Source organism: Orcinus orca, chromosome 20 (genome assembly GCF_937001465.1).
Source record: "Orcinus orca chromosome 20, mOrcOrc1.1, whole genome shotgun sequence".
NCBI lineage: Eukaryota > Metazoa > Chordata > Mammalia > Artiodactyla > Delphinidae > Orcinus > Orcinus orca.
In genome coordinates this window covers 12354516-12458061 of record NC_064578.1, presented here as the reverse complement: position 1 = coordinate 12458061, position 103546 = coordinate 12354516, and the positions used below count along the sequence as shown (strand labels likewise).

Sequence of the window (103546 nt, the reverse complement as noted above, 5' to 3'; positions counted from 1 at the left end):
TGAGAAAATTCGACAAGCCACCTAGCTTCAGTGGACAATTAATCACCAATCCTTGCTATTCAACATGGGCGGGGAAATTGAAAACTGGTTCTCTAGTTTGTTCTCTTCGATCCCACAGGGTATAAAAAACTTTCTGGCAGGAGGTTTTCATTTTCTCATAATCCTTTTCAGTCATGCTGATTTATGCTATATTTCACCTAGTGCTCCATTGTCTTTGCTACTGTTGTAAACCTGTGACTAAGACTTTTCAGTCCAAGAAGGAGACCAGGGACCACTAGGTCCAGACCTTCCATTCTAAAAATAGAGAATCATGTTAAACGTTAACCCTGAGATTAACAAAAATATACACCCAAGCAGAATGGCTTCTTGGCAGGGGTGACATCACCTCCCCTGTCTGGTCAACAGTTAAGGAAGCCCTCCCAAAGTTACCCTGGTTCCTTCCCTTTCTAGGCCCTTTAATGGCTACTGGTGTTCTTCTCCTTTTTAGCCCTTGTTTAACCTTTTGGTTAAGTTTGTGTCTTCTAGGCTCCAGCAATTTGAAGTAAGGCTTGTGATGGTTCAAGAAATTCAACCCATATCAGCGCAGAGTGGCCCAGGTCCCTACAGGTCCTTGGAATAGTCAGAGAGGGACTTCTACACCTCTAGGGTAGGCTAGGGTCTGCGGCCCCTGTCCAGCAGGAAGGAGTTTCAGAAGAAGAGATCTTTGGCTCCTTACCCCTTAAGAGTAAGGGTGTAGAGTCTCTCGGGGGGAATGAGACAGGCTGGGACCTGGGACTTTTTGCTGCAGTGCTTACACCTGGACAAATACCTCCTTAAGCAACAAAATACGAAGAAACTATAAGGGACTAAAAATAACTGCATGTGGGCTTCCCTAGTGGCACAGTGGTTGAGAGTCCGACTGCCGATGCAGGGGACACGGGTTCGTGCCCTGGTCTGGGAAGATCCCACATGCCGTGGAGCGGCTGGGCCCGTGAGCCATGGCCGCTGAGCCTGCGCATCCGGAGCCTGTGCTCCGCAACGGGAGAGGCCGCAACGGTGAGAGGCCCGCGTACTGCAAAAAGAAAGAAAGAAAAAAAAAATAACTGCATGCATGTGCAGCTGGGGCAAATTATGGACAAAAGATACAAAAAGACAAAAAAGAAAAAAAACAACCCAACTGCCACTTCTGAAGAGCTGGGAGCAAAAACAGGGTGTTGGGAGCAAAAGCAGAGTACTGCACATGCCCCCTGCACTCACCACCACCAAACGGGTGGGCAAAACACCTAAGCCACCCCTCCGGCCTGACCCCTGGACACACCCCACCCTCACCCCACATAGAACCAGCTCGCCCCCAATCAGGGAGTGAGCAAGGGAACCTGTTACTAGTTTTCGCTGCCCCCTGCTGCAGCAGGGGCCCCAATAAAGCCTTGCCTGAATTTCTTGTCTGGCCTCTAGTCAATTTCTATTGATTAGGGAAGGCTAAGAACCCTGGTTGGTATCAATAATAACAACAGCACTGTTGTTATTGATGACAGTACAAAGGTATTTCCTTGCTTATTCTGCTCTTGAAAGCATACTATCTGCTTCATATGTGTTAGCTCGTTTAATAGTCAAATAACCCATGACACAAGTTGTTTATTCTTGTTTACAAAGGAAACTGAGGTTCAGAGAGGCTAAGGAATTTGCTCAAGTTACATGACGTGATACAACACTAAGACTATGAAAAGTTCAGGTACATTGTAATCTAGAGCAACCACTGAAAAAATTATGGAAAGAAGCATATCTAAAAAGCTAACAGATAAATTAAAATGGAACTCTTAAGAACATTTTTAACCCAAAAAGAAGGCAAGAAAGAAGAAAGGAACAAGAAGGGGGGGAGGAACAAACAAAACAAGTAGTATGATGGTAGACCTAAAGTTCAATCATATTAATGAAAGGCAGAAATTGTCTAATGGATAAAAAAAAAGCAAGGCCAAACTATATGTTCTATAAAAATCATGCTTTTAATGTAAAGACAGATGGAAAAGTAAGTGGATGGAAAAAATATTTCACAACTAGTAAACACAAGAAGCTTGGAGGGTACTATTACTATCAGATAAAACAGACTTCAGGACAGAGTATTACTAAAGGGTAATCATAATGGGGTTAATTCGGGGAGACAAACATGTATGTGCCTAGTAACAGAGCTTCCAAATAGACAAAGCAAAAATGGACACATTTAAAAAAAAAAATGGACACATTTAAAGAAAGACAATAAAGATGTAAAAAAAAAAAAAAAAGACAAACCCACAAGCATAGTTGAAGATTTTAACATCTTCTCTCAGCAATTGATAGAATTAGACAAAAATTCAATCAAGATATATAAAATATGAACACCACTATTAACCACCTTGATCTGACATTGATAGAACATTTCACCAGGAACTTCCCTGGCAGTCCAGTGGTTAACACTCCACACTCCCAGTGTATGGAACACGGGTTTGATCCCTGGTTAGGGAACTAAGATCCCACACACCACACAGCACAGCCAAAAAAACAAAAAAAAAAAATTTTCACTAATAGCTGTGGAATATACATTCTTTTCAAATGCACATAGCACATTCAACAGAATAGATGTATGCTGGGCCCTACAAGTCTTGTTTAGAAGGATTGAAATCGTACAGAGTGTTGCCTGACCACAATAGAATCAAATTAGAAATCGGTAACAAGATAACTGTAGTATAAGCCCCCGACTGCTGAATTTTTTTTCATTGTAATGCAGGTGCCTGGCTTAAGCTTCTGACCACTGAGGCATCCATCTGAAAGACAGGTACCCCAAATAACAGGAGACCCTACCTGTGACCACTGAGTCGGTGGGTCATACCTGGACCATGTGTCCTGACCCAGACAAGTGAAATAGCACCAATGGCACCATGAAAGGGGTGATACAGTGGAGGCGTCGGGTCTCTGTGTCACCACTTGACTCACTGCTATGGCTCTTCCTCCCCTGACCCAATGGGATATATCATGGGTCCAATCCCTGGTGCAATGTTGCTAAAAAATTAATAGACCAATATGAACATCCTAAACATCTGGTGCCAGCTTCTCCTAAGAACCCTGCAGAGGTGCACCGGCTCCTTGATAAACTCAGAACCTCCAACAAGCATCCTGTGCTGCCGCACACCAGCATGCCAGGCCCTTATGTTCCACTCCAGAGGCTGAGCAGCTGTTCCCAAAGACCCTGTGAGTACTGTGCTAGTGGAAGCAGACCCCACCCCAGCGAGGTCAGCTGGGGCACCCTGGAGAGGAGAGCAGCCGCTTACAAAGCGGGCTCACAGGGACGTCATCCACAAACATCCTGTAACAACGCGTAAGATTAAGGTAACAGGAGAGGATCACAAAGTAGAAAGAGATCAGAAACTATACCTTAACTGAAATTCAAACCTTCCTGAAAGATTTTGGGAGACAGGATCAGGATGGCAGAGGAGTAGGACAGGAAGCTCACCTTCTCCCACAGAGACGTTAAAAATACATCTACAAGTGGAACAGTTCACACAGAACATCTACTGAACACCAACAGAAGACCTCAGACTTCCAAAAGGGCAGGAAAACCTCCACATAACCAGACAAAAGGAAAAAGAAAAAGGAGTTGGGATGGGGCCAGCGCCCAAGGGAGGGAGCTGTGAAGGAGGAAACGTTCCCACCTCCTGGGAAGCCTCCTCACTGCAGGGAGATCAGCCTGGATGGAGGGGGAGCTTTGGAGCCTAGAAGGAGAGTGCAGCAACTGGTTTGCAGAAGGCAAAATGGAGAATAACCTGCACAGAAGGTCAGCACCACTGCCCTGCGCTCCCCACCCTGAGACCCCCGTCTGTTGGTGCAGGTGGGGGCTGGGTGCTGACGTTTAGGCTTCAGAGGTCAAACCCAGGGAGAGGACTGGGGTTGGCTGCCCAGGGACAGCCTGAAGAGGCTGGACTGTGGCAACTGAGGGTGTACTCAGAAGAAGCCTGGGCCCACCAGAGAGGTAAGGTACTATTACTGGGGGGCACATGAGGAGAGGGGCAGGACCACCATAAGAGCTTCTTTCCTGTGAGCCCTCCCACACAACAGGACACTGCCTACAGGAGCTTCGGGGGAGAGTGCAAGTTGATGCCACCATCGTGGGCTGCAGAGGTGGGCACAGGCCACTGCTACAAGACCCCTGATCAGGTACCAAGCACTGCCCCTGCTGTCCCCGGAGTGTGCAGACAGCAGCTGCACATACAAGACCCGTGAGCAGGCAGCAGGGCCTGCCCCCACCATCCTGGGAGTGCGCAAGGGCCGCTGCACCTGCACACCCCATATCAAGAAGGTAACAGCCAGCACACACTGAGGAAAGAGACAGCAAGCATCCGAACTAAAAGCAGCCCCTTGATTTCAGAAAAGATGGCAGCGCAGAAGGACTTGAGCTCCCCTCCCCTCGCGAAAACACTCAAATCACAAGTAACTGCTGAACAACCATCTACAAAAAAGACTGGAACCTACCAAAAAAGATATTTTACATTCAAAGACAAAGAGGAAGCCACAACGAGACAGTAGGAGGGGCACTTTAGCAACATATTCAAGTCCCACACCCACAGGAAGGGTGACCCACAAACTGGAAAATATTTATATCGCAGAGGTTCTCCCACAAGAGAGTTCTGAGCCCCACAGCAGGCTCCCCAGCCTAAGGTCTGGCATCAGGAGGAGTAACCCCCGGAGCATTTGGCTTTGAAGGCCAGCAGGGCTTGAGTGTAGGAGCTCCACAGGACTAGGGGAAACAGAGACTCCACTCTTGGAGGGAGCACACAAGCTTACACATACAATGGGATCCAGCACAAATCAGTAACTCCACAGAAGCCTGGGCTGGACCTACCTAAGAGTCTTGGAGGGTCTCCTGGGGAGGGGGAGGTTGGCTGTGGCTCACAGTGGGGGCAAGGACACTGGTGGCAGAGAGGCCCCAGAGAAAACTGATTGGCATGAGCTCTTCCAGAGGTCGCCATTTTGGCATCAAGACTTGGCCCTACCCAACAGCCTACAGGCTCCAGTGCTGGAACACCTCTGGCCAAACAACCAGCAGGATAGGAACACAGCCCCACCCATCAGCAGACAGGCTGCCTAAAGCTGTTCTGAGCTCACAGCCACCTCTAAACACACCTCTTGACATGGCCCTGCACATGAGATGGACAAGACCCAGTCCACCCACCAGTGAGCAGGCACCAGTACCTCCCACCAGGAAGCCTGCACAAGCCTCAGGACCAACCTCACCCACCAGGGGGCGGACTCAAGAAACAAGAGGAGCTACAATCCTGCAGTCAGAGGAAAGGAGACCACAAACACAGAAAGTTAGACAAAATGAGACTGCAGACAAATACATTCCAGACAAAGGAACAAGATAAAAACCCACAAGAACTAAATGAAGTGGACATAGGAAACTTACCTGAAAAAGAATTTAGAGTAATGATAGTAAAGACAATCCAAGATCTCAGAAAAAGAATGGAGACACAAGAAATGTTTAACAAAGAGCTAGAAGATTTAAGGAACACACAAACAGAAATTAACAGTACAATAACTGGAATGAAAAACACACTAGAAGGAATCAATAGCAGAATAATTGAGGCAGAAGAATTAATAAGTGAGCTGGAAGACAGAATGGTGGAAATCACTGCCATGGAACAGAATAAAGAAAAAAGAATGAAAAGAAATGAGGACAGTCTCAGAGACCTCTGGGACAATATTAAATGCACCAATATTGGCATTATAGGGGTCCCAGAAGGAGAGAGAGACAGAGGGCCTAAGAAAATATTTGAAGAGATTATAGCTGAAAACTTCCCTAACATGAGAAACGAAACATTCACTCAAGTCCAGGAAGTGCAGAGTCCCAGGCAGGATAAACCCAAGGAGGAACACGTCAAGACACATATTAATCAAACTGACAAAAATTAAAGACAGAGAGAAAATATTAAAAGCAACAAGGAGAAGCAACAAATAACACACAAGGGAATCCCCATAAGGTTATCAGCTGATTTTTCAGCAGAAACTCTGCAGGCCAGAAGGGAGTGGCATGATATATGAAATCATGAAAGGGAAAGGGAAAGTGATGAAAGGGAAAAACCTACAACCAAGAATACTCTACCCAGCAAGGCTCTTGTTCAGATTCGACAGAGAAATCAAAAGCTTTACAGACAGGAAAAAGCTAAGAGAATTCAGCACCACCAACCCAGCTTTACAACAAATCCTAAAGGAACTTCTCTAGGTGGAAAAGAAAAGCCCACACCTAGAAACCAGAAAATTATGCATGGTAAAGCTCACTGGCAGAGGCAAATATAAAGTAAAGGTAGTAAATCATCCACACTCAAATATGATATTAAAACAAGCAATCATGAAAAGAGGAGAGTACAAATGCAGGATACTGGAGATTAAGAGACCAGCAACTTAAAATAATCTTGTACCTATATAAACTGCTATATAAAAACTGCACAGGAACCACAAACCAAAAATCTACAATAGATTTCTACAAAAAAGAAAAAGGAATCCAAACACAATACTAAAGATAGATATCAAATCACAAGAGAAGAGAGCAAAAGAGGAATGGAAGCAAAAAGACCTTTAAAAACAAATTCAAAACAATTAACAAAATGCCAATAAGAAGATACATATTGATAATTACCTTAAACGTAAATGGATTAAATGCTCCAACCAAAAGACATAGACTGGCTGAATGGATACCAAAACAAGACCTGTATATATGCTGTCTACAAGAGACCCACTTCAGATCTAGGGACACATACAGACTGAAAGTGAGGGGATGGAAAAAAGTATTCCATGCAAATGGAAATCAAAAGAAAGCTGGAGTAGCAATACTCATATCAGAAAAAATACACTTTAAAATAAGGACTGTCACAAGAGACACAGAAGGACACTACATAATGATCAAGGAATCAATCCAAGAAGAAGATATAACAATTGTAAACATGTATGCACCCAACATAGGAGCTCCTCAATGTATAAGGCAAATACTAACAACCATAAAAGGAGAAATCAACAGTAACACAATAATAGTGGGGGACTTTAACACCCCACTTACATCAATGGACAGGTCATCCAGACAGAAAATCAACAAGGAAACATAGGCCTTAAATAACACATTAGACCATATGGACTTAATTGATATTTACAGAACATTCCATCCGAAAGCAACAGAATACACTTTCTTCTCAAGGGCAAATGAAACGTTCTCCAAGATAGATCACATTTTGGGACACAAATCAAGCATTCGTAAATTTAAGAAAATTGAAATAATAGCGAGCACCATTTCCAACCACAATGCTCTGAGATTAGAAATCAATTACAGGAAAAAAAACCAGTAAAAAACATAAAGACGTGGAGGCGAAAAAATGTGTTACTAAACAACCAATGGATCACTGAAGAAATCAAAGAGGAAATCAGAAAATATCTAGAGACAAATGAACATAAAAACACAATGATCCAAAACCTATAGGATGCAGCAAAAGCAGTTCTAAGAGGGAAGATTATAGCAATACAATCTTACCTCAGGAAACAAGAAAAATCTCACAAAAACAACCTAAACTTACACCTAAATCAACTAGAGAAAGAAGAACAAACAAAACCCAAAGTTACTAGAAGAAAAGAAATCAAAAAGGTCAGAGCAGAAACAAATGAAATAGAGACAAAGAAAACGACAGAAAAGATCAATGAAACTAAAAACTGGTTCTTTGAAAAGACAAACAAAATTGATAAATCTGTAGCCAGACTCATCAAGATAAAAAGGGAGAGGGCTCAAATCAATAAAATTAGAAATGAAAAAGGAAAACTTACAACGGACACCACAGAAATACAAAGGGTCATAACAGACTACTACAGATAACTATATGCCAATAAAGTGGACAACCTAGAAGAAATGGACAAATTCTTAGAAAGGTAAAACCTTCCAACACTGAACCAGGAAGAAATAGAAAATATGAACTGACCAATCACACAAGTACTGAAATTGAAATAGTGATTTTAAAACAGGACCAGATGGCTTCACAGGTGAATTCTATCAAACATTTAGAGAAAAGTTAACATCTATCCTTCTGAAACTCTTCCAAAAAACTGCAGTGAAAGTACACTCCCAAACTCATTCTATGAGACCACCATCACCCTGATACTAAAACCAAAGACACAACATAAAAAGAAAATTACAGGTCAATATCAATGATGAACATATACACAAAAATCCTCAACAAAATAGTAGCAAACCAAATCCAACAATACACTAAAAGGACAATACACCATGATCAAGTGGGATTTATCCCAAAGATGCAAGAATTCTTCCATATCCACAAATCAATCAGTGTGACACACTAAATTAAAAAATTGAAGAATAAAAATTATATGATGATCTCAAGGTGCAGAAAAAGCTTTTGACAAAATTCAACACCCATTTATGATAAAAAATTTCCAGAAAGTGGGCATAGAGGGAATATACCTCAACATAATAAAGGCCATATGACAAACACACAGCTAACATCATTCTCAATGGTGAAAAACTGAAAGCATTTCCTCTAAGATCAAGAACAAGACAAGATGGCCACTACCACCACTTTTATTCAACATCATTTTGGAAGCCCTAGCCATGGCATTAGGAGAAGAAAAAGAAATAAAAGCAATCCAGGTCTGTTTTTCTGCAGACTTACAAAGAGGTTTATGTGGGCCCACAGTGAGATGGCAGCGGCTTACAGGCCAAGAAACAAAGCCTCAAATGAAACGCCAAGTACTCCTTGGTGTGAGCCCTCCCAGAGTCCGCCATTAGCCCCACCCATCAGCAGTCAAGCAGATTAAAGTTTTACTGAGCTCTGCCCACCAGAGCAACAGCCAGCTCTACCCACCACCAGTCCCTTCCATCAAGGAACTTGCACAAGCCTCTTAGATAGCCTCATCCACCAGAGGGCAGACAGCAGAAGCAAGCAGAACTACAATCCTGCAGCCTGTGGAACAAAAACCACATTCACAGAAAGATAGACAAGATGAAAAGGCAGAGGGCTATGTACCAGATGAAGGAAGAAAATAAAACCCCAGAGAAACAATTAAATGAAGTGAAGATAGGCAACCTTCCAGAAAAAGAATTCAGAATAATGATAGTGAAGATGATCCAGGACCTCAGAAAAAGAATGGAGGCAAAGATCGAGATGATGCAAGAAATGTTTAACAAAGACCTAGAAGAATTAAACAACAAACAAACAGAGATGAATACAATAACTGAAGTGAAAACTACACTAGAAGGAATCAATAGCAGAAAAACTGAGGCAGAAGAACAGATAAGTGACCTGGAAGACAGAATGGTGGAATTCACTGCTGCGAAACAGAATAAAGAAAAAAGAATGAAAAGAAATGAAGACAGCCTAAGAGATCTCTGGGACAACATTAAACATAACAGGATTCACATTATAGGGGTCCCAGAAGGAGAAGAGAGAGAGAAAGGACCAGAGAAAATATTTGAAGAGATTATAGTCGAAAACTTCCCTAAAATGGGAAAGGAAATAGCCACCCAAGTACAGGAAACACAGAGAGGCCCATACAGGATAAACCCAAGGAGAAACAAGCCGAGACACATAGTAATCAAAGTGGCAAAAATTAAAGACAAAGAAAAATTATTGAAAGCAACAAGGGAAAAATGACAAATAACATACAAGGGAACTCCCATAAGGCTAACAGCTGATTTCTCAGCAGAAACTCTACAAGCCAGAAGGGAGTGGCATGATATACGTAAAGTGATGAAAGGGAAGAACCTACAACCAAGATTACTCTACCCGGCAAGCATTTCATTCAGATTACATTGAGAAATCAAAAGCTTTACAGACAAGCAAAAGCTAAGAGAATTCAGCACCACCAAACCAGCTTTACAACAAATGCTAAAGGAACTTCTCTAAGTGGGAAACACAAGAGAAGAAAAGGACCTACAAAAACAAACCCAAAACAATTAAGAAAATAGTCATAGGAATATACATATCGATAATTACCTTCAACGTGAATGAATTAAATGCTCCAACCAAAAGACATAGGCTTGCTGAATGGATACAAAAACAAGACCTATCTATATGCTGTCTACAAGAGACCCACTTCAGACCTAGGGACACATACAGACTGAAAGTGAGGGGATGGAAAAAGATGTTCCATGCAAATGGAAATCAAAACAAAGCTGGAGTATCAATATTCATATCAGATAAAATAGACTTTAAAATAAAGACTGTTACAAGAGACACAGAAGGACACTACACAATGATCAAGGGATCGATCCAAGAAAAAGATATAACAATTATAAATATATATGCACCCAACATAGGAGCACCTCAATACATAAGGCAACTGCTAACAGCTATGAAAGAGGAAATCAACAGTAACACAATAATAGTGGGGGACTTTAACACCTCACTTACACCAATGGACAGATCATCCAAATTGAAAATAAATAAGGAAACAGAAGCTTTAAATGACACAATACACCAGATATATTTAATTGATATTTATAGGACATTCCATCCAGAACCAGCAGATTACACATTCTTCTCAAGTGCGTATGGAACATTCTCCAGGATAGATTACATCTTGGGTCACAAATCAAGCCACAGTAAATTTAAGAAAACTGAAACCATATCAAGTATCTTTTCTGATCAAAACGCTATGAGATTACAAATGAATTACAGGGAAAAAAATGTAAAAAAACACAAACACGTGGAGGCTAAACGTTACTAAATAACCAAGAGATCACTGAAGAAATCAAAGAGGAAATTAAAAAATACCTAGAGACAAATGACAATGAAAACACAATGATCCCAAACTTATGGGATGCAGCAAAAGCAGTTCTAAGAGGGATGTTTATAGCTATACAAGCCTACCCCAAGAAACAAGAAAAATCTCAAATAAACAATCTAACCTTACACCTAAAAGAACTACAGAAAGAAGAACAAACAAAACCAAAGTTAGCAGAAGGAAAGAAATCATAAAAATCAGAGCAGAGGGCTTCCCTGGTGGCACAGGGGTTGAGAGTCCGCCTGCCTATGCAGGGAACACGGGTTCGTGCCCCGGTCCGGGAAGATCCCGCATGCCGTGGAGCGGCTGGGCCAGTGAGCCATGGCCGCTGAGCCTGCGCGTCCGGAGCCTGTGCTCCACAATGGGAGAGGCCACAACAGTGGGAGGCCCGCGTAACGCAAAAAAAAAAAAAAAATCAGAGCAGAAATAAATGAAATAGAAACAAAGAAAACAATAGCAAGGGTCAATAAAACTAAAAGCTGGTTCTTTGAGAAGATAAACAAAATTGATAAACCATTAGCCAGACTCTTCAAGAAAAAGAGGGAGAGGACTCAAATCAATAAAATTAGAAATGAAAAAGGAGAAGTTACAACAGACCCCGCAGAAATACAAAGCATCCTAAAAGACTACTACAAGCAACTCTATGCCAATAAAATGGACAACCTGGAAGAAATGGGCAAACTCTTAGAAAGGTATAAGCTTCCAAGACTGAACCAGGAAGAAACAGAAAATATTAACAGACCAATCACAAGTAATGAAATTGAAACTGTGATTAAAATTCTTCCAACAAACAAAAGTCCAGGACCATATGGCTTCACAGGTGAATTCTATCAAACATTTAGAGGAGAGCGAACATCTATCCTTGTCAAACTCTTCCAAAAAATTGCAGAGGAAGGAACACTTCCAAACTCATTCTACAAGGCCACAATCACCCTGATACCAAAACAAGACAAAGATACGACAAAAAAGAAAATTACAGACCAATATCACTGATGAATATAGATGCAAAAACCCTTAACAGAATACTAGCAAACAGAATCCAACAACACTTTAAAAGGATCATACACCATGATCAAGTGGGATTTATCCCAGGGATGCAAGGATTCTTCAATATACGCAAATCAATCAATGGGATAAACCATATTAACAAATTGAAGAATAAAACCATGTGATCATCTCAATAGATGCATAAAAAGCTTTTGACAAAATTCAACACCCATTTATGATAAAAACTCTCCAGAAAGTGGGCATAGAGGGAACCTACCTCAACATAATAAAGGCCATATGCGACAAACCCACATCAAACATCATTCTCAATGGTGAAAAACTGAAAGTATTTCCTCTAAGATCAGGAACAAGACAAGGATGTCCACTCTCACCACTATTATTCAACATAGTTTTGGAAGTCCTAGCCACGGCAATCAGAGAAGGAAAAGAAATAAAAGGAATACAAATTGGAAAAGACATAAAACTGTCACTGTTTGCCGATGACATGATACTATACATAGAAAATCCTAAAGATGCTACCAGAAAATGACTAGAGTTCATCAATGAATCTGATAAAGTTGCAGGATACAAAATGAATACACAGAAGTTTGTTGCATTCCAATACACCACCAACAAAAGATCAGAAAAGTTAAGGAAACGATTCCATTTACCATCTCATCAAAAAGAATAAAATACCTAGAAATAAACCTATCTAAGGAGGGAAAAGACCTGTACTCTGAAAACTATAAGATGCTAATGAAAGAAATCAAAGATGACACAAACAGATGGAGACATAGAACTTGTTCTTGGATTAGAAGAATCAATATTGTCAAATTGACTATATTACACAAAGCAATCTACAGATTCAATGCAATCCCTATCAAATTACCAATGGCATTTTTTACAGAATTAGAACAGAAAATTTTACAATTTGTATGGAAACAAAAGACCCTGAACAGCCAAAGCAATCTTGAGAAAGAAAAACAGAGCTGAAGGAATCAGGCTGCCTGACTTGAGACATTACTACAAAGCTATAGTAATCAAACCAGTATGGTACTGGCACAAAAACAGAAATATAAATCAATGGAACAGGATAGGAACTCCAGAGATAAACCCATGCACCTATGGTCAACTAATCTATGATAAAGGAGGCAAGAATATACAATGGACAAAATACAGGCTCTTCAGTAAGTGGCGCTGGGAAAGCTGGACAGCTACATGTAAAAGAATGAAATTAGAACACTCCCTAACACCATAGACAAAAACAAACTCAAAGTTGATTAAAGACCTAAATGTAAGGCCAGATACTATGAAACTCTTATAGGAAAACATAGGCAGAACACTCTCTGACATAAATCACAGCAATACTTTTTTAGATCCACCTCCTAGAGGAATGAAAATAAAAACAACAATAAACAAATGGGACCTAATTAAACTTAAAACTTTTGCACAGGGATTTCCCTGGTGGTCCAGTGGCTAAGACTTTGCACTCCCAATGCAGGGGGCCCAGGTTCAATCCCTGGTCAGGGAACTAGATCCTACATGCCCCAACTAAGAGTTTGCATGCTGCAACTAAAGATCCTGCATGCCTCAACTAAAGGTTCCGCATGCCACAACTAAAAAGATCCTGCATGCCGCAACTAAAAAGATCCTGCATGCCACAACTAAAAGATCCCACATGCAGCAACAAAGATCCTCCTGTGTGCTGCAACTAAGACCCAGAGCAGCCAAATTAATTTTTAAAAATTATTATTTATTTTTAAAAAACAACTTTTGTACAGCAAAGGAAACCATAAACAAAACGAAAAGAGAACCTGCAGAATGGGAGAAAATATTTGCAAATGAAGCAACCAACAAGGGATTAATCTCCAAAATACATAAACAGCTCATGCAGCTCAACATCAACAAAACAAACAACCCAATCAAAAACTGGGTGAAAGATCTAAATAGATATTTCTCCAAAGAAGACATACAGATGGTCAAAAAGCAGATGAAAAGATGCTCAACATCGCTAATTATCAGAGAAATGCAAATCAAAACTACAATGATATATCACCTCACACCAGTCAGGATGGCCATCATTAAAAAATCTACAAACAATAAATGCTAGAGAGGGTGTGGAAACAGGGAGCCATCCTACACTGTTGGTGAGAATGTAAATTGGTACAACCATATGGATAACAGTATGGAGGTTCCTTAAAAAACTAAATGTGATCCAGCAATCCCACTCCTGGGCATTGACAGATGAATGGATAAAGAAGATGTGGTATACATATATACAACGAAACATTACCCAGCCATTAAAAAGAATGAAGTAATGCCATTTGCGTCAACATGGATGGACCTAGAAATTATCATACAGTGACTTCCCTGGTGGTCCAGTGGTAAGACTCTGTGCTCTCAATGCAGGAGGCCCAGGTTTGATCCCTGGTCAAGGAACTAGGTTCCACATGCATGCTGCAACTTAGAAGTCTGCATGCCACAACTAAGAAGACCATGTGCCACAATAAACATCCTGTGTGCCACAACTAAGACCCGGTGCAGCCAAAATAAATACATACATATATACGTACATAAATAATTTTTTTTTAATTATCATACTTAGTAACCCAAATAATGAAAGATAAATATCATATGAGAGACCTTCAAGATGGCGGAAGAGTAAGATGTGGAGATCACCTTCCTCCGTACAAATACATCAGAAATACATCTACATGTGGAACAACTCCACAGAATACCTACTGAACGCTGGCAGAAGACCTCAGACCTCCCAAAAGGCAAGAAACTCCCCCACGTACCTGGGTAGGGCAAAAGAAAAAATAGAGACAAAATAGGGACAGGACCTGCACCAGTGGGAGGGAGCTGTGAAGGAGGAAAGGTTTCCACACCCTAGGAAGCCCGTTCACGGGCGGAGACTGCAGGTGGCAGAGGGGGGAAGCTTCAGAGCCACGGAGGAGAGCACAACAGGGGTGCGGAGGGCAAAGCGGAGAGATGCCCGCACAGAGGATCGGTGCCGACCAGCACTCACCAGCCCGAGAGGCTTGTCTGCTCACCCGTCGGGGCAGGCGGGGCTGGGAGCTGAGGCTCGGGCTTCCGTCGGAGCACAGGGAGAGGACTGACAGCGTGAACACAGCCTGAAGGGGTTACTGCACCATGGCTAGCCGGGAGGGAGTCCGGGGAAAAGTCTGGACCTGTCGAAGAGGCAAGAGACTTTTTCTTACCTCTTTGTTTCCTGGTGCGTGAGGAGAGGGGATTGAGAGTGCTGCTTAAAGGAGCTCCAGAGAAAGGCGCGAGCCGCGGCTAAAAGTGCGAACCCCAGAGACGGGCATGAGATGCTAAGGCTGCTGCTGCCGCCACCAAGAAGCCTGTGTGCAAGCACAGGTCACTATACGCACATAGCCTCCCGGGAGCCTGTGCAGCCCACCACTGCCAGGGTCCCGTGATTCAGGGACAACTTCCCCGGGAGAACACACGGCGCGCCTCAGGCTGGTGCAACGTCACGCCGGCCTCTGCAGCCGCAGGCTCGCCCCGCATCCGCACCCCTCCCTCTCCCCGGCCTGAGTCAGCCAAAGCCCCCTAATCAGCTGCTACTTTAACCCCATCTTGTCTGAGCGAAGAACAGATGCCCTCAGGAGACCTACACGCAGAGGCGGGGCCGAATCCAAAGCTGAACCCCAGGAGCTGTGCAAACAAAGAAGAGAAAGGGAAATCTCTCCCAGCAGCCTCAGGAGCAGCAGATTAAACCGCCACAATCAACCTGACGTACCCTGCGTCTGTGGACTACCTGAATAGACAACGAATCATCCCAAAATTGATATGATGGACTTTGGGAGCAATGATATATATATATATATTTTTTTTATTTTTCTCTTTTTGTGAATGTGTATGTGTATGCTTCTTTGTGTGATTTTGTCTGTATAGCTTCACTTTTACCAACTGTCCTAGGGTTCTGTCTGTCCGTTCTTTTTTTTAGTATATTTTTAAACGCTTGTTATCATTAGTGGATTTGTTTTCTGGTTTGGTTGTTCTCTTCTTTCTTTCTTTTTTTTTTTTTTTTTGCGGTACGCGGGCCTCTCACTGTTGTGGCCCCTCCCGTTGCGGAGCACAGGCTCCAGACGTGCAAGCTCAGCGGCCATGGCTCATGGGCCCAGCCGCTCTGCGGAATGTGGGATCTTCCCAGACCGGGGCACGAACCCGTGTCCCCTGCATTGGCAGGCGGACTCTCAACCACCGCGCCACCAGGGAAGCTCCTCTTCTTTCTTTTTATTTTTAAATTTTTTTATTACCTTTTAATTTTAATTTTTAATAATTATTTTTTATGTTTTACTTTAATAACATTACTTAATTCTTTCTTTCTCTCTTTCTCCCTTTCTCCCTTTCCCTCTTTCTTTTCTCCCTTTTCTTCTGAGCCGTGTGGCTGACAGGCTCTAAGTGCTCTGACTGGGTGTCAGGCCTGTGCCTCTGAGGTGGGAGAGCCGAATTCAGGACAATGGTCCACCAGAGACCTCCCAGCTCCACATAATATCAAACAGAAAAAGCTCTCCCAGAGATCTCCATCTCAACGCTAAACCCAGCTCCACTCAAAGACCAGCAAGCTACAGTGTTGGACACCCTATGCCAGAAAACTAGCAAGACAGGAACACAACCCCACTGATTAGCAGACAGCTGCCTAAAATCACAATAAGGTCACAGACACCCCAAAACACACCACCGGACGTGGACCTGCCCAGCAGAAAGACAAGATCCAGCCTCATCCACCAGAACATAGGCACTAGTCCCCTCCACCAGGAAGCCTACACAACCCACTGAACCAACCTTAGCCACTGGGGCAGACACCAAAAACAACAACAACTACGAACTTGCAGCTTGTGAAAAGGAGACCCCAAACACAGTAAGTTAAGCAAAATGAGAAGACAGAGAAACACATGGCAGATGAAGGAGCAAGGCAAAAACCCACCAGACCAAACAAATGAAGAGGAAATAGGCAGTCTACCTGAAAAAGAATTCAGAGTAATAATAGTAAAGATGATCCAAGATCTTGGAAATAGAATGGAGAAAACACAAGAAACGTTTAACAAGTACCTAGAAGAACTAAAGACCAAACAAACAATGATGAACAACACAATAAATGAAATTTAAAATTCTCTAGAAGGAATCAATAGCAGAATAACAGCCAGAAGAACGGATAAGTGACCTTGAAGATAAAATAGTGGAAATAACTACTGCAGATCAGAATAAAGAAAAAAGAATGAAAAGAATTGAGGACAGACTCAGAGACCTCTGGAACAACATTAAATACACCAACATTCGAATGACAGGGGTCCCAGAAGAAGAAGAGAAAAAGAAAGGGACTGAGAAAATATTTGAAGAGATTATAGTTGAAAACTTCCCTAATATGGGAAAGGAAATAGTTAATCAAGCCCAGGAATCACAGAGAGTCCCATACAGGATAAATCCAAAGAGAAACACGCCAAGACACATATTAATCAAACTATCAAAAATTAAATATAAACAAAAAATATTAAAAGCAGCACACGAAAAACAACAAATAATATATAAGGGAATCCCCATAAGGTTAACAGCTGATCTTTCAGGAGAAACTCTGCAAGCCAGAACGGAGTGGCAGGACATATTTAAAGTGATGAAAGGGAAAAACCTACAACCAAGATTACTCTACCCAGCAAGGATCTCATTCAGATTTGACAGGGAAATTAAAACCTTTACAGACAAGCAAAAGCTAAGAGAATTCAGCACCACCAAACCAGCTTTACAACAAATGCTAAAGGAACTTCTCTAGGCAGGAAACACAAGAGAAGGAAAAGACCTACAATAACAAACAGAAAACAATTAAGAAAATGGTCATAGGAACATACGTATCGATAATTACCTTAAATGTAAATGAATTAAATGCTCCAACCAAAAGACATAGACTGGCTGAATGGATACAAAAACAAGACCCATATATATGTCTACAAGAGACCCACTTCAGACCTAGGGACACATACAGACTGAAAGTGAGGGGATGGAAAAAGATGTTCCATGCAAATGGAAATCAAAAGAAAGCTGGAGTAGCAATTCTCATATCAGACAAATAGACTTTAAAATAAAGACCATTACAAGAGATAAAGAAGGACACTACAGGGCTTCCCTGGTGGCGCAGTGGTTGAGAGTCTGCCTGCCGATGCAGGAGACACGGGTTTGTGCCCCGGTCCGGGAAGATCCCACATGCTGCGGAGAGGCTAGGCCCGTGAGCCATGGCCACTGAGCCTGCAAGTCCAGAGCCTGTGCTCTGCAACAGGAGAGGCCACAACAGTAAGAGGCCCGCGTACTGAAAAAAAAAAAAAAAAAAAAGGACACTACATAATGATCAAGAGATCAATCCAAGAAGAAGATATAACAATTGTAAATATTTATGCACTCAACATTGGAGCACCTCAATACATAAGGCAAATGCTAACAGCCATAAAAGGGGAAATTGACAGTAACACAATCATAGTTGGGGACTTTAACACCCCACTTTCATGAATGGACAGATCATCCAAAATGAAAATAAATAAGGAAACACAAGCTTTAAATGATACATTAAACAAGATGGACTTAATTGATATTTATAGAACATTCCATCTGAAAACAACAGAATACACTTTCTTCTCAAGTGCTCATGGAACATTCTCCAGGATAGATCATATCTTGGATCACAAATCAAGCCTTGATAAATGTAAGAAAATTAAAATCATATAAATTATCTTTTCCGACCACAACGCTATGAGACTAGATATCAATTACAGGAAAAAATCTGTAAAAAATACAAACACATGGAGGCTAAACAATACACTACTTAATAACCAAGAAACACTGAAGAAATCAAAGAGGAAATCAAAAAATATCTAGAAACAAATGACAATGAAAACATGATGACCCAAAACCTATCGGATGCAGCAAAAGCAGTTCTAAGAGGGAAGTTTATAGCAATACAGTTCTACCTTAAGGAACAAGAAACATCTCAAATAGACAACCAAACCTTACACTAAAGCAATGAGAAGAACAAAAAAAAACCCCAAAGTTAGCAGAAGGAAAGAAATCATAAAGATCAGATCAGAAATAAATGAAAAAGAAATGAAGGAAACAACAGCAAAGATAAATAAAACTAAAAGCTTGTTCTTTGAGAAGATAAACAAAATTGATAAACCATTAGCCAGACTCATCAAGAAAAAAAGGGAGAAGACTCAAATCAATAGAATTAGAAATGAAAAAGGAGGAGTAACAACTGGCACTGCAGAAATACAAAGGATCCTGAGAGATTACTACAAGCAACTATATGCCAATAAAATGGACAACCTGGAAGAAATGGACAAATTCTTAGAAAAGCACAACCTTCCGAGACTGAACCAGGAAGAAACAGAAAATATAAACAGACCAATCACAAGAACTGACACTGAGACTGTGATTAAAAATCTTCCAACAAACAAAAGCCCAGGACCAGATGGCTTCACAGGCGAATTAAACATATAGAGAAGAGCTAACACCTATCCTTCTCAAACTCTTCCAAAATATAGCAGAGGGAGGAACACTCCCAAACTCATTCTACAAGGCCACCATCACCCTGATACCAAAACCAGACAAGGATGTCACAAAGAAAGAAAACTACAGGCCAATATCACTGATGAACATAGATGCAAAATTCCTCAATAAAATACTAGCAAACAGAATCCACCAGCACATTAAAAGGATCATACACCATGATCAAGTGGGGTTTATCCCAGGAATGCAAGGATTCTTCAATATATGCAAATCAATAAATGTGATACACCATATTAACAAATTGAAGAATAAAAACCATATGATCATCTCAATAGATGCAGAAAAAGCTTTTGACAAAATTCAACACCAATTTATGATAAAAATCCTCCAGAAAGTAGGCATAGAGGGAACTTATCTCAACATAATAAAGGCCATATATGACAAACCCACATCCAACATGGTTCTCAATGGTGAAAAACTGAAACCATTTCCAGTAAGATCAGGAACAAGACAAGGTTGCCCACTCTCACCACTATTATTCAACACAGTTTTGGAAGTTTTAGCCACAGCAATCAGAGAAGAAAAAGAAATAAAAGGAATCCAAATCGGAAAAAAAGAAGTAAAGCTGTCATTGTTGGCAGATGACATGATACTATACATAGGGAATCCTAAAGATGCTACCAGAAAACTACTAGAGCTAATCAGTGAATTTGGTAAAGTAGCAGGATACAAAATTAATGCACAGAAATCTCTTGCATTCCTAAACACTAATGATGAAAAATCTGAAACAGAAATTAAGGAAACACCCACATTTACCATTGCAACAAAAAGAATAAAATACCTAAAAATAAACCTACCTAAGGAGACAAAAGACCTGTATGCAGAAAACTATGACACTGATGAAAGAAATTAAAGATGATACAAACAGATGGAGAGATATACCATGTTCTTGGATTGGAAGAATCAACATTGTGAGAATGACTACACTACCCAAAGCAATCTACAGTTCAATGCAATCCCTATCCAACTACCAATGGCATTTTTCACAGAACTAGAACAAAAAATTTCACAATTTGTATGGAAACACAAAAGATCCCGAATAACCAAAGCAATCTTGAGAAAGAAAAACGGAGCTGGAGGAATCAGTCTCCCAGACATCAGACTATACTACAAAGCTACAGTAATCAAGACAGTATGGTATTGGCATAAAAACAGAAATATAGATCAATGGAACAGGATAGAAAGCCCAGAGATAAACCCACACACATATGGTCACCTTATTTTTGATAAAGGAAGCAAGGATATACAATGGAGAAAAGACAGGGCTTCCCTGGTGGTGCAGTGGTTGAGAGTCCGCCTGCCGATGCAGGGGATGCAGGTTCGTGCCCCGGTCCGGGAAGATCCCACATGCCGCGGAGCAGCTAGGCCCGTGAGCCATGGCCAAAAAAAAAAAAAAAAACTAAGGAAAGACAGCCTCTTCAATAAGTGGTGCTGGGAAAACTGGACAGATACATGTAAAAGAATGAAATTAGAACACTCCCTAACACCATACTCAAATATAAACTCAAAATGGATTAAAGACCTAAATGTAAGGCCAGACACTATAAAACTCCTAGAGGAAAACATAGGCAGAACACTCTGTGACATAAATCACAGCAAGATCCTTTTTGACCCACCTCCTAGAGAAATGGAAATAAAAACAAAAATAAACAAATGGGACCTAATGAAACTTAAAAGCTTTTGCACAGCAAAGGAAACCAATAACAAGACAAAAACCTCAGAATGGGAGAAAATATTTGCAAACGAAGCAACTGACAAAGGATTAATCTCCAAAATATACAAGCAACTCATGCAGCTCAATATCAAAAAAACAAACAACCCAATCCAAAAATGGGCAGAAGACCTAAACAGACATTTCTCCAAAGAAGATATACAGACTGACAACAAACATGTGAAAGGATGCCCAACATCACTAACCATTAGATAAATGCAAATCAAAACTATAATGAGGTATCACCTCACACAGGTCAGAATGGCCATAATCAAAAAATCTACAAACAATAAATGCTCGAGAGGGTGTGAAGAAAAGGGAACCCTCTTGCACTGTTGGTGGAAATGTAAATTGATACAGCCACTATGGAGAACAGTATGGAGGTTCCTCAAAAAACTAAAAACAGAACTACCATATGACCCAGCAATCCCAACACTGGGCATATACCCTGAGAAAACCATAATTCAAAAAGAGTCATGTACCACAATGTTCACTGCAGCTCTATTTACAATAGCCAGGAGATGGAAGCAACCTAAGTGTCCATCCACAGATGAATGGATAAAGAAGATGTGGCACATATATACAATGGAATATTTCTCAGCCATAAAAAGAAACGAGTTAACTGTAGTGAGGTGGATGGACCTACAGTCTGTCATACAGAGTGAAGTCAGTCAGAAAGAGAAAAACAAATACCATATGCTAACACATATATATGGAATCTAAAAAAAAAAAAAAGGGTTATCAAGAACCTAGGGGCAGGACAGGAATAAAGACACAGACGTAGAGAACGGACTTGAAGACTGGGGAGGGGTAAGGGTAAGGGTAAGCTGGGACGAAGTGAGAGAGTGGCATGGACTTATACCTACTACCAAATGTAAAACAGATAGCTTGTGGGAAGCAGTTGCATAGCACAGGGAGATCAGCTCAGTGCTTTGTGACCACCTAGAGGGGTGGGATAGGCAGGGTGGGAGGGAGACGCAAGAGGGAGGAGATACGGGGATATGTGTACATCTGTATAGCTGATTCACTTTGTTATAAAGCAGAAACTAACACACCATTTTAAAGCAATTATACTCCAATAAAGATGTTAAAATATATATATATGATATCACTTATATGTGGAATCTAAAAAAAAAAATAATAATAATACAAATGAACTTATTTCCAAAACAGAGACTCACAGACATGGAAAACAATCTTATGGTTACCAAAGGGGAAAGGGAGGTGGGGTGGAGGGATAAATTAGGAGGTTGGGATTAACATATACACACTGCTATATATAAAGCAGAGTGCTCGCCTTGGCAACACATATATTAAAATTGGAAGGATACAGAGAAGATTAGCATGGCCCCTGCACAAGGAAGACCCACGAATTCGTGAAGTGTTCCATATTTTTGTTCAGAAAACATAAGGAAGATGAAGATTCACCAAACAAGCGCTATACGTTGGTTACCTATGTTCCTGCCACCACTTTGAAAAATCTATAGTTAATGTGGATGAACACTAACTGCTGATTGTCAAATAAAATTATAGAACTGCAAAAAAATAAATAAAATAAAATAACCAACAAGGACCTACTGTATAGCACAGGGAGCTATACTCAATATTTTGTAATAACCTATAAGGGAAGAGAATCTGAAGAAGTGTATATATATATATATATATATATATATATATATATAAAATCACTGTGCTGTACAACTGAAACTAACATGATATTGTATCACTAAATCAACTACACTTCAATTTTTTAAAAAACAACAACAACAACAAAAAAGTCTTAGGAGCTCTGTGCCAGAAATGGGGATGAGGATCAAATATTTATTTCTTATTATAAATCACGGCTTCACAGTTGTCAACCAAGAAATAGTGCAGGAGGCTGCAAATAAGAAACGAGTTTACTGGGCATCCTAAGAATTGCAATTCAGGAGACACAGATTCAAGTAAAACCAAAAGAGTGTTTCCAGGAAGAGTCACGGCTTACAGAGGCAAAAAGCCACAAAGTTAAAAGTTGCCTGGCAAGAATTGTGATCAACTCTGACACAAGTTGGAAAACATTTGTCCTTAAGGAATCACAAGTTATTTTAGGGTCGGGTCCAATAAGTAGATAGGTTATCATGAGTTATTTTAGGGTAAGGGTCTGATAAGTATCTTGAGTATCTGGTAGATGTTCTGAATGACTCCATTAGGACAGTAAGTGGTCAAAATGTCAGATTCCATCCAGGCTGAGATGTGTATAAGCCACACTTCCTTAATGGCCTCCAGGCTCTCTTAGCAATGGCAACTCCATTTTGCTTTTCCTTTCACACAGTCCACCCCTTGGTCTTCAAACATGAATCCTTTATAACAAAACAATCTTAAAAGTCAAAAGATACTGGCACATTACTAGAATCCCATTTAGTTATTAATAAGTATCCAGTCCACCAGGATGTCCTATGAAAATGTCTACCACAGTGAGGTGGAAACCGAGGGCAGTCAAGAGTTCGATCCCTTAAACTCTAACTTGCTTAGTAACATCCCATAACCTGCCCTCACCAATCAAGCTTGTCTTAAATGTTCCTGCAAATTGTATACCCTCCAAGCTTCACATAGCTTAGACACATAGCTTATGGTAAGACTCCTTTAACCACCCCCAACAGATAACACCTGTGACACAAGGGTCACTATAGTAACGGTTCCTTAGTTTGTTTTTCAGGAACATGGAGTTAGTCTTGCCAAGTTCAAACCGACTGGCACCATGGACCCTCCTGCTGGGCCTGTACAAGTGTCCAATGGATGACTTTTTGATGTCAGGGCCAAAATCTCCACCCTCAGATCATGCTAACACCACCATGTTCTGAACATGCACCCCTGAAGAAGCATGTAACTCAGATATGCCTGTACAGAGCAGCCAGTACTTCACCTTTTTCCTGCCTCCAATCAGCTGGAAAGTCAGCTGATAGCTTTCTGGAGTTCCCTTGTACATAACTTGTTGCTTTTCCCTTGCTGCTTTTAAGATTCTCTGGGGTTTTTTTTGTTGTTTTTTTGGTAATTTATTTATTTATTTTTGGCTGTGTTGGGTCTTTGTTTCTGTGCAAGGGCTTTCTCTAGTCGCGGCGAGTGGGGGCCACTCTTCATCACAGTGCGCAGGCCTCTCTCACTGTCGCGGCCTCTCTTGTTGCGGAGCACAGGCTCCAGACGCACAGGCTCAGTAGTTGTGGCGCACGGGCCTAGTTGCTCCGTGGCATGTGGGATCTTCCCAGACCAGGGCTCGAACCCATGTCCCCTGCATTGGCAGGCAGATTCTCAACCACTGCGCCACCAGGGAAGCCCAGATTCTCTGTTTTTAATTTTTGCCATTTTAATTACAGTGTGTCTTGATGTGATTCTCTTTGGGTTGATTCTGTTTGGGACTCTCTGTGCTTCTTGGACCTGAATGTCTGTTTCCTTTCCCAGGTTAGGAAAGTTTTCAGTTACTCTATCTTCAAACACATTCTCGGTCCCTTTCTCTCTCTCTTCTCCTTCTGGGATCTCTATCATGTGAATTTTAGCATGCTTGATGTTGTCCCAAATTCTCTTAAACTGTCCTCACTTTTTATTTTTTCTGTTCAGCTTCAGTGATTTCCATTACTGTCTTCCAGCTCACTGATCTGTTCCTCTGTCATCTAATCTACTTCTGATTCCTTCTAGTGTATTTTTTTATTTCAGTTATTGTATTCTTTACCTCGGTTTGGTTCTTCTTTATAAATATAAAGGCTCTTTAACTCTTTGTTAAACTTTTCACTGTTTTCATCCATTCATCTCTCGAGTTCTTTGATCATCTTTATGATCCTTACCTTGAACTTTTTTTTTTTTTTGGCTGCATTGGGTCTTTGTTGCTGCATGTGGGCTTTCTCTAGTTGCAGCAAGTGGGGGCTACTCTTCATTGCGGTGCTCAAGCTTTTTTTTAGTTCTTCTTCTGGGGTTTTATCCTGTTCCTTTCTTTGGAACATGTTCCTCTTGTCACATCATTTTGCCTAATTTTGCTGTTTTTATTTCTGTGTATCTGGTACACTGGTATTATTTCCTGACCTTGGAGATGTGGCCTTTTGTAGGAGACGTCCTAAGCCTCCCAGCAGCACACTCCCCTCTGGTCACCAGAGTTATGTGCTCTAGGGGTGCCCCTATGTCCACGAGGGCTGCGTGGGTCCTTCTGTTGTGGTGGGTTGACTATGTGGGTGGTCTGCTAGGCGTGGCTGGCCCCTGGTCCAGTTGGTTGCCAGGCCCTCCTTGTGCGGAGGCTGCCAGCCATGGTTCCCAGGGCTGGGTCACAGGCAGCTGGTGGTGGAAGTCTGGGGGAAGGGGGTCCCAGGGCTACTGCTGGCCCACTGGTGGACAGAATGGGGTTCTAGGGTGAGTAGCTGTGGGGCTGGGGCTCCCAGGTCCATTGCCAGCCTGCTGGCGGTTAGGGTCAGTTCCCGACATGGCTGACTGCAGGTTCCGGGATGTCCCAAAGCTGGACTTGGCCCACTGCTGAGCGGGGCTGGAAACTGGAGTGGCTGGCTGAGGGGTGCAAGGTGTCTCAGAGCTGGGGTTGGCTTGCTGGTGGGCACAGCTGGGGCCCAAGGAGCCCTGGGGCTGGTGTGTTAGTTGGGTCCTGACAAGGCCAGCTGCAGAGCTGCAGTGATCCTGGGGCTGGTGCCCACCCACCGGTGGGTGAAACCAAGTCCTGGGGCCAGTACCAGCCCACCAGCATACAGAGTCAGGTCCTGGGATCTCTGGCTGCAGGGTGCAGGGGTGCCAGAGCTGGTGTCGGCCCACTGGTGGGGGTCCTGGGGCTAGCGCTGGATTGCTGGTGGGTGGATCCAGGTCCCAGGGTCTCTGGCTGCAGGCCCCTGGGGGTCCCTGAGTTTGAACCCAATTTTCATTGTATATGTGAGGAGATTTCCCCCACACCAAACAACTCAATTCTGAGGCCGTCTACCTGGAGATGTAAGCAGCTTTGTCAGGAAACAGCTCTTGGCAGGAAAGAGCTCTCTGCAGGAGGCCCCTTTTGTCTTGTCACTTTAGCTAAGCTATATTCTAACTAACCTTAAGCCAGGCACCCCCATGCTCTACTCATCTCCGGCCCAAGCACACCTTTCCTAACTTTGTTTTTTTTTTAATAACTTTGTTTTTTTTTAATAAATAAATTTATTTATTTAATTTATTTATTTTTGGCTGCATTGCATCTTCATTGCTGCATGTGGGATTTATCTAGTTGTGGTGAGTGGGGGATACTCTTCGTTGTGGTGCACGGGCTTCTCATTGCGGTGGCTTCTCTTGTTGCAGAGCATGGACTCTAGGCACGCGGGTTAAGTAGTTGTGGCACGTGGGCTCAGTAGTTGTGGTGCACAGGCTTAGTTGCTCTGCAGCATGTGGGATCTTCCCGGCCCAGGGCTGGAACCCATGTCCTCTGCATTGGCAGGTGGATTCTTAACCACTGCGCCTCCAACTTTCCTTTTTTTTTTTTTTTTTTGCGGTATGCAGGCCTCTCACTGGCCCGGAGCACAGGCTCCGGACGCGCAGGCCCAGCAGCCATGGCTCACGGGCCCAGCCACTCCGCGGCATGCGGGATCTTCCCGGACCGGGGCATGAACCTGCATCCCCTACATCGGCAGGTGGACTCCCAACCACTGTGCCACCAGGAAAGTCCCACCAACTTTCCTAACTTTTGATCACACAATACCGTGCCTAACCTGTTGGTTCTTTCCATAGATCAAAGAAGTAGAAAGGAAGAATAAGTAATTAACAGATGACCAGATCTCCTCCCTAGCTTCCCCTTCAGTAATCTCTCAAACAAACTGTGTGAACAAGATAGCATCTAAAGAAAGGTCGACAAGCCTGCATGCAGTGGGAGAAGGTGACAAGTCTGATCCCCTATTTCAATAAGTAACTGAGACCACTTCCCCTTTCCCCCCGATGCTGGGCGCGGGAGGCGTGGGGCTCGCGGGCCAGGACACAGGCATGGCTATGGGGCTCACACGGCCGCTCCCTGGCCTTGGCGCACGCGGCCCGCGAGCTCCACACGGGAGACTGGCAGCCCTCGGCGGGGCTGGGGCTGGGGCCGGGCGGGCGTCGGCTGAGCCTGTCGGCGGCGGGGATCATGAATCGGCGCCCCACCGTCTGCAGCCGCACCTGTGCCTCATGCGGTTGGACAAGCCCATCGGAACCTGGCTGCGGCACCTGCCATGTACTCGGAGCACTGCTTTGGCAGCCCAACCAGGCTGTTTTCCGGATTGGTACGTCTTATCCCTCTCTGGCACTGGAGCTGTTCCGCTGCATGAAGCAGGCTGTACTATTAATGACATGTGGGACCAGGACTATGATAAAAAGGTTCCAGGAACAGCAAGTCACCCAATAGCTGCTGGAGACATTTCAACTTTTCAGTCCTCTGTTTTTCTCGGGGGACAGCTGAACTTGGCACTAGGTGTTCTTCTGTGTCTGAATTACTACAGTATAGCTCTTGGAGCAGCATCCCTACTTCTTGTCATCACCTACCCGCTAATGAAGAGAATTACACACTGGCCTCAATTAGCCTTGGGGTTGACTTTTAATCGGGGAGCATTACTTGGATGGTCTGCTATCAAGGGCTCCTGTGATCCATCTGTTTGCCTCCCTCTTTATTTTTCTGGGATTATGTGGACTCATATAAGATACTATCTAGGCTCGTCAGGACAAGACAGATGCTCTGATCGCGCTGAAGTCCACGGCAGTGCTGTTCTGTGAAGATACTAAGCAGTGGCTCGGTGGCTTCAGTGTGGCAATGCTGGGGGTGCTGAGCCTGGTGGGAGCGAACAACGGTCAGACTGTGCCCTACCACACTGCTCCGGCTGCTGCAGCAGGAGCCCATCTGGCTCACCAGATTTACACTCTGGACATGCACAGACCTGAGGAGTGTTGGGATAAATTCACCTCCAAAAGAACAATAGGACTAATACTTTTTTTAGGGATTGTCCTTGTGAATTTGTGGAAAGAAAAGGAGACAGGTGAAACAAAGAAAAATACAGATAATAGAATGGAAAATTAGCAAATTAAGTTTATGTGGTGATTTTTAAAATAAACTTTTACAAAACACTCTCAGGTCTTATTACCACATAACTGGATCTGAATAACAGTCTTACAATATGTTAATGAATTACAAACCAGTAGATGAAGTTTTAGAGCATTTTTGCCTGGATTTTAGTTCAAGTATGTACTAGTCGAGTTCTTACCCTGTCACGGAAACCGGGAACTCTTCAGGATTTGCCATCGCCTGCAGTATTTTTAAGTTAATGCATGCTTCTCATTATAATTCTCATCTGCAGTTACAGGAATTATGTGAGTTTGGGCACTTCGGAAAAAACCTAATGTGTGTCTCATCTAAATGAATGTCTCTGTATGAAAATGGACTCTCTTTTTAGGGGAAAATAAAAGTTGCTACAGTAAGTTTGGGCTTATTGTTCTCCGTGTTGACCTTTACTTATGGCCAAAAGCTGTAATTCAGGAAACCATTCTATTTTTTATATTTTAAGAGAATTTAAATCAGTAAACAAAGATTTTTACCTATTATACCTGTTAAACAAAACAACAAACTTCTATGGCCAAGCATAATCTTCAGAGTTAGATTTGGGACACGAGTCTGCCTTCTCTCCAGAATGCTAGCTTTCTGATTAGGAACATTAGGAAAAGGAACATTTTTCATTTCTCCTAACACTTGCCTCCTGAGTATTGATTTTCAAGCAGTGGCAGCTGGACCCGAGTTTGGTAGCAGAGGTAGCCTCAGATTCTGCATTTTAAGGCTTCAGTCCTACCAGACAGCACCCCGACTCATTTCACACTCCAGTCACAGGTCCACGTTGTTACCTGTGCTTCTGACCAACCAGCTATAAATCAGAGGTTCCCACGACCCCCTCCTTGGGTTCAATTAATTTGCTAGAGTGGCTCTCAGAACTCCAGAAACTCATTTTTACTCACTGGATGTATTATATAAGAATATAAGTCAGGTGGAACAGAACAGTAGTCAGTTGAGAGCCCAGAAATAAACCCACACACCTACAGTCAATTAATCTGCAATAAAGGAGGCAAGAATACATAATGGAGAAAAGACAGTCTCTTCAGCAAGTGGTGTTGGAAAAGCTGGACAGCCACATGTAAATCAATGAAGTTAGAACACTCTCTCACATCATACACAAAAATAAACTCGAAATGGCTTAAAGACTTAAATGTAAGACTGGATACTATAAAACTTCTAGAAAAGAACATAGGCAAAACATTTTCTGACCTAAATCGTAGCAACGTTTTCTTAGGTCAGTCTCTCAAGGCAATAGAAATAAAAGCAAAAATAAACAGATGGAACCTAGTTAAACTTACAAGCTTTTGTACAGCAAAGGAAACTATAAACAAAATGAAAAGACAACCCACAGAATGGGAGAAAATATTTACAAATGATGCGATCGACAAGGGCTTAATTTCCAAAATATACAAACAGCTCATACAGTTCATACAGCTCAATATCAAAAACAAACAACCCAATCAAAAAACGGACAGAAGACCTAAGTAGACATTTCTCCAAAGGAGACTTACATATAGCCAACAGGCACATGAAAAGATGCTCAACATCACTAATTATTAGAGAAATGCAAATCAAAACTACAATGGGGGGCTTCCCTGGTGGCGCAGTGGTTGAGAGTCCGCCTGCCAATGCAGGGGACACGGGTCCGGGCCCCGGTCCGGGAGGATCCCACATGCCGCAGAGCAACTAAGCCCGTGAGCCACCACTACTAAGCCTGCGCTCTAGAGCCCGTAAGCCACAACTACTGAGCCCGTGTGCCACAACTATTGAAGGCCACATGCCTAGAGCCCATGCTCCACAACGGGAGAGGCCACGGCAGTGAGAAGCCCGTCCACCACAACAAGGAGTGGCCACTGCTCGCCACAACTAGAGGAAGCCCGCGCCTAGCAAAAAAGACCCAACTAAGCCAAAAATAAATAAATAAATTTATAAAAAACAAACTACAATGAGGTGCCACCTCATGTGGGTCAAAATGGCCATCATCAAAAAGTCTACAAATAACAAATGCTGGAGAGGATGTAGAGAAAAGGGAACCCTCCTACACTGTTGGTGGGAATGTAAATTGGTGCAGCCACTATGGAGAACAGTATGGAGGTTCCTCAAAAAACTAAAACTATAGTTGCCATATGATCCAGCAATCCCACTCCTGGGCATATATCCAGAGAGAACCATACTTCAAAAAGATACATGCACCCCAATGTTCATTGCAGCACTATTTACAATAGCCAAGACATGGAAACAACCTAAATGTCCATTGACAGATGAACGGATAAAGAAGTGTGGTACATATATACAATGGAATATTACTCAGCCATAAAAAAGAATGAAATAATGCCATTTGCAGCGATGTAGATGGACCTAGAGATTACTTTCTGAAGTCAGTCAGAAAGAGAAAGACAAATACCAGATGATATCACTTATACGTGAAATCTAAAATATGACACGAATGAACTTATCTACTAAACAGAAGCCGAATCACAGACACAGAGAACAGACTTGTGGTTGCCAAGGCGGTGGGGGGAGGGATGGACTGGGAGTTTGGGCTTAGAAGATGCAAACCATTATATAGAGAATATATAAACAAGTTCCTACTGCATAGCACAGGGAACTATATTCAATATCCTGTGATAAACCATAATGAAAAAGAATATGAACAAGAATTTGTGTGTATATATTATATATACATATGTATAACAGAATCACTTGGCTATACAGTAGAAATAAACACATCATTGTAAATCAACTATACTTTAATAAAATAAATTTTTTTAAAAAAGAATATAACTCAGAGGACTTCTCTGGTGGCACAGTGGTTAAGAATCTGCCTGCCGGGCTTCCCTGGCAGTGCAGTGGTTAAGAATCCGTCTGCCAATGCAGGGGACACAGGTTCGAGCCCTGGTCCAGGTAGATCCCACATGCCGCGGAGCAACTAAGCCCGTGTGCCACAACTACTGAGCCTGCACACCACAATTACTGAAGCCCACGCACCTAGAGCCTGTGCTCCACAACAAGAGAAGCCACCACAATGAGAAACCTGAGCACTGCAATGAAGAGTAGCCCCCGCTCGCCGCAACTAGAGAAAGCCCGCGCACAGCCACAAAGACCCAACACAGCCAAAAATAAATAAATAAATAAATGAGTGAATGAATGAATATAACTCAGGAACAGCCAGATGGAAGAGATGCACAGGGCAAGGTATGGGGAAGGGCACAGAGTATACACGCTCTTTCCAGGTGTACCACTCCCCCTGAATCTCCATGTGTTTACCAGCCCAGAAGCTCTCCAAACCCCGTCCTTTTGGGGTTTTTTTTTTTTTTTTTTTTTTTTTTTTTTTTTTTCCACTCTTTTTTTTTTTTTAATGACTTATTAGAACAAATACCTATAGATATCATTATATATATGATATATAAATTAATTATACAATATATCATGTATTAATTATTAAAACATACTCTGGTAAATATTATATATTCAATATGAAACAGGAGGAAAGGGGGCAGGGCACAACCTTTAAAAGAATTACATAGCCCGAGGACACAACATAAACTGATTAGAACAAAATAGGTCCAAGATGGCGGACGAGTCTACTTCCACTAGACCTTGAGCCTCAGTATACACTCATTGTAACACATCAGCAAGCTAAGCGACACACCCACAGGTGCCACGACAGTTCCAAGGATGACCATAAAGGTCAAAAAGTGGGCGGTGGCTCAATTCCTAGAAATCCCCACCCCTTCCCCAAAATAGCTGGAATACTCCTCCCACTCATCAGAGTATGAAATTACTCACCCCTATAAAACTAACAACCCCATACCCTGGTGCTGCCCTCGCCTTCTTTTTTTTTTTTATTTTTTTTTATTTATTTTTTATTTTTTTTTATAGGTATACCTGGATTTAATTCTCACTTCTACCACTTGGTAGCTGGATAGCCTTAGGCAAGTTTCATACCTCCCTGAAATTCACTTAATTCAGTCTGTAAAATGGCATAATAACTTATTATAGCATCCTTTTAGGAATTTTAAATCAGTTCTTGAAATAAAAGTACACAATATATAGACAAGTATGGAATCCTCAATAGATGTTTGACCTTTCATTTCTCCAGTATCCCACCCGCATCAAATAAAGAAAAATACTTTTTAAAATTTACGAATATTTCATTGTTGTAAAGTTAAAGCCATAAAAATAATCAAATGGCCTACTATCATACCGTTAGAAGAAAAAAAGAAAGGTGTTCATGAGAGTTCCATATTAGAATACAAGTTTTCCTTAGGCACCTGTTTATGTATGCTATTCTGCTCTTTACAATAAATAATTAAATTTAAAAGACTTAATTCCTCACTTTAAGACCTTATTAGTTTACAAATTACATATTGACCTATGCTAAATTTTATACCGACCCATGCTAATGAATTCAGTACAGAAAACAAAAAACACTGCACTCAAGCAAACTACATATATATATATATATAACTTATATGAGGATTGCTACTCCAGCTTTCTTTTGGTTTCCATTTGCATGAAATACCTTTTTCCATCCCCTTACTTTCAGTCTGTATGTGTCTCTAGGTCTGAAGTGGGTCTCTTGTAGACAGCAAATATATGGGTCTTGTTTTTGTATCCATTCAGCCAATCTGTGTCTTTTGGTGGGAGCATTTAGTCCATTTACATTTAAGGTAATTATCGATATGTGTGTTCCCATTCCCATTTTCTTAATTGTTTGGGGTTTGTTATTGTAGGTCTTTTCCTTCTTTTGTGTTTCTTGCCTAGAGAAGTTCCTTTAGCAGTTGTTGTAGAGCTGGTTTGGTGGTGCTGAACTCTCTCAGCTTTTGCTTGTCTGTAAAGGTTTTAATTTCTCCATCAAATCTGAATGAGATCCTTGCTGGGTAGAGTAATCTTGGTTGCAGGTTTTTCTCCTTCAACACTTTCAATATGTCCTGCCACTCCCTTCTGGCTTGCAGAGTTTCTGCTGAAAGATCAGCTGTTAACCTTATGGGGATTCCCTTGTGTGTTATTTGTTGTTTTTCCCTTGCTGCTTTTAATATGTTTTCTTTGTATTTAATTTTTGACAGTTTGATTAATATGTGTCTTGGCGTATTTCTCCTTGGATTTATCCTGTATGGGACTCTCTGTGCTTCCTGGACTTGATTAACTAGTTCCTTTCCCATATTAGGGAAGTTTTCAACTATAATCTCTTCAAATATTTTCTCAGTCCCTTTCTTTTTCTCTTCTTCTTCTGGAACCCCTATAATTCGAATGTTGGTGCGTTTAATGTTGTCCCAGAGGTCTCTGAGACTGTCCTCAGTTCTTTTCATTCTTTTTTCTTTATTCTGCTCTGCAGTAGTTATTTCCACTATTTTATCTTCCAGGTCACTTATCCGTTCTTCTGCCTCAGTTATTCTGCTATTGATCCCATCTAGAGTACTTTTAATTTCATTTATTGTGTTGTTCATCGTTGCTTGTTTCATCTTTAGTTCTTCTAGGTCCTTGTTAACTGATTCTTGCATTTTGTCCATTCTATTGTCCATTCTATCTCCAAGATTTCGGATCAACCTTACTATCATTATTCTGAATTCTTTTTCCGGTAGACTGCCTATTTCCTCTTCATTTGTTAGGTCTGGTGGGTTTTTATCTTGCTCCTTCATCTGCTGTGTGTTTTTCTGTCTTTTCATTTTGCTTATCTTACTGTGTTTGTGGTCTCCTTTTTTGCAGGCTGAAGGTTCGTAGTTCCTGTTGTTTTTTGTGTCTGTCCCCAGTGGCTAAGGTTGGTTCAGTGGGTTGTGTCGGCTTCCTGGTGGAGGGTACTAGTGCCTGTGTTCTGGTGGATGAGGCTGGATCTTGTCTTTCTGGTGGGCAGGTCTACGTCTGGTGGTGTGTTTTGGGGTGTCTGTAGACTTATTATGATTTTGGGCAGCCTCTCTGCTAATGGGTGGGGTTGTGTTCCTGTCTTGCTAGTTGTTTGGCATAGGATGTCCAGCACTGTAGCTTGCTGGTCGTTGAGTGAAGCTGGGTGCTGGCGTTGAGATGGAGATCTCTCGGAGATTTTTGCTGTTTGATATTATGTGCAGCTGGGAGGCCTCTTGTGGACCAGTGTCCTGAAGTTGGCTCTCCCACCTCAGAGGCACAGCACTGACTCCTGGCTGCAGCACCAAGAGCCTTTCATCCACAGGGCTCCTTAATTTGGGATGATTCGTTGACTATTCAGGTATTCCACAGATGCAGGGTATATCAAGTTGATTGTGGAGCTTTAATCCGCTGCTTCTGAGGCTGCTGGGAGAGATTTCCCTTTCTCTTCTTTGTTCTCACAGCTCCCAGGGGCTCAGCTTTGGATTTGGCCCCGCCTGTGCGTGTAGGTCGCCGGAGGGCGTCTGTTCTTTGCTCAGACAGGACGGGGTTAAAGGAGCCGCTGATTCGGAGGCTCTGGCTCACTCAGGCCGGGGGGGTAGGGAGGGTCACGGAGTGCGGGGCGGGCCTGCAGCGGCAGAGGCCGGCGAGACGTTGCAGCCTGAGGCGCGCCGTGCGATCTCCCGGGCGAGTTGTCCCTGGATCCCGGGACCCTGGCAGTGGCGGGCTGCACAGGCTCCCCGGAAGGGCGTGTGGCTAGTGACCTGCGCTCGCACACAGGCCTCCCGGTGGCGGCAGCAGCGGCCCCAGCGTCCCATGTCTGTCTCTGGGCTCCGCACTTTCAGCCGCGGCTCGCGCCCGTCCCTGGAGCTCTCCCAAGCAGCGTTCTTAATCCCCTCTCCTCGTGCACCAGGAAACAAAGAGGGACGTAAAAGTCTCTTGCCTCCTCGGCAGGTCCAGACCTCTCCCCGGACTCTCTCCCGGCCAGCCGCGGTGCACCAACGCCCTGCAGGCTGTGTTCACGCCGCCAACCTCAGTCCTCTCCCGGCGCTCCGACAAAAGCCGGAGCCTCAGCTCCCAGTCCCGCCCGCCCCGGCGGGCGAGCAGAAAAGCCTCTCGGCTGGTGAGTTCCGGTCGGCCCGATCCTCTGCGCTGGAATCTGTCCGCTTTGCCCTCCGCACCCCTGTTGCTGTGCTCTCCTCCGCGGCTCCCAAGCTCCCCCACTCCGCCTCCCGAAGTCTCCACCCGCGAAGGGGCTTCCTAGTGTGTGGACACTTTTCCTCCTTCACAGCTCTCTCCCGCTGGTGCAGGACCCGTCCCTATCCTTTTGTCTCTGTTTAGTTTTTTCTTTTGCCCTAACCAGGTACGTGGGGGGTTCCTTGCCCCCTGGGAGGTCCGAGGTCTTCTGCCAGCGTTCAGCAGGTGCTCCGCAGGAGTTGTTCCACGCGTAGATGTATCTCTGGTGTATCTGTCCCTTTTGGGGTTTTATGGTTGCTTCATGATTGATTCAACCTCCCTGGAGGTCAGATCCCTCTAATCACATGATTGGCTTCTCCAGCAACCAGCTCCCAACCTTAGGTGACTTCCAAAAGTCATCTCATTAACATAAAAAAGACACCTTTATGACTCTCATCACTTCAGAAATTCTAAGAGTCTTAGGAGCATTGTGCTAGAAATCGGGATGAAGAGCAAATATTTGTTTCTTATTATCAGTCACAACATCACAAATGGGTTTATTATTTCCATGGCCATAGTGACCCAAATGACCCCTTCATTTCCAACCCTGAAGAGTCCCAATTTGACCCTGAGTCCACAGAATTCTTTTCACGTGGCACTCCCCCTTGTTACAGGGTGGCAGGAGTACATTTTATTGGAGCTGCTGAAACCATCCAAAAGGTACTGGAGGGCGCTGACATGGTTGCTAGACATGGAGGAGATTCCCACCCAGGAGCCCAGATACTTCAGACTTGTGAAATGGAGCCAAGAGGCCAGCAGAGGGAGCTCTCCCCCACATACCACTCCGCCATCAACCCAGACCTTGACAGGAAGACCCTTACTTGGCATCTCCCACAGGAAGTGACAGCACCATCTCCAGGAGGAGGAAGATTTTCTCCTTGCCTGGCAGCAACTCAGCCAATGAGAGACTGTCACCACTCAACCATGAAAAGCCCCTATACTTCAAACTCCCAGTTTCCCCCAATGGACTTTTGTTTATAACAGCCCATCCCAACTTCCCCTTCTCTAGGAAAGAGGTTCCTCTCCTTTGTTTTACTGGACTTCCATGTGGTTTGCCCTAGGTGCATGTCCCAAATCGCAATTCTTTGCTGTTCTCGAATAAACAAATTTTGCTAGGCTGTTTTACTGTTTTAGGTTACAGACTCATGGCCCTCTGCTCCGGTTGCCCTGGAAGGGTCTCTCTTGAACAAATTTCCCTCAACAAAAAAGATTCCCCACTCCCTCTTCAACAAACCCCCAACTTAGACAATAAGTTGCCTCTTACGGGAATACTTATGGGACTACTTAGGGAAGCCTTATGGGAACACTTAGGCAAGCCTCTACTGGGAGTTCCAAAATCTCAGGGGTCCTGGCCACTTGACCTCTGGGTAGCCAGTCTCAACTCCAGGCCCTGAAACCTGCATTCTCCAGCTACAGCCTCCCTCTGCTGTCCACCTTCCTGCCACACAGACACCTCCTGACCCCGAGCCTGTCCCCGATGCTCCCTCTGCCTGCTTCCCTAACCTCCAGGGCTGGCAGCCACCTAAGCCCCTACCCTAGAAAACTGGCAGCTCCCTGAGGCTTGTCCCACCTCCTGAGGACAATCATCCTTATACTACTCTGGTGGTCCATTTGGGACAATAAAAATTTAGTCCTTTTTAGCCCTATTAGGCTCTGGGGCCCAAGTCACTGTCATTTGAGGCAATTCCTCTAAATTCCCTAAAAGGAAGTCCTTTCCCTATAAATCAAGCAAAGATGTAAAAACCCATTCGGATGTAACTATTGGGACCATCTCAAACAGCTAGCTACCTCTGGTGGTGTCCCCCTGGTTCTTTCTTTTCCTATTGCAGGCATGGATCCATTGACACAACACCATGCCCCATGGACTAAGCCCAAGCTCTTGGCTTCGCTGGTAGGACTCGCCAATTGGGCACCGGTGACTCTTTCTCCGGGTCAAGATGGTAAACATTCCCCAATACTCATGTAAACAGGGCACTGAAGGCCCATGTCCTATGATTAAAGATATGCTTGAGGGACTTCCCTGGTGGTCCAGTGGCTAAGACTCCGAGCTCCCAATGCAGGGGGTCTGGGTTTGATCCCTGGTCAGGGAACTAGACCCCACATGCCACAACTAAGAATTAGCATGCTGCAACTAAAGATCCCGCACATTGCAGTGAAGATCCTGCATGCCTCAACTAAGACCTGACACAGCCAAATAAACAAATATTTTAAAATAAATACATAGGACATCGCTGGTGGCTCAGTGGTTAAGAATCCACCTGCCAATGCAGGCCACACGGGTTCGACCCCTGGTCTGAGAAGATCCCACGTGCCGCGGAGCAACTAAGCCCGTGCGCCACAACTGAGCCTGCATGCCACAACTACTGAAGCCCACACGCCTAGAGCCCGTGCTCTGCAACACGAGAAGCCACCGCAATGAGAAGTCCACGCACCGCAACGAAGAGTAGCCCCCGCTCGCCGCAACTAGAGAAAGCCCGCGTGCAGCAACGAAGACCCAACGCAGCCAAAAATAAAAATAAATAAATACATACGTAAAATAAATAAAGATATGCTTCAGCCGAGAGGCATTCGGCCCACAGTCTCCTTTGCAATAGCCCCATGAGGCTGGTACTTAAGCCGGCCACTAATGATGGCGCCTCACCCTTGACAATGAAAACCTCAATGCTCAGCTTCTCCCCGCTTAAGGCTTCAACTCCTAATATCATAGAACTCACTGACGACATACAACGGGTCCAGGAAGCATCCTCAGCAGTCGTCAACCTACTCACCAGTTCTATCCTGTTCCCATTATGGAGGATGGGGACATGTTCCCCGGGGAGACCCACCACTCCCTCGGGCAGGTTGATTTCCTCGGCCGCTGCCCCCACCTGTCGACACACTCATCGCTGCTGACATGCAGGACCCCTCTGCTCGACCCCCGCCCAGGGTTCCTCCTCAAACAGGCCTTTCCTGACTACATTTGGCTTGTGCCCTTTGCATCACTAGACATTACTGACTCTGACCCGGGCACCCACTTTGCTGGCCTCACCAAGCACGAGAACAGCATATTTTCTTCCTTTTTTTGGCAGTGCTGAGCCATGCCGAACAGCTTTGCGGATCTTAGTTCCCCGACCAGGGATCGAATCCGGGCCAGCAGTGAAGCCCCGAGCCCTAACCACTGGACTGCCAGGGAATTCCCAGAATGGCCTCCTTAGAGAGCCTCTCCTTACAAGCAAGGGGTCCCTGAAATGGATGAAGCTAGGGCCCCATCTTGCTTGATTCTCACCCCCGGGGCCTTCTTATCCCACATAACAATTACTATCCACCCCCCACCCCGAAGTTCCACTTTCAGTCATCTCCGGCAATCCTCAAGCTTTCACCCTCCAAGACAGGGTCCTTTTTATTCTGTCCTCTGACTCTACTCCCCCCTTCCACTAGGGTTTTTCCATCATTTCATCATTTGCTTCACGCTGGTGACCTGATCGAGGGCAGGTAGTCCCACGTGACCCCTCATCAGTGCGTGTCCCCCAGGCCAGAAGCCCAGCAAGTTAGTGCGAAATCATTTCTTCTAAAGCCCTGACAATGGAGGGGTCACCTCCATGCTGGTCGCTCTCCCTGTTTATAGAGGCTGCAAGGGCTGGCAGATGAAATGAGATCTCCTACTAATTCACAGGAAGTAGAACTCATTGCCTGAGGACCAATCCCTGGCACAGTTTGGGTGTCTGAAAGAGGGAAAGAAACTCTCTGCTCGGTAGCTTTGAGCCCAACTTGGAGACGAGAATATGGTGAGAAAGCTACACGTCATGGCCGTACCCCCATGCTAGACACCGTAACCCACAACCCACAGCTTTCTCCCCAAGCATCACCACTCAGCCGTTCATCAATATACAAATAGCTCAGCCACGGAACCTCCACCCGCCCGCCCAAGCTCATCAAGCATCAGTGGCTGTGACTATTCTTATGACTTTGCACTGGCCCGGGTGATGGGGTTACTTGTAGACCGGTTACTTGGGCCAACCATCGTGCAGATCCAATGCTGGAACATACCACTCCCGCTTGCAATTGCACCACCTGGTGGAGAAGCAGGAAGTGTTGGAGAGCCCTACTGAGAAGGGCTCAGGCCACTATGCCACCCAGCCTGGGGCAAGGGATGGAATCCCTTTATAGGCAACTGGTCCTCTGGAAGCAGTGTCTGAATGACACTCGCCTCCGGTTTCCTATACATGGAATATTGCTACCAGCTGGCCCTGCTATTGCCTGTACATAAAACCCCTCTGGTTATGGGAACTGTGATCTCATGGTCTCTCCTCTGCCCTCACAGATCGGTCCCAGGAAATAGCATTCCTAAGATCCTCTCTAGCCTGGAATATAAACGTGCGCAGGATCTTCACATGCTTTGGATGAGCTCCTTGGGAGATGAAAGGGCAGCTGCCTATGCCATGGCCGAATGTGCCCCTGAAGTCCCCGGGGAGCCCTTCACAGTTAGGTTCACTAGGGAGCAGTAGCAGATAGGCAGCTCAGTCCTCAGGGAAACCTCCGAGTCACATCAGGGTAGCCTACGACCAGCCCATGACCAGTACCCCAACCGACAGCCACATGGGAGGGTCGCCGGGGTGACTGTCTCTCCACAGCACCTCACCTCTGAGATGGATTCATCGCTGGAGAGGACACCATCTCAGACGACATGGCCCCAGCCCAAGTTTGCCATTGGAGATGCCTATACCTCTTGCACCAGAGATGACACCCCAGGGACACACCACCACGTCAGAGACCTCACCATTTCACTTGCCCAGATGTTGAAATAGTACCCAAATCTTCGAACAGATTCCCAGAGTCCCCGAGATCACTGACCTATTTTCATGGCTGGACGCTTTAAGTTTGCGACAATAGCTACGAATGACATCACAGACTGTATGTTATTATAGGATTTGTACATTTAGGATTTAGAGGTGTACTTCATAGGTTACAACGTGCCCTCCCCCCTGACTTCTAACTTATCTGCTACCCAGGCTGTTAGTGTCCTTTTACCACTGACTCTGATGCCTCAGCATCACAGGGTGGATTGTAGTGTAAGTGCCAGACAGTGAGGTGTTTTGTTTTGTTTTAATCTTTTGGCCGCACTGTGAGGCATGTGGGATCTCAGTTCCCCGACCGGGGATCGAACTCAAGCCCCCTGTGTTGGCAGCATGGAGTCTTAACCACGGGACTGCCAGGGAAGTCCCTGTTTGGTTGGTTTTTTTTTTTTTTTAATTTCATTTATTTATTTATTTTTGGCTGTGCTGGGTTTTCTTTTCTGTGCGTGGGCTTTCTCTAGTTGCGGCGAGCGGGGGCCACTCTTCATCGCGGTGCGCGGGCCTCTCACTGCTGCGGCCTCTCTTGTTGCGGAGCACAAGCTCCAGACGCGCAGGCTCAGTAGTTGTGGCTCACGGTCCCAGCCGCTCCACAGCATGTGGGATCTTCCTGGACCGGGGCACGAACCCGTGTCCCCTGCATTGGCAGGCAGACTCTCAACCACTGCGCCACCAGGGAAGCCCTGGTTGGGTTTTTTTAATTTTAAAGCAACTGCCTGATAAACTCTTGATTGCTGAGACACCCACTTCAAAGACAACTACGTCACATAAACATGTTGCCAGTCGCACGACGAGGTAAAGAGTCAGCCCACCCCCACGTGATGCTGCCGCAGCTGGGCTGGAGACCCACTGCGGGAACCTCGTTCGTGATTAGCAGCACTGCTTTGTGGCGTAAGCAGAGGAACGGCTCCTGCCTCATAAAGCCCACAGTCTAGCCTAGTAAACAGGTGAATCCAGTGGAGCATAATTAGTTTCTAGCAGAGGGGAATGCAAGGCTTGTGAGACCTCGGAGGAGGAAGCATCTAATTCTGGTTGAGGCAAAGGAGGCCTGAGACAAGTTGGAGATGCCGCAGAATGCCAAGTTGTTTACTGAGGCCACTTAGCCTGCTGGTCGCCCGTCCTTGATTTCTTTTGATCACACACATTGAGCAGGGCCCCCGGTAGCGGTCCATCTATTCTGCCCCAGCGCTTCCAGGCCCTCCTAACCAACTCCATCACTCTGCGGGCCAGGACCCAGCTGCCCGTCCCGCCCTGCCACCATCACGGTAACTGCATCCTCCTGGCAGCTGCTCGTAGCAGCGTCTCCTACCGCCCAGGCTGGCCCAAAGAGGGCACCGGGGGGTGAACTTCTCAGCCAGCCTGGTGCCCCTCCCTCCAGCACATTCCTTCCTACTCTGGTGCGCCTTCCGGGCCTTCCCGTGGAAGCCAGCCACTGGGCATCCTGCTTTACACAGCACGGCCACCCCACCACGCCCGCTTCTCTCAGCCTTAAATCCCTTCTTCCACCATCTGACCTGGTCATTCTGGCATGTGGCCCTCATTTAGTGGGGTCCAGGGCTGGTTTCTGGCTTCTAGGAGCCATCCAGGCAGCAAGTGGGCAACCATCCCTGGGGGACCCGGCGAGGGTGTTAAATCCTGTGTCCTGGGAGAGGGCTCCCAAATCAGTAATCTCTCCCTTACCTGATTTTATGTTCTGACCCCACTGGATCCAGGGCTCACCTGGCCTTGCTGGCGAGGTCCTGCAGCGCCCTTGGGACACGGTTTCTTTCCTCTCTTATCCGGCCCAGCACACCTCCAGGAGTGGAGGTGGGGCCTGTGCGGAGGAGCCTGCGGTCCTGCAGGGCCCTGACCTGGCCAGGCAGACCCGCCTAGCTTGACCGTTTACGCTGCTCTACGACTACACCCCGGGTCCTGTGCTCAGCTTTCTCACCAGGGAGCCGCGGAGGTTGGGCAGCTCTGTCTGTGCTCCCAGGGAGGCTCTCTGGCCTTCACACCTAGCTTTTAATGGGCTATGAATCACTCTCAGCTTTTCCTTTCCTTTTTCTGAAGCCTGAATTGTGCTTAGCAACAGCTACGCCGTTTCACCAGCCTTACAGTTTCTCCCTCCCCCCCCCCCCCCCCGTATTTCACCAACTCCTGACATATGGGAAAACCCACTAGTGAATTCTCTCCCACCAGACGACCATCCCAGTTTGTCAGGGGTGGAAGTCTGAACAATTTCATCGTTACCTTGTGCCGCGGGCGGTGCCGCCCCTACCAAGGGGGAAGGTGTCCTCACGGCCACAGCCGGCAGAGAGCGGTCCAACTCCAGAATCCCGTCCTAGCGCCTGCTTTCTGGAGTCCACCCACTCCTGGTACCAAGAGTCACAATTCGAGCTTCTGGGGAGCAGACTCTGAGATGAAGGTCAGCACCAGGAAGTGAATCAGGGAGTGCTTCCAGGATCAACACCTAGGAAGGGAAGGGATGGGCCTTTAAAAGCCAGCTGACCAATCAGGGATGTGGGCCGCCCAGAAAGGCCACATGACCTTGGTCAGGAAGATTCTCTGCAGCTGAGGAAATTGCCAGAGAGGGCTGACAGCTGAGGGCTGTCTGTGGGCAACACTCCCTGCAGCTGGGGTGTGGGTCAGCGCTGGAGGGGGTCTGGGCAGCTCATCACCGTGTCCGCTAGCTGTGGGTACAGATGTCGGCTGATAAGTGACTGGTGAACGATGTGACACTCTCCAGATGTGAACGATGACCATCCTCTTCTGATCGGTCCAGAGATTTCAGTTAAATAGGAAGCTAGGTGATCTGTGGACAGAGAAGGTTGGCCATATGCCCTAATTGTGCCTAAGGAAGAATAGGAACACTGGATGGGCCAAGTGAAGTAAGTCAGAAAGAGAAAGACAAATGCCATATGCTATCACTTACATGTGGAATCTAAAATATGACACAAATGAACCTATGTATGAAACAGAAACAGAATCACAGACATAGAGAACAGACTGGTGGTTGCCAAGGGGGAGGGGTTGGGGGAGGGATGGAGTGAGAGTTTAGGGTTAGCAGGTTCAAACTATTATATATAGGATGGATAAACAACAAGGTCCTACTGTAGAGCACAGGGAACTATATTCAATATCCTGTGATAAACCATAATGGAAAAGAATATGAAAAAGAATATATATATGTATAACTGAATCACTTTGCTGTACAGCAGAAATTAACACAATATTGTAAATCAACTATACTTCAATTTAAAAAATTTAAAATAAACAAATAAATAGTAAAAAAAAAAAGAATACTGTATGGGGCAGCCTCAGCAGGGCCCATTAAGCACACCCTGCCTTACAGAGGGTCTGTTTGCAAACGGAGACAGACTCCCAATTAATCATGGAATTTTTTAACTATACTTTTCAGTGTAACGCCTAATTGGAAACCACTTGGGTATGCAAGTCTACTTTTTCAACTGCAATATTTTATGAAATTTAAATACAGATCAAGTATTCCTGATGAAAATTTAGCATCCTAATTGAGATGTGCTGTAAGTGCAAGTTACACACTGGACTTCAAAGACCTAGTATGAGAAAAAGAATGTAAAATATACCATTAATAATTTTAAAACATGTTGAAATGATAATAATTGGATATACTGAGTTAAATAAAATATATACGTAAAATTAATTCACCTATTTCTTTTAATTTTTTTTTAGAAAGTCTATGAGATCATCTAAAATCACCCATTGGGCTCACATTACATTTCTAAGTCAGAAGCCAGGCACAGACTTGCAGTTTTCATATGGGCCACGAGGTGGCGATCTTATCCCGGGATTGCGGTTTTCAGACTCCAGGGGGAGGGTTGGCAAAATGGTTGGCAGAGGTGAAGGCAGGTCTTGCTAGTGAGTGAAAAAGTAACTTAACCAGGCTTGTGTTTGCTACTGCATTTTTATACGCATCACATCCCACATTCATTTGCATGTAAATGGTTTTGATGTAGATATAAAATGCTTGTACTTTCCTCTCCAAGTTTGAGGGGTTCCCCCACCCCAAACCTCCAGTGTTCCTTAAAACACTGGGCTTTAAATAATATTTTAAACACTTTACTTTGTGACTCCACTCCTCTGCCCAACGCTTCTCTCTCATTTTTCTTTTCTCCCTTTCACATGTTCATTCTCCAAATCAGGTTCCGCTATCTGGGGGCTTTCTTCCGTGTCCTTAGTAATTAAATGGTATGTGTAACCTTAATTTCAACATATTATGACCCACTATCAGAACACCTAAAATTCCACCAGGAAGGGAAAGATATTAGGAAGAATACTGAAAGGGAAATGCAGCAGGGAGGCCAATGCCATTCCTTCCCAGATGCCTGGTGAGTGTGGACTACCAGCTGCCTTCCCAAAGACTAGCCTTGTAGAAACTCCAGAGGGAAAGAAACATCAAGATATGGGACCTGGGAGAGGATGATGTGAACCGGGGTTGTGCGTGACCGACACGTAGTGCCGTGACTGATGGCGGAGGCTATAGGTCTGACTGTGGGAGGATAAAATGGGAAATGAACTGTTGTAATTCTGTCTGCTTCTCCCCTAAACCCAGTGCTTTGGGGGCAATAGATGCCTGCTCCAGGCCCATCTATGACAGAGAGTACGGGAATCGTCGGGATAAATGGGTCTTACAGAAATGTGCAGTGAAGAGCCAAGGAGGATAGAAGGACCATCTCCACAGTCCCACCCTGCCTTCCCAATGCCCATCTCCGGGCACTGCACAGCCTGGCCGAGACTCCTGCCTTCCAGAAAGCTCCATGGGCCAAGCTGCCTCCAGCAATTAGTCCCTGGGCTCTACCCCAGGATGGAGTCCTGAGCAGGGAGGATGAGATACAAAGACTCAGCTTCCTGAGAGGGGGGTTGCTGGGGTACTGGCAGCCTGGAAAGGGAGCAGTAACACCTCCCCTTAGTGGGTGACAGGGACCACTGCAGCCCCACGTCGCCCAGGCCACACAGAGAGACATGTGCAGACAGATGCTTTTATTGGGGACTCTCAGGGTTGGGATGGCAGGAGCCCTGGGCTCAGTTGGCGGCCAGGATCTGCTGTACCCAGGGGATGAGTGCAGTAACACGGGCGTACACAGCAGGTGTTGATGTGGAACAAGTGCCGCTGCCCCAGGACACAATGCCCACCAGGGTCCAGGCTCCATCCTTCTGGCAGACCAGGGGGCCACCGGAGTCGCCCTGCAGGAGGAGATAGGACTTGTATTCAAGCCTGAAAGGGAGTACCAGGGCCCTGGTGTGCCCTGACCTGGCAAGTCCAGGGGTGCAGACAAAGCACAAGTGGGGGCCCAGTGGTTGTGCACAAGAGACTCAGATCTGCTCAGATGGCAGCCCCAGCCCTGCCACCTACTCCTGGAGGGCCTGGGGCAGGTGGCTTATCCTCTCAGCCTCCGCATCAGCTGTAAAACAGGCTGAAGCGTCCAGCTCGTGGGGTTGGTGTGAGATTAAATACGCCTGGGAAGCCCCACACCACACCTGGCCAGAGCCGGCCCTCACCAGGGGCATCTGGTCCAGCCCTTCACTGGGGCACTGGGCAGGGCATGAAGTTAGACAGGTCATGGCAGAGAGGAGTGGGCCTCCTGGCCTGGCCAGGGGAGGCACGGGCAGTGAGGGCGGGCAGGGTGGCGGAGCCAGGCCGTACCATGCAGGAGGAGACGCCGCTGGCGCCCGCACAGATCATCACGTCGGTGATCTTCCTGCCCCAGTACTTCTTGCAGTCGGCGTTGGACAGGATGGGCAGGGTCGCCTGCTGCAGCTTGTCGGGGATCTTGTGGGCTGGAAGGACAGAGGGCGTGGGGTCAGGGCCCCTCATGCCACCAGCCCGCCCCTGGGGAGAAGAGACCAGGGGCCGCCTGAGCCCCGCCCTCCCCCTGCAAGGTCCCAGTCTTCCTCCATCGTGATGATCGTGGACACCGAGCTTCGAACCTTCCCTGACACCTTCAGGGAGTCTGGGACGCAGCTCCTCTGCGATTCCACACCAGGCAGCGGGGACTGTGCTTCCAGCAGCTGCTGCAACAGGTCCTGCCTCGGAGCCCCGTGCGCCCTGGGCCCTGGCGGCCACTGTGTGTGGGTGGAGGGGCCGTCCTCCCCCCCAGGGAAGGGGATGCACGTCCTTCTGACCGGGGACACCGGAAGGGACCCCCGAGGGAGCACCTCCCTCCTGCTGCCCTTTCCCGGCTGCTTCTGTCCTGTTACGGGACCAGCCGGAGGCCGTGGCCGGGGCAGAAGAACTCAGGACACCGAGGAAGAACCTGCAGATGGAGCAGTGCTGGGGGGGCGGTGGGGGGCCGGTGGGGGGCACCTGGGCGCTCAGGCCCGAACCCGACCAGGACACTGGACTCCGGGCCCAGACTTCAGGGGCGCTGGATGCACCGCCCTCCTCAGTCTGGAGGGAAATCCGGGCTGTCCCTCTCCTTGCAGGTGAGAGGGGGCGAGACTTGCTGGTACTTAGGTGTTTCTTCAGAAACTATTTACGTATATATTATTAACCCTCATTTTTATTCATGTCTGGTAGCCTTTTAATTGAGAGCGTTTTAAATAAAGAAATGGAAAGATTGATGACTGTATAGGAGTTTAGACTAAAACATTTTTAAAAGAGCCACATGTGTCCCACCTGGAGACTCCTGCGGCTCAGGCCGCCCCTACCCCGGACACGCCTCGTGGATGGAAAGGCCACGGCCCGCTCACCGTTGTGCTTGGTCTTGCCCCAGCCCGTGGTGGCGCACAGCGTCCCGGGGGGGAAGTCGTCGTTGGCGCTGGGCAGGCACACGGCGGACACGGTCTCGGAGAAGCGCGCGGGCGTGGCCAGCTTCAGCAGGGTGATGTCGTTACGAACGGTGAACATGTTGAACTTGGGGTTCTTGAAAACCTGCAGGTGGGGCCCAGAAAGACGAGGTAAGGCCCTGGGTTAAGTCGGGGATCTCCAGGTTTCAAGGAGACGAGCTCCTTTCCTGGCAATCCATTCAGCGGAAACAGACCCATCGGAGCCCGGAATGAGAATCCTGAGACCGGCCTCATCTGCGCTTGGCTCCTGTCTCTCAAGCGGCCGAAGGGTCTTCGCCCCCCTGCCCCTGCCTGGAGCCCCACGGCTGATCCCAGACCGGCCCAGCAGGGCCTGGGCGTACCTTGGCAATCTTCAGGACCTGGATGTTCTCGGCGTCTGAGCCCTGGTCAAACTCCCCGGCCACCACCAGGTCAGAGGTTCTGGGGGAATCACATGGGGGTTGAGGACTGAGAATGTGCCCTACTCCCCTCCCCCACCCCAGACTGGAGCCCGAAGCAGAACCCTGAGCCCGGGCCCTCACTTGACCCCGCAGTGGGCAGCGGTGACCACCCAGTCCTCGCTGATGAGGGAGCCCCCGCAGAAGTGGAAGCCGGTGCTGTCCTAGAGGAAGATCGGAGGGTTAGCCCTGCCCGGACACCAGCAAAACCAATCTGGGCAGCAGCCCCCAGCTGGGCTGATATCCCAGTGCATCCCCCTACTCGTGTGCAGAATTCCCCCCTCACCTGCAGGGACACCTGCCAGGGCCAGGAGCCGGGGACAGCCTCCTCCCCGTTGACGATCCTGGACAGGCCACTCAGCACAGGGTCGATGGCAGGGACCCCGCAGCCTGAGGAGGGCGAGGGGACGAGGAAGAAGGTTTGAGACCCGGAGCCAGTCTGCAGAAATCCTGGTTTGTAGCTCAGCTGCCCAGGCTGACTCAGGACCCTCTGCCACACTCCCCCCTCCTCCAAAAAACTTCTCCTGGTGCCTTCCACCTGTGGACTCAAGGATCTCCACATACAGCCTGCTGACCCCAGTGTCCCATCCAGGGATGCAGAGGAACAGGGCTGCTCCCACCCAGGGCCACCCTGCCTGAAAGAGCAGAAAACAGGCTGAGTAATCGGACTACCCTGCCTGGACTCCTAGGCCCCACCCTTCCTTGCTGTGAAGCCTCAGACCAGTCACTGAATCCCCGATGCTCATTTTCCTCAGTACACTGGGGAGCAAACAATCTCACCTCACAAGTCAAAGCTCACCCATTAGACTGGTGGGGCCTGGGGGGTATGGAATTCAAATCTGATAACCCCAGCCCCTGGGGGACCCAGAATTCCGACAGCTGAGGGGGGTATGTTTTACACTGAATTCACTAGTCCCAGAGATTTCAGGAACTCTTCATTGTATAAAGTTTTAGTTAATTATTTAATACAACGGGACTTTGATTCTTTGATGCCGTAAAAGGACACGTTGAGGAAACTGAAAACAAAGGACCTGAATTGTCACAAAACAATGAGAAAAGTCACGTGTACTTAATGTGTCCCTGACGCATTTGCTGTGTCAGGACCAGGTGAGTTCTCGGCACCTGCGTACAGGTTTTACAATTTGGCGACAGTAAAGAAAGTTGGGCAGGTACAGCCCTTACGACCAGCCAGGCCACCCGGGGGTCATGCAGGCCTTGCCGCATGCCCGGACCGGCATCCCGCTCCTGGGGACAGGGGGATGCACCAGCCACTCACTGAAGGTTGTTATCACCAAAACATGTCATCAACATAATCCACTTTTTTGTAATAGCAAGAAGATTAGAATATCAGCTGTGATGTATTCACACAGCTGAGTGTTTTACAGCGATTAAAGTGAACGAGCTGGGTCTTCATACGAACTGGGATAAATCTAAAACCACCCGGGTGGGAAAAGGCATGTTATAAACGTGATGTAGCGGATAACACAGTTCATGTAAGTTTTTACAAATGTTATACTGTGTTGATGGACTTATGAATGTGTAGTAAATTTGTAAAATCCCACACAGAAATGATACACAGTGAGCTCAGAATAGGGATCACCTTCCGAGGAGGAGAGGGGACTCTAGCTGAATCTGTTTTATGTTTTAAAAAGAAATACCTGAAGCAAACCTGGAAAAAGATAACATTCGCTAAATCCCAATGGAAGGTACATGGATGTCATATTATTTTTTGTATTTTTCACTATTTCATCTTTTTTTAATAGAAAATGAAACACTTAGCAAGTGCCCAGAAGAGTAAATAAAAACCCCAGGTGGAGGCCGTGGGAGGGCTCTTGCTACCACACCCTTCTCTGCCCACAGCTCCCCAACTTGAGCCACTTCTGGGGCCTCAGATCTCGGTGCGGCCCAGACTGGCCTTTTCCACCCTTCCAGTGCAGGGTGTGAGGGCTCAGAAAGCTCCAGAAGGACCCCTCTCCTCCCTGCAGGCTCGATTGCCTATCGGGGTGTGAGGCCCAAGGGAGCAGGGAAGGGGGCTCAGATCTCCCTCTTGGCCAGGCCCCCAGGTTGCTCCGGACAGAGCCCCTCCAGCCTCTGATGGGGCCTGGCTGCGGTGCCATTAGGGGCTCAGGGAACTACTCCTCAGCCCCCTCCCAGACCTGGCTGGCGCCCCTAGCCCCAGCACTCACCGAAGGCGGCCCCCAGGAGGGCGAAGCAGGAGAGGAGCCAGAGAAAGGCCATGCTGCTACCGTCAGGGAGATATGGGGCACCTGCCCCAGCAGCTCCTTTTATATCCCCTGGGACCCCACAGGCCCAGCCCAGCCAGAGAGGCCTGAGAGCCACCCTCCTGTTATCCAGGAACCTTGGGCGATAAGCGGGACGGGTGTGGGGGGGACGAGCCCCCTTCGAAGCCTGTACTGGCTCTCAGCTGGGGACATCCAGCCCCTGGAAAAAGGGCAGCTGCCCTGGCACAATGTCACCCAGGAAACTTGGCAACGCCTGGCATCCCCAGGACACTGCGGGCAAGGCTAGCGTCCAGGCTGGGAGCTCAGGCCCTGCATAGCCCAGCTCTGCAACCAGAACACAGGGCCGGGGGCTCTGCCACTCCCAGTGCACCAGGGAGGATTCCCAGCTCCTCAGTACAGGCAACCCCACCGTGGGGTCCAAAGAATCCCAGCTGGTCATCACTCGGGGGCCTCGCGTTCTCATCGAAGAGGGTTTTCAATGTGAGACTCGGGATGGCACTTCCCTAGTGGCCCAGTGGTTAGGACTCCGTGCTTCCACTGCAGGGGGCACGGGTTCGATCCCTGGTCGGGGAGCTAAGATCCCACACGCTGTGATCCTACGTGCCTCGCGGCGCGGCAAATAAATAAATAATCTTTTTTGAAGTGTAGTATCATACAGAGACGCCGTGTCATCCAGAGGGTCACCTTGAAACCAGCCCAGCCAAGCAGCTTCAGAGCCTGCATGAGGACACATGTAGGCATGAAGGAATCGCCCCCATGGGTGGCTGTGGGCGGGTCACAGGCTGGCAAACATGCTGACTGGCTGTCCCTTATCTGCCGCTGAGCTCACCCGAATTCTCTTCTCCTGTGATCATTCTCAGCTTAAGGAACTGGTCACCGCATAACACTTGAGTTTCATATAAGATGGGGCTTTGATTTCACACCATCAAATGACACATGGAGAAAACAGAAAAACGATTTTAATTGTCACAGAACAACGAGAAGAGGACAGATGTAGGTAATACACCAGTGATGCGTTTGCCGTAAGTGGAGGCCAGAAGACTTGTCAGCACCATGGGCACAAGTTCCTTCTCTCCCCTGGGACAGCGCCTGATCTGTCTGACACTGGAGCACCCACGGGAACAGAGCACAGGGCACCCCTGCCCTCATGGGTCCAAGACCCCAGTGAGAGACACAGACAGGAAACAAACAAGAAAAGAACAGGATGAGTCTGAGAAACCTGGAGAGGGTCTGGAAAGCTGCTGCCCTGGACAATCCAGCCTGGGCCTCACTGCTGAGCCGGTTTGAGAAGGAAAATATGCTGACTGGGTGAACTGCACCTGCTTCCAAGGCCTCCGGGGCTCTGCGGCCACAGGGCCATGGTCATCTAGGGAGAAGTGGGTCAGAGCAAACAGGACAATGTCACAGGTCTTGATTTGGACTTGATTAGTTTTGAAGTTTTGTCTCTGAGTTGTAACTTTAGTTTTGTTTTGGAGCTGTAAATTTAATTTTGTTTTAGAGTCGTGTGTTCTCTGCAGGGGGATGTTCAAACTATTTAACCACTGTTGAGCAGAAGCTCTGACCAGGGAGAACAGTGGCTTCGGCAGGGACTGGCCCGCGGAGGCCCCGAACCCTGTTCTCTGGGGGAGGGCGGAGACAGCCAAATTTCAGGGGGCAAACAGACTGGGGCCAGCAGCTGTTTGGTAACCGGGTCTGAAGCTTTGTGATATTTTAACAGACTGGGTTCAGGCCAGGGATGTCAGCCCTAGCTTTGAGCATAAGGAATCCATATTGAATTCCAGGCCAAGGTAATTTATGTAAATATTAACATTTGCTGTTTCGTTTTGTTTTTCCTTCACTCATTCCAAGCAGGTAGAAAAGACATTTGTATTTTCCTCGCCTCGAGGACTTTTCCAGAGCAGGAAACGGAAGCAGCCTGAGGCCACTGGCTCTTGAGGTCTGTTGGGAAAGTAAACTCCTGGCGGAGCAGAGTGCAGGAGGGATATGGCCTTGGAGGGTGTGTCACAGGGGAGGGAGCGCTTCCCGGCCCACAGAGATTTGTGCACATTGGCTGGTGTGTTTCTTACTTTGAAGGATCCCTTTTTGCTCCACCCATCCCCTCGTTCAAACCAGACCACGAGGTGAGTACTCCCTGGGAGCAGGGTGACTGTCCCGTCACAAGGAGGGACAGCTTTTGCCACTCACCTAGAGCCATCTCCCCCTTCTTGTCCCCGTGGAGGGCTCCCGGGGAGCGTCACGCCACCCCAGCTCTGGGGGCGGCGGGGGGAGAGCTCTGATGAACGTAATCCCGTGGAGGCAAAGAGGTGAAGAGAAGCCCAGCCCTTCTCCTCCTGCACTTTGGCTGAGTCCTGAGGGGAGGCGGGGCTGGCCGCCATCTTGAGACCAGAGAAGAAAGACCCTGACCAGAACCACACCATCGCCCAGTGCTGAGCGAAAGGCTACAACTGCACACCTCCAGATCCCTGCTGTGTGAGAAAAGCAAAGCACTGTTGTTTCGCCACTGTTAGCCACCTGCTCTATTACTAACAGCATCTGAAGTGATACAGAACAGGGGTAAGAATGGCTGTGGATGTCTTCCGTTTTCCCCTTCAGATCCACTCTCCATCCTTCTCCACCTTGCTGGCCTACAGCAAGACTGACCCTCAGGGACGAGACTGCAGAACAGCTTCCAGGCTCTCAGGCTTCCTGTTGGGGTCAGAGCCGGAGACGGGGGAGGAGAGAGAAGTCGGGTATTTATTCTCTGGGTTCCCTCCCTGGGAGGCTGCTGTGGGCTGGCTGTCTTCCTCTGCAGAGGCCACGGACAGCTCGGCTCCTTTCAGGTGGCTCTGTCTGCTCAGCCACCCTTGCTGGGTTCCACAACTACTCCCGCTGTGTCCCTTCAGCTCTAGGTGTGTCCCCATTGTTGCTAGAACCCTGTACACCTCACCATCCTTTGTTGGTTCCCTAAACCCTGCCCACACCTTTGTAAAAATTCCCTTTATTCAAACTTTCCTCAAATAACCCAGTTTGAACGTGCCACCTTTTCTCAGGCACGACCATGACTGATACAGTAACCGTGGCCCCAGGACCACTGAACATGGGATTCTGGGATTGGTTAGCTCACACACTGGAGTGGTCCATGGACAACTTTGCCGGGGAAGATGAGACCTGGTGGCCCATGGCACGCAGTGGCATCACAATTACTCAAATTAACATGGGAGGCGGCAGAGGCTGAAGTGCAGGTGGAAACAGGCCCTGGCGGTCATGTGGCTGGGGCACTAAGTTCCTACAGCATCAGTGGTGATTATAAAAATTGAGGAGTCATACAGATGGCCAATGAGCACATAAAAAAGTGATCAAAAATCACCAGTCTTTAGGGAAATGCAAATCAAAACCACAGCGCGGTATCAATTCACACTCATTAGGATGGTTAATATAAACAACAAAAAAGAAAAAAAACAAATTAATAAGAATTGGAGAGAATGTGGAGATATTGGAACCCTTGTGCACTGTTGATGAGAATGTAAAATGGTGCAGCCACTGTGGAAAACAATATGGTAATTCCTCAAAAAATTCAAAATAGGGCTTCCCTGGTGGCACAGTGGTTGAGAGTCCGCCTGCCGATGCAGGGGACACGGGTTCGTGCCCCGGTCCGGGAAGATCCCACATGCTGCGGAGAGGCTGGGCCACGCTGAGCCTGCGTGTCTGGAGCCTGTGCTCCGCAACGGGAGAGGCCACAACAGTGAGAGGCCCGCGTACCGCAAAAAAAAAAAAAAAAAAAAATTAAAAATAGATTTACCATATGATCCCACAATTCCACTACTGGGTATATACTCAAAAGAATTAAAAGCAGGGTCTCAAAATGATATTTGTACCCCCATGTTCATAGCAACACTATTTACAGTAGCTAAAACATGGAAGCAACCCAAGTGTCGACTGACTGATGAATGAATAAACAAAATGTGGTGTGTATATATATATATACATATATATACACACACACACACACACACACACACACACACAATGGAATATTATTCAGACCCAAAAAGGAAGAAAATTCTGACACGTGCTACATCATGGATGAACCTGGAGGACATTATGCCAAGTGAAATAAGCTAACCCTATGGTTCCACTTATAGCAGGTACTGAGGACAGTCAATTCAATGCTAGTTGCCTGGGGCTGGGGGTAGGAGAGTTATAGATTAACGGATATAGAGTTTCAGGTTTGCAAGATGAGAAGAGTTCTGGGGGGAGGGGCAATATAGGGGTAGAGGATTAAGAGGTACAAACTATTATGTATAAAATAAGTTCCATGGGGGATTTCCCTGCTGGTCCAGTGGTTAAGACTCCTCGCTCCCACTGCAGGAGGCACAGGTTCAATCCTTGGTCAGGGGAACTAAGACCCTCCCCCCATGCCGTGGCAGGGAGGTCGGGGGGAAGAAAAAACAAAAAAGCTACAAGGACACATTGTACAACATGAGAAATACAACCAATATTTTACAATAACTATAAATGGAGTATAACCTTTAAAAATTGTGACTCACTGGATTGTACACCTGTAACATACAATATTGTACATCAACTGCACTTCAATTAAAAAAGAGTTCTGGAGATGGATGGCGGTGATGGCTGCACAACAATATGAATGCACTTAGTACATTCCGAGCTGTCCACTTAAAATGACTAAGATGGTAAATTTTATATTATATGTATTTTAGCACAATTTTGAAAATTGAAAAAAAAAACAGTGAGGTATTCCTTCACACCTATAATTTTTTAAATGGAAAATAAGTTTTGGCAAGGTTGTGGAGAAATTGGAATCCTCATACATTACTGGTGGGAATGGAAAAGTGATGCTACAAGTGATGCTGCCTGACTGCCAGGCTATAGCAAGCTCCGAATGAACAGCCTCTACTCGTTCTCATTTGGGTGGTCTTCACTGATTTCCACAAAGGCCAAGCTCCTGTTGGCGGCCTCCCCCTTGCATATCGCCCTCCCCAGGGGCCAGGTAACCACCCTTGCGTTTCCAGGCCCACTGACCCTAGCCCTATGCTGACCTGCACCTCCTTATGGTTTCCCTAAACCCTGGCCACACCTTTAGAAACAGTCTCTTTGTTAGACTCTCCAGTGAGACTCCTGGCAGAATAAAGGATCGAAATTCAAATTTCATTCTCTAATAGAAAAAAAAGAAACCTACATTTCTTGCCTGCCTATGTTTAGGGCTGAGAATCACTTCATTACAAGGAGCAAAAAGGGAGTGGGGGGCTTCCCTGGTGGCGCAGTGGTTGAGAGTCCGCCTGCCGATACAGGGGACATGGGTTCGTGCCCCGGTCCGGGAAGATCCCACATGCCGCGGAGCGTCTGCGCCCGTGAGCCATGGCCGCTGAGCCTGCGCGTCCGGAGCCTGTGCTCCGCAACGGGAGAGGCCACAACAGTGAGAGGCCCGCGTTCCGCAAAAAAAAAAAAAAAAGGGAGTGGGGTGGGGGAGGGGTAACAGCCCAAATGTCCTAGCCGGAGAATGGGTGCACAAAGTGTGGTGTGCTTATGAAGTGAAACACCACTCAGCAATAAGAAGGAACACACTGGGGATACACGCAGGAACACAAGTGAATCGCAAAACCATCTGGTGGAGTGAAAGAATCCAGACACAAAGACAGCATACTGTATGGTGGGGGTGATGGTGCTTTATATCGTGGTTGTGGCGTTTGTTACACTATGGTATGTATATGTCAAAATTTATCCGTCTCTTCACTTAAGATCTGTGCATTTCACCATGTGTAAATTATACTTTCAATATATCTTATTTTTAGTAAAACAGAGGGTTGGGATTTGACCCCCTCAGTGGCACGACTTCAAGAGGAGTAGCTCCTTCATCTAAGAAAACTGACTTCTGAGTTCCTGCCTCGAAGAAGATGGCACAGTCTCAGAGATGCGGGTCCTGGAGGGACGCATGCGCACTGCCCCGCCGCCCAGTCAGGACCTGGAACCCTGACACACCACCACTCCCAAAGCCAAATCCCAGGAGGTGGCTGGGCAGGGATTGGATTAGGGGCCCCCTACTCCAAGCAAAGCTCTTTCCCCAAACCCAGGCTGCCTGGGAGAGAGCCGACCCCATGAGGGTCCCCGTGCATTGGGTCATCTCCTGAGTGACTTTCTTTGATTTACACCTGTTCGTGGGCTGATTTCAGCACTGCCCATTAAACACACTAGACGCCACATACCTGCAACGAGGTAACAGGTGCAGAGTGAAGGTTTTCTGACGTGGCAGACAACCCGCGAACAAGGCTGTACCTTCTCCCTGGGAGTTTGCATGAGCAGAGATGGCTGGGCTCCAGGCGTCTAGAGATGAGGCAGGGTTCCAAACCCGAGGATGGGAGAGAAAAGTATCAGCGACAAAGTGAACCCAGGAAAATGCTCTTTACTGTAAACTTGATTGGCTAAACAACTTCTGGGTCCAGGGATCTATCGACTCATCCATGGCCTCTGATTGCTGCCGGCTTTGCCGCTGGTCAGCCATAGCTAAGGCTGAACTGCTGCCTACAAGGAGGCGCTCACGGCCGAGGCCGGGGCCGGAAGGGCGGTGGACCTTCTAAAGGGAGCGAACAGAGCGGGCAAAGGCCCAGAGGCAGGAAGTTCAGGGCCCGGCGTTTTGGAGAATGGGGGGCACCTAACACTCCGAGCTTAAGCGTTCTTCCTCGGGGTCGGGCGTTCTGCGGAGTGCGCAGTCTCTCTGGTCGAAACGCCAGGCGAGGGGGCGGTCCGCGCGCCCGGCCGCAGTCAGCTTTGGCCCCGCCCCCAGCAGGAGTCGAGCACCTGCGGGGGCCGCCTTCCCCGCCCCCACCCGCAGCTGCGCGAGTTCCCAGGTCTCTGGCAACCATGAGCAGGGGCCGCTGGGAGGGCAGGACTCGGGCCAGCTGTCGGCTCCCAAGGCCACAGCCACGGGTGGGTTCGAGCCGCCGCGTGCCCTCCCTCACCGGCCGCGCCCCTCCCCCACTCAGGCCCGGCGGCTGCCGCCTCACATCTTGGCAGACACTCGGGACAGCCCTGTACCTTCACCAGGGCCCTTCCCTGTCGGACCCTTGGCCTCTCCGCCCTGCCTCGTGTCCTCTCGGCTCTTGGTGCCACCCAGGCTCCCTCCACCAGGCCTTTGCCCTCCCTGTTCCCTCTCCCTGGACACCGTCTCCACCCAGATAGCTTGGCAAACTCTTGGGTAGCAACTTAATGTCCCCTTCGGAGTGAGGCCCTCCTGCCTCGGTATTAATAATAATAATAACAATGATAATGATAACTCCTTAGCTGGTAGTAATGTATATTTTACTTTTTTTTTTTTTTTTTTGCGGTACGCGGGCCTCTCACTGTTGTAGCTTCTCCCGTTGCGGAGCACAGGCTCCGGACGCGCAGGCTCAGCGGCCATGGCTCACGGGTCCAGCCGCTCCGCGGCATGTGGGATCTTCCCGAACCGGGGCACAAACCGGTGTCCCCTGCATCGGCAGGCGGACTCTCAACCACTGCGCCACCAGGGAAGCCTCCTACTTTTTTTTTTTTTTTTTAACTCTTTTCCATCAACTCCCCACCCCTTTCCCACCTAAGCTTGTTTAAGTCAGGAATTTGTGTTTCTTTCGTTTGTTCTGTTCCAGCAGGGGCCTGGTAAGCGCTGGTTGATGGGATGGATGGAACTGCACAAGTGGTGGGTTTCACACAGATGGTGCCACACTCTGCATCCTGTTTCGTGCCCTGCTTTCCCACCTAATGCACTGTGGCCATCCCTCCCTGTTATTGGCAGTCTTCTAGGAAGCACAAAGGGACCCCACAGGCAAGTCAAGAAGGAGAAGTACCAGGTCTGACCAGCGTGGACTGTGTTAGGCCTGGTCCCAGCACACTCAGTATGGACTGTGCCCTTTCATAAAGCGGGACCCTTGCTCTAAGGGTCCCCATTTTACATATTTAGAAATGGGATCAGAGAGGGTAACTTGCCCAAGGCCCCACAGCTGTTTTGTGCTGAAACCTGTGACCCACCACACAACAATCATCAATGCAATGGAAATTAAAAATAGCCATAAGTGGGCTTCCCTGGTGGCGCAGTGGTTGAGAGTCCGCCTGCCGATGCAGGGGACATGGGTTCGTGCCCTGGTCCGGGAGGATCCCACATGCCGTGGAGCAGCTGGGCCCGTGAGCCATGGCCGCTGGGCCTGCGCGTCTGGAGCCTGTGCTCCGCAACGGGAGAGGCCACAGCAGTGAGAGGCCCACATACCACAAAAAAAAAAAAAAAAAAAAAATAGCCGTAAGATATCGTTTTACCTATGTGTTTTGGGGTACTTGCCCTGTGCCTGGTAGCCTCACCTTCAAACTTCCCCCTCCCCAGTTTCCCAGTTGCTGGGAAAGGGCCCTGCTGCCCACCCGAAACAGGCCTCCTTGCCCCCTGCTTTCCCGCCTGGTGTAGCCTCCAGAAGCTCTTGCTGGGATGATAGCAGAGGCCCCCTGGCTGGCCCTGGGCCCAGTCCTGCACCTGAATGCCATGTACTCAGTTCCAAGGGCAGGATGCCTGGGTGGAGGGGCCTGACTCCGCGTGAACAGGCAGTGGGCGGCTTGCCCTCTGAACCAGCCCACGTGACTGCCTCTGATATTGAACTGAGCCACTGAGCCTTCTTGGCCATCCTAAGACTAGGGGAGCATCCTCAGCCCACTGGTCACCTGTCCCCTCACCATGCTTTGGTCCCTGCCCCTCCCCCTACTTGACCACACTGCCCATGGGGTTTTGAACAACTGCAGACCAACTAAATTACTTGTCCAAGGTCCTCCAGACCATGAGAGACTTGGCTGGGGCTCAAATCCAGCCCAGGTCTGGCTGCTGCCCGCAGGGCCCCTCTAGAGGTAGGGCCTGGAGGAGGAAACCTGAATGTCCCCTTCCCCTTAGCTGTGGGTGGAGGGCCGCCTTGTTTGGCCCCAACTTTGCCCTAGATCCTAGCCCCAGCTGCTGCCATCCCAGGCCCTGATGCCAGCCCTGCTCTGGCATATCCTGCCCACTGGGACACATGCCCAGGAAAGGGATTATCACCTCAAGGTCTTCAGATAACAGCCTGGTGCACAGGGATATAATGGGGAGCCCTCCAGGCAGGCGTCCTACACCTCCCCGACTGCGGCACCATGACCTTCCTCTGGCTTCTCTCCTGCTGCGCCCTCCTGGGCACAGCCTTTGGTGAGCACCAGGGCAGGCAGAGGCTGGGAAGGCTGCCTACCCTTCCACCAACTGCTGGAAGGGGTGCTGGCCCCACCAACCCCAAGGCCAGCAAGGAGCAGCGGGGTCCCTGCTCCCAGTTCAGTTGTGTGTGGTGGTGTGAGCCCGAGCGGGTCTTTCTCCCTCTCTGAGCCTCACCAGCTCCATCTCTACAATGAGGATGCTGGGAGGACTGGACCAGACCAGCCAGTGTGAGGCCCCCGGGGTGGAGGTGGACCTTCCTGGGGCCTCGCATCGTGTGCAAGGAGGGGCAGCAATTCCAGAGGGACAGAAAACTCTGTGAATAGTTGGTGGCTCCCAAGCAGGCTCAGATGATGAGCAAGTGTGGCTTGGCCCCCATCAGCCCTTTCATGCCCTTGAACCAGCCCTTTTAAACTTTTCCACTTTTGTTCCCTGTGTGCCAGGAACTGAGCAAGTTCCTGCTTTGCCTGCTTTGTCTACTAAGGCAAAGCATCTTTCATCCTTATTATACCAACTCTGTGAGGTTAGCCAACTGTAAGATCCCCATTTTGCTGGTGGGAAAACTGAGACTCAGAGTGGTTGAGGTAGGCAGTGATAGGGCCTCCCAGCCCAGGCTTTGGCCCTGCCACCACCTCAAGCTCAGCCTGTTGGGCTTGTCTGGGCTGGAGCACATGTCAGCCTGAATTGTCCCCGGAGTATTCCTGGGGCGGTGAGTCCTGGGTGGGACCTTGGCCTCCACCCCTCACTCCATACTTCCACCCTCAGGCTGTGGGGTCCCTGCCATCGACCCTGCGCTGAGCGGCCTGTCCAGGATCGTCAACGGGGAGGAGGCTGTCCCCGGCTCCTGGCCCTGGCAGGTGTCCCTGCAGGTGAGGGGGGAATTCTGCACACGAGTAGGGGGATGCACTGGGATATCAGCCCAGCTGGGCACTGCTGCCCAGATTGGTTTTGCTGGTGTCTGGGCAGGGCTGACCCTCCCCATCTTCCTCCAGGACAGCACCGGCTTCCACTTCTGCGGGGGCTCCCTCCTCAGCGAGGACTGGGTGGTCACCGCCGCCCACTGCAGTGTCAGGTGAGAGCCCGGGGTCCCCAAGAAACCCCTTGGGGTGGTTTCCTCCAGCACTGAGGACTTGCCCTTTAACGCCTTCATTTCCCAGTTTCTTATTTGGAAATGTGTAGCAAACCCAGGTCCTTCCAGTGATCTAGGGGTCCCTGGGAAAACACATGGCGGGCTGTAGGCCCAGTTGAGATTCTGAGCTTCCATCTCTGATTGACACCACAGCCGTGTGTGCAGACGCACAAAGACACGCATGCGCATTACGCCTGCACACGCGTGCACTCACACACATAAGCACCCGCATCCCAAATGCCCCCCTCATGGCAGGAACCACTCCTTTCTCTGGCCCTCTCCAGAACATCCCATCTGGTCGTGGCCGGGGAGTTTGACCAGGGCTCAGACGCCGAGGACATCCAGGTGTTGAAGATTGCCAAGGTATGGCAGCCCCCAGGGTCCAGGTGTGACTCCAGGCAGGGTGGACCCTCGGGAGTGTGCAGCCCAGGCTAACCCCCAGGGCCCCAGCTCCTCCCGGTCACCCCAATACCCCATCATGATGGGGCAAAGCAGAAAGCAGGGTATGCAAGGCTCCATGAGGGGAAGGTCTGCACCTTGGGCCTGGGCCTCGGGCTCCTGGGGCCATGGAAGGAGCTGCCGAGTTGAACAGGCCATTGTCGACGGAGGAGCACTGAGGCCGTGAGGGGTAGCCTGGCGCCAGGTTCTGCCCCGGTCGGCTTCTTCCCAGACCCCAAAGGCAGCTGCCTGGCCCTGCCCCACAGGTTTTCAAGAACCGCAGGTACAACCCGTTCACCAACAGCAACGACATCACCCTGCTGAAGCTGGCCACACCTGCGCGCTTCTCCAAGACCGTGTCCGCCGTGTGCCTGCCCAGCGCTAACGATGACTTCCCCGCCGGGACGCTGTGCGCCACGACTGGCTGGGGCCTGACCAAACACACCAGTGAGTGATGAGAGACCACTGGCTGGCCAGGTGGGAGGTAGGGGCAGCAGTCACTAACCACCCACCCTGCCCTTCCAGATGCCAACACCCCCGACAGGCTGCAGCAGGCGACTCTGCCCCTCCTGTCCAACACCGACTGCAAGAAATACTGGGGCAGCAAGATCACCAAGAGCATGGTCTGCGCCGGCGCCAGCGGCGTGTCCTCCTGCATGGTATGGTCTCCTAGGCTCCCTTCCCTCCCAGCCTGGGGTGGGTTCAGGCCAAAGCCCAGGCCAAGGGCTTGGGCAAAGAGAGAAGAAATGGAAGTAGCAGGCAGACCTCTTTCTAGGGCCTGCCACTCTCTCCCTCTCTCACTCAGGAATGCCTGAGTAGTTGGGAAGACAGCGCTCCTGCAGGGTCATCAGTGACCTCAGCAGAGAGGTACCAGAGCAAGGGGCTCTGGTCTCAGAGCTGCCATATTGCAAGATTCCACTAATATCAAAGTCTGAGTAATGGCACCTCCTGGAATTGTGCAGTGCACAGCCTGGGCAGCAGAGCATGGTGGCCCAAAAGGGCTCCAGAAGGGGTCTGGCAGCCCTTCCTCCCTCACAGTAGCCCCACGGCCAGCACCACCCATGCTTTCCTCCTATCAGTGAAACCTGCTCTATTGAGCCTCTGTTATAGGACCCCACCCCAGGGGGTAGCCCAGACTTCCAGGGGCACAAACCACAGGAGCTGCTGAAGTTTCTTTCATAATCCTTCTCATATGCATGTTCTGAGCTTCTACTGGCTATCAGGCCTGGGACTGGGCTCTGGGAACAACGTTCAGTGGCCTCTGGGCCAGGCCACCTGGGCTGCCAGACCCAAGCCCCCTCCTCCCTGTCCTGCAGGGCGACTCTGGTGGCCCCCTGGTCTGCCAGAAGGATGGAGCCTGGACCCTGGTGGGCATCGTGTCCTGGGGCAGCAGCACCTGCTCCACCGCCAGCCCCGGCGTGTATGCCCGCGTCACTGAACTCATCCCCTGGGTGCAGCACATCCTGGCAGCCAACTGACGGCCAGGCTTCACCCTGGCCTCCCTGCTGACCTTGCTTCCACAAAGCCTCAATAAACCAGCGGAAGACGTGCTGATGGTGTCTGTGACCTGTTTTGGGGCTTCTGGGAGTCCACTCTGCTCCTGAATTTGGACCTTCACTGAGCCAGGTGTCCGGGGGTGTCCAGGAGGGCCCCTCCTTAGTCCACCTCCCAAGAGTGGCCAGGAAGGGCACAGGCAGATAAAGGGGGACCGTGACCCCCACCTCTCACCTCATGCTCCCACCTCCAACTTCGGGGTCCTCACCATCTGCCCCCGGCTCTGTGTGCCCGGGGCCTGCCCACACACCTGTGATTCCAGGAAACCTTCCCAGGAGTGGCCCCCAAGGGCTCAGGCCCGCGCTGAGCCAGGTGCTTCTCAGCCCAAGGTCTCATGATAAGGAGGGGATGGCGAGGCAGGCTAAGATTGGAGGCTTGAGGGAATATATTGGGCGGTCCCTCGGGCAGGCCCCATCTCACCTGCTGAGTCGCGCGCCATGGCCCTTCTCTGGGTTGTCCTTGGCTTCTTCCTCTTTGGCAGCAGCTTCGGTAAGCGCGAGGCTCAGGCAGGCCCGGCAGCCCCAGGCCGAGCCTCGCCCACCCCCTGACCCCCCCACCCAGAGGCAGGGAACAGGAGGGCCCTAGTCCTCGTACCTCTAACACCCCTGCCACCTGCCCCTGCAGCTGCCCCCTGAGCCTCCTTGGGCTGCTCTGCCCAGCCCCCCACTCCTCCACTGGGCGCTCCTGGAGCGCCCTCCGCTGCCTGGAGGTCCCGTGGGCCCTGCCTAATTTGGTCTCCTCCATTCACTCAGAAGCTGGGGTGGTCTGGGCTCCTCCACCCTCCAAACGTGCCACCAAGCTGTGTGAATGCTGCCTCGAGAACGTCCCCCAGGTCCATCCATCTTGCCCTGCACCTCCACCCTCGGGATCTGGACAGCCTCCTGCGTGTGTGCCCCCCCAACTGGGGTAACAACCTCACCCAAACCTGCTCCCCCTGCAGACTCAGAGGCCATGAGAACCCCCAGGACTCAAGCAGGACATCCCAGCCCCCAGGACAGAATCCTGGGCTCAGAGTGGCATGGACACTCCCCTCAGGGCACAGAGCAGGCTGGGGAGCCTGGGCCCCGACTCCAGATACCCTCAGCCTCGGGGACCGTCCACAAGGGCACCTTCTAAGGGCAGCTGTCAGCTGGACCGGTGGGGGGCTGAATTCCTTGCAGCGGACAAAACTCTGAGTGCCAGGGTGCCACAGAGGCCTGGAAGTGCTGAGTCTTCCCCTGACCCCCTTGGGGCACCACCCACTGACCAGCCGCACTGTCCTTGTCCCTCAGGCTGCGGGGTCCCCACCATCGACCCTGTGCTGAGCGGCCTGTCCAGGATCGTCAACGGGGAGGACGCTGTCCCCGGCTCCTGGCCCTGGCAGGTGTCCCTGCAGGTGAGGGGGAGTCTGGGGAGGGGCAGGTTAGACAGGGAGGGCTCAGGCAGGAGAGGCAAGGCTGACTCTCCCTCCCCCCGTCTCCGCAGACTAGCTCCGGCTTCCACTTCTGCGGGGGCTCCCTCATCAGTGCGGACTGGGTGGTCACCGCCGCCCACTGCGGGGTCAGGTGAGGCCTGGGCTGGGGCAGAAGGGGCCCCCACCTCACCTGCCTGAAGAGACCACCCTCGCCCCTAACCCCAACCGGGCGCTGCCAGCGAGTGGGAAACAGTCTGGCAGAAGCTGCTCTGTCCCCAGGCTGCAGGCAGAGCCAGTCAGCAGAAAACCCCAGCCCTAGCGCCCCACCTCCCCAGACCCCAGCTTGGTCCGGGGCAGCTGGCCTGGGCCTCTGCCTTCACTGTACAGATGGGGAAACTGAGGCTCCAAGGTCACCACGCGATTCAGTGGCCCAGCCGGGGCTCACCCTGCCTGGCACGCTCTCCGGGCGCTCCTCTGAGGAGGTGGCCGTGAGCCTGAGCTCCGTCTGCCACCTCCTTTCTCTCCAGGAAGAGTCACCTCGTGGTGGCCGGGGTATCTGATCACGGCTCCGAGGAGGAGGCTGTTCAGGTGCTCAGGATCGCTGAGGTACGGCCGGCCGGGCGGGCAGCCAGGAGGGTGGGCCCCTGGGGCACAAAGGAAAAGGAGGGCAGGGGGGCAGTGGGCAGACGACCCCGGCCGGCGGCTCAGGCCTCACCCCACTGGCACCCCTCCAGTCTGAGCTCTCTTCTCTTTCCCACGTAATAAAGCTCCTTTACAAACACTGAAGGTTGTTTCTGATTATAAGCTTTGCTCATTGTAGAAAAACGCAAAATACGTCACATGCCATCTCCCCAGCACCCCAGAGATTTGGTCTGTTCAGCCTCATCTGGGTTCCCTTCTCAACACTCTGCCCCTTTAGCACCGCCGGCCCCTCCCAGTCTGCAGGTCTGTGTGTCCCTAAAATCTCCCAAGTCCTCCCTCTGTGGCCCACCGAGCCCCCACCCTTTCCACACAGGTCTTTGAACACCCCCTGTGGGACCTGCGCACGGTCCAAAACGACATCGCCCTGCTGAAGCTGGCCACGCCCGTGAGCCTCTCCAGGACCGTGTCCGCCGTGTGCCTGCCCAGCGCCAACGCCAGCTTCCCTGCGGGCTCCCTGTGCACCACCACGGGCTGGGGCAAGACCCGGTACAACGGTGAGTGCCCTGAGGACTTTTCAGGAGTGAGACTCATTCTGTATTTTGGTCTAAATTCCAAACACAATCATAAATTGCAAGTCAATAAATCTTCCATTTCTTTACTTAAAACCCTCTTAATGAAAACCCTACCAAACATGAATAAAAATGAGGGTTAATAATATATACGTAAACAGTTTCTGAAGAAACACCTAAGTACCAGCAAGTCTCGCCCCCTCTCACCTGCAAGGAGAGGGACAGCCCGGATTTCCCTCCAGACTGAGGAGGGCGGTGCGTCCAGCGCCCCTGAAGTCTGGGCCCGGAGTCCAGTGTCCTGGTCGGGTTCGGGCCTGAGCGCCCAGGTGCCCCCCACCGGCCCCCCACCGCCCCCCCAGCACTGCTCCATCCGCAGGTTCTTCCTCGGTGTCCTGAGTTCTTCTGCCCCGGCCACGGCCCCCGGCTGGTCCCGTAACAGGACAGAAGCAGCCGGGAAAGGGCAGCAGGAGGGAGGTGCTCCCTCGGGGGTCCCTTCCGGTGTCCCCGGTCAGAAGGATGTGCATCCCCTTCCCTGGGGGGGAAGGACGGCCCCTCCACCCATACACAGTGGCCGCCAGGGCCCAGGGCGCACGGGGCTCCGAGGCAGGACCTGTTGCAGCAGCTGCTGGAAGCACAGTCCCCGCTGCCTGGTGTGGAATCGCAGAGGAGCTGCGTCCCAGACTCCCTGAAGGTGTCAGGGAAGGTTCGAAGCTCGGTGTCCACGATCATCACGATGGAGGAAGACTGGGACCTTGCAGGGGGAGGGCGGGGCTCAGGCGGCCCCTGGTCTCTTCTCCCCAGGGGCGGGCTGGTTGCATGAGGGGCCCTGACCCCACGCCCTCTGTCCTTCCAGCTCTCAAGACCCCCGACAAGCTGCAGCAGGCGACCCTGCCCATCGTGTCCAACGCCGACTGCAGGAAGTACTGGGGCAGCAAGATCACCGACGTGATGATCTGTGCGGGCGCCAGCGGCATCTCCTCCTGCATGGTACGGCCTGGCTCCGCCACCCTGCCCGCCCTCACTGCCCGTGCCTCCCCTGGCCAGGCCAGGAGGCCCACTCCTCTCTGCCATGACCTAACTTCATGCCCTGCCCAGTGCCCCAGTGAAGGGCTGGACCAGACGCCCCTGGTGAGGGCCGGCTCTGGCCAGGTGTGGTGTGGGGCTTCCCAGGCGTATTTAATCTCACACCAACCCCACGAGCTGGACGCTTCAGCCTGTTTTACAGCTGATGGGGAGGCTGAGAGGATAAGCCACCTGCCCCAGGCCCTCCAGGAGTAGGTGGCAGGGCTGGGGCTGCCATCTGAGCAGATCTGAGTCTCTTGTGCACAACCACTGGGCCCCCACTTGTGCTTTGTCTGCACCCCTGGACTTGCCAGGTCAGGGCACACCAGGGCCCTGGTACTCCCTTTCAGGCTTGAATACAAGTCCTATCTCCTCCTGCAGGGCGACTCCGGTGGCCCCCTGGTCTGCCAGAAGGATGGAGCCTGGACCCTGGTGGGCATCGTGTCCTGGGGCAGCGGCCGGTGTGGCCCGTTCTCTCCAGGCGTGTACACCCGGGTCACCAAGTTTATTCCCTGGGTTCTCGAAGTTCTGGAGGCCAACTGAGCCTCTGCCCCGCCCCAGCCCCCACGTGTGTAAAACCCAAATAAAACTGCTCGCATCTTCACTTCTGTGCCTTCGCCGGGGCGGGAGGATGGCTGCCTTCACTGAGGTCCCCTCTGGAGCTCAGAGCGGAGAGAGCTGGCAGATACCCAGCCCTATCCCCTTCTTCACAGAGATGGGGGAAATGAGACTCAAGTTCACACACAGAATGGTGAGAGCTCGGAGCAGGACCGCTGGTCCCCAGAGCCCTCACCTTACTTGGGCTGCCAGACATACCCCCGACTGCCGGAAAGGGGACCACTGACCCAGGGTGAGGGCCCCTCCTGTCCCCTACCTCCCAACTGGGAGTCCAAGTCCTTGTGTAATTCAAATGGACACTTGTGGAGAAGTTCCACAAGCTGAAATTAAGAGCTTCCTTCCACGAGCTACGTTCTAGATAAGGCCTGTGAAAGCAAGTTTCTCTGCGTGGAACAGTGTCTCTCCCAGCGGTGCCCCCAGCGGGGCGCCCTCTGCCTCGGGACGCAGGGGCCCGAGCAGGGCTCACTGGCTCCTGGAGCTGCTCCCACCCGCACATCACCCTGCATCTGCCTTCGCCTCGGCCGCCTGCCCAGGGACCATGCTGGATTTTCATCGAACCTCGGCGACGGCTGCGCCCTTGGCCACTGTGCTCACGCTGAGCCTTTCTGGCCTCAAGCCCTGGATTCTGACGGCCGCTCTTCAGCCTCACTCCAGCTGCCCAGGCTCCCCCACCTCAGCTCCCGGCCCAGCCCCGCTTCCCCAAGCCTTCCTTTTCTGCTGAAGGGACCCACCTTCTCCTCACCCTCCCGAGGCGCTGCCTACAGCCTCGCCACAGATCTCGCCAACACGTGACTCCACCTGTGGCATCCAGACTGGCAAACACCTGCCCTCCCGCTCACAGGTCCTCTTGCCTCTCACACCTCAGGAGAATGCTTTTCATTTTTTTAATTTTATTTAAATGTAGACTATTAGTCAAATGATTGGAAAATCAATAATGAAAAATAGTTTTTTAGGGTTTTCTCCTGGTGCAGAGAGAATACACCACAGCCACGCTTGCCCTGCCAGGGGGACACGGCACCCTCATGGTCAGCCCGAGGGGTCACCTGAGGCCATGTGGGTCAAGCGGTCTGCGAGCCCCCAGCCCAGCCCCGAATGTTGGGCCCCCCCCGGGCCCTCAGCACGCTCAGGAGGGACGGCCAGCCACTCCTGGCCTGGGTCCGGGGCCCAGCTCTGCTCGGGCTCCTTTGAGGAGGCACCGTCCCACATCCTGCCCCGCCATAAATATACACAACTCCCTGTACAGTCTGGGGCACCAGGCCCGGGTGGAGCTGGGGTCGCCTGTCCCCACGCCCACGGCACAGTGGCTCTTTGGGGCCCATCGCCACCCTCCTCCCCTTGCCCTCCGTCCCTCTGGCTGACGGCTCTCAGGCAGCTGCCAGCTGGCCCAGGACCCGGCGGAACTGCTGGGTGCTGTGGCCCAGCTCCTTGACCCTGTCCACCATGTCCTGGGCGGCGGCAGGCGACGGGTACTGGAGGGCAGCGGCCTTGGTGGTGGCCACGATGCCGCGCAGGAGGTCACACAGCAGGTTGCTGTAGTGGGTCACCTGGCTGCGGACGTCGGCCGCCTTAGCCTGCCGTGACAGTGTGTCCCCGATGAATACCAGCTTGTGGGCGCTGAGGATGACAAACTTGCTGTGTGCCACGAAGATTTTGGGGGGCTGGTTGGTGGCCACGGCGGTGAAGAAGGCATCCACGGCGTTGGTGAGCGTGGTCAGGTTCGCCTCGCACTGCTCCAGGTAGAAGAGCAGCAGCTGCCGGTCCGAGGGCCCCAGGCCGCCCGTCCGGCCCGGGGCCAGGGGCTGGGCTGGCATCCAGTTGGCCAGGTCATGGTCTATGGGCCGTGACACCTCCTGCTCCAGCCGTTCAAACTGCTTCAGCTGGGGAAGAGGGAGAACAGAGTGAAAACCACGGCCACAGAGCAAAAGGGACAGCGAGGGGGCCCTTCTGGCCCTCTGAGTGACAAAGCTCAGAGTCAGTGGGCAGGGGAACAGGCCACCTCTGTCCTGCTGGCCAAGCACATGTCCCTGCCTGCCTCCAAACAACTTTCCCACCAATCTCAAATAATTCCGTTTATATAACATTTTTGAAATGACAAAATGCTAGAAATGGGAACAGATGAGCAGCGGCAGGGGTGAGGGATGTCAGTCTCTTGGTTTGGGTGCTGTTATCTAGTGATTTCAGATGCGGTCACTGGGGGAAGCTGGGAGAAGGGGACACAGGACTGCTTTGTACTTTCCTTCAAACTTTCTATGAATCTACAAATACTTCAAAATGAAAAGTTAAAAAAAATATTTTTCTCCTTAACATATGCAGTGTAAAAAGATTCACAGACACCAAGCAGAAAGAAAGTTATCAACTGGAATCCCATGCACCCAGAAATCTGTTAAATCTCTGGTAAATCGTCTTTTAGAAATATACACTGACGTATTTGCAGATGAAATGATGTAACGTCTTCAAAATGATCGGGCGGAGGGGGTGGGGGTGTCACCGGGCGGGAAAGGGGGCTACATACACTGGATTAGTTGTGCTGAGAATGGCTGGGGCTGGGTGAATTGTACTCGGGCTTCCTTTTCTCCAGTGGGTACCTGGGAGACTATTTTCCTCAATTTTATACATGTATTAAATTTCCCATAATAAGAATTTTAAACAAAAGCAAAAAGGTCATGGTATTTGCAAATTTCAGAAAACAAATATTCACAGCAAAAACCAGTGAATATTCCTCAAAGACATCTTCCTTTAAACAGGAATATTCCTACTTCTTTTACAATTAGAAAACCGGAAACACACAATATATAATATTTTATAGCCTACCTTTAGCACCCAACAACGGGTCGTTCATTTCCTATCAGTGAGAACGTATAAAGCACGTGGTAAAAGTTTCCACCAGCAGCAGCCCTGCCTAGGCGTCAGCGGTGTGGACTGACACGTCCTCACCACAAGCTGGTTCTGACTGGGTCGTTGGGACCAGCCGTGCACACAGACTCAGGGACTCAGGTACTTGTCTAACCAAGGTTTCAGGCTTTACTCTAATTAGCAAACCAGCGTGAAACTGTCCCTTCCTAGCATGTGAAACCCTCTTTCTTTCCCTCCTAGGCTACCTGGTGAAATTTGCTTGGCTCTCCTGTCCGGCGGGAGAATACACTCATTTTTGTTCTGTTTTACCTTCAGTGGGTCTTCTGCATTCTTTGACAAATTCTTGGTAGCTACACAATATTCTACTGTACGAATGCTCACACTGTATTCAACCAGTGCTCTACTCTGAGGTATTTGGTGGTGGCAGCCAGGGGCTGTTTCCAGATTTTTCACTGATGCAGAAATGGAGTGACAAACGTCCCTGTCAGGGTATTTTATGTTCTTGTATTTTATTTGTACTTGATGTCCCTCGCTTAGGAACTCTAGATCTTTAGTTTCTCACTCACATTCCTCTTACTCCAGCTTCTAGTAATTTATCTAAGTGACTGACCAGACACGTGAAGAGATTTGGTCAGTACAGCTTTGTTTACAAAAGTAGCTCTGGGAACAAACGAAGTGTCCACCGACACGGGACTGGTTAAATAAATGCTGCGACAGTCCAGAGGAAGACAAAGAAGATAAAGCACATGCCCATTTCCTAAGTCGGTGGAGATTCCATACACATATAATTATTAACATCTGTACCTTTATTGGACATGTTCTATGTGCCCAGCACCTCCTAAGTATTACATATTGTTTACTCATTTAATTCTTACATCGACCCCAAGACAGATGCAACTACGCTTCCTGCTTGACAGCTGGGGAAACGTGGCTTTGAAAAACGCACACCATGGCCCGGGTCTCAGGGTGAACCTGGTAGGCTCTCTCCTACACCATCCTTCCCCATGCCCAGGGAAGGTGGGGTGAGGAAAACTTTCCGGGTGATATTTCTGTGTTTATTTTGTATTAGACTATATCTTAATTTTTAAAATCTTCATAATCAAAATAAAACTCCCTTAAAAAAAAAATCCCAGACTCCCCTAGTGGCGCAGTGGTTAGGAATGCGCCTGCCAATGCAGGGGACACGGGTTTGAGCCCTGGTCCGGCAAGATCCCACATGCCGCGGGGCAACTAAGCCTGTGCGCCACAACTACTGAACCTGTGCTCTACAGCCCACGAGCCACAACTACTGAGCCCACGTGCCACAACTACTAAAGCCCACGCGCCTAGAGCCCGTACTCCGCAACAAGAGAGGCCACCGCAATGAGAAGCCCGCGCACCGCAACCAAGGGTAGCCCCCGTTCGCTGCAACTAGAGAGAGCCCGTGTGCAGCAACGAAGACCCAGTGCAGCCAAAAATAAGTAAATAAATAAATTAAAAAAAAAAAATCCCTCTCCTACTCTATGGAAACAAACCAAAATATGAAGAAAATCCAATGTCCTTAGATAAACACAGTAGCATTATTTACAATAAGAAAAACTGGGTACAACGTAAACATTCAACCATAATAGACATAGGCTGACGTTAAAAACAACTTATGACGAATATTTAATGCCATGGAAACACCTTGCGATAAAAGCAGACATAACTGTTCACAAAGTAGCATCTCAAACACGGACAGAGGCCCCTTCCGAGGCAGGAGCAAGACCGGAAACCAGCCCCAGAGCACGGTGACCACCCCTGAGGGTGAATGGCTTCTTTTCTGTCTTCACACTTTTCTGTGTGCGCTGAGATACCTAACTGTGATTACTCTGCTAATAACCTAAACATAAATCCAACGAACACACGGAGACCGTCATGCACTTGAGTAGGGACGGGCTGAGCAGGGAGGGCCCTGGGAGGCTCAGCTTAGGCGACAGATTCTTAGGGACGCCTGTGCTGGGAGAGGCTGGGGAACCTGAGTGTCCTCACCTGCTGCAGTTCCAGCTGGCCCTTCCCCTGCCGCATTATGTTGCCCTTTTCCAGCAACTCCTTCTGGGTCTTCTCAAACTCTTCCTTCCCCTGGAGGGTAGACACAAGGATGCGGCTGAGCCGGAAGCCCCCAGAGGCCCAGCGGGGTGCAATGAGACCAGCGGCCACCAGGTGGCGCTGCAGCCGCACCCAGGCTCCCGCTGTGGCCTCAGGCCCAGGGTGGGGGCAGCTTCCGGAGGAAGCGGCTCTCCCGGGCCTCCTTCACCTCCTGACCCCAGGATGGGGCTAGGCACACTCCACACGGCCATGTCAATCTTCCCTGCCCCAGCTCCCATGGCAGGAATCACATCCAGGCCCCTCCCCTCGGCATACAGGGTCTGCCCACCCATCCCTGACCGCTGGGCCTTGGCACCTGCTGGCTCTCAGCCCGGAATGCCACTCACCGGGATGCCCAATCGGCTGGCACCCTGGCCTCTGCCCAGAGGCCCACCCCACCCCACCTATCGATCACCTTGCTTGTTTTCCCCACACCTGCTACTATCTCTGTCTTTGCTTGTACTTCGGAATTCACCTCTCCAAATCCCTAACCTCTGCCCTGGCCACGAGAGGCCCAGACCTTGCAGGTGTTCAGGGGCCCTCCCTGGCTGGCACTGCAGGATCCCTGATGTCAGGGCCACATGGGTCCAAAGGCCTGAGACAGGCTGAGGATGGGATTCCAGGGACCCCTATGGCCTGGAAGGTCCAAGTGAGGAGGGCACAGGGACTCAGCAAGGTCTTGCTGGGGACCACACCTTCCTTTGGCCACAGGAGCCCTCTGTGGGGGGGAATCAGGGTGCCCACGACAGGGTGGCAAAGTCAGAGCCCCGAGAGGACCAGGGGACTTCCCCAGGGGCCCAGGGAACCTGGGCAGAGCGGGCACCCACCTGCAGGTGGACGTAGTCGTAATCCTCCATCCAGCCTCCCTCACTGTTCTCGTACTGCCCATCAGGCGAGTCCTGGGAGGTGAACTTGGGGGGTGAGGGCAGGGGCCGGGACTGGATGCTGCTGGCCTTGTCGATGGGGTTGAGGTGCAGGGGGCCACCCCCCTCAGGCCCTGGGACAGAGGCCTTGGTCCGTCTGAAGAGCAGCGAGGCGTTGCCATGCAAGAAGGAGGCCAGCTGCTTGACATCCTCGGGCACAGCCCGCGAGCAGGCCACCAGGCGGTCCAGGTCTTCGGGAGTGGCCCCCAGGCCTCCCCGGCTACTGTCAAGGGCCTGACCGTGGGCCACCAGCGTCTGGTACACGTCCTCCATCTTCTGCAGTTGCCGGCTAAGCTTGGCATGCAGCGTGCGGTCGGAAGTGTGGGCGGCATTGCCCACGGCGCTGCGGGCAAACTCCAGCAGCTCGTGGACGGCCCCGTGGACGGCGGCCACGGCAGCCCGCAGGTCCTGCGCCGGAGGCTCCTGAGGCTCAGAGGTGCTGCGCCAGCCCCCACACCCGCCCGCACTGCCTGCCAGGTCCAAGAGGTGGGCCACGGTGGCGCTCACGCCCTGCTGTAGCCGTGCCAGGGCCTCCACGGCCACCTCCAGCTCCAGGGGCTCACGGCCCGGCACCGCTGCCTCCAGGGAGGAGGCCGACTGGCTGCTGCGTGTGCTGCCCGTGCTGGAGGCTGACAGGCGCTTGGTGTCGGCCGGGGCCTCTCGCTCGGCAGGGGGGGGCACCGCGTACACACCGTCGTCGGCCACGCTGCCGTTGGCTGCCTCGGGAGGAAGGACCCGCTCTCGGGGCACGTCGTAGAGGGTGCCCGGGCCAGGCCGCCGCAAACCGGGGGGCACGTCGTAGAGGTCAGGAGCCGGGGGCGGCACGTCATACACGTCCTCAGCTGGTGGCGAGTCCGGAGGGGGTGCGGCGAGCACCAGCGGGTGGCGGGTCGGGTCAAAGGGCTTGGCCTTGGCGAAGGCGGGGGGCACGTCATAGGTCTCCTCACGCAGCAGTGGGCCGTCGGGCACGTCTTTGCTCACCGATGGAGGAACATCGTACACCTGGGGGCCAAGAAGAAGCAGTCAAGGCTGCCAGCCCATCTGCCCACCCGGGAGCCTACGGGCAGGACCCAGCCACACACACAGACACAGCCCAGCGGGCACATTTGTCATGATTCTTATTCATGCAGGTTACGGTTGAGAGCCCGACTCTGGGGCCAGACCAGGGTACGAAATCCTGGCTCCACTGCTTACCACCTGTGAGACCTAAGGCAAGTGACTCCACCTCTCTGTGCCTGTCTGCTCACCTATAAGATGGGAAAACTCCCTCACAGGTTTGTTGTGAGGATTACGTGAGCTAATTCACTGCGTACCTGCAAACGCTTAGTGAGAGGTCAGCTATCATACCACTACTGCCGCCACCATCAGCACCACCGTCACCACCATCACCACCCACGTGACCACCAGCATCACCATCACCACCACGTGCGTATTCTCTACTCTGTGGCAGGTACCTGGCTGAGCTATGTGCAGGCTGTATTCAGGGTGACGACACCCTGGTTCGCCCAGGACAGTCCTGGTTTGTGCCTGATGCCCCCTCATAACTATCCTGTCATTCTCCTTTCACTCTCAGAAGTATCCTGGTTTGGATGATAAGTCCTGTGGTCACCTTGCTGATATCCTGTGTGATCCTCTCAAGAACCTTCTGAAGAAGGCCTTACGAGGGACCCTGTTACAGACGAGGAAGCTGAGACTCAGAGGGGCTCAGTTTCCACCTCCGTCACAGAGCGAGTGAGGGGCAGAGCCGGGGTTTGGAGGCAGGTCTCTCGATGCCCCCGGCTCTGCAGACCTGAGTCCCCACCCCAGGGCACGCACACACACTCACACCCAGAACCCCATGCACAGATCGGGCCTCAACCTGTGAGGGCCCAGCATCCCCTAAATGCTTACCGCATGATGGCTGGACGGCGGCAGGCCCTTCTCCACACTGGGGGGCACATCATACACGTCCAGCGATGGGTCCCGGCCATTGGGACCCTTGACAGCCATGGGGGGCGTGTCATATACCTGAGGGCAGAAAAGGTGCAGTAATACAAGTGCCAGGGCCATCTGAGGGGACAGAAAGAGCAGAAACCCGCAGCTCTACCCCAGGACCACCCAGGCTGGGGCCAAGAAAGCCCAGCTCTCCATGCAGGGCCAGGCTGAGGCACCCCCCTCCCCGTGCCCACCAGCCCGGACACCTACCTCCTGGCCGTACTGGCTGGGAAGCAGCCCCCGAACAGGGGGCACGTCGTAGATGTCCTGGGGCCCCGCGGCCAGCAGGTGGCGTGGGATGTCGTACTCGTCCTGCTCGGGCTGGGGGGCCTCGAACACATAGCCTTGCCCCACGCGGGTGGACACCGCCACCTGGGGGCAGACAGCCAACCGTCACCACCGGCCCTGGAGAGATTCCACCGCCCCGTGAGGTGAGCGGGACATACGTAACGGGGCTCCCCAAGGGTGGGCTCAGAGGCAAGGGTGTGCGCATCCCTTCGTATTCCCTGCCCTCTCTCTCTTCAATGAAATGCAGCACGTGGGGAATACAAGGACCCCCACTATTTGCTTAGAGCCGTCTGGTTCTGGCAGGAAACAGAAGTGGTCTCTACAGCTGAATGACCCAGAAGGTTCCAGAGGAGAGAACATGTGGGCTGATGGAGAAGGGGCCACCCTTGAGTGAGGCGCCCCTGCTGGATGGTACCTCCAGCTGCACCCTCCTGCGAGAGGCCTGCCCAGCAAGGGGTTGTCCCTACCATATGACCCAGCAGCCACCTTCAGGCTCCAGGACAGATGGCGGTGGCAGTGGTGGGCTGTGCCCTCCTCGGGCTGGACCCAGAGGAGGTGGCCTGCAGGAGATCCTGACAGTCAGGGCCTGGGGGCTCCAAGCCCTGCCCTCCTCGTCCCCCCAGCGCTCTTGGGGAGATTCCTGAGAATGGGGCCACCAAAAGCCCCCAGCCCCTCAGGGCCAGCCCTCCCGCAAATGGAAGGAGGGAAGCTGTTTTGGCAGGTTGTGTGTGGGTGTGAGGGACTGACCAAGACCAGAACCAAGACCTGTATTCCCCACCGCACCACACCCTCGGGGCCACGGGGACCACCCCTCACCTAACAGGATAAGGCCTTCGTGGGGGGATGTTGGCCCAGAGAGGAGGCCAGCCCCTTCCCTCCCCGGTGCCCCTCCCCTGTCCCGAGGTGCAGGGCGAGACCCTCGCAGGCAGTGTTGGGTGGGCAGCTTCCTTCCCTGTGGGCACCCAGCCCTGTGGGAGGGGTCAGCCCTGTAGGAGGGGCTGGCAGGATCTTCTAACCCAGCTCAGGGTACACCTCCTCCACAAGGCTCCTGGCTCAGCTCTTCTCTGACAAAAAGGCCTTTTGTTCCCTAATCAAATGGGAGGTCTGGGACAGTGGTGACTCAGGCGCTCCCCCACACACATCCCTGGGGACAGCAAGGCGGAGGCAGGGACTGCCCTGGGGCTCATGCCCCCGGAACCCTGCATCCCGTGCCTTGCGCAGCCCCCAGGACACCAACAGCCAGCTCTGCAGGCCCGTGGGCCCTGGAGGGCACCAACTGTGTGCACACACCGGGCACCCCAGGAGCAGCAACGACCCCGCTGAAGTGCAGGCACCATCACTTTCTGATCAGCCCAGGGCTCCGCAGAGCCTCCTGCTGATGCAGCCCCCAGTGGCCTCCCAGGCAGGCCGGCAGGGCTGGCTCCCTGTCAGCTGCTGGGGTGAGCGCCGCCAGGGGGTGTTCCAGGTCCACTGCACCCCACCCCCGGCGTGTCTGGGAGTGGTGCTGGCAGCCCTTCCCAGACTCATTTCTCTCCTCAAGCCCCAGACTTGAGTCTCCTCCAGAGCTATTTTTAGACCCTGGAACCTGCCAACAGCAGGGGGGGGGCGGGGGCTGGCGGGGGCTGGCGGGGGCTGGCGGGACGTGGCAGGTTGGCGGGGCCTTGAGGCGAGGCCTGAGGTGTCTCCAGGCCCTGCCGGCCTCGGAAGGCAGGTGGGGACCCAGCCCAGGACGAGGGGTGTGTGCCGCCCTCTCCACGCCCCGACGCTGGTGAGAGAGGGCGGGGCGCAGGCGGAGGGGCGCTGGGGCCGGACCCCAGGCCTGGGCCGCGGGCAGCTGGCCACTCACGCGGCTGAGTCAGTGACAGTAGGCAGCCATACTGGCCAACAAATGTTTTCTGTTAGCAGCCACCAGCGGGGGGAAGCTTGTTAGGGAAACCAACTCTCCAGAGAGCCGCTGAGCCTGCTAATCACAGGCCACCCTGCTCCACACCTGGGGCCCCATTAGCAGAACCTGGAGCCCCTGGGGCTGGGGGACAAAGCCAGAGTCTGGGAGGAGACACAGAGCCCAGCCCAAGACCCACAAGCTCTCTCACACACACATCTCGAGGGCGCAGAAGGCAGACACGCAGAGGCAGAGAAAACGCGCACAATGCCCACTGACAGACGCACACGCGGACACACAGACCCAGGCCGGGCAGCTCATCAGGGCGCCTGCAGGAGTGAGAAGGGAGGCTGAAGGCTCCCAAGACCCCAGGGACGGGGCAGGCCGCCTGCTGCCTTCTGCCTGGGCCCCTGACCACCTCCGGGCCGCCTGGCATCTCCCCTCGTGACCCAGGCCGGCTCGCTCTGTCACTGCCCCCCCGCCCCCCCCCCAAGAGCCTCGGGCTCCTGCTCTGGAAAACGGAGCACTGCTGGGGGGCCTGGGAGATGGAGACACACGCCTGACGTGGGTCCCCTCCCTCCCAAGCTCCTGTCCTCCAGAAGGAACAAGGCTGATCTGAGCTGCGTCTCCCCCAGCCTGACCCAGTGCCACAGCTGTTCCCTCAGGCACAGCTGCAGCCCTGACCCAGAGCTCCCCCAAGAGTGACCTCACAAAACACCTCCTCCTCCGGGGGCCCCACGTGCTTCTGCCCTCAGCAACCTAAAAGCGTGGCCCAGCCCCAAAGGGTGCTGACACCCGGTGTGGCCCTGACCTTCCCCCGGCAGCCACGCGGGTCACCCTGCTCCAGGCTCCAGGAGGCTGACCCCTCCTGGCCACCAGCCTTGTCACTTGCCCTCTGCTTTCCTGGACCCAAGGCCGCACCCACCCACCCCACGGTCTTGGCAGGGTTTCCCCTCAGCAGAGCCGACCTCCAGCCCTGGAACCAGGGGCCTCAGTTGCCCAGGCTTCTGAAAGCACAGCCTGAAAGGTGGGCACACATGCACGCTCCAAGACATCTACGGCCTTACTGCCATTAGAAACCGCCTGGAGCCTGCCCGCAGCAGAAGGGGCGACCCAGCAAAACCAGTGGTGATCGTCATGATCACGCTCAGGGACCCAAAATGCTTCTGATATCTGACGTTGGATTTACAACCTCAAAATGCAAAAGTATGTGTACAAATCTGTGAAAGATGAATAGGGAACACGCTAGACAAAACATGCTGAAATCCCCCAGCGATCCCGTCTTGACTGGGGAAGCTCACCTCCAGGCCTCCTCATACATTACACGTTCCCGTGACAAGCAAGCACACTTCCATGGACCATAACACAAAAGCAGCCGCGATGGAGACTGCCCAGGCCAGGAGCCATGAGGCTTCTCAGGGGAGGGCAACCAGGTCCCAGCACACAGAGCTTTCCTCCTGGGGCCATCAGCCCGGTCTGGGTCCTCAGGGACACAGGGCCTGGGCAACCCCACCAGTGGGCATGTGCAGAGCACGCACCAGCCAGGTGAGCTCAGAAGCAGTCTGAGAGCAAAGCCCCTCGTATGGGAGGGAAACAGTACCAATGACCAAAACGTGGGCTCAAATCCACAGCCCGGAGTAAAGGCCTCACTGCTGCTTCCTGGGCCACAGGGCTTCCAGGGCCTGTCCTGGCCTTGGAGCTGCCTGGACTCAGGAAAGGAGAGGATGGAAAGGGGAAGGGCATGCCTCCCTGGGGAGTGTGCACAATGTGAGCTGTGTGTGGGCATGGGCGCAGAAGGATGGCCTATGGCCTGTCCCAAGGCTAACCACCGGTCACTCCTCCTCCCCCAAAGCCATCTTGGGAGCTACCCAGTCTGGGCTATCCCAGTCCAGCATGGCTCACTTCTGCCACTGGCCTGTCTCTGGCCAGGCGGTTGAAGGAGCAGGTAGGGAAGTGGAGTCAGTGACCCAGAGTCCCCTGGTGGCCAGTGTCCATGGAGCCCCACCCTGAGCCAGCCAATGACCTGTGTCCAGGTCTCCCGCTCCAAGCTCTGCCTGTGGCGGGGCAGGGCAACACTGCATGCTGAACCGCTGCCCAGCTGGCATCTGACCCCTGGGCAGGCTCTGAGGAGAGGCTCAGCGCCACGCGGTGAGTGTCCTCAGACACTAGACATGCACTCTCCAGTCCTGCCTCCTTCCTAGGCAGACAGCCCTGGGTGTGAGGACACATACGCAGGTCTGTGTGGAGCTGAGGTGCTGGGCTCAGAGCCTTGCCCCCCGCCCAGCCTCCCACTGGTAACAGCCCACAAGGGACTTGAACAAGAGCCCCTTTCACGGTGACCCTACAATCCCGCAGGCAGTGTCCTCCCCGCGGTTTAGGAGTCACGAGCAGGGCACCCTGCAGGCGCCCACAAACACGGCCCAGGAGAGGAGAGGGTTGGGTGCGTGTGGATCTAGATGAGCTGCACCCACAGCGGGACCGTGGGAGCCCCTGGGCACGCGTTGGCTGGCCTCGCCCCTTTGTCCCTTCCTCCCTTCTCTGCCGGCTGGAACTCACACGGCCACTGTTCTGGCCCGCGAGCCCCGTGACGAGGCGGCAGAGCAAGAAGACGGAGGACCTGCCCTCCACCGCCGGCGCTCCAGGAGGAACCACAGGCTCCGACAGTCTCGGAGGTGCCACCAGCGCCACACCGCTCACCCCCAGCCGTGCTACGTGAGAGAGAAATGACTCTGTCATCCAGTCCAATCTTCTGGGTTTCCAGCCACTCTGGCCCAACTGCGGCCCTGTGCTCCATACTCCGTTTCTCCCCTTCAGGTGCCTCCCAGCTCCCCTTTCCTGGGCTCCCTGCACCCTCCCCTCTGGGCAGAATGGCTTCACCAGGATGTGGTTGGGCAGGTCACTCCTACCCAACACCCTCCGCCCTCACGAAGGTTCCAGGCCCCTGGGGGTCCGTTCCCAGCTGCTGCTCAGGCCTCCGTGGTCAGGCCCCACCTGCCACAACAGTCTTTGACAGGCTGTGTCCTCTGCTGCCGACACCCTTCCACTGGGGCTTGTCAGCTGAAGGCCACCTCACGGTCCACGGCCAGCTCGGTGTCTCCTCTCGGGCTGCTCACACCCACGTCAGCAGACATATAAACACATTCCCCAGACACTCACCTCCCCCCTCGACCCCAGACCAAACGCGGAGCCGCTGCTGGAGTCCCGGAGGTCCCAAGCAAGGGTGCCTGGCCGGGCCCTGCTGCATCCAAAAACTGGGCCCAGCCAAAACCCACCAGGAGGGCTGCCTGGCCACCCAGGGAGGCCTTACCTTGGCTGGTGGCTTCGTCCCCTCCCAGCTCCGTGCATCCATGGATGGGGGGACCTGGTAGATGTCGTGTCCTATCCCAGCGGAAGGCGGCACCTGGTAGATGTCCTGGGCAGGGCTGCCAGGCCCCGGGGGCACCTGGTAAAGGTCTGGGGCGGGGCTGGGAAACGGGTGATGGGGCATCTGCTTGGAGAATGTGGCTGTCTGCTTGGCCGGGGGAGACTGGAACTGGGGGCTGGGCCCAGGGGCTTGGTAGAGGCCTTGCTGAGTCTTGCTGGGGGTGGGCACCAGGTAGACACTGTCCGGCTGGGGCTGGTACGTGGCAGGCAGCATGGGTGTGTACTGGGCTGCCGGGGGGTGGAGGCTGGGCTGAGGCAGGGCCGAGCTGGCGGGCGGGCCGGGGCCGGGCCCCACGGGCTTCTTGTCATGCATGCCCACCAGGATCTTGAGGCGGTTCCCGGGCACGATGCCTTGGCGCCCGTGCAGCGAGCAGAGCCACCAGCCATCTAGGCCCTGCGTGTCCCGCTCTAGCACCGTCATGATGTCGCCCTTGCGGAAGGAGAGCTCATCTGGGGACTCGGCCACATTGTCGTAGAGGGCTTTGGCCAGCACGTTCTGGGGGAAGAGGACACAGGTGGGCGTGAGGGCAGGAGGACGTGCGCTGGGGGCTCGGCGTCCCGCCCAGCTCCCACCCCCTCCAGGACTGGGGAGGCACCTGGCCTTGGCACCGAGAAAGGAACTAAGTAGGGTTTGGCGAGATCCCCACGCCTCTGCCCCCGCTGCCCCTGGCGGAAAGGCCCAGCTGATCCCGGCAGTTTTTCCAATGAGCCTGGATAGTGTCTCAAAATCCTCTTGACCACAGCCATCACCTGCACTCCAGGATGGTACTCAAGATACTCTAAAAAATACTCCCGGAGTCACGCTATAAGCTGGACCTAATGCTGGGGAAGGCAGCGATAATGACAATAATGGCCACCACGTCCTGGGGAGAAAACAGGATGCACACCCTCCCAGCTTCAACTCAACTCCCTGCTGCCCCACCAGTGCAATCAGCCAGGAGGAAAAGACCAGAGAGTGGGGAGGGGACACACAGGGACAGAACAGTCATCATCTGCAGACCATATGTCATCTACATACAGATTCCAACAAACAAGAAGAATCAACAGTGCTGAGGAGGGAACCTCACAGAAAAGATGTCACCAGATAACAGAAACTACAAGTTATCCAGGAGTTAATGAAGCAAAGACTCCAGAGGAGAAAATGTAACAACTGGGCCAAGCTTGCTTAATAAGTTACAACTGCAATAAAAATGCCAGCCGAACATTTTTTTTTTTTGGAGGAATTCAACCAAAGGAAAAAAATCCTTCTAGAATTAAGCAGAGGAATAGAGGTCCACAAATAAGCAGGTCAATTCTGAAAATGAAATGCAAAGAGGCACTTCCTTCCTGCCGTGAGGACAGGCCACAACTCCAATCCCTAAGCAGGACAGGCAGCAGCGGCTGGGAATCACGCAGCGATGATGGGGGCAGGACTGTAACCGAGATGCTACCAGGAAAACTCACTCACCATAGGAAGAAAAGTCAATTGGGACGCTTTGCCTCATGTTATAAACAAACGGTAATCAAACACCTACATGTGAAAGTTATAACCTTAGAGCTGATAAAAGAAAAGAATTGTGGGAGAATATTTCTGTGACCTTGAGGTGGAAAAAAATTATAAACAAAACCCTAGAAAAAAAGACCACAAAAAGCACAAAACATAAGGTAACAACAACAGAAACAAAGAGATGGATTCAACCTCATCAAAGTGAACAGTTTCAGCTGGGTGGGGGAACAACAGAAAGCTGACAGGGTGACAGGCCACCAAATGACAAGAGTCTCTGATCTAGAATCTGGAGGTTCTCCTACAAACAAGCGAGGAAAAAACAAGAACACCAACAGAAAACCAATAAAATATGAAGAGTTTTCTGAACGGGAGACCAGAATGGCCAAGATGGCCACAAAGGACGTTCAGGGATCCAGCCAGCAAAGCGGGACAGACCTGCGACTCTGCTCTGTGCTCCAGCAGGTGCCCAGGTGTCTGGTGAGGAATACCAGCCACACCCTCCCGAGTCAGAGGAACAAACAGGAGATCTACAGCCCAGAACGCTTTACGTAAATGTTACGAATACCTACAAAAGAACTCTATGTATTTTTCACAGACACTTGTCCAAGGGCAGATTCCAGACACATTACATTTGCATGGGTGCTTCTGGAAGAGGGACGGGAATGAGACAGGCATCAGGAATAAATGGGGAGAATAAAGCAAAACAAGGAAGCCGTCCCATATAGACTGAGGACGGCCACAGAAGGACAGCACCCCACGCCCAGCCCTGCGCTTTACTCCTGCAGTTCTCCTGTTAATTCTCACAGGCACCCCAGAACCGCTGCTATGGGTTCCGTGAGTCGGCAAACCCTCCTGGAGCCGGGACACATGCTCCGTGCAGAGGCCCAGTAGCCCAGCAGCCTGTGCAGGCCTTGGCGAGGCTGTGGGGACAGACAGGAGGACCCCAGCATTGGCAGGCACTGTGCCGGCAAGGCCCAGAACCTCACCGGGGACAGAGAACCGGGTGGACAGGCCCCACATTTTCAGTCCTTGGCCTCTGCTGCTTGCGCGGGTGAGGGCTCAGTCTGGCCCCAGAGATAGCACAGGGGGGCCCCAGCCAGAGGGCCAAGGTGAGTCCAGCAGAGGGCAGGAGCAAAGCAGGTGCCTGGGTGGGAAGGCCAGGCCTGTGGAGAGGACAGTGCCAGGCCAGCTGGGCACCGGCCCCACCAGCCAGGCCTCAGCTCTGGTCGCCCTCCTCTGAGTCTCCTGGGGACTGAAGATGCAGAGCCTGGTCTAGATCTGACTCGGAAATGGGACCTGGGTTCGGGTCTCATCCCCTGGATTCCAACTCGGGGCAGAGAGAAGTCGGGGTGAGGCCTCACCCAAGTCTAGGAGGGCCCACCTCCACACCAGCATCAGGAGCCGGAAGGAGCCCCTCTGAACTCTGTCTCCCCTGCCCGTCACAGTGAGGATTAGGGAAGAGGACGGAACACCATCAAGGGGGACGGCAGCCCACGGGGGAAGCCGGGGCAGGCAGTGCGTGCTCCAGGCCCAGGACTGCACGCTCAGACTCGGGGGCGCACTGGCGGGAAGCCCACTCCTCCAGGGCAGCTCAGAAGGACCCAGAGGCCAGAAAGCTGGGAGCCAGGAGGGACAAGGCCCAGGGGAGAAGCCAGCCCAGGCAGGCAGCGCACAGAGAGCAGAGCAAGCGAATTCACCCTGCACCAAGGTGAGAGCCAGGGCAAGGGCCCTCGGAACTACTGGCGGCGCCAACACTGTCCACACCAGTCAGGACGGTTATCACTGCACTGAGGTATAAATGAGTCCTCAATAAAATGTCACTTGAACTTAACAACTGGGGAGAGGGTAATGTTTGAGACAATGGGGGATGCTTTTTCTTCCTGCTTCTCAGAAATTTTCAATTTGTATTTAATGAGCATTTCTTGGTTTGGGGGTTGAAAAAATATACACCCTGAAAAAGAAAACAGTGGACTACCTCCTAGGCTCCAAGGCAGGATGGGACGGACAGGGCCGAAGCAGGTCAGAGGCCAAAGCCCCAGGAGGAGCAGATGGGGCGGGGGCTGCCCTGCTGCCCACTGGACTCATGGGTCCCATCCCCAGGCTGCCTGCAGGAAAAGCAAGTTTCCCAAATATGGTCTGCAGCCTGCTCAGGGAATCACACCCCGTCAGGGGGGCGGGACACCCAACCCACCCTCCCCCAATGACCCCAGAACACAGAGCCACCCCTCTGGGTCCCCTCAGCCCCTGCCCTGGTGACCACAGGAAGTGCCAGCAGAGTGAGTCACAGGAAAATTCCCCTCCAGCCCAGTCAAAGGGGGCAGGGTGCAGACAGAGGGGAATGCCCCTCAGAGGCCCCTCACCTCTTAGAGGAAGGCTGGCAGAGGGGCTTCGGCCAGGCCCTGCTGGGCAGGGCTGGGCTCTCAGGGAGGCTGGAGAGCTCTGCCAAGGGCAAGGTCCAGCGGGAGGGGGAAGGGGGTGGAGGGAGGGTCCCCTGGACCCAGGAGAGCTGCCCAGGGAGCTACCGGGGCCTCTCGTGCCCAGGGTGGCCAGCTCTCACCTCCTGGGTATGAGCTCGATGAGCAGTCAAGGCCAATTCCAACTGCAACTGTATAGTCCGGGGAGGCCAGAGCCAGGCTGGGAAGCACCTCTCAGGGTGGGCACGTGGCACCAGGCGCCTGGCACCAGGAGCTCCTCTGCCTGCGTCAGCTGGTGCCCCCTCCCCCCGCCGAGCCCCCAAGGCAGGCTCTCCGCAGTCCTGGGCACTGCTGGCGCCGCAGAGCTCCAGCTGGCCAAGCACCCGCCCCTTTGGGCCCCTAAGCCTCTCCAGCTGCTCCTGACACACTTCTCCCTCCAGTGCTGAGCAGCAGCTAAGACCAGACCTGGGCCTGGCTCTCCCTCCCACTGCTGGGGACCTTGGGCAAGTCCCTTAGCCTCTCTGAGCACCCAGATCCCTTGTGTTAAGGTGACAATCCTGGTTTCATAGGGAAGTTCTTTTGTTTAATAAAAGATTCACCTGGCATCTGCCCTCTGCCAGGTGCTGGGCCAGGCCCTGCAAGACGGTGCAAGCCTAGGTCGACCAGGCCCTTGTCTGCACGGGGCTTGCATCCCAGCAGGGCAGGCAGACACAAAACGATTTGCCAGGGCAGGGGGAAATGTGGCATGTGCAACAGGGCCACTACACATAGGATGGTCAGAGGTGGCCTCCCCCAAGGAGGACATTTCAGATGACTCATGAAGACCGAAAACTAGGCGACCATGAAACCAGCCAGGGAAGGGCATGTGGGCAGAGGGCAGGCATGAGCCAAGACACTGAAATAGGGAAAGGCTGGAGGGGAGACAGGGTTGTGGCCCTGGACCGGCAGGCAGGCTGGGCCGGTCACACTGCAGGGTGCCTTGGGATGCTGCAGGGAGAGCTCAGTCCATGCCGTCCAAATGGTGGCATCCCATGGCAGGATAAGGCAAAACCCACACCACCTGAGCATTCCTGCTCTGGACATGCTCCCCAGGGCCCAGTGTCTTGTCCCAGCTTGGAAGAGCGGGGTCAGTCTACCCAGAACCTGGCTTTCCAGCCTTCCTCACTGTTGGGCCCATCAAGTGCTTCCCCCAAGCTCACAAGAGGACACAGCTGTGATCTCTGGGAGGGGCACACCACCAGGGCACCATCGCAGTCCAGGCCAACTCTGCCAGCCACCTGGGTCCAAGGCACCACGGAGACTGCTGCTGACTCGCCCGAGTCTCTGGCCGCCTCACCCGCGACCCTAGGAAACCTCTCGCTGTGTCCTACTCCTCCTTCAGGACGTGACTTGGGTGTCACCCCCCCACCCCGCCAAGAAAGCTCCCACATCCCTCCCCGGGCACCCACACCTCACTGTCCCCACCTCGAAGTGCTGATCAACACCTCTTGTTACTGCCCACTTCGTGCCCCCAACCCGGGCGCCCAGGATGGGAGGGGCCTGTCTGCTTGAGCAGGGAACGTCCCTCCGCTGCACAGGCACGCCAGGCCTGGCCCAGAGCAGGGCTGAGCGTGGGGCTGCTGGATGGGCGGGTTCAGGCAAAAGCCCCCCTTGCGGAAGGTGGTGCCCTGCCCTCCCTGGGAGCCGCGTGGCCACGCCTGAGAAAGCCAGGAAAGGCCCTTTGGGCTCACTCACCCCAGAGGGAGGGGACAGAGGAGAGCCCCCTGCCCAACGCCAACACCCCCCAGGCAGCGGCCTGCCAGGCCCGCCCAGAACACCCTGGCTGTTGCACACGGGAGCTGAGAGGGCTGCCCCACGGCCCTGCCGGGTCTGAGAATGGCCCTCGTCGTGTGCGCCAGACTCACCCGGGCCCTCAGACACGGAGCAGCTGGGCCTTGGCCGCCAGCGGGCACGTGTCAGCGGCCATCTGACGGGTTCTCCCTCGGTCTGCTGCCCCGGAGAGCCCTGGATGTGCTCTGGGTATCCCCAAACCCCGACTCTGCGGGACGGTGCTACCTGGTGGTGGGGAGACTGACAGTTCACAATGATGACGATAACGCCGGCAGTGAGAGACAGGGCTCTTCTACGTACCTCAATTATCTCTTTCAACCCTGTGAGACACTGTGATTGCCTCCACCTACGGATGGAGAGACTGAGGTGCACAACAGACACTTGACTCGCCAGGGTTATGGTCAGGAAGTGGCAGAGGCAGATCTGCTGTATGACAAAGTGCAGCTGGGTGGCTCCCGGGGTACTGCTTAGGTCCATGGAAGCCAGGAGTGGAAATTTCACAGGGCTTTTCCATCCCTCCCTGTCCCCCACCCTGACATACACCCCAGCCCCAGGCACAGAGCCCCACACACAGCAGTCACTAGGGAAACTCTAGTTCTCTTCATACAAAGAACCATCTCAAACCTGGGCCAAGTTTATTTCTGGGGTATTCTGGTTGCTTGTCCCAAGGAGCCCCTGTGGCCACTGGATACAGGCCCGACGTACGTGTGCCCAAGTGGCGGTCTACACCCACAACCGCTGCTCACTTGTGCCCTGGGAATCCCGCCGGAGGGGCAGCGGCTACAGGCCCACTGGCCAGGGTCCTGACAATCCTCTGCTCCGCCTCCCGGCTGCGATGGGGCTGGGCGGGCAGTGCCTCCTCCCTTCCCAGGAGGCCCCACACCCTCATCCTGGGTGGAACTCCGCAACAGCAGGCCTTGGCATCACCCTCCCCTTAATTCTTCCAGGACAACTGAGTGACCAGGGTCTGGGCTCAAGTCCTCAGTGCTCAGCGTGACAAGCGTGGATGAGCCCCCCACTCCAGAGCCACTCCAAGGGGACGAGGGGAGCATGGCTCCTTCCCTGCCTGCTTTGGCAGTGCCTGAGGCTCAGAGGACAGAGCAGGGGCCGTGTGGGGGTCCTCAGCCCCATGCCTGACAGCACCCAGAGGACAGGTGTACAGAACAAAGGACTAAAAACCCACCTGTGGGTGGCCACCGCCAGCAGCTCCCTCAGACAATCAGGAGCCCCGAGCTGGCCTTGCTACAGTGGCAAGAGCAGATGTCTTTGTGCCCAGCTCTTGGGCCGAAGCAGGCCCCTGGCCCCTCTCCTGCCAGGGCATCCCAGGCACTGTCCCTGCGAGGCTGGGCAGAGGAAGAGAGGTGGCATGGGGAGGGCCCTCCTACTGCAGGACATGGCATCTGCAGCCCCCAACACACCTCGGACGGTGGGAACAGGTGGGTCTGGGGCCAGGGCACCAAGGAGCCCATGTGGGTGACACGAGAGCGGAGCCCTCCACCCTCCAGCCCACCCCAACTTCTGACAGCTTGGGAGTGGTCCTCAACCCCTTAGAACCCTCACCACTGCCACCCAGCCCAGGGAACCGACCCAGGCTGACAGACCCCAGACATGTTTGAGTAGACCGGCTTGTTCAGCCTTGGGATTTGGTCTCTCAGCAGAGGGCCCAGCATGAGGTTGACCTTCACTTCAGGGACAGTACCAGGCCCTGGTAACCCACCGTGGCCAGCCCCAGATATGCCACTGGAGGGGCAGAGGTAGAAGCCCGGGTGGGACAGCAGGGACTTCACTCCTTACGAAGCCTTAGTTTCCCCACCTGGACATCTAAAGCCTCCTCAGCTCTGCCCCTCTAGCCCTAAGTGATAGCTTTCAGCAGCCCTTAGAGCAGCACCATCTGCTTCCGCAGGGATGGAGGAGGACACACTGGCACAAAAAGCAGGGTTCTCCAGCTCAAAAGAAGTACCAAGCCCCTGACTTCAGGATACGCAATGGAAACAGGGGACTGAGACGGGGCCCTGCCCCTCCACCCTCTGAGCTCCTTCCACGGCAGGCTGGTACTCTGCCCCACTCCTCACTCAGAGGTGGGAGGAAGTTAGCACAAGGAGATGGAGACAGAGCCAGGGCCTCTCCCCAGTGCTAAAGGGCCCAGCCTGGCCCCTGGAGGGAGGCCACTCTGTAGCCCCTTATTTGGGGGCCTTAAGGATCCAGAGGAGGAGGAATTTGGCCAGTGTCTCTGCTGGAGAACGACCCTGTCCCGCCCTACCCTACAGCCTGCCCTCCAAGCATGACTCTAACACTGCTCCTCCCCCTTCCACCTGCTGGCTGGTTCTGGCTGCCCCAACTGGCTGTGGGCTCCTGGGGCATGGTGGAGGGAGTTCTCCAGGCCTGAGAGACAAAGGGTGGTGGGATCTCCTAAAAGAATAATGGAGGCCAGGAGGGGGCTACTAAGGCACAGTTCTGGAGCCAGAGAGACCCCACCAAGTTGGCAGCCCCAGTAGAGCATGGCAGCACCCCAAGGACCAGAGCACCCTCAATCCCAGAGCAGGGGGAGCACGTGGCTAGAGCATGGGGCCATACCAGGAGACTATGTTCTGGATACGGTTCTGTGAGGACAAGTAACTGCCCCTCTCTGTGCCTCAGTCTCCCCATTGGTACCATCTGTATGACTCGCGGGGAGAGCAGGTGTCTTAGGGGCCCTTCCTGATTAGGAAGGATTCCCTAGTGGCACTGCCCTTACTTCAATCCCTTGCCCAAGCCTGGGGAGATGATGCCAGCCCACAACGCTAACGTCTCTGTTCAGCACAAGCGTAAAAGTCACCCTCTTTTAAAAGTCACCGGGAGCTGAGGGTGACTGCCTTGGCAGAAGCTGGGGCTGCCCTGCCCTGCCTCCACCTGGCACCTACAGGACTCCTTCCTTGCCCACGGCAAGCGGGTAGTGGGTGCTAGTGCCAGGAGAGCTTGCCGGCAGGTCCTCCCAGACCTCCCTTCCTGCCAGTCTCCACCTGCACCTGGGCCCTTCTCCTGCTTTTCTAAGCCTGTTAGCCCTGCCATCCCTCCACTCCCACCATCAGCTCTCCACCCCGGAAAGGAAAGAGTCATGGGCAGGAGGCGTGTCCCCCAGCCCAGGGGGATGAGGAACATCTCCCTGCCTGGCTGAAATCTGCACAGCAAACCCAGAGAGTACCTCCCAGCTTAGACTCTTCCCCATGCTAAGAGTGCCAAGGAAGTAACTCTTCCTCATGCTAAGAGTGCCAAGGAAATAAACTCCCTGTTCTCAAGACCAGTTAGGAAGCCACTGCTCCTACCGAGGGATGGGAGACCCCAACATCTCCCCAGACTCTAACCCCCGCACACCCCCTGACCACGCCCGGCCCTCAGCAAATCTCAGCTTCTCCGAATCTTTCAACACCGCTCTGGGCTCTGCAGCAGCAATGAGGGGCTGGGCGCCCGGGCTGCGGCCACCCGGGCAGCGGCCCCGCCCCTCCCCAGCTCCCACGCTCTACCCGCGGAGGCTAGGACCCCGGGATCGCGGCGCGGCCCTGGACTCCCCTGCCAAGACCCGGCTCCTACAACCGTTTTTGCAACCACGGTAGGTAATAACCGAGAAGCTCCCGCCCTGGGTCCCGGAATCCAGCGCGGGCGGGCCGGGGGTTAATTATTAACTTCTCCGTGGACACCCGCGCTTGCTCACCCACCCCTCAACCCCTAACCTGGGGGCATGGGCAGCCCTCACTCCAAAACACACGGATCGCCACCCTGCTTCCTGGAAGTTCACGGTCCAAAGGACCTCGGACCGCTCCTCGTAGCGATGGAAAGTGAGGCTCGGAGACAGGGCTCACAGGCCCAAGGTCACCCAGCAGGCAGCGGCCGGCAGAGGGAGAGCGGGCCTCCGGCCAGCAACTTTCCCGGATCCAGGAACTCTCCTACCGGCCGGCGGCCCCCGAGTCCGGTCCTTCCAGCCGCCCCCGGGGTGCGCAGGCTCTGGGATCCTCCGCAGTCCTGGCCTCTGGGAGCCCCGGCCAGGGCAGAAGGGGGGTTTTCCAGGACCTCGGACCCCGGCCCGGTCACGCCCCCGCGGAGGCTCCAGCGGCCCGTAGTTCCCAGGACCTGCAGGTCCGGCAGGAAATGCCACTCACTTAACTCTTTCCCGCCTGGGACCGCCCCGGGCGCGGGTAGAGCTGGGTCGCCTCCAAGCCGGTACGCGGACCTCGGCCGACACTCCCTGGCGCGCGGACGCCGCCCCGGCCACCGCGAGTGGACTCCGGGCCGCACTGGCTGCGCTGACCGCACTCACCAGGTAGTTCATCGTGTCGGGTCGGCCTGGGGCCCCGGCTCCCCGCAGGGCGCTCAGCGAACTGCCCGCGCCGCGCGCTCTCGGATTCCCGAGAGCCCCGAAGCCGCCCGGGTCCTGGTCCGGCCGCTTCAGCCACCTCGCAGGCCACTGCCGCTGCCGCCGCCGCCGTCGCCGTACAGAGCCGGTCCCATCTCGCCCCGCCCGCCACCGCCGCCAAGGCCGGCGGGCCCAGCCCGGCTCCCGGCATGCCCGGTCGCGCGCGCCCATTGGCCGCTCGGGCTCCCCATGCAAATGAGCCGCCGGCTCGGGGGCGCGGCTGGCTGCGGGAGCGCGCGGGCACGCGCTGCCCAGTGGGACCGTCCACCACCCCCCACCCTTGCACCCGCGCTAGGCTCCAGGCGCCTGCCGGACACGCGGGATATCGCCTTTTCTCCGCACGCCCATCCCTGCCCTCCACCGTGGGCGAGAACGCGCCCCTCCTCAAAGGCCTAAGCCTTCTTCTTCTGGGAAGACTGCCGGAATTGCCCTCCTCCCCCGTGGCCGTTGCAGCCCCGGAGGCACCAGCTTCAAGTCTGCCTTCCCCGCCCACCAACCTGGGGCATTTCACGCGTGTCCATCCGGCAGTCCGACTCAGATCTGCATCTAGAGGGGCATGTCCCAGCTGGCAGAAAACTAATAATACGACCACCGCACTGACTCTAGTCAGGCCTTCGGTGTAAGAGCCCCAGGTTATGAAGACACAGCAAGGAAGCTGGGGACTGCGGCTGTCCCTGTAATCTAGGGAGAGTAGAACCGGAGCGCATCATGTTCTACCAGCCGTGCGCGGGAGGTTCCAGTGCACCCAGGGACAAGAAGCTTGCCATCTCCCACCTTCTCCTCGGAATTGAATTCAGTCTCCTCGAAGTGTCCCCCACTGTCTCGGTGCTGCTCTAGGAGATGTGCCCCTACCCCAATCCCTCCCTCAGTCAGCCCTGTCCAGGGCTAACGCCTGTGCCCCAACGACTCCTGTTTCAGCAACAGGGGGTAGGAGGGATGCTGATGAGAATGAGGGGGAGGGAAGAAGCACGACAGGGAAACTGAGTGGAGGGTGCCTTGGTTCTCCTGAGCTCCCGCTCCCTAGGGGGGCAAGTTGGTGACTGTCACCCCATGTAGCCAGCCAGAGTCCCTGAGCACAGTCCAGGTTTGCACAGTGGTCTGCAGAGAGATCTAGAATGGGACCTCTCCAGAACTAGACTGTCCCATTTGCTGAGTGTGTGGACACCATCAGGCAGCTCGAAATTCCAGGGAAGCATGGGGGCACACCCTGCAGAGAACCCTCGGGCACGGCCTATAAAATACATACAAGCCCACAGTGCACTCACAGGTGCCCCTCCACCTGACACCCAGGGATGGCCGACTCAGCCTCTCACCAGGTGTGCTACCTTGGCCGGGCCCTCTCCCATCTGTAAAAGGAAGGAGCTGGGCTAGGGAACCCCAAGTCTGGCTGGTCACAGGTCCCCTGGAGAGCTTGTCAAAAAACAGATTCCTGTTTTTTAGGAATCCCCTCCTAAAAAACCCCTCCCACAGGTCCCCTCCTCCAGAAATCCCGGGTGTGGGGGGAATCTGGACATCTGCATTTCCCCCAAAGTTTCTCGGGGAACCACTGGACAGAACTCCCAGCATAGGGTGTAAGGAGCAATGGGATTTGGACTCAGTGTGACCCAGAGTCCTCAAGAAGGAATGGGACAACTAGCTGCTACCCTCTGCCCTCCTCAAGACGGGACCTCCTGTAACCTTCAAAACAGCCCAGTTCTTCCACAGAAGAGCCAGCTCTCAGGGGAACACTACCTAGAGTATCCTCTCCTGCTTGTTCCCAAAGCTGTGCCCCAAAGTCAGAAAGGAAACTGCGGGCTCAGCCCCTCCGAAACCCTGCCCCTGCCCCTGTCCTCAGCCTGGCTGGCATTCCAGGTTCCAAGGAATCAGATCAGAACCAGCTGGGCTGTGTGTGAACATCTGTCCATGCTGGGAGCTGGAGGGAGTCCCTAGGTTTTCCCCGGGTCTCCACTCCGGTGGGGAGTGGGGTGGAGACCAGGCTTCACAGCCAGACGGCAGGAGGTCTCTGCAGGAATGGGCAGGGACGCAAAAGGGCTGGCCTTACTCGGTCCTAGCTGGCCTTGGGAGACAGGAGGAGGCTGCCTGGGAGGAGGAGGACCGGAGACCCTCCCTCTCTGGGGCTGGATTAAAGCAGCACTGGGGGCAGGGTTGCTCCTGTGGGCGGGCAGGCGGGGGAGGAGAACCCAGCTCTGGCCCAGGCATTTCAAAAATTTGCTGCTTTTCCACTTAAACTCCCCACCCCCCCCACCCAAGACTGTGCCTCCCAGAATGGCATTTCCGCTTTGGAATCAAGGCCCCAGGATCTGTGCCCCACTGTGCTGCAAGGGGAGTAGCTGGAGGGGGAGAGGAATGCCCCCTCCCAGGCCTGCCATGGGGGAGTGGGGGAGGGGCACCCACTGGGCAGGCTCTGGCTGGGGTGTATGGGGGAGCATACCCTCCCGGGCCGACTGCCAAGTGACACAGCCCCCAGGACAGCATACAGGCTGGCCCTGGGCCAAGGTCTCTATGACCACGTGCTCATTTCATGCCCGCAGTGATTCTGCAAAACAGCCTTCACGCATAGCCCCGTCTTCCAGAGGAAGAGGGTTGAGACCCAGTTTACTGCCCCTTGCCCCATCCCACAGACTTCAGCCACAGAAGGGAAAGAACTGGTGGCCACAGAAGGGACGGTGGGGATGCTAGAGTGCAGTCCACCCTGACTCCCCTGTGACAGGCAACTTCAGGACAGGGCAGAAAGGGAATCAAGGGGCAGGGACACTCAGGAAAGCCAAGGACCCTGCCGCACTCAGAGACCCCAAAGGACAGGCGTCTGAGACCCAAGCACCACCCTCAAACACAACTGAGTTCAGAACTGGGGCCCAGGGACTTCCCTGCTGGTCCAGTGGTTAAGACTCACACAGGGACTCTGGCTCTCATCTGTCCGTTAAAGTGTCCACTGGGGTGAGGGCTGCTGCTGATCCTAGACCCTAAGTGGGGAGGCCCGGCTCCTGCTCTCTGGGCTTTTGGGGTCTTATTCTCTAGGTCAGACCCACAACACAAAGAACTATTCTTGCTTTAGCCCCAACAATGTCTGTGGCAGCATTTATAACAGCAAACAAAGAGGGGGCATAACCTAAATGCCCAACTATAGGGGACTGGTTGGGCCACCAGAGCCTGTCAATGGAAGATTGTGCAGCTATTAAGATGGCCACTTTCAGAGACTAAAATCATGCAAGAAAATGCTGATGGGCAGTGAAAAGAGTGGGCTAAAATGGCTCGCACAGTGTGACTCAGACAGCCCCCTTCCCCTCCTAAAGCCTTGGTTTTCCCAGCAGCACAGAGGGTGGCTGGATGGGTCAGCTGATGGCCAGCTCGGGGAGCAGCAGCAGGAAAGGATTTCCTGAGGCCGGAGGTGAGTGCTGCCAGCCCAGGGACAGGAAGAAATGATGTATCTGTAGGGCTATGGGTGTTGACGCCTTGCCCCTGGGCTGGCCACGCACACTGGCAAGCTCCAAGCCAGCCTGCAAGTCGGAGCCAGCCCTGCCTGGGCAAGGGTGGAGGAACCCCTGTGGATGGCCTGGAGAAGAGGCCAGCCCGCTGCATCGAGAACCACTGTCACACAGGCCGGACACCCCACACACCCAGTGTCAGCCAGCCCTCACTGCCCTCCTGGGGACCAGGACAGAACTACCACCACCCAGAGGCTCAGAGAGGGGCAGTGCCTTGCCCAGGTCACACCTCCAGGAAGTGACAAAGCTACAAACTAAAAATGTAACCATACCTGGCTACCCAGGGGTGTGCCCACAGAACAGCACCCCAGGTGATCTCAGACAGAGCAGAGTCTGCACGCTTAGGGCGGGCGTCAGAGCCATAAAGAGCTCTCCCGTCCTCCCCTGCTCTCCAAGGGCGGAACCATGGGGCAGTCTGTTTGTCACTGCAGTGGTGACTCGGAATGTGGGGGGGTGGGCTCTAGTCCCCAGCCTTCGAGTCCGTTTAGCATCGTCCCAGGCCAGTCCCCAGAGACCAGGGTACAAGGGCACAACCAGGACCGAAGGTGTGGGGACAGAGCCTAGGGGTGGCGGAGGGGGATAGATGGGCCTGGATCCCAGCAAATCCACTGCCCCCCACATTCCCGCAGCTCCCTCCCCTCTCGCTCTGGCTCTTTCAAGAACTGGGAACTGGAAAGAGCAACAGTCTCCCGATTCTTTTAATTGCTTTTCTAACTTGGAAATGAAAGAGCAGCAGGGGCACCTGCGGGGAGATGCCTGCTTCAGTGAGCGAGCAGCCCAGTTCACGAGGCTGGGGCACTTCCCAGGGGCTCTTTGTCCCAGCCCAGGGTGCTGCCCCCATGGCCTGAGTCCTCCCTTCTCTTCGAACCCCCTCCCCATGTGCCTCAGAGAAGCAAAAACCAGGCCCCACATGTGCATAATGAGAAGGCTGCCCTCCCGCATGGCACTGGGACACCACTCCCTGGGTCCTCACCCAGCGGCAGCCACCTCGGCACTGCCTGAGGGAGGACACGGGGGTGGGGGGAGGAAGGGCTGGGGACAAGACCCTGTCCTCAGACAGAAAGCTTAGCCGCTGGAGGCCCAGCTCAGGCTGACAGCCTGGGTGGGCAGGGCCCGGGGTGTGGTCAAGAAGCAGTCCCAGCCCGCAGTCTGCACCAGCCTCTCCCCATGGCAGCCAGCTCCAGCATGTCAGGGCAGGGAGAGGGGGCGACTTCACATGCCCTCTGCTGCCCCCCGAGCCTGCTTCCATAGCAGCACAGGTGCCCACATCCACAGAGACCCCCAGAGGGGCAGCAGTGTTGGCCAGACATCAGCTGGGGTCAGGAGGTCAGTGGAGTCACAGGAGGGACCCTGGGAGCTCTGGGGTCAGTGGGGTGGGAGTACAGGAAGGCGTGAAAACAAAGAGAGCACAGCTACAGCAGCCACCGAGGAAGTGTGGCTTTTTCTCCCTCCTCGAACCGCACTGGGGGCCTCCCACCTGAGCCTGCTCCAACCTACAGAGAAAGGCTCCATGTGCCCCAGGAGACCCAGGCCCAATCCTCACCCAGGTGTAGCCTACAAGGACAGGAGTAGAGCCCATTAGAGAGTCCACCTGGCATGGGACCTCAGTGGTCACTGCATCTTTCAGAGCCTTGGTTAGTGCGTCTGCTAAACGTAACCACCACCAGGAGCCCTGCCCACCACCAGGCCATGAGACTGCAGGCACGTGCAGGCGCAGTGCATGGCGGCACCTTGGTGTCAGCAGCACACTCACGCACCTCCCCTGCCCTGCCAAACACACTCCCTTGGGCCCACAGCTCATGCACAAGTGCACTCCAGTAAGCCCTCCCTGTCCTCCCAGCCGCTGCTCAAGGGCCCTGAGCTTCCCTAGCCCCTGAACCACACGAGGAACAAAACCTCAACCTCGTCTGAGATTCTGCAGCAAAAATCGTTCTGCAAAGCCCTGTTGCCCCCAGCTCCACCAGCCAACGCTGGGAGGTGGGCAGGGTCTCCCCTCAGCCAGGGGGAGTGGGGAGTGGCTGGGCCTATCACTACACATGCTATAGCACCCACTCCCTGCTGGGATAGGCTGCCAGGAAAACAAGTCGTGTCCTCAAGGAACTTACACTCCAGGGCGTGTGAGGGGGACAAACAGATAAACATGGGAGCGCCTGTGGGAGAACCAAGCAGACAGCAGAGAGCAGACTGGAGGCAGGGGCTACTTTATACAAGGTGCCTGGGGGCTCCTCTCTGATGAGGTAGCATTTGAGCAGATGTGTGAATCTTTTGCTAAGGTTCATTATGCAGAAAAAAATAACAGTAAAGGTTTGTAAGAACAGCACAGGCAGCCAATTCCCTCGGTGTGAAGAGCAGAGCACAGAGGTGTTAGGGAAGCAGGGAGTGGCTCTCAAGCAACCCCTCCCTGCTCTTAGCTTCTTGAGTGGTGCGGGTGTCCTGCAGGCTGGGGGCATCCAGAGTTAACTGGGAGCAGCCAGGAGTGTCTGCCTGGTGGGGTGTCTTGGCAGGCAGCCAGGGACAAAGCGGGGGAGACCAGGAATCTGTCCCGACCAGGGAGGGTGGAGGGATAGGGTCAGCTCCCAAGACAGGCTCCATCCTCTCCTAGAAGCCTCTCCCCACTAGGACCTCTGGTGGGCACAGAGTCCTGGGAAAAACACAGGTGACTCAAAAACCTAAGACGCTTCACCTCATGGCCAACCTGGGAAGAGGGAATTCAAACCCTGGATACCTGCGGAGGGCTGTGAACAAGAAGGCATGTGGTCACACCACTCTGACAATCGTGTAACTTTGGGGAATCCAGGATTTGGGGGCACAGACGACTCTCTGGGCATGCCTCAATGCACACGATTGGATATCAGGTTTTATAAAATACTGAAATAGGGTATTACACCACCACTAACACTAGTATGTTCCAGTATTAAAAATACACAGCACAAAAAGACTAGAGACAGATATCCATCAGCAAGAGAATGGATAAGTACGTAAATTCATAGTCAAAAGTGGAACACTCAGCAAAGCCACGAAAAGAGAACTACTGATACACACCATGTGGATGAAAATCTCAAAATCATTTTGCTGAATGAAAAAAGCCAGACCCCAAAAAGTATATACTATATGCTTCCACTTACATCAAGTTCAAGTTCAAGAACAGGCAAAACCATGCCATGATGAGAGAAATCAGAATGCTGGCCACCTTAGAAACTAACACAACACTGTAAATCAACTATACGCCAATAAAAATTAATTTAAAAGAAAGATCACAGGATAATCATAGCTTTTCCTTTAAAAAAAAAAAGAATGTTGACCACCTTACAGGGGGTAGGGCACACTTGACTGTGAAGGGGGTACTTGTGAATTTTCTGAGATGATGGAGAGGTTCATTATCTTGATTTGATTGATGGTTACATGGGGTCTACATTAGTCAAAACTTATTCAACTGTATTCCTAACATCTTTCAATTTCACTACATAGAAAATCTACCTCAGGGACTTCCCTGGTGGCGCAGTAGTTAAGAATCCACCTGTCACTGCTGGGTTTATGGGTTCAATCCCTGGTCTGGAAAGATCCCACATGCCACGGGGCAACCAAGCCCATGTGCCACAACTACTGAGCCCGCATGCCACAACTACTGAGCCTGCGCGCCCTAGAACCCGTGCTTCGCAACAAGAGAAGCCACCGCAATGAGAAGTCTGCGCACTGCAACGAAGAGTAGTCCCCGCTCGCCGCAACTAGAGACAGCTGCCCGCATGCAGCAATGAAGACCCAACACAGCCAAAAAGAAATAAAATTTAAAAAAAAAAAAGAAAATCTACCTCAACAAGAGAGTCTCAACTGGTAAAAATAAAACAAAGCACAGAGGAAACAATACATAGCATTAGGAATGCCAAAAAATAGGTACTGCAATCCTAAACCCACCGTGTTACCCTTTTTGCCCTGGCTGTCAGGGAGCTTCAAGTTAAATCTGCATGCCTACCTTCCCCATACAGTACATAGTTCTGGATCTTTTGATGATCCCAGACTGTTTGTGCCTTTCACTATAATCTGCTTCAACTCCTTACTGGAACTCAGCAGGGTTTAAATAATAAATTAAAATTACTAAAAAGTTCCCTCAGCCTCTAATTCCCCTTAGAGAAGGGATTAACTTTAGAGCCACAACTTGTGACCACCTCTCCTGGCAGAGCAGGCACGCATCACCACCTCCAAGGTCCCCAACCTGTCCCCAGGTCTTTTTCTTTTTTTCTTTTTGGCCGGGCTGAGCAGCATGCAGGATCTTACCCCGACCAGGGACCAAACCCTGAGCCCCCTGCAGTGGGAGCGCAGAGTCCTAACCACTGGACTGCCAGGGAAGTCCCCCCTCCAGGTCTTTTTCTTGAAGAGAGGGAGACAAAGGCCCAGCAAACTAAAGAAAGCCAAAGAAACAACAGGGTTAGACTAGGATGCAATCAAAGCAAGCGGTTGTGATGAAGCCAAGTCAGAGGCTGGGGAGGCAAAGAAGAGCACAGAAAGGGCAGGAGACGGGAGGGCAGGTGCAGCTCAGGCCTCATGCCAGGCCATGGGAGGCAGGGGGTCACAAGCTGCCACCCTCACAGCCTTGCGGCCCACCTGCCTCACCCACAAGCTTGAGCCCCCTCCCTTAAAGTGCCAGGACCCACCTCCGGCGTGCTCTCCTTCCCACCCAGGACCCTGCCTGTTCCATGCTGGCCAGGCCACTGCAGACCACATCTGAAGTCAGGCTTGTACCCACCGATCCAACAGCTCCCAAAGCCGGCAGCCCTGCACCCGCTCCTGGGGGCCCTCAGGGCAGGGCATGCAGCTGGTCTGAGGCACAGTGGACCAGACGGTGGTCCCAATGGAGGCCACTCTATCTGTGGGGTGAGGACATGTACCTGTCCATCCAAGGCTCAAGAGGCAGGGGAGGGGCTGGGGTCATTCCACTGCTAAGGCCCTGGCCGGAACCGACCCTAAAGAGAAAGCTACTGGAGGCAGGCTGGATGGCGTGGAACATTATGGGGGCAGGGAGCTGATCTCTTCCCAAGCTGGTCATGCCGGTGCCAGGAGTGGGTCTCGGCCACTGCACCAGTCAACAGTGGCAGGATAAAGATAATAACCTCAACAGCAGTAGCTGCTATGACTTATTAGCCTCTTAGTAAAAGCTTTCTGCAAACCTCACCAAGTTCTCATAAAACCCCAAGAGCTCAGTGCTGTTAACATCCCCATAACACAGAGGACACAGGCTCAGAGAGGTTCAGTAACTGGCTCAGACGAGCCAGCACCATTCACTCTGGAGCCCTTGCCCTCGACCCACCACAAATCCTCCCCACCCAGACTTAGCCTCTCTGGGAACCCACTCAGCCCCCAACAAGGCTTCCAGGACAGTGGCTGGGATGCAGGCTCTCTGCACAGGGACATAGACTCCTATATGGCGGTGGGCTCCTCGGTGCTCCCAGGGCCACTTCCTTGGCAGGTGGCCAGGATAGGCTGGAGAGAGAGGAATCAAGCAGGCCTGGTCCTGCCCTGAGGAGCCTAGCAGGCACCAGATAACCCCAAGGATGAATGCACTATCACAGATGGGAATCCTGGATAGCTTCCTGGCACGCTGCCCTCTGCCTGAGCGAGAGGGAGTGACGAGGTGAGCACGGCAGCGGCTGAAGACCTTCCTGCTGAGGGAGGGCCGGGCAGAGTCCAAGGCCAGCGGGAGGAGTGTGGCAGCAGGGGCGTGCCAGGGCCTTCGGAGACTGAACTGAGGACCTTGGACTTGGACACTGTCTCTTCCCACTGTCCTCTTTTGAGCCTGTTCTACCAGGCCCCAGCTGTCCATGGCCTGGCTGCCCAGGCCAGTGGTGAGCCCAGGGCAGAGCCTCCCAGCTCCCTGGTCAGCTCTCCAGTCACAGTGGTGGCTGGCACAGAGCCAGGCACAAAGGGCACCCTGGGACCGCTGGCAGAGGTTCAACCAGGTGCCACTCCTGCCCCGCCGATCTCCACTGACTGCTGCTGGGGCCCGCAGGGCTACAGCCCCGGGCGAGCTGCCTGGCCGCCCAGAAGCCCAGCTGCCTCATGTCCAGGGGTGCTGAAGGGGTTACCCAAACTCATGCTCAGAAAGCCACGAGCAGAGGGTCGCTCTCTCAGCAGCCTTGGCCTCTGTGGATGGCTCAACAGGCCACAGCCCCTACAATTAGAGAGGCCACACTCACTTTCTGGCTTTGGATCCTGCCAGACTTGGTTCCCACCCTGGCTCCGTCTCTCAGTGGCCAGGCGACCCTGGCAAGACTACAGGTCCTCCCCGAGCCCAGCGCCTGGCACACAGAATGCACTCAACACACGTCAGCACTTAGCTCCTTGAAAGGACCCATTCCTCACTTAATAAAGGAGCAGAGGAGGGGCTGGAATGGCTGTGCCCATTTCCCAGACAGGAAACAAGAGGCAGGAACAGAGAGCAGGCAGCTTCTCTACAAGCTGGAAGCTGGCTTCCTGCCTGACAGTGCCGGGGGGCAGTGTCACTCCAATGCCCACCAGGGGTCTGAAGGGGGTGGCACAGCCATCCTCCTTCCAAATGCTTCCTGTCTGCCCAGAGAGAAGAGACAGTCCTGGGTGCTGACCAGCCATACCCAAGGAGAAGGCGGATGTCAGACAGCACCCAGGAAGTGCACCTCCAGGTGCTGTGTGAACTGTGCCTCAGCTCTGGGCAGAGGAAGAAGCACGAAGCAGGGAGTCAGGAGGACCCCATGTGCCTTCCCCTCTCTGGACCCCAGGCCCCACGTGAGTCAAATGACAGAGGGAGACAAGCTGATCCCTGCAGGGCCCCCCAGCTCTAACACTCAGGAGGTCACTCCTGTCCCAACCTGGTTCGCCCCAGCCTCTTCTCTCACCGCCATCACCTCCCATCCCATTCTGAAGCATTTTATAATTGCTGTGGGCCAAAGTGCCTGCGTCAGCCCCATCCAGGAAAAGACTGCCCAAATGAAGGGGTATGCTTAAAACCCAAATGTGTCCGTGAGCACCACATGGGCGGTCACCATTCTGGGTTTGCAAAGCCGGGCTTGAGCAGGAGGCTGGCTGGCCTCACCACTCATCAGCACATGAAAGCAATTTTCTGAACATTTCATGGCTGCTCCCAAAATGAACTTCCTCTCCCAGTGCCACCAGTTCACACATTGCTCAAGGTCCCAGGAGACAGCCAGGGTGATCTGACAGCCCAGCATGTAGGGGGCAGAGGGTGAGACCCCCCCCCCACTCCCCTCTGCAGAATCTCCAAGGGCTGTGGCTGCAGATGGGAGGGTGGGAAGCGACGTGGAGCCGGCAATGGTGTGTAGAGACGGAGCAGAGCTGGACTGCAGGTCTCCACAGCAGGTGTCCACAGCAGTGCCTGTCTGTCCAAATCACACCCAGAACCTGGCCCTCCCACCATCCCTCTCTTGTTACAGATGGGGCCACTGAGGCACAGAGCCCAGGAAGGCTGCCCAAAGTTCTATAAGGCAAGGGGTCTGGGTGCCATCCCAGACTCCAGATCCGCACCTCTGCTGTGATTGTGGAGGCCACACCAAATCAAGCGCAGACGTCCCAAACTTAGGCTGTCCAGCCTCTTATGTGGCCGGAGTCACATGCCCCATTCACTACTGCCCTGGAGACTCAGGTCCTCAAGCAGGCTCAGATGGCCCACCTCATCTCTCTGGTCAGTGCCCATAGGATCAGGGCAGGTCCCCCAATGCCCCGAGCCAGAAGAGACCCAGAGCTTTGCAGGAAAGCAGGGCAGGAGAAGGGCTTGGCAGGCATTTTCTGTCTTCTTTCTTTCTAAAGATGAGGCAATTATGCTCTGAACCAGAACAGATGGGGGTGGGGACTTCACATCAGTACGGTCTGGAAGCCCTAATTTTTTCTTCAGTAACTCTGCATTACTGCTTCTGGAGGCGGGCAGGAGCTGGGATCTTTAATTCCATAATAACAATGCTTTGCACTTACACAGCATCTCTCCTCCAGTAATCTCCATACACTCTACGGTGGGTAATTAAAAGTCCACTTGCCCTGCCAGGAAGCCCCAGCTGTCTGCTTCACCGTAAGGACGGGGTCCCCCAAGTGACAAGCAGTTCCAGAAACAGGCCAGGGGACAGGCGCGCTGGGCCACTGCCCCTTCCTGTCAGAGGGAAAGCCCCTAACGCAGCAGAGAAACAATGGCTGGAGGCCACAGCTTTCCAGCAGAAGGTGCCCCTTCCGGGAAGGAAGGAAGCAGGGTGTCAGCCCCCACCTCAGTCTGTGCATCTGTAAAGCGGGCTAGGGTCTGCGCTTGAGGCTTGGTGACCAGCGGTGGCCAGGATCACTTGCCACCCTCAGGAGGTGGAGGAGTGGCTGTCGGGTGAGAAGAGAAGCCCCCATGGCTAGGAGGGAAGAAAAGGCTGGGCCCTGAACCCTTGGGGGTTCAGCCGCAGAGGTAAACTTCCCGGGAAAGTGAGTGCATCCGCCGGTTCTGGGGGGTAGGCGCAGATCTCCACCCCTCCAGGCTGCCCCGGGTGAAGGGTGTCTCGTCTTGGGAGAGGTAAAGACCGGGCTCCAGGCCTGGCCATCCCCGTGAGGTCCCTGAGCACAACAGGGCAGCTGTCCTAGGTGATTCCCAGGGGTACTACGCAGACCCTGCCCCCTCACCCAGCCCAACCATCCTGTAGGAGGGTTCCCGGGGAGCGGCAAAGACCTCTCCCCACTAGGCCTAGCCGTCCTGGTGGTGGAGGGATTCCTGGGGGACAGCACGGACCCCAGCCCGACCCGGCTCTCCAGAGAGAGGATGGAAAGAAAGGCGGGGGCGGAGAGGCCGGCTTCGCGGAGAAACCCCAGGCTGCCCCCATCCCCCGACGCGAGAAGGCCCAGGTGGGGTGACCCCCAGCCCGGAGCCCCGGCGGCATTAGGCCTGCAGCGGGCGGCGTGAGGTCGCGGTCCCGGCCGGCGGTCAGTACTCACCGGCACGGACATCTTGGCCGCCGCTCTCGGGGCCCGGGCGGGCAGCAGCGCCGGCAGGCTGCGGACGCCGGTCTGCCGCGCCGCTCAGAGCCCCCCGCGCGGGGTCCCGGCGCTCTCGGGGCTCCCGACTGGCTCCTGCGATCTCCCGGCGGCCGGACTGTCCAGCCGCTCCAGCCCACGCCGCGCATGCGCCGCCCCGTGCCGCCCCTCCCCCTCCCGTCTCCTCCGCCCGGGGCCGCGTTAAAGGCGAGGACCCCGGACCCCGGCATTTTTCTGTCGGCCCAACGCGGCGACGAGGCTCGGCCTCCACCCTTTACCCGTCCTTCAGGGGCCACCTCAAGTCGCAGCATCTCCTGCGCGCCCGCTAGGTCTGGAGGCCAGAACCCCCCCACCCCCACCCCCACGTTGCCCAGCCCAGGGTGCTGGGCGCCTGCCCGGTGGTCTGGCTGGGCTCCCAATCTCTGTCTGAGGGCTACTGCAAGTCAGCGGAGCAGGGCTCCTAGAAACCCTTCCCACTCACCCAGCTGAAAGCCCAGCGACACCCCCGCCTCCCCCCCGCCCCACCAAAACCCCACACACAGCTCTGCCCAGAGCTCCTCCGCCTGCTCTGCGCTCCCCTGACTGCCCCTCCCCGGGAACAGCCTGGCTGATCGTCAGGTCACCCTGACAGAGCTGGACGGGCTTTTAGGGAGGATCCTGTCTCCTGGTAACCCCCACTCAAGGGCCACCCATAACCAGGCCGTCCCTGCACCAGAGACCAGCCTTCAGACACTGGAAGACAGGCATTCCAGGGCCTGAGCCTTCTTTTCTCCGGGTTAAACCCCCGATTTCTTCAGCTCTTCCACATCTGACATGGTGTCCAAGCACTGTGCACATACCTGTGCATCCTAATTGCCCCGCCCCCTGCCAGGTAGGCCTTGCTGTTCCCATGTTACATAGAACAGATTGAGGCTCTGCGACCCCTCGGCTACCAGAAGGCAGTACCAAGGGTCTGACCACTTTGTTATGCTGCCCATCACATACAAACTGTCCCTGCTTCCTGGGGGCCTTTCCTGGGCTAGAGGGGGCAGGCAGGGCCACAGCAAACAGAGGGGAGTCTGGGGTGACAGCTGCCACCCACTCAAAGGGCTCTCTGTGTTTGTCTGGCAGGCAGCCCTGCCCGTGCCCACTTGCCTGCATCCAGCTGGCACAGGGTCTCCTGAGCTGGGAGCAGCAGTTCAGCCTAGTGCCCGGGCTCCAGGCCACACATGCCCGCTGTCTCAGACGTCCCTCCTCTGCCACCCTCTCCCCCTACCACACTGAGCCTTCCTCCTGGAGCCCAGGCTCCAACCCTCCTTTCTCTCCTACTTCGTCTGGATTTTTTTTTTTTTTTTTAAGATGTTGGGGGTAGGAGTTTATTAATTAATTTATTTATTTTTGCTGTGTTGGGTCTTCATTTCTGTGCGGGGGCTTTCTCTAGTTGTGGCA

At 52.5% G+C, this 103546-nt stretch overlaps 4 protein-coding genes, 2 non-coding genes and 1 pseudogene across 14 annotated transcripts; 5 read left to right on the top strand and 2 right to left on the bottom strand.

The window, feature by feature from the left end:
- Positions 1 to 13230: 13230 nt before the first annotated feature.
- On the top strand, positions 13231 to 13303 carry TRNAG-CCC (transfer RNA glycine (anticodon CCC)). Its single transcript has one exon. It is a non-coding gene; the product is annotated as a tRNA-Gly (tRNA).
- A 9050-nt stretch (positions 13304 to 22353) lies between these two features.
- Positions 22354 to 22460, top strand: LOC117202657 (U6 spliceosomal RNA). Its single transcript, XR_004485133.1, has one exon. It is a non-coding gene; the product is annotated as a U6 spliceosomal RNA (small nuclear RNA).
- Positions 22461 to 25505: 3045 nt separating this feature from the next.
- LOC101283162 (4-hydroxybenzoate polyprenyltransferase, mitochondrial-like) lies at positions 25506 to 30052 on the top strand (annotated as a pseudogene).
- Positions 30053 to 45001: 14949 nt separating this feature from the next.
- Positions 45002 to 56233, bottom strand: LOC101285785 (chymotrypsinogen B). Of its 3 annotated transcripts, none has more exons than XM_033434379.2 (7): positions 55709 to 56233; positions 47549 to 47652; positions 47347 to 47426; positions 47167 to 47245; positions 46730 to 46910; positions 45684 to 45817; positions 45002 to 45223 (listed from the first exon to the last, which is right to left on the bottom strand). In XM_033434379.2, exons 1-7 carry the CDS (start codon positions 55797 to 55799, stop codon positions 45062 to 45064), a joined length of 831 nt encoding a protein of 276 aa, XP_033290270.2. In that variant the 5' UTR covers positions 55800 to 56233; the 3' UTR covers positions 45002 to 45061. The 3 variants fall into 3 exon arrangements, with proteins under 3 accessions (XP_033290270.2, XP_049559676.1, XP_033290272.1); XM_049703719.1 differs by lacking the exon at positions 55709 to 56233 and adding an exon at positions 49449 to 53130; XM_033434381.2 differs by lacking the exons at positions 45684 to 45817; positions 55709 to 56233 and adding an exon at positions 49449 to 53132 and having other exon boundaries at positions 45033 to 45223.
- A 2383-nt stretch (positions 56234 to 58616) lies between these two features.
- LOC101286030 (chymotrypsinogen 2) lies at positions 58617 to 61799 on the top strand. The gene is made up of 7 exons (XM_004273278.3): positions 58617 to 58683; positions 59449 to 59552; positions 59676 to 59755; positions 60097 to 60175; positions 60517 to 60697; positions 60776 to 60909; positions 61567 to 61799. The coding sequence occupies exons 1-7, from the start codon at positions 58632 to 58634 to the stop codon at positions 61726 to 61728; spliced, it is 792 nt and encodes a 263-aa protein (XP_004273326.1). The 5' UTR covers positions 58617 to 58631; the 3' UTR covers positions 61729 to 61799.
- Positions 61800 to 62241: 442 nt separating this feature from the next.
- Positions 62242 to 66017, top strand: LOC101283416 (chymotrypsinogen B). The gene is made up of 8 exons (XM_049703634.1): positions 62242 to 62293; positions 62464 to 62518; positions 62909 to 63179; positions 63269 to 63348; positions 63725 to 63803; positions 64213 to 64393; positions 65262 to 65395; positions 65852 to 66017. Exons 1-8 carry the CDS (start codon positions 62242 to 62244, stop codon positions 66011 to 66013), a joined length of 1014 nt encoding a protein of 337 aa, XP_049559591.1. The 3' UTR covers positions 66014 to 66017.
- Positions 66018 to 66958: 941 nt separating this feature from the next.
- On the bottom strand, positions 66959 to 102268 carry BCAR1 (BCAR1 scaffold protein, Cas family member). Of its 7 annotated transcripts, XM_049703712.1 has the most exons (8): positions 89559 to 89689; positions 86451 to 86610; positions 79422 to 80033; positions 74155 to 74316; positions 73861 to 73977; positions 71875 to 72972; positions 70952 to 71041; positions 66959 to 67965 (listed from the first exon to the last, which is right to left on the bottom strand). In XM_049703712.1, the coding sequence occupies exons 3-8, from the start codon at positions 79956 to 79958 to the stop codon at positions 67453 to 67455; spliced, it is 2517 nt and encodes an 838-aa protein (XP_049559669.1). In that variant the 5' UTR covers positions 79959 to 80033; positions 86451 to 86610; positions 89559 to 89689; the 3' UTR covers positions 66959 to 67452. The 7 variants fall into 7 exon arrangements, with proteins under 7 accessions (XP_049559669.1, XP_004273328.1, XP_004273327.2 ...); XM_004273280.3 differs by lacking the exons at positions 86451 to 86610; positions 89559 to 89689 and adding an exon at positions 102080 to 102268; XM_004273279.3 differs by lacking the exon at positions 86451 to 86610 and having other exon boundaries at positions 89559 to 89919.
- Positions 102269 to 103546: the final 1278 nt, after the last annotated feature.

Excerpts from the sequence above, each read along its gene's own strand:
- LOC101283416 (XM_049703634.1), top strand. The coding sequence starts at position 62,242 with ATGGCCCTTCTCTGGGTTGTCCTTGGCTTCTTCCTCTTTGGCAGCAGC. Across the intron at positions 62,519-62,908 it reads CTCCGCTGCCTGGAGGTCCC|GGCACCTTCTAAGGGCAGCT; the intron begins GTGGGCCCTGCC and ends ACCGTCCACAAG. Across the intron at positions 65,396-65,851 it reads GCGGCATCTCCTCCTGCATG|GGCGACTCCGGTGGCCCCCT; the intron begins GTACGGCCTGGC and ends CTCCTCCTGCAG.
- LOC101286030 (XM_004273278.3), top strand. The coding sequence starts at position 58,632 with ATGACCTTCCTCTGGCTTCTCTCCTGCTGCGCCCTCCTGGGCACAGCC. Across the intron at positions 58,684-59,448 it reads CCTCCTGGGCACAGCCTTTG|GCTGTGGGGTCCCTGCCATC; the intron begins GTGAGCACCAGG and ends TTCCACCCTCAG. Across the intron at positions 59,756-60,096 it reads GCCGCCCACTGCAGTGTCAG|AACATCCCATCTGGTCGTGG; the intron begins GTGAGAGCCCGG and ends GGCCCTCTCCAG.
- LOC101285785 (XM_033434379.2), bottom strand. The coding sequence starts at position 55,799 with ATGCAAACTCCCAGGGAGAAGGTACAGCCTTGTTCGCGGGTTGTCTGC. Across the intron at positions 46,911-47,166 it reads AGGTCCTGAAGATTGCCAAG|GTTTTCAAGAACCCCAAGTT; the intron begins GTACGCCCAGGC and ends CCCCACCTGCAG. Across the intron at positions 45,818-46,729 it reads GGGCAAGACCAAGCACAACG|CCCACAAGATCCCCGACAAG; the intron begins GTGAGCGGGCCG and ends CTGTCCTTCCAG.
- BCAR1 (XM_004273279.3), bottom strand. The coding sequence starts at position 89,825 with ATGGGCGCGCGCGACCGGGCATGCCGGGAGCCGGGCTGGGCCCGCCGG. Across the intron at positions 74,317-79,421 it reads GGACGAAGCCACCAGCCAAG|GTGGCGGTGTCCACCCGCGT; the intron begins GTAAGGCCTCCC and ends GTCTGCCCCCAG. Across the intron at positions 71,042-71,874 it reads ACGACTACGTCCACCTGCAG|GGGAAGGAAGAGTTTGAGAA; the intron begins GTGGGTGCCCGC and ends TCTACCCTCCAG.